Source organism: Melospiza melodia, chromosome 5, assembly GCF_035770615.1.
Source record: "Melospiza melodia melodia isolate bMelMel2 chromosome 5, bMelMel2.pri, whole genome shotgun sequence".
In the NCBI taxonomy this organism is placed as follows: Eukaryota; Metazoa; Chordata; class Aves; order Passeriformes; family Passerellidae; genus Melospiza; species Melospiza melodia.
The window spans coordinates 31525613-31665819 of NC_086198.1; the positions used below are offsets into that span (position 1 = coordinate 31525613).

A 140207-nucleotide genomic window follows, 5' to 3' on the forward strand; every position below is an offset into this window, starting at 1 on the left:
TCTGTAATGTGAGCACTTTGAAGCACCCTGAGCTCTGGGAACCAACCCCAGCAAATCACTGAGGCTAGGCTGCAGCATTATCGCAAATCCCAGACTTGCCACCACCCAGGCCCTCACGTGTTTGAGCAATATCTGTGTATTGGATCTCCTCTTTTGTTTGTTTTTCTTTTTTTCAGGAACAACAAACTCCTCATCAGCCAGAGCAAGTTACCAGGTCTGGTCCCCCCAGCTGTCTCTGCCTCCATCCATGTGAGAGCTCTCAAACACATTCTCAGGAGAAAAAGACAAATAACCCTCCCAAAAACACTTATTTTCAGAAGGCAAGCAGGAAGGTAGCCTCTGTTCATTGCAGAAGTAACAACCAACCCCCTGCACATTCAGCTCAGGAACTGAGCTCTCTAACAAAGTTAAATCAGTGTCCCTGGACTTGCAGGCATCTGGATGGCGTGGAAGCACGCTGCTTCTGTGCTGTTCTGGTGATGGCTCCTACCTCCCTGTCACTGCATACACTGCTGTAACTTGGTAAAACCCCTGAGTATGGCATTAAAAAGGCCCCACTTGCAGCAGAGGCAGTGTGCTGTGTGTATCAGCAGGAACTGCTGCTCTTGAACTGGTTATTTGTTATTATGTACACACATGAATTGCAGAAGAGTGATGTATGTATCCACACATCATAGAATCACAGAATGCTTTGGATTGGAGGGGACCCTAAATCTCATCTAGTCCCAATCCCCTGCCATGGGCAGGGACACCTCCCACCAGACCAGGTTGCTTAAAGCCCCATCCAAACTGGCCTAAATACATAGAGAAGTACATGCCTCCTGCAAAAAGTACCTTGACACTCAGGCACTCATTTCCCTTTTTTAAAAGGTGTCTTTACAAAGTTTTCACACTGTCATAAAACTAATTTTTGCTCTGCAGGTGAAGCAACACCAGGTCTAGGACAGAAAGGGCAGATGTTGCCTTGGCCCCCCAAGTGCAGTTTCAGCCCCTGTGTTCAGTAACCTGATGCCTTCTGCTAAAATACAACAGCTCTTTGCAGATTTGCATTTCAGGAAACAGGAAAAAACTGAACTGCAAACCACTTGCTCACTCTGAAGGTTTTCATCGTGAATTTGAGGAGTGCAGTATGAGAAGATTTAAGGCTTCCATCATGAGCTGGGGGAATGCAGTACTGGTGGATGCTAACACTTACACTTGTACCATCCTGTGGTGCCTGGCTTCTTGGGGCAGTGCTGGGGGAACCACAAAATTCCCAGGACATGGCTAAGCCAGGGATGGGAAAGTTGTTTGCCATCAAAGTGCATGGCAGTAGAGAGAGCTGGAAGAAAAATTTCCTTTGAGCATTCAAAAGGTTTGTAATATTTTGGGGTTTCACTGAGGTCACAGGCTGTTTTCCCACGTCTGGCATATTTCCTTTGTTCAGATTGATGGCCTCAGTGATTCCGTCAGAGGTTTTTCCTCCCCATTGAAAAGGGCAGAGAAGTGCAATCAAACTCTCCTGGCCGCACTGTGTGCTTGGAGAGGAGTGGTTCCCACAACAGAATTACATCCCAGGAGGCACGGACCAGACAACCCCATCAGACCTGAGGGGAGCCTACAAGGAAGAGGAAGAGAAGTTTCTTACAAGGGCATGTAGTGACAGGACAAGGAGAGGATGACTTCAAACTGAGAGAGAGAAGGTTTAGATTCAATACTAGGAAGAAATTCTCTGCTGTGAGGGTGGGGAGGCACTGGAACATGTTGCTCAGAGAAGCAGTAGGTGCCCCATCCCTGGAAGTGTTCAAGACCAGGTTGGATGGGGCTCTGAGAAACCTGGTCTAGTGTCCCTGCCCATGGCAGGGGGGTTGAATTGAGACGGTGTTTAAAGTCCCTTCCAACCAAGATCATTCTGTGATTCTATCAATGTTTCTTTCACAGATATTCCCATTTTGCTAAACACAAACACAGGCCAAGAAAAAGCCTGCAGCCAGCTGTGGAACTCAGATCACCATGTGAAGCCCAGGAAATTTGTCTGCACTGTCAAAAAAGCCACTGCTGGATGGAGAGGTGGCCTGCAAGTGCATGGGTCTCTCTGTTTCTCCCACCAAATCCAGGAAAATAATGGGGTTGAATAAGTCCAGCTTGTATGCTGTGGCTGCCCTAAGTTCAGCTGCCACAGCCAGGCTCAGCACTGCTGCCTCCCACCACTTCAGCCACCAGCTACTTATTTAAAATAGAATTTTTTCTTCTTAGAATAAAAAAAAATAAAAAAAAAAAAAAAAAAAAAAAAAAAAAAAAAAAAAACAAAAAACAAAAACCCAAAAAACCAACACAAGAAACTTTTATTTTAAGGTTATGCAAACTCATGTTTTCAAAAGCCCAAATGGATCCAAAAATACCTACTTTAACCCCCAATGCTGATTTCTGGGTAAATTGCCGCATTCAGCTCTGGAGGCCACCCCCACTGCACAAAGAACCTCATGTGGGTGGATAATAAAAGCATACATTGACGTGGGCATTTTTTATCCCTGCCTAACCCATCAGGAAAACTGAATCTGACAACTTCATCACATAATCATCCTGAAACTGGAGGCAGGAACATCTCCAGCGATGGCACAGCCTGTGGCTGACCTTCCCAGCTGCTTATCCTGGCAGCCCAGCAGCAAAGAGCAGGAGTTTACCCTCCAATGCTCACAGTGCACAGACACACGGCACAAAAACCGAATACATAAACTCCTAAAAATGCCTTTAAATCCTCCCAAAGAGCACCTTTTGGTCACACTCCTTCTGCCCATCCAAAACCTCACCCTGTGGAATCCTGCCATGCCACATGTCAAGCAGGGTGGTCCTGCTTATACACAGATGAACAGCATTTGATAGGGACAGTCCAATAACACCAATGTCCCCCAAAACCTTGCAGATGTCCTTGGCAGGTTCTGGGCAAATCCTTGCGTGAGCCCAACATGAGCCGCTCCTCCCTGAGGCCAAGCGGGAGGTTTTCCCAGAGAAGGGCAGTGCCCAGGAGGGATGGTCCCGTGGGAACCTGTCCTGGCAGGACCAGCCAGCAGCAGTCAGCCCTGGCACCGGCTCCCTGGCTTTTGGGGAGCAGCCAGCCAGCGGGAGGCAAGTTTTGGGCGCTGCTGGCCAGGACACGGCTGTAGGGGCAGCATGTCCCCAGGAACACACAGCCGGATACCCTCGGCCCTGTTGGCAAGGCACTCGTGCCTCCCGCCCACACTAAACCCAAATCAATCCAGTTTTTCTCTCCATGCATGAAGTGAGGAGGACAGGGACATGCAGTCCGCTGCCCCACTGTGCCAGGCTGCTGTGCACCCCAGCACCACTCCCACAAGGATGAAGATGGACACAGGGTCATCGACAAATTTGCAAGAAGCGGTTTCACCCCTCTCCTGACACGTTTCCACTGTGCTTCTCGCAGGCTGAGCTCACTGCAGAGCTGCACGCCTCTTCCTGGAGGGATCCCGAAAAAACTGCTCCATCCCCACGGCCACCAGCTGTCGCTACGTGACCATCACCTCCGATGGCCCCGGGGTGTGACCCAGCCCTGCGACACAGGCGGCACCAGAGCGTGGCCCTGCCTGGACAGCAGCACCGCTTGCTGGCCGCGGGAGGGCTCCCAGCCCTGCCTGCCCCGCAGCAGCAGCAAACACTCATTGCTACAACTTTAAACTGCAGCGACAGGGATGTGACCCACACCGAACACAAGATAGCCATTGCTGTCATTCACCCCAGTGGTGGAGTTGCACTCCGGAATTTTGGTGCTCATGACCCTGACAGGCATCACTGCCATCACAGTATCCCCAGCTATTCACACAACTGATGCGAGAGGTCCAAAAAATAAGGGCCTCTTATTTTTTGGTCACAGCTGAGGTATTCACAGTGAAGTGGGGACTAGTGGGATGAAGGGTCAGGAAAGAGGCTCATTCCCAAGACAGCAGCATGGGGAAGCCACAAATTTCAGAGCTGGTCTCATACAGAAGCAGAAAAAGGTTTTCACAGGGTGAATATTAAAACACAATTTCCATAAAAACCACTAGTTGTTCAGTTCCCAGCCTTCAAGTGGTGGAAAGAGGCTACAAATTAAGTGTGGTTCTGCTATAAGTAGCAGAAAAAGATTTCATTTTTTTACTGGTTCTTGAATTTGGTACTGCAATGCTCAGACCTGAGACCTGAGAGCTGAAGGGAATGTCCCCACTCACCCTGGCCCCTTGGGGACTGTCCCCTGCAGAGCCACAACTCCATGCTGTAAAACTGCACAGTGACACAACAGCCCAAGCTTCACCTTCAGCATGAAAACTCACATTGTACTGCTTGTTTTGCACATGTGAACAAGGAAGAAGGGCCTGGGTGGCATTTATAATAATGTGATTTTAAATAACATGTCGTTTATTTGCTGATAGGAGGGAAAAACCAACCAAAGGTCACACAGAGTAAAACAGGCTTTACTCATGGTAACACCTTTACCTTGCTCAACCTGCATCTCTGCTGCAGGGAACTGGTACCAGGCGCCACCATGGGCACACAAAGCCAGTGGACCAGAAGAGTCCTCATGGCCTGGGACACCTTTCCAGCTCCTCAGGAAGAGCAGCACAGCCCTTGCTCACATTGCAGGAAGTGATGGCCCTAATACAGCAAAGCCTCAGCCTCAGCTCACTGGGCTCATCAGCCAGATTTTCCACTTCACTGCGGGTTCACCAAGGGGCAGGGGTGGCCTTTGGGGCACCTGGAAATAGAGGGAGTGGGAACACCCTCAGCTTTTGCTTTCCCCCTCCACCCAGATGCTGTGGCTCTCCACACAAATATCCTGCCCTTTGCTTCCCGCTCCTTCTGGTCCAGCCCCAAACTGCAGACCCTGACACACCCAGGAGAAAAAAACAGCAACACCTCAAACCACACTACAGTGGAGTCTGGTCGTTTTAATAATGATTAAAGAAATCAACAGGGTATATTTCAGCTTTGAAATACAAGTGCAAAAAGGATACAGCATAATGTTTTCTGTACATTTCTTACAAAATAATAAAAATATTACATACATCCCATCCTGAAGTGGTACTTCACACCCTGCTGTGCCCATGCACCACATGTGCACACCAGCTGTAGCTTTTCCTTTTTATGTGCTGGACATAGAGTTAATGGAAAGCACCAACTGGAGTCTGGGTAGGTAAACACAAGGAGTGAACACAGGGACCTGCCCAGCATGGCCCGAAGTGCCAAGCCACCACTGTGCCCCTGGGGCAAGTGGGCAGCATCACCCTGCTGGCCCTCACAGCTCTCAGCTGCTCTCCAGTTTGATACAGAAAATACCCTTTCTTGCTGTGGTTCGGTGTTCTCCCTGTGCCTGGCAAGCCTTTCATTCATTCCCTGTGTAGCATGCCCTGGCCTAGCTCTGGCAAACCTGGCTCCATTTTAACCACAGCATTAACCACTCCATTTTAACCACTTCTTGAGAAGAAGTCAACCAGGCTATATGGCAAATAAATTAACCCCTCCTCCCCCCACACCCCTGATGCCGCTGAGGTCCCGAGGCACAGGTCAGTACCCGTCCTGGCAGTCATTGTCATCATAGTCAGCAGCAGGTCTGCGCCGGAGGGCGCCCAGCTGCTGCTTGTGGGCCCCGCTCTCCAGGCTCTGCAGGGAGCTGTCGTCCCCGTGGCTGCTGGACTCTCGAGTGGCATCCTCCTGGGAGTGGCTCTCCATGTCATCCTCATCTTCCTGGGACTCGCTGTTGTCGCTCTCTGTGGACCTGCTGTCCTCACCTGTGTTGTCCTCTGGGCTGCTGTCATCCTCTGGCACCTCTGGGCTCTCAGCTGATGTGCTCGGCACAGAGTCATTCTCATCCTCCTCCGACTCCTCCACAGTTTCCTCTGTGGAATGGCTCTGGTCATCATCATCTTCCCTGGACTTGCTCAGTTCAGTCTCTTCTTCCCTGGACTCACTGTCAGGTGTGGACAGCACACTCCTGTCCTCAGCAGAATCCCAGTCCTCCTGACCTTCCCAGGTCTGACTGTTGCTGTGCTCATTCAAGGTTCTCACCACCTCTGGGGTCTCCCCTGGCACTTCATCTGACTGCTCAGCAGTGGTCTCCCTGGACTCACTGTCCTCATCTTCCCTGGAGGGGCTGTCCTCCCCATCCCCATCCTCCCTGGAGTGGCTGGAGCTTTTTTCCTCTGACTGGCTGTCAACAGGCTCTTCTGACTGACTGTTGCTCTCCACAGATGGGCTGTCTTCTCCAGAGTCACCATCCTCCACCTCGGGGGACCTGCTGTCACCCTCCTCCCAGCGGTGGGAGCCAGCCCCCTGGGCACTCTCCCCACTGTTCCCCAGAGCGTGGGGGCCAGTGTGGCGCATCCTGTAGCTGCTGCCTGGGCCGTCAAAGACAGAGGGATCATCTCCCTGCATGGCTTCGTCCTGGAAGTCATAGCTCTCCTCCTGGCTGCTGCTGCTGGCCCCTCTGTGCCTGTAGGTGTGCCCATAGTTCCTGTAGCGTCGGTGGTCTGCCCCGGTGCTCTCGCTGCTGCTGCTGCTGCTGCTGTGCCCCACTCCAGCCCCGGCATCCCCACGGCCAGCATCGTGCTCGTGTTCCCCTGCCCCATCAGCACCAGCCCCATAGGTAGGGCCTTCACCCCTCTCTTCTTGCCCATTGGCATCGAAGGTGTCGTCCCCACTGTCATCCTCCTCGTCCAGGAACCCACCACCATGGGAGGGAAACGCATTGGCTCTGGCACCGTAGTGGTCTCCATTGTCAGCATCTTCAGTGTCACGGGCATCCACCTCCTATGGAGGTGACAAACAGGTGAATGCAAAGCCAAGCACAACCTTGACCGATGCCAGCTTTGGGGCCAAGGGAGCTTTCCTGGCAGAACAAAACATTCCTCTCCACTCACTCACTCACTCACTCACTCACTCACTCACCAGGAAACCAAGGTCGTTCCCATTGTGGGCACTCATGTCTTCATGGTCCACCTGGTTCATGTGCTGAGCCTGCCCAACTCGTCCTCCCACATCTTGGCCACTGAGCTCATCCAGCTCCTCATCCACGGCATTCCCACCTGCCAGGTCCCTGACAAGTGCATTGTCCCCTGTCTCTGGATTGGCAGGATGATGTCTGCCATCCCCACCATCTAGGCGGTTGCCCAGCTTGCCAACGTAATCTTCATTTGCGGTATCCTGGAGGCAAAACATGACATGGTGCTTTTGGTTTATTAAACACCAACCACAGTACTTTTACTGCTGCTGCTGCAGGGCCTCACTCCCAAGCCATGCAAGAGCTCAAGTCTTTTCTATTACTTGCACCTCAGCCCTTTATTTATTTCTGCAGATACAAAAAAAAAGGTAGCCACCAGCAAAAGGGCAGCCCAGAAAAGCCCAAGCTGGGCTATTTCAGGGCCAGCACAGCAAAAGGTATCAGGTGAACTGGAACTTTTGCAGGGAGGCAAGTCAAAACAGGGTGAAACCAACCCAGCTTGAAAAGACTGAGCAGACAAAGACCCATAGAAGCAGCAGATCCCTCCTAGGTTCCTGGTGCCAGGATGCCTGCCCAGAGCTGGCTCCCCATCCCAGACTTGCTCCCTGAGGGGCTGCTCCCTGTGGGACAGCAGCACCTGTGGCTTACCTCCTGCAGGGCGCTGGGGTGGGAGGGTTCATGGCCAGGCACCTAAACACATCCAGGAGACATTTGGTCAGTGATCAGTGTGCATTGGCGGGGCAAAACCAAGGGGTTTGGGGTAGGAGTGTCAGTCCAGGGGGTACTTACAGGGTAAGCACAGGCCACAGCCCATAGGAGCAGCACCAGGAATGCAGCCCTCATGTCAGTCGTGGTCCCTGTGGCTGCAACAAGGAATGAAATATTTGCAGGCTAGAGCAAAGCCTTTGCATGTGACTCTGGCTGGAATCTGGTCCCACAAAGCCCTCCCAAATCACAGTGCTCAGCCTGGCGTGTCATCAAACAAGCCAGGGATTTGTCCTTGTGCCACCTCCTGGCACCTCCTGCGCAGAAAACTCCCTTTAGTTTGGGATTTGAAATATCCAGCCATGTACTGGCAGATTTTTTGTCTGAGCATCATTAAGGAGCAGGAGAGTTCTCCTGCGTTTCCTGTTCCCATAGTAATGTCACCACTCGGCTGAGCTCAGTGGTTGTGACAGGAGCCTGTGCCTCAGATGGGCAGCACTGTGAGACCATGGGCTGCAGAGCTGCACCTCCCCCTGGAGTGGTCCCCACAGCCTCATAAAATCTCCTACCGTTCCAAAGTGGAGCATCCCAATGAGATAACGCCACAGAGAGCTGCATCCCCAGAGCCCTCTGGGTGGGCACCCCAGCAGCACTGCTTCCTGGCAGGCAGATAAAGCAGTGGGGGCTTTCCTCCAGCTCTGCTCTCATTTTCCAAGCATTTTCTTTAAGCCCAGCCCAGCACCTCTTCCCTATGGGATACACTAACCACACTGAACATCACCCTGCACCCAAAACATGCTGGAAAGAGCGCACTTCTGACTTCTTCCCTGACAAAGCAACACCTACATCCCTGATGATAATCCTCCTGCTTTCAACCAAAACTTGTGAGGAAATCTTCAACCTCTTTTTTCAAACATTGCCATTTTCCCTCCAGGCAATGCCAGATCAACCCAAAGAAACCAAGACCTCTACCTCAAGGTGTGATGCACGTGTCCGTCTCCTGTGGTGCTGGGGAAGGGATGAGCTGGCTGTCTGTGTTGGAATGCTCCAGGCTGTGTGTCCCAGGGTGCCAGGGCAGGCATTTAACTGCTGGTCAGTGCCAGCCCCGGGCCAGGGCAGCCAATGGCACCACCGGGCAGCGCTGCTGCGCCTGGAGGTGTCACCAGGAACTGGCCTCCCACACTTCCTCTGGCCTCTGCCATGACGCCGGCCCTAAAAAAGCTCCTTGTGGTTGCAGGATGATGGGGTGGGAGGGCAGTAAATGACAGACTGTGCTGGCCCTGTGTTTTGACTGCTAAATTTATCCCATTCACACACTTCCCTCCATGACACAGGCAAACAACTACAGCGTCACCCACGCCAAGCATTGGACCCCATCCCAGGGATGATGTCCTCCCAACCTGTGCAACCTAACCTTGGGAGCAGAGTTTGCCCTGTGCCATGGGCCAGGGTGCTGAAACACACAGGGACCATTTCCCTGCCAGGTCTCAGCCCTGTTCTGTACCTTGGGGCAGGAGCACAAAACCACCCTAGAAAGAGAGTACTCATCTTATTTTCATGCCCACACAGGTGCTTGTACCAGGAAGAAGGAAAATACTAAATGGAAGAGTATAGGGAGCATCACACACTCTGCACTGAGTGTAGCATTCCAGTGCTCCTTCCAGCTGCTGGACAGGGAGGAGATGTTACCTCTGCTCTGGAAAACTCAGACCACAATATGTGCCATGGGGACATGAACAGGGTTGCAGCTTTGCTGACATTCACAGGAGATGCTGGCACTGTGAAATAAATGACTGAAGGAAACTTGGGCAGAGTCAGGATTAAGCCAGGGCTCTGTAAACTGCAGGTTATCTGAATTAGCTCAGGCTGTAGAAAACAGCATCCAGATGGCATGCCTCATGCTGGACAGAGCATCTTGTGAAACCAGACATGTCAGTCTGCTGCTGGGTGTAATTTCATCCTCACAATCTCCTGCTGTTCCCCCCTCATTACCAGCCCACAGTCCATGTGTGTCTGTCCTGTGAGGACTACAAGGTGCTGAATGTGATGAGTATCATTTTTCTTCTTCCTCCTGCGCCCCATGCAGGTAGGTGCCAGTGCCACTGTGGCCCCACTGCTTTCCCCACAGCTCCTTGGCCTCAAGATGGTCACCATCAAGCTGCTCATTCCTGTGCCCATACCTTCAGCAGATGTTTTCCCTCTTCTTCACCACCTGACCCCTGCCGCAGTTACCATGGGATGTATTTTCCTTTTGACCTGTGTCAAAATTATACCCCTGTCCCCAGCCAGTTATGAGTTCATGTTACCAAACTTTTTTAAGCACCTCCAACAATTACCATGTTTTGTCTTTTTTTTTTTTTTTTTTTTTATGCCAAACCTGCATTTAACTTAACCCCCAAAGATCTGGTGGTGCCTCACACCCAGGTGCTGCAGTGCAAGAAAGAGATAAACACCAAGCTCTGCATGCCCAGCTCTTTTATAGCACATGTCACCCATTGCCCCACCAGCCACTACCCCAAGGTCACTTCCCTCCTTTGCAAAGGCCCTGAAACACCAGCACACCCAACAATGCTCACTGACAGCACACTGACCTGACCCACACCCCTGTAATCTCCAATAGCCCTGGCTCCATCGATGAGGTCTGCACCACAAATCCCTTCCAGAGATCATCCTAGAGCATTAGCCAGATTGCCCAAGCAGATCTGCCTGTGTTTTTCAAGGAAAGGAAACCCCAACCCACATATTGCAACTTTACCATTAACCTTTTAAAGATAAAATAATATTAAGGATTATTGTTGTTACATCAAAGGTGAGAGATGGATTGAGGAGGGGAGCAGCAGCTGTCTGTTGGGTGTTTTAAATGACACTGGGCGTTTCCACAAGCCCTACCCTACCAAGATGCTCAGGCCCTGGAAGGAAGATGGGGAAGCCTGGCCAGGATACAGTTTGCACCCTCAGACTACCAGGGAGTATGTGGCCAAGTCAGAAACTAGAAAACTGGCAGGGCTGGTATGAAGATGCAGGAATATCACTCTGTTTGACAGTCTGGACTGTGTAGGGTTCATGAGAACAGAGGAAAGAAATGAGTGCAGACAGCAGGAGGAATAAGAGACACCAAAGCCAAAGGACTAGCTGGCACTACAGCCAGCCAGCTGGCGGAGGAAGAACAGAACCCTGCTCTCCTCCACTGATCAGCTCAGCATCAAAAACTCAAGAACTAAATAGTGTTGAAAAAAACACTGTTTTCTCTTTTTTTTTTCCAGTCCACGTTACTTTAATAATATTAATGTTGCTGGTGCACTTTTCTCCTGAGTAGACTTAAGGATTTTGACAGCAGCATCAAAAGGAAAAGGATCAATGAATGAGGGGAGTAGGGAAGACTAGGATGAGAGCAGGACCCAAAGCACACGTCCTCAGCACTCAACCAAACACTCAGCACCACCTCCTACCTACCTTATGGTCAGATCTAAATCCAAATCCCTTTCCCCAACACTTTCTGGTGACAGGTGTTATAACACAGTTTCATTTTGTTACCTGAGTAAACATTGTCTGCCATTCACAGCATTAACATGACACAGAGCCCAGTAGCTAATGATGACATTTTAGGTGTTTGAAGAGCAACACTGATATTCCAACTCCTTCTGGGAGTAAGTCCCATAGCTGCAAATGCTGTGATTTGGAACTACCAGCATGTTTGTCACAACACAGAGCCATGCACAGGCTTGATTTCTTCTAAGCCTCTAAAATTTGCTACTTCTCCTTGCTGGAAAAGAACACCTCACAGGAGCCTGAGTCCTGGGGCCCTGAAATACAGACACACACAAGGCACCTGCTCATGCTAGACCTCTGCATAAAACCAACAGCCCTCTCCCCTGGCATCCTGTCAGCACAGGAGAAGGATCATTAACCCTATTCCATGTCCACCATGGAGTTTCCTCTACAGACAGATAAAAAAGGCACTTCAAAGGCACCAGTCATTTGCTCTATTTCAGGCATCTATTTCAGACATCACAGATTGTTTAAAGTTTCTGTGACGCTGTCAAGGGGAGCTGCCAACCTTATCCTACTCACAAGATGCACCATGCCCTTTCCCAAAACCTATGCAATCTGTGCCAGACTCACACTCTATATATGTCTATTTATAGCATTTTTCTACCATCCTGCTCTGAGCAATGAGCTCCAGCAAAACCAGCATATCACCCCGATGGTCTGTTGGGACAAAGTCCCACAGGTGTTGTACCTGCTCTGTGCCACTTTTGCCAAAGCAAAACACATGGAGCATTAACTGCTATCCACATCATGCACACTGCAGCTGAAGCTCATGGCTGGACAAGTGCTCTGTGCCATCCCTCCCAGATGTGTGTGACTGGATTTTCAGGTTCTATAAATCTATATTCATCCATTAACTTGGCTGAATTCACTGATTTGGGGCTGTGACTTCATCAGGTGTGGATAAGGATGTCTCATTTCTGCCTGGCCACTTTCAGATCCAACACACCTTCCTGCACACAGGCACTGCTGCATCTTGCTGCCCTCAGTCAAAACAAGGGCAGGGACAGATGCTCAGCTCTGCCTCACAGCAGGGACCTGTTCTGACAGTGCTGGCACAGCCACCAGGTAGCTCCAGTGACACTGGGCTGTCAATAGCTCAGCACTGACAGCAGTAATAATAGAGACACTGGAGGGCAATTACAGCTCCTAACATCTCACTCAGAGTACAATATCTTTTACAATCACTTCTTGCTCACAATGCAACCCCTTGGGAGGTCGGAGCAGTAAGTGTTTGTCAATCACAAGCTGGAAGTGGAACAATAATGCAGTCTAATATGAAAAGCTTTCTGCAGCTTTCACCCTGTGCTTGCTCAGGGGCAGCCTTGCCCCTGATCACATCAGTGAACTGCTCAGGGTGACATAGGGGCAGTTGTGCTGTTTGTGCGGGTCGGGTATGTGTCTGTCTCCTGAGTCACAGCATCCTGATTCCTTGTTGGAGGGGAAAAAAACATCAGAAGGAAATGATTGTATGACTGTAGGCACTGCAGGAGTGCAAACAGGTAATGTGGAGGCACAAGGTGCCCAGAGGGAGCAGAGAAGCCAGGACAGGGGGGCAGCTCGAGGGATGAAGATGTCTGTATGGAGAGCCAGACCCTCCTGGAGAGCCGTCAGGAGTCCTCTGATTCCTGTACTGTCATTATGGCTCACTCGGGCTAAATTTGTTGCTGCTCAGTGTAGCTGGACAGGAAGCGCTACCACAGTCCCCTGGGAGCCTGGAAAAACTGACACCATCAGTGCAGCTCAGAGCAAGAGAAGCAAGAGATCATCAGCAATTTGGCTCATACCTCCAAGGACATTTGAATCTTCAAAATCCTAATAACTTAAAAAAAAATAATATAAGGAACCAAAAAAAAAAAAACAAAAAAAAACCAAAAAAACACCACCACCAAAAAATACCAAATCTGAAACCGCTCAATACCAAAACCCAAGCAATGCCAAACAACTCACAAAGCCAGAGAAGTCTCAACTAATACAACCTCAGAAAATAAAAGCATAGCACATCACACATCTAGTGACTTTCATTTGGTTCACAATCTAACTTTTTATTAACAATTATTATGTGAGTGCTGTACTCACATCTTCCACAATATTCCATATTGCACAAAGGTCCATGGAACAAAAATCCCATAGAAGTTACTCTATACAGGAATCTGCATGCCTATGATAAACTTCTTTTCAGCAAGAAACAAGTATTAAATCCAAGGAGATGTTTTTTCTTGGTTTTCCGTGGCTCCTAAAAAGGTCATTAAATACTGTGGGGAGGGGCAGGCCAAGCTTAAGCAGTATAAGCGTGTTCTGAGTATCAGAGCAACAAATAAAAATCTGGAATTGCTTACTGGATGTTGTTTTCCTGAAAACAGTATGTGGGATTGCTGGTGACAAACCTGTATCAGCATTCAGCCAGCAGCCAAAACGCTGGTGTGCACTTCCCAGGGAAGCTGGGCACAGCTGACTCCAGCACCTTAAAATACAGCAAGGGAACATCACCATGGCAACTGACAGCAGCCACCCCTGATCCTGAGGCAGGGATCTGCATTTCTGCTCCACTTTCACAGGGACTGCAGTAGGAATTGAAGCTGATTGCTTTTAACACCTACATTTATGAGATCTTCAACTTATTCCCTCAGTAGTCAATCCACCCAATTTAGATACCAGTCACAAAGGCTGGATCCAGCCTTCACTCTTCCATGATGACTTTAACACTCTTCATTGTTTGATTTACCGATAAACAAAACTTCCTAACCATCCCCCCAGCCCCCCAGGTTGCTCTTTGTAATTTCATACCAATCACCTTCAATGAGCAGCTGTAAATGACAGATGAATTCTTACACAACTCATTCACACTCTGTTAAACTTCCAGTAGAATTCAATGGTATACCTCAAAGCAGCTGCATATGTGTGATTGCACATGACAGTCAATACCTTTTGACTCAGTCTAGTTCCTCTTCACTATTCCTGCTGGAATACTCTCTCATTACTGGTGGTTTTTTTCTGAACACCGAATGCACAAAAGATTATTGCACAAGAGATTAGGAGCAGGAATCTTTTAAAAAAGCTTATAAGAAATGAATACTGGGTAAGCATTGACTCTCGTGCACAGAATTTGATTTTGCATAACCAGTCACAAACAAAAATATGTGAAAATATGTTTGATTTGCAAGCTGGGAAAACTGATGCAAACAAATGAGAGCAAGGTGCTGAATGGGGAAGCACGGTTGAGAACATGTGCTGCCTCTTCCCTACCTGCATGGTCCCAGAGCAGGAGCAGGAATACAAAGCTCCCCTCCAACTTTTTTTAGTATCTTCAGGGCTTCAGTTATTGACAAAACCTTTCCTGAGGGTTTCTAGTATTTCTGACTCCTGACATATCTGCAAATTCCAGCACTGTCTGCTCCAGTCACGTACGTAACTGTGCTGTGGGGGCAGCCCTGCTCTGCCCAGATGTAATTACATGGTACACTTTGTGGCTTTCTACGAGGAAGTAGCATCACCACCTCTGTCTTCCACCAGGCTCCTCCCCAGAACCAACCCAAATGGGAATGCAAAGCCATGAAAGGACTTCCTTTGTCTGTCCAACCACGCAGGATCGCTGGAAGTATCACCCCAGCTTATGTGCCAGGGCATCCTTTTACCTTCAGCAGGGTCCTGGCACTCCTTATTGAAGAAATCAGGCCAGAATCACAAAAGCTGATCCATCTCATCCATAATCCTCTCAGCACTGTGGGCTTAAGCACTTCACTATCCAGCCCATGCTCAAATCTTGCCCATGCCCACAGGCGTCATCTCTTCACATGACTAATGTGCTCCAGCAGGTAAGCTCAAATCTTTCCGTTCCCTTCAACTGAAAAATAAATAGAATAAAGGGAGGTTTCAGTTTGATTCACTTCCCCCCTTGCTTTTTCCTTTCAACAAAACCAAAACCCAAAACAAAGCCATGTTAGCTAGCTGAGCATTAGTGCACTCAAAGAGGCATCATCAAACCCCACTCAGGTTGTGATATTTTCCAGAAAAGCCACTTCCCATTGACAAACCCAGCCCTTGTTGTGCTGTACCAGGACAGCCCCACCGCCAACAAGGGGCTAATAGTCATGATTCCATCACAGTGGTGCAGCACAGGGAAATGCTCCATGATGGAGGTGTGGGATGCAGCACAGGGGGGCTGACATGTGGGAGCAAGAGCTGGGCATGGGCTAGGCACTGCAGACCCCAGAGTGATGCACAGCTCACCAGAACTTGGGCTGAAACTTCTGCCTTTGAGGATAACAAAGAAACTAGAAAATATATAGCATTATGGAGAATTTTAAATGTAGAAATATTCCAAGCTATTATCCTTTCCTTTTCTGTAATGATTAGATCCTGAAATGGTGGCCATGGAGATCTTGCTCTACACAATGTGGTGTGCTGCTGACAGGCTGTTCTTTAATGGCTGCGGACCTGAGGAGATGAATTTCTGGGGCAAAGCAGGCAACAGCCAGGGATCTCTACAAGGTGACACTTCCACACAAGTGCTTGGCTTGCTCCCAGTTTGGGTCCTGCTTCCTTCTGAGCACAGGGAGACAGGCACCCATGCCCACACATGGGGAGAAGGTACAGCATACTTTTCCTTCCCACTACCTCATCCCATGGCAAAACTATAATTTGATTCCTCTCTCCTCAGCTATTTTTGGATTTCTCAGCACTGAAATTAGCATAACTCATACAGACAGGAAGTTGTTGCTACAGCACTAGAGAAGGGTGCTTGGAAATGAACACCAGTCTTTGATCACCCATCTCATTGCCCCTCTGCTCCCCTCTCCCCAGTACAAATCCAGTGCCCTGAGTGACCCCAAACAGGCATTAGAACTGCAGTGAAAGCCACCAGCCACTCCACGGATATTTATCTCCCCTCAGTGTCCCGTTCCCTTCTTGTTTAGTAAATTTTGTTTTGATATAAACACCTCTTCAAATACCTTTCCCATCAGAAAACTGAAACGTGCTGGTTGTGGATTGCCTTCTAAAACTGCTCTCATCAGGTCATTCACAAGTGGTATTTTTAAACCCCTGGCTGGCTGAACAACAGACATTACAGACATTACACCCACTCACCCACAGCCCCGTTTCTGTCTTTCGAGAGGCTGTGAGACATCACATACGCAGATGGCAGGTTTGATAGCAGCCTGACCTTTGTGCTGGAATGAATAACTCACTCTCCTCAGTATTTATTTCTATTTGAGGAACAGGCAGTCGCATGGAGTTGAGGATGCACGAAGAAAGGAGAAAAACCTGAGGGAAGAGGGGGGCAATCACCCAGAAACTGGCGACACAATGCCATGGGGAGGGTACCAAAAGCCTCCTGTGCTCTGAAAATCCTAAAAGCAACTTTCTGATTCAGGGAAATGCCTAGCTGCCCATAGCCAAGCCAAAATGCCCCAAGGGCTGCTGTCCCCAAGCTCCCAAGGGCGAGGGAAGCTCTCTGAAATGCTGACTGGGAAGCAGGGTAAGAAAGGCCAAGGAGCAGGAAAGGCTCATTAGCTGCACAAAATCACACTTGGGTTTTTCTGATTCCTGAGGAAGACAGGCCCAGCATTAGAGCTGAAACAAGTCACACACTTTAAGGAATATCAGCAGAACCAGGACCATGAGAGGAGAGGATGACACTCCATGCTGAGACCATGCTGTTCCTGAAATAACAAGGAACAGATTAATTGCAGTCTTTCATAATCCTTGTCTCTTTATGGACCAAGGCTTTCTGCTTGTCACAGAATCTTAGGTTGGCAAAGACCTCAGCAATCATCAAGTCCAACCTGTGACCAAATACCACCATGCCAACCAGACCATGGCACCAAGTGCCACACCCATTCCTTCCATAAACAGCTCCAGTGATGGTGACTCCACCATGTCCCCGGGCAGCCCACTCCAATGTCCAATCACCCTTTATTGTGAGTAAATTCTTCCCAATTTACAACCTAAACCTCCCCTGGCACAGCTGGAGGCAGTCTTCTTGTCCTGTCACTGCTTGCTGGGGAGAAGACACTGCCCCCCACCTGGCTATACCCTCCTTTCAGGCAGTTGTTGAGACTGATAAGGTTTCCCTTGAGCCTCCTTTTTTCCAGGCTAAACACCCCCAGCTCCCTCAGCCATTCCTCAACAGACTTGTGCTCCAGACCCTTCACCAGCTTCACTGCCTTTCTGTCACCACCAAAGATCACAGCACTCACTAAATAAACAACCTTGACAAACTCCATTGTGTGTATTGACACTTTTTACATCAGATTCCCCATCACAAGTGGACTTGGCTTTTCCCCCGCTTACATTTGCTTCATGGTGCTCCCAAACAGCTGCAGAATTGCTTCACAGGGCAGTCAGGTTGGAAATCCAATTAAATGGCACCCATGCATCCCCTACCCTAAGATTTAAACCCATCTACATGGGCAGTTTTAAGGAAAGTGCTCAGCAGAACATCAGAAACAAGGAAGATGAGCCACAATGAGCAGTCCTAGCTGTGTTACACTTCCCCAAAAGCCTCCAGCCATGCTGTGCATCTGAAACGATTGAGTGAAATAAGAACCTGCTCATGAGACACACGTGGAGATTACACAGCCTCCACAGTGTGTTTTCAGCAGTATTGCTCTTAAAATCCTCACACTGAACTTAATCTGTTTGGCTCATTATTAAAGCAAATGCACACTACAACTATAAAAATAAAGCACATCTCTACAGCCCCAAAGAACAGAAGGGTATAGATAAGATCTTTTCAGGTTTGAGCCCTGTCTACCTCTTGCTGGCTTAGGGACTCTTCCTGCTCATTTTCACTCCTCTTTTTAAGAATTTGGTCAAGAAAATGGTTTGAACAATTTAGACCATTAGCTGAGTCTGTCTGGCTGAAGGGCAAAAATAGACATCTTTCAGTCTGAGCTTTAAAATAGCTCCTCCCCAATGGGACTCAAATGTTCCCCGGCTGGGCAAGATGTTTATTTCTCTCCCTCCTTTTTAAACATATAATTTCATCCTATGCAGGCACTGTGGTCAAGCATGACACAGTCCAGAGCAGCAGCTCTCAGGAGAGAGGGATGGGAGTCTCTAACACGCTGACTGCATGACAGACAGAACCTGATATAGCAGCAGCACAGGGGCGGCCGTGCTGGAGCCTGGGCCCTGTTTGGAGCTGCTTTCTGCACACCAGGAAGCATGACTCATTCCATACATCCAGGGAACAGGAGCTCTGCCTGGAACTTCTTGTCTTCCCAGGCATCATGAAAATCACAGACAGAACTGCATCCCATACAGCATTTAACACAGGTAGAATAAGAAATACAAAGCCGCAACAGGGTTTTGACTAACTGAGACTGCTGAAGGGTTGGAAAACTCAGGGCAATAAAAAAATTGGAATGTGAAAGTAGGCAGAACTACTGCTGCATGGAATAAAACACTGGTGAGGGAGGGCTCCTGGATTAGAGCAAAAGAGAAATTGCAACCTCATCATCTGTATTCAAGAGAACCTGATTTTAGATGCAGAACTGACCAAGTAGCAGGCCACAAAAAGAACAAATAGGAAGACCTTTAACTTCACATCTCTGTGATTTTTTAAAAGTTTTTAATGATAAGCCACACTTTGTGAGATTTTCACAGTAAAGTTCTTGGGAGATAACTAAGTTTCAATATACTCATCAGCAGCTCATATGCATTCATTATTACGGTCCAAAGATGCTTGCTAATCTTAAAAGGACTCCAGGCATTTCCTTTGGAGTCAAAAAAGACGGTAGAGAAGGGCAGCCTTTAGAGTAAAATAAACTGTGCCAAAAATTCATTTCCCAGAATATAAAAAGCTTAATTCCAAATTCAGCACAAGAAGCCTCCAGAAGGAACTCAAGCTTTCTTTCTTGTGAGTAAAGAGAAAAGGATTAATATTACTTAGTCCAGGGGTTATAACTTATATTTGTCTATGTACACATCTATATATTATATTTACTATATTTACTATAATTATCAGTGACATTTTTTGGTAGATATGTTAATTTAGAAAGAAATGTATGCAAAAATACTTGGGCAAACTTCCTGGCCAGAATCACTATTGTAAGATACCTAAAGAGCCACAACTGATATTCTCCCTCCTCCCCAAAAATAAAGCATAGAAGGCCCCCACCTCCAGTATTCCTTTGGTGTGGCACAACTGAACAGAACTGGTCAGAGGCATCAACTCCCTCCTACCCCCAGCACTGTCTCCAACCAATTTTTCTACCTTTCTCAAGAAAACTAAACTCCCCATGAAATGCCTCTATGGTCCACATGAACCCTATAAATCACTTCCAGTAGGAAAGGACAAGAAGTACTTGTCAACATTTCCAATGGGAGTTGCTACAAGTTGTGATCTTTTGAGAATCTAAATAGTTCATACAGTTATCTAAATGAAGGCCATTTCATCAGCTCATGAAAGGCTTCAGATGCACCTTTTGTTAAGGAAGTTACACCGAGATTTCCCTAAATTTCCCAATCACTTATTTAATGGCTAAGAGGCAGCCAGGGATGTGCTCAGAGCCCTCTCAACACCACCTGGCAGACTGTGACCTTCGCCACCTGGAACTCCACAGCACACACACATCAGCACTGACTGCAATCAGACTCAAACTGTTTCATGTCTGACTGTTGTATTGTGGCTCATTTTGCTGTTTTTTTCCTCTCTAGTAAAAAGAGAAAACACATAGACACACAGCTAGGTACTATATCATTGATATAATAGCCAGTATATGTGCACGGTTTCTTTATCTACACTAAAACACTGGCGTTCCACCTTGCTTACACACCTTTTCATTTAGGGGTAAAGCATATTTGATGGAACAGCCAAACTTTATTTGTAAATCAGAATGAGCACTGATGTCGCAGACATCTTCTTATGAAAATGCTTTCTTAGGATTTTTTCTTCATGAGAAGCTGAGAGGCCCCAGGAACAAAATGTAAACAATGGTTATCTGCTGCTGTGGAATGCATCAGGTGCATCTGTGATTGGCCCATCTTGGATGTTTACAATTAATGGCCAACCACAGCCCAGCTAGCTTGGACTCTCTGTCTGAGACACAAACTTTTGTTATTCATTCCTTTCTATTCTTAGCTTAGCCAGCCTTCTAAGATGAAACTTTTCCTTCTATTCTTTACTATAGTTATAATATTATATATATCATAAAATAATAAATCAAGCCTTCTGAAATGTGGATTCAGATCTATATCTCTTCCCTCATCCTGAAAACTGCTGTGACCACTGTCACACACTGATGGTAAAATTTACTTTTCATTTTAAAAACCTGGAAGCTGAAGCCTGGTGCGTGGTCTGGAAGCCAATGGCTCAACACCACTCTCTTGTGGGCAGAAATATGAACCCTCTGGCAGGACTGAGCATGCAAAAGGGCAGACAGCTCCAATAAAAACATGTCTTTTGATCCTAATCCACAGTCAATTTGACCCACAGATCATTGCTGCCAGAGACAGGGACATTAATAAATATAACACAAAATCCTCTGAGGTTTTGCTCTTCTTCCTTTGTTTAAAGTGTCTGTCTAGCAGCTGCCACAGTGAGACAGATAAATCAAATTTTTTCACCGCCCTGTACTCCTGGGTTTTCTTTCTTCTATGTTTAATCTTTATTGTTTGCTGCATATCCTCCCTTGCACTTGGCTCAGCAACTGCTTGCCTCCCCTCTTCCCCCCATACTTCACCTCGATAGCCCAGGACCTCTTTCTGGTTAGGGAATTACTAATCCTCCACTGGAAAGGTTTCCAGAAAGCACACTGCCTGACACAGAGGGACTGGCTGAGGACTGCAGCACTAGGACTGATGGCTCCAAGACAAGCCCAGACCTCTCAGCGACATCAGAAAACAACCAGAGATGTTCTCAAGTGAAGCATTTTGTCATCAAAAGCAAAGATTGAAAATTTTGCTTAATGAAGTATTTTGTAAATATGTAACAGCTCTGATAAGCAATAATTCCTCAATATCCTCCAAACCAAAATGTTTCCTCCCCACTGTCCTGCAAGTCCTAAGAAAGCTGTTTAAATGCAGAATCAGGCAAAGCCTACAAATCACATACAGTTTTCCAATAATAACCTTCAGACTCCTACAAATTTCCACTTCAAGTTTCTGCACAATTCTTCAGAGTCTGGCACTTTTTTTTCTGTGAATTAAGAACTTCAAGGCAAGGTTAATAGCCATTATCATAAAATCTTATGACAAAAAGAGTTAATATATTTAGTTACCATAAAATTAACATTGCTGTACTTGTCCTAATTTCTGGGTTGCCACCTGAACAGTTTTCTTTTATCAGCTGAGAGTCCATCCATATCTCAAACGCTGAAAAATCACAGCAAAGCCACTTATCTTTGATAACCCAGTAAAGCTAATCTGATGGTACAGCACAAAGAGTTTTGAATAGATAAAACCAATCATCTTTTCAGCATGCACAACAAAAGAAAAAACAAACGGGAAGTTCTGAAATAATGCCCACTCCTTTCAGGCACCGACTGGCTGACAGACAAGCAGAATTTCAACTCCAATAGGCATGGATTAGTTTCCAGACAGAGAAGCAGAGATAAAAGGGAAAAGGATTTAAAGAATTTCTCATGGACTTTTGTCAAAGGGGTTTTTTTCTGCTTGGTGTACAGAGTGAGGGCTCAGCTCTGATTTCAGGCTCTTTTGGTTTTTTAAAAAATTTTTTTGTTAACTATAAACTTCACAGTTGGCCACATAAAACATAGTAAATTTTTGTACATTTCTCACTCTATTTTTTCTAATCAACACCCATTGTCTATTGCCATTTTGGGTGAACAGAAGAGAAGCCAGTAAAACTGTAACTTTAAAAAGAACCAATTAAACTATTATCTAAAGGGACTGAATTTTCAGCATTTGCATTACAGTTCTTACCATTCACACACTTTATTTCATTTTGCTTCAACCTCTCTTCCAATCATGTCAACACAATATGTAAAGTGCCCTCCTTAGGAAGAAAGGATATTGGCAGAATGTGGAATTTTAGACTGGATTGCTGCCTTTATCACTGGAAGTGCTTTTGCTCTTACATTGGTGCATTCCCTCCACTATTTCTGGACAACTTCCCAGAAAGCACTCCAGTTCAGGTGGAGCATTTTATGGAATAATGAGATGACCAAAAAAAAAAAAAAGAATAAAGAATAAACTTATTAATGCTTGCAGAACCAGAAGCCACAAAGCCTCTGCTGCAGAGGTTCATGGAGGATTCCACACTCCTCACCAGCTCGCTCTGATGGCAGACAGGCAGCACAGCCATAGCAACAGCTTCCAAACAGCAAACTCCTCAGTTATGCAAGAGCCTCCAACCAATTCTGGGTTTTACATACCTAATTTAGAATTTCTACCTTTTTGCAGGCTCACTCGCACCATGTGCAGCATACTGAAACAGCACTGGGCAGTTCAGCAGGGGCTGGCATCCCCTGTGTTCCACTTTTCCAGCCAACAGTGTGGCTGCCCCAGCAGATCCCTTGGTTCAGCGCTTCTGGGAGCAGCTGATGCAGCAGAAACTCTTGCACCCACTCCCTTTGGCTCCCCTCCCTGCAAATCACTAAATATGTCCTTCCCACACAGCCGCTGAGCTCCGCTGGCCCAGAGCCCGTGACACTGAATTGTCTTTCTGATTCAATAATCCAGCAGAATTCCACCAGCCCACTGCCCCCACCTCGCCCCATGGAAGCCTAGGATTCCTTGTTCAACCAAGACCCAAAGAGTACCATCCTCCTTCACTGACACTTGCAGCACAAGGCACATGGTGGGAAGGTCTGTTCCAGACACCAAAACACATCTCAGGAAAAGCAGCAACATTTTGCAAGGCTCAAGGATTTCTGGTACATCAGTGGCAGGCCAAGAAGGAGCACCTCTTCTACTGCTATGGTACTGTTTCTTCTTTATTCTTAATTAAAACTTTAGAATGCTTTATATCTAACCTTCTGCAATTTTTTTCCACTGACTACAAAAGAGCTGAAGCTTTCATAGAGTGTCATCTGTTTTAAGGATAACACATTTCAGATGTTTATGTCTAGAACAGAAAATTACCTTTATAAGAGAAAATAATGTGTAGTTTCTGTGTTTAGGAATACAACCCTTATCTTACCACTGGAATAATTATTTTACCAGTGATCCTGCAAAGCAAAAAAGGATTATGGCCAACAAGAGCCAAGAAAAGCACACACCTCCTTTGGAACCATACAGTAGTCCAGCTGAAAGCCACGGTGCAACCTAATTTCCCTTCAACAGTCTCTTGAAATATCAGTTCAGGAACCTTAGTCCAATAGACAAGACCAAAAAAACAGATTCACCTTCTTTTCTCATGTTGGAAAAGAAATAGAGAGAAATGCTGGCTGGTCTTGGAGGAACCTTTCAAAAACGTATTGGTAGACCTAGTGAAAACATGTACCAAACAGGGAACCCTTGAAAGAAATGCAGGATCTGGGAGAAGACAAAACCCACCAACTAATATCAAAATAATTCTGCATAATAAGTAAGTCTCATTTTGATCCTCCTCAAATTAAATCAAAGCAGCTCACTGTGACTTGATCTGGTCTTAAATTACAGACAGCTCTGGTTAAAAAATAAAAAATAAACAAAGAAAAAAACCAATTAAAAAAAAAAAAAAAACAAAAAAAAAAAAAAAACCAAAAAAAACCCCCCAAAACTCTAAAAACTAAAGATCTAACAAGATCTACACAAGCATTAAATAAAATGAAATGGTAGAAAGGAAACATAAGAGATTAAACAAGTACAGTAAGTTAATGTGAATGGTTTGTTAAAAATTGTTTTAACTTGTCCGGAAATACTTTTGGTTTGGTTTTGATCTTACTGCAGCCAGCCATCAAGGACTTATGTCCAATGGCTTTTGCAGCTGTAAAACTGGCAGCATCAGAGGGGTCAATTCTCACTATCAGCTATTTACTGGTACAGAATGAGTGAAATAATTTTAATGCTTTATTTTTTTTTTCCTTTTTGTGATCTTTTACTCAGATCAGAAATCTGCCTCAAAATCTGCCTATGAGTTTTATGTGTGTGCACACATGAACCAGCTTCTACATGTATAATGTGCTCATGCACTTACAAGGGGCTTTTGAGACAGATCTGGAGACAGGAATGTGCTATATCAGTTGTAATTTAAAAGTATCACACTTATGCTTTTATTAAAGATTCATGTAATTGATTAGTATTTCAAGTGACTGCTGACTCTATTAGAATGGCAGCCTGTAGCCTCCATGCCATGCAAACCCAGCATCCCTTGTCAGCATTGCTTGCTCAATAACCCAAGATGAAGTATAGTTAAATTACTCATTTCTTGGTCAAAAACCCCATTGTACACAAGAAATTTTCCTATTCACCTCTTGGCTAGGTCTTACTACAAATTCTCCTTCAGAGTATAGTGATTTCATTTTCCCAGAGAGATGTCTCCCTGCTCATATTTTTAAAAAAAGTTTCTTGTGTAATTGTTCCTTTCTGACAGTTGTATTAAACTTATGTGTTACAAAAGTTTGCTTTTAAAAATTCTTTCCTAGGACATATTTGGAAATTAAAGCAAGAATGAAGCCTTCCCACTTAGTGTAAAAAATATCATCTCACAATCCATCATAGGACACTCCAATCAGTGTGGTCAGGCTTCCCTAATAATTTAATACTTATTCAAGACTAAATACTTAATTCAAGCCTTATACTTCCTATGGGCTGCTGCAGGCTTGCTCTTAAAAAGAAAATACAAAAGCCCTGTCCTGCCACCTTAACTCAGATTTATTCCAACTAGTTTTTGATTATTTGAGCAAAGGTGGTAGAGGCAACATTTACAGATAGAGACAAGCCAAATTATAAAATTGCAATTATAAATAAAACACAACATGGAGAACTTTTCATTTATAACTCTCAAACTAGTTTACCAAAACAAATATGACAAATGAGAGTTTTATAAAAGGAAACTCAGATAAGTGACATGCCCAGGTCTGTGTTGCTCACCAGCAACAGAAAGAAATGGAAATCAAGCCTACCTGACATTCAAATCCTTCTTTCCTCAGTCACTTGCAAGGCCTTCAAAAAGCACAGTATGCAGCTTTTAGGGCTTTACATGAAGTTGGATTATTGCCCTGCATTTCTGACAAGTTGCCTGCATAATCCTCAGTCTAACCATACTTGCCCTGATCTGGAGTGACTGCCCATATCCAGCCCAGTGAGGCATTTTGCATGTGCTCATTATTGGCTTTTGTTGTATTCTGCCTTTCCCTCTGAAAACATCTTGGACAACTAACTGTGAATGCCAAAGAGATAATAGATAATTAGTCGAGAGGTAATTTGGAGACTAACTGCAAGGAAAAATGGACTGCATACAAGATATGCCCCACTAATGAGTATTTTGATCTTCATTGAGGAAAGATAATTACATTAAACACTGTTTAACAGAGGGATCTTTCAAAAGTGTACACTTTGGGTGACAATTTCCAAGAAAACACAGAAGCAGGACTGCACCCCTTCTTCCAGCAGCCTGGGCAGCACTTCTGAGCTTGGAGACCTGCTGAGCAGAATTTCACCACCTAATTCTTCCTACCAGACACAGAGGGGAGCAGCCAAGAGACACCTCAGCTGCAGAGGTGCCACAAGCAGGCACTGCCTCACTTTATTGCCTTCAATTAAAAGAGGCATTTTTCACAAAGTGGTATCTCATAGGGGTGCATAAGTACTTAGAACTATCTGTAAGTATTTAAATACTTAACCTATGTCCGTTCACAGCTCTGCCTTTCAGGAACACCCACCTGGAGTTTGTGAACACAGCCTGTACCTTCACCACTGTCAAAGAACCGAGACTAAAGTGTCCTCTAATTAAGCCGGTCTCACATCTGAGTTTGCAGGACACTGTGTAACAATTTTGTGGGTCTCTAGCCTTAACAATTTAAGGGAACCACTACATTGCTTCCATCAGACATTTCTAGGTCATTATACCCAAATCCTAACTTGTTTTGTTTTCATGTTTCTTGCAGAAAGGAAACCTCTAAGCTCTACCCCTGTACCATCAACTATTGTCCTCTACAAGATCTGGAAAACATGAAGGCTGTAACCCTCTTCATTTGTCTTGTAGGACCAGTTTTTGCTATTTCAGTAAGTCCTCACCAGGCTATTATTATCAGGCACTTAATTTCCTATTCTGAGAATATCCTATGCTTATGGATGTGCAGATATTCATATATTTGTCTTTTTTAGACCCATCCTGTAAACCACAAGCTCAGAACTCACAGACAGAAAACTCCAGAAAAGGTACTCTTGTTCTTTAAACAATAAGAAGTAACTTACTTTATTAATCCTAAATATAAAAACACATTACCACATACATACTGCTTGGCAAATTGATTTATGTTAAAAAACTTCAGGCCCTCTCACCTCAAGAATTAGTGCCAAGTATCTCATGCCTTGCATATTGACAATTGCAAACAGGACAAAATCTAAAGCTCAAAATGGAAATTTTACTTATTGAGAAAATTATCTTAAATTAATCCCCACATATCATCATTGCCCATATTTGCACAAATAATAAGCTCCAGTGACAAAATTGTTGTTATCACAGCTCCAGTATAGGAGGAGGATGAAATCCTCAATTTATCACACCAGGGGATCACATGCAGTCTCAAATATGTAAGAATTTTAGCCACCATATGTTTCACTATTCATGGTGCAGAGCATTGGACACAGCTTGTCCTGGCAGAGTAATCTGCGGCTGACAGGCCAGATGCCCTGATGGCAGTGAGACAGAGGATTGCACCAGCCCTCCCTATGTCACATATGTGTGCTAATGATGATGCCCATAGTTTTGCATTCATGGCTGACCCAAATAAAAATTCCTGTTTATTGCACTGAGCCTTTGTGATACAGACACAATGGATCTTGTCTCCAAGCCACTGGGGGTTTCAGAACTACTAAACTCATATCATGCTCTGTAGTAAGAGATTCAAAATCCCAACTCTTATGCTAACCATTTTAAATTTTTTTTAATTATAAACTATATCCCACTCTATACAGCTTTCCAGATACATTTCATGTCAATCTGGATCATGCTCTGCACTATGAAAACAAAAAAAAAATTAACTTTTCCTAATGAAGCATCCAGCAGAGGAAATGGTACAAAGATTAGTTTGCAGCCTACAGCTCTCTACCAGAAATAATACACATAAGACACACCAAAGCAAAACCTTGCAATAGCCAATGAATCATCAGTTCCAAGTGTGTGCATCATCTACCAAAAGCCAGCTCTCCCCCACAGTATCTAATCACAGATAGTGATAAAATTTGCCCAAGTTCCTTCACGAGTGCTTGAGTTCTAAGAGCTGATTTTACCCAGGGAACAAAGGTATAACAGGAAGCAGGACCTGGAAGCTGTATCCAGGCACATCTCTGCAGAACTGGTGCAGGACAAGGCTTCCTGTCAAGACTTGAGCCAAATCTTTCTCAAACTGCTACTTCAAGCACAGGTACCCACAACAGAAAATCTTAAAGACTGTTTAGCCTTGTGTTTTCTGAACCTGTAGAACTTTGGAAAAGCTCCAGTGAATTTCTGTTATATTCTGTTAGACTCTGTTAGATTCTGTTAGACATACAGTCTTCCCTTGAAAAAGTTAGAGTTGGAATTGATACAGTGAATATAGTTCCCTGAGCTATTTCCACATTAGCAAGGACACCAGGCAAAAGACAAAACAGTAAAACATTAAGATACCACTTTGACATTAGGAAATAGGATATAGCTGATCTACCAGAATCAAATTAATATTTTCAATCTTACCTTCAAAAATAAAATAAATGCTTGTGAGTAGAGTGCTTGTTTCCGAGCAGTCAAACTAAAGGAAAAAAGCTATTCCAGCAGCTTGGATGGACCAAGTGAGAAGGACCATTAAACCCAAATTAAACCCCCCAAAAGCTTTAATAAATATCAGCATCAGGTGCTACATTCTTGTAAGCAGAAGGCAACACTGAACATCCATAGGTGTTGTTCAGAAACACACACAGCAGCAGAAAGGCAATTGCTTCAGCAAGACCTGACAGTAATTTCAGTACCTGCTTTCTCCTCAGCATTTGAACCATTTCCACTGAAGGTACCACTTCTGCTATTGTCTTGACAGAATAAGAATAAAAAAGGCACTCCAAACATCTATTGTTGATTTTATATTTGTCACCACACACGATAGTTCTTGGTGACTTCAGCCAGGAAGTAATGATAGATTGGACTCAAAGTAGATTTATGTGTGGATTATAAAATCATTGCAGGGCACTTCTCAGGAATTACTACCATGACACCTTGTGAGAGGTGCTCTCTCTTCATCTGCTCCTCTTTTCCAAGGTCCCTTATTTTTTCCCTTATCTGTGCAGGAAGTTATGTTTCACATCCCCCTTCTCTGAGCTAAGTGATAATTACTGCAGCCTACAAGTGCCTATGGTTATGACTAAAATACTAATTAAGCATTCTGAGATTTCACAAGACACCCATATGCATCTCTCTCTGAAACAGAGTTGGATAGACCTCTCCAGAAACTCCATCAATAAAAGAAGGGACAGATAAACAGATTTTCTGAGAAAGAGAAGGCACATCAGCTGTGAATGTCGTGCCCTAGGCTAGTTTAAGAGGAGCACATACAAAGAAAACAAATAAAGCCAGTGCCATGCTTTGCAATACAAGGCAAAAAATAACACTGCATCAGCTTCAAATAAATCCTAAGATTTATTAATCTGCTATTTAATTTTTTTAAAGAGTGAATATATTCATCCAGAAGCTTCAAAGGAAGAGAACACAGGGTATGTAGATGAGGATGATTTGCTGCCCACTCCCAGAAACTTAAAACCAGGCTCTGAAGACAGGGATGGGCCCCAGACCATGAGGAAGCAAGAAAGAACTGGGAGCAAGCATCAAGTGAAAAACAGCCTGAAAAGCATCGATTTCCTTGCACTGCACAATAAACTAGGTTTGGCTTCAGATACCCAGGACAGTGACTCTGGGAGCAGCGGCAGAGAACAGTCCAGCTCTGAGCATGACCAGCTCAGGAACCATGAGAAACATAGGAACACGGCAAACCAACACCTTCCAGGCCATACAGAACACCCAGTGGGTGCTTTCAGCCTTGAGCATGAGCATAACATGTGGAAATATAACAAAAATGCTGTTGGCCTGTCTGAAAAAAACAGTGAAAGCAATGATGAGGAAAGCATGGAAGAAGAGGACGAGAAATGGGGTGAAGAAACTGATTACAGAGACACAAAACACAAAGACCATCAGACACATCAAGGTGACCAATACAAAAGACAGGAACATGAGAACAGCATGCAATTAGATGATGAACTGAGAGATTCCAGACAACTAACCTGGAAAACCAAGAGACACAGCAAGAAATTTGACCTAGAGGAAGAAGAGAGGGAGAACAGGAAGAAGTCCTATGAAGAAGAAATCCCCCTCTCTCAAAAAACCCATAATGAATATCAGGATGGCAAACAGCAAAGTCAAGAGAGAAACTACCATATTCAAGTGAACTACCAGAGTGATCATGACACGGTGGGGAAAACACAAGATAGGGAAGACAGTAATGATGATGACAGTCATGACAGTGGTGGTGAGGAATATCTCAGCAATACCTGGAAAGAAACAGCCTATGAGGAAGAGGAGAGAATCCAGAGTAACGACCAGGAGAGCACCAGTACCGAGGCTGGAGGGGAAGGAACCATTGAAGATGACACTGCAGTTCACAGAGACACTGAAGATTACCAAGTTGTCAAAATTAAAGACCTTGCTCACTCTGAACAAGATTACTATGCTCATGAGCCACCCAATTCTGACAACAAGCAGCAACTGAAAATGAGTAGCTCCATTCAGAACATGAATTCAATGGACAGTGAAGATAAGGTAAATTATCTTTGAAATAAAACTTGAGTACTACAAAAAGGGGGAGAGGAACCAGTTCTAAATTTAAATTCCTGATTATTGAAATGACCTGTTGGAGAAAAACAGGTGACTTATTAATATGCAGAAGTCTCATCTCCCTTTATACTCACTGTTCCTCTGGGTCATGCTGTGTCACTGCATCCAGAGCACTAAGGTGAATTGGACTAGAAAGGAAGTGAACACCATTCACATAAGAGCTCCAGACCCAGTGGGGTGTGTAATGAAACACACAAATAAATACAGATACACAGATGAAAAACCTGAAACCCAGTCTCCAGCTTACTAGGCCAGCTGTTCACTCATCTCTCACAAAGATTTTAAATGCTACTACACAAAAGTGAACAGCTTGGAAAGGCGGGACTAGAGTCAATAGAATAATTATAAGAAACTCAGGCCTTACTGAGTTCCCATTTCTCTCTCTCTCTCTCCACCTCTTACTCTATTTTTTTCCCCAAATAACAAGAGCATGGTAATACTACCAAAGGCTTTATGCTCTTCTCACAGGTTTTGCATAGCAAAACAGAGCAAATTGTGCCTCAGTCAGCTCTGTATTTGGACCTGAAAAAAAAAATTAGGCCAAGTATTTTTTTTCTTCTCAAGATTTACCACAACTCTCTGCTTATGCCTCTGTGACTGTGCAGGTTAAGACTACAGACAGTTCCCATGGTGAGATGGAAAGTGTCAGCAGCAGGAATGAGGAGGCTCTCGTTGGTAAGCCCCAAGCAAAGCTGTCATGTAACTCCCAACTCTCTGCCACAGGGGAACCTGCTGGTCTGTATTTCTTTTCTGCCTTTTGCAGCACAGGATTTCATGTGACTGAACTGGGCTTGTGCCTAATCCTGTGTTCCCAGAGAACCCCTTCCACACTCCCTTGGATTTAGTAATTTGTTAGTGAAAAACATTTGTAGGCAGTGCACAAACTTTTGTGTTAGTGATACAGAAATGGGGCTTACCTTGCACTGAGAGCTTTCAGTTTCAGAACAGTAGCTTGAATTCAAGCAGGAGTGGGACAAAGGCCAGTGCTTGATTCAGCAAAGACAGATGGGATATGTTTCACCAAAGGAAGTTGGTTGTCTGGAGGTGAATGTCTGAATGTCAGCCCCTATAGAACAAACAGCTTTTTCTAAAAAAATTTAATAATTTCCCCATCCAATTCAAATCTGGGACTGCTAGAAGTCTCACAAAAAATTCTCATTTAAAGTTTGGCTTGTTTTATTCAATACAAGATCCAGCTTCATAACAAACTTAAAAATGCAAAATTAAAAATGCATTTGAACTTCTTGGTGAATACTGGGCTGTTTTGCTTTGGCTCTCAGTAGTATCTGACAAACACTTGGCTTTATCCCATCACCTCTAATAGTCCCTCTTTCCTGCTAGGACTGCCAGACACATGTCGGAACTTCCACTGCAAAAGAGGCAAAGTCTGTCATGCAGACAAACAAGGGAAACCCCACTGCATTTGCCAAGATCCTGCTGCTTGCCCTCCCACCAAAGACTATGAGCATGTGAGTATTTCACCCAGTGCACAGGACTGGGAAAAGCCTAAAGGGCTTGTGAACCTAAAGGGTTCACAAGATAACATTCCCCTGCTATTATTTAGCATGGTTCTACCCTAAAAAGCATGCAAGTGAGTTTGAGTGATTCCAGTAATTGAAAAATTAAGTATAAAGCACACAAACTCACTGAGTGTGGTTTGAGAGCAGTATGAACCCATGTAACTGCAGAGTGACTGACTTGCTTCACTCAGTCTCAGGGATTCTACCTTTTCCCTGTCACTAAAAATTCTATGTATCCATTTGGTATTTTAGAGCACATGCTTAGTACACATCCAGTGAAATAATCCCACAGCATCTCAGAGGCTATATTACAGCCATAGAACTAAACTGAAGTGTTGCATAACTGGGCATGCAAGTACAGACAACTAGTCCTCATGAGGGCATACAACAACAACTAATTCCAATACTACTGATCACATGCACTCCCGTTGGTATTCACCACATGTTAATAACGTTTTATTACTGTAATGCCTCTGAGTGACAAGGATTTTTCTCAACACAGTGGTGGGGTGGTGGTTTTCCTTTCTCTAGGTTTGTGGTACGGATAACAAGACTTATGATGGCACATGTCAGCTCTTTGGCACCAAATGTCAACTGGAAGGGACAAAAATAGGACGCCAACTGCACCTAGACTATATGGGCTCCTGCAAATGTAAGCTTCTTTTCCTTTGAAGAATTCAACTCTGTATAAAGAGTCAGTAGTTTAACAAATCTGCCAGCTCTAAATCACCCTTCTTCCTGTGATCTGCCACTTGTGCATCAATTATCTGCTAATTAAGGTCTTCAATGTTTAAAAATTATCTGAAACCTAGACATCTCTCCTGTGCTTACACCAATTTTTTGTTGACCTTATCTTCCCCCTGCACTGCCTTATATGTTCCTATTGCTATAGCCTTTGAAGATTTTTGTAAATTCTTGACCAGTTAATAAATTTTCATTTATTAACTCTCAAACCCCCATGGAAAACAAAAAACTAAAAAACATCAACCAAACTTAGATGCAAAATGTAGAAGTCAGGATCTAAAAGCCAGAACTGATTTCCAACCTCTTTGACTGCTGCATATGGCAGGAGGAAAGTGCATTCCCACTCAGAATATTCCTTTGCTGTCAAAAACTCTACTTTCATGTAACTGACTGATTAGAGCTTCACTGCACAATTATGCTCAAAAGCTGCACAGATATATAAAGGTTGTGGTTTGCACAACTGGTTAAGCACGTGCACTAAAAAAATTTTAGATTTTTATTTGAACACATTAGGTACATTCAAAATTTTATGTATTAACAGCTCCATCAATTCTAATTTTTACTGGAGGTAGATCTCAAATCTCAGAAATGCTCGAATGGGGGCTTAACAGATGACTTGTTAACAAAAGCTTTTCTCTTTGGCACAGACATCCCCCCCTGTACTGATTATGAAGTGGATCAGTTTCCCCTCCGGATGCGAGACTGGCTTAAGAACATCCTTATTCAATTTTATGAACGTGACCTGAACACTTCTGGGATTCTAACTGAAAAGCAAAGGAATAAGGTCAGCAATCCTTGTCAAATAAGACCATGCAGTTATAGGGACTAGCCCAGAACATCTCATACAAAATGGCATCAATTAGACGACTTCTAAGATGGCTTATTTCCCCCAAAACAAGAGTTGCTTGCCTCAGGACAGAAGATGGGATAAAACTGATTTAATCTCCTAACAAGCTGAGGCTACTGCCCCCCTTAGCTGAGTTTGACAATTAAACCACAAGAATTTCACTTCCTTTCTAGTTACTGCCAAAGGTGACCTAGACAGCAGTAAAAATGTCGTGGACTACTAAGGCAAGCTTTTCATGCTGCATATGGTCACCAACACTAAAACACATTTCCCTAGGGATATTTTATTATCAAGTTTCATTTCTCCAAAACACCTTCTTGCCAGATAGCTCTCTTCAAGACAGATCTTCAACCTGAAACAAAAAATAACAATTTCTGTGTTGAGCTCAGGTAAAAAAGATCTATCAGAACGACAAGCGCCTTGGGGCTGGTGACCACCCGGTTGAGCTGCTCCTGCATGACTTTGAGAAAAATTACCACATGTATGTGTATCCTGTGCACTGGCAGTTTCACCAGCTTGACCAGCACCCTGTTGACAGGTAAAAAAATATATATGGCTCAGTTCTGATTTGCTGATTAAACTCAGGCTAGTTTACTTTTCTACACACCTCAACGGATTCTCTACATACATACAGAACCAGTCCCTTAGCTGTTAGAAGCCATTATCACCCCCTCTCTAACACAGAACTTTTTCTCTCATTGTTTTCCTGATCATATCCTAGGTCAGAATCTGCTATCCTCTTGCCTTGCACAATCAAGTATTACACTGTAAGTTCTACAGTGTCTTAATACCTATTAATGCTCTCAGCCAGGAAGAAGTCCTTTTATACTGAAGCTAAGAGAAACAGGCTAAGTACAAAGGACAGAGCCCTGGCAGCAAAAGTGAGGTATCCATAATTTTCAACTAACACCACAGAGGTCTCTCAGTTTAAGGAGCAAATATAGTCACAGTCCAGAGGAAGCTTCCACCTTCTGAGAACATAACTCAGATTTCAAGGTTTTGGTCATATCAACCAGTGATGGAATATGTATTTCCAAGTTCAGACCTTCAATATCTCAGGACAATCACACTTACTGTTTTAGAACATTTAGAACATAGTTAAGCACTTTGCAAGCTTGATATCCTGAGGATTAACAGCAAAACTCCACAAGCAATGAGTTGTGAGCAAGTTGCTCCCGTCAGTACCTGTAATTACTACAAAAGTAATACTTGTTGTAGGAAAAAAGATGTTGGCAAACAAATATTCAGCAAAAGCATTTTAGTTCATCAGGTATTAGACATCTTTATCATGACCTGGGACACATTCACTATTGTTGCAGAAGCACCGCAACAAAATCCACTGGAGCATCTCTGATAAAGCCATCATTGCTGTCTTGTAGCATCTTAAATCAGCTTTGATAATCCTGCTGATTTATGAAGGAAATGCAGCTCTCCATACCTGTCCTTTCTTTCAGATTATTAACACACTCGGAGCTTGCACCCTTGAGAGCCTCCCTTGTTCCCATGGAACACTGCATTACCCGTTTCTTCCAAGAGTGCGATGGAGACAAGGACAAACTCATTGCTTTGAAGGAATGGTGCCACTGCTTTGGGATTAAGGAAGGTAAACCTAAAAGAATAGGCAGATGTACCTGCCAGAATGTTCCTGCCAAGAACATTACTCAGATCTCAAAGTAAGGCAAAGAAATTGTGAGCAGAAGCCCATGGCTACAGTGCCGAGAGGAATACAGAACACTAATAACAAGCCTGCAAAAGGTCAAGAGGGTTAACAACGTAGCACAGGTTAATCCCAGAAGAGTTATGGGACAGAGGGCATTTGGCCAAAGAAGCAGACTGAAGAAATGTGTTTAAAATCCTACTTGCAAGTCCCTAATTTAAGTGGAGGCTGATTCTGGTCAGAAGTCAGATATATGGAACCTTTGCTCTTCCCAGAATTTTTCCAGCTCTTCTGATAACACTTTACCAGCCATGAAGGATGAAAGCTGCAAGGAGTTATCTTAGTACATGTATACTTGTGCCAGTGATTGCTCATTCATAGCATCAGTCACTTTATTGTCAGTGATACAGCATAAAACTGTCTCTTCAGCATAAAATGTTAATAATATTTTCTTCTTCTTTGTTGCAGAGGACATAAATGAAAATCTCCTTTTCTGAGCCCAGCTGAACAGACTCCCACTACTGTACTAAAATTGATGAATCCTGCTTACTTTCGTAATTAACAGCTTAACAGCCTTCAAGAAAATGGTGGAATGAGGTTCACTGAACTCTTACCAAACAACCCAAGTGCAGAAAATTCCTACATTCATTAACAGCAGAAAAGTTTAACTACTTCATAGCTAAAAAACAGTGTTGCCCCCCCACATGTATCCATGATCTTTCTGAACCAATAAATACTACTAACCTAATGACTATACTGTTTACAAAACTCTTCAGTAGAATTATAGAATGTAGATGTTATCACCCACTGAAATGGGATCTGTTTCCTTTATTTACTGTATTGTCAGCTTAACACGCTGCATAGAAGTCTCAAATAAAATAGAAGTCTATTGGAGATATGGGTTTCATCACAACTTTGTTGAAGAAAATTGTGTTTCTTGCACCTTTGCCCATCTTTTGCTCTCCTCAAGAGAGGCACAATTTAAGCATAAAAAAACTCAGGACAGGATATGATTATTCCTGAATCCTCATAAATTTGTGGTTTTAAGGTAAGCACTTCACTGAAAACATTCCAGACATATTCTGCTTTAAGGAAAAAGCCCCAAATGCTATTCCCACAAAGGATGATCAGCAAACACCTTTCCCCTGTACCACGTCATCTCTCCAAAGAAAAGAAGATGGGAGTGAGAAATGCTATTTTGGTAGCTTAAATAGTGGAAGTCCCATCCCCTCTGCTAATTTGCTCTTGAACCAGCAAAGGCTGATAATCGTAGTCCAGTCCCAGGCTGATGCCCTGGGATACAATGAATTAAGCTAGCTGTGATTATTTTCAACACAATGACTTCTTACACAAACCAGAGATTACTTCCTAGCACTGCCATTTTTTTTCCATAATCCTGACTTGTTGCTCACTTCACATTCTGCAACATTACACAGCAGTGTAAATAACTCAGCCTGGACAGCATGTACAAAAGCACATTCTCTATGCTAGTTCCATTTGGAAAAGATCCTTTCCCTGGGACGTCAAATATCTTGGAAGAGAAAGTAATTTTGACAGCAGTTTTCCAGCCTGGCTGCAGCCACCTGCTTATTTGCTCTGCCTTTTGTTTACCCCACACAGGGTTGGGTGGCAAAAACACAGCTCTCAAACTGCAAGTACACTGCCAGTACACAGCTGGCCTCAAAAGGTAATGACTTTAACCCACAAATGCCCATTTCTTCAGGAAAAAGAATTTATGCTGTCTCTAGTTTGGAGCTTCAGTACTCTCAGTATTATCACCCGAGTACTCCTCCAGCATCGCTACAGTCAGAATATCTACAGTGAAAAAATAAACAACAAATACTCTTTTCATAACACATTTCCACTGCCAAGCCTGTCGATCCTCTAAGGATTAGTAGCGGTTGTTACAAAAAAACCCTGCAGTTTTTATCAGCTGAGAAGTAAACTAATAACCAAAAACATCTGAAGAAGTGATGATTCATAACATTTTGTGGTTTTCTGATGCCAGACAGATATTAAAAATTGTATATAGAGACTGCAGATCCACATCCCCTAACTCTCTAAGAAGGGTCTGCTCTTATGGATCATGCTTTCAAAATCCAACTACGCTGCTGGGAGTCTACTCTGCATAGTGCAGCACATCACAGAAGAAAACAGATGGGCAGGAAGAGGTGAGCAAGGATTGAAAGAAAAATTAATACCTTTTGACACTACCTTTTCCTTTGAAAAGAACACTAATAACTCTGCAAGAGTCCCAGGGTTTCCTGCATAAACACCCATAACTCCTCCAGGTTTCACTAGCTAATTGGGAGGCAGGGGTAGGGTTGAAAAGGAGAAAGTCCTAAACCCATTAATTAGTTAAGCAGGATGTGGATAAAGTCTCAACAGGGCATGAGTGTGTCACAGTATTGTTACACAAGGTAATTCCAGACACGACATTTATCACCAACTCACTTCAACCCATGGATCAAAATTCCTGAAGTCCTCAGGTCTCAACATCAACTTTCAGCTGTCACTGTCACCAACTCCTGACACCAGTACAAAATTAACAGCAATTGATTAAAAACACAGAGAGAAATGTCAGCAACTGTTGTGCAGCCCCTGTTAGCAGCACAAATGCTACAGAAAGCCCCCATCAGCCTCCAGACTGCAAGTTATTCACATCACCTGTAGGGTAAGAAACCAGCACAATTTACAAGATTATATTTCAAGGTTGCTCTTTCCAGTGATTCTGTTGATGATGCAGTCTCCACAACAGCTGTACTGTACCCCACAAGCAGTGAGAAGAAAAGGAACCACAAAATTCAGCTCCTCAAATCAGTCACAACTTCTCTGACACAGAGGCACAGTCACACATTCAGATGTGAATCCCAGCCACACTGTAAACTAAAAAGTAATTGAATGTGAAAACTAATCACTCAAAGTACAAAATCCCTGCAAAGATATGTTAAGCGAAATGACTCAGAAAAGAAATTTCACTTTATTATGCAGCACTTAAATCATTATTCAGGTTATCCTACAAGTCTCTCATTCCTTAGGGATTCATATTCCTGGAAAGGAATCAGTGCAAAAATAAAGAGCCTGTGAACTACCACCAGTTAGAATGCCAGTGCTGCCATGCAGATCTGCAGACTTTATGAAACAGCTGCAAATAATGAAGCCAAGAAAGCAAAGCAAGAGCTCCACATTCTTCTCATTTCACACTAGCTAAGAAATCAAAAGAAGCAATCTGAAGTCTCTGAAAAAGCCTCTGTTTATTACTGTCCAGTGTTTCTCCTGGTTTCAAGGAGAATTTCACAGAATTTTCACTGAGGATGACAAGGACATCTGTTTCAAGGCTGGAAAACATATTCTCCTTTCAGAGTCTGTCAGTTCCCAGTTTCCATCACTCGTGGCAGTCAGAGCCAGGATCCTCACTCCAGTGGGCTCCCTGTTTCTCAGTCACCAGCTTGATGAAGTAGCTGTGACTCGCATACAGCTCAAGCTTCTCACTGATGTCAACCCACTTCACCACTCCAGCATCATCACCTGCTTCCAGAGGCAAGTTATCCATTGTCTCACCTGTTCACAAAACGAGAGTTAGAACACGCTATTGCATCTTTTCTTCCTGCTTTTTCCCCTCTCACATCCTATTAGTTCTGCCTTTCCAATGCTCCTTCACAGGCAGCAACCTTCAAAAGCTTCTCAGAGAAAAAACAACTCAATCTCTCACTGAATCTCTGCCAAAACCTTTTTCAGACTTGCACTATTTTAAGGCAAATCGGAACAGCAGAAATGGTCTTAACACCCTGTCATCGTTCCTAGGATATCACCAGCAGCATGAAAAGTTACTGGAAACCATCATGACAACATGTACTTATCACCCAAGTTTAGCCAATACATCTGCCTGGATTTTTGCTTGTTTGCTTAATATTTGACTGCTCCTTTTCTCACATACTATTCTACAGGACAAACTGAATTCTAAAACTTATATACGCTTATGAAAAAGAATTGAAATTTTACTGAAGGCCCCAAAATAAAAAGTACTAGTTTTAAAAAGGGGATGCCTTTGCTTCTGAATTGCTTTTTTTCTCCAAGTTTTCACTCTGTTTTTAAAAAGGATCTCAGGACTTCATAAACAACAACCAAGGAAATGCTTTTCTCTTCTGTATTGGAAACAGAGGCCAAAGATACACTATCTTTACTTCGGGGGACAAATAAATCTGGGACCAGTGACATGTGAAACTTGACAACTGGCACCCACTATCCCAAATTCAGTGGAAATGTCATTGCATGAAGTCTCTGGCTTGAACACATCAGAAACATCTAGGTAGACTGATTTATATTACAGGTGAAAACTGGGAGTCCAAGGTAACATTAAATTAAGAATCTAGTCCCATATTTTACACCTGACTTTCATGCTCCCCTGATTTCACTGCCATTCTCAGCTCAACAACAGCCCCAATTTCAAACCAACATATGGAGTAAAAGGCAACTAAGAGCGTGCCTGGAGATACTTACCTGTTTCATCGTGATAGTTCACAGCCTCTGTCTCCATCCAGGCATTATCAGTGTTACGAGGGTCATCCACATATCCTCTGTACACCTATAAGGGCCCGAACAAACCAGAACCAGCTCAGTGTCAAAACAAACAAGGTGGAATCAGTCATACTTTTTTTCTTTCCTTCTGAGACATTTGCCCTTACAGAGTTTTCGACAGTCCCTTCAATTTCTTACACCCCAAGAAGATGAGCATCACAACATATTTTCATTTCACTGCACTTCTTCAGGTTTTATACAGCTATGAGTTACATGCACAGCTCAAAAGGCTACCACAAGAGACACAGAGCTCACCACAAAGTGTTCCTGGCTGAACAGCTTCTGGAGCTGCTTCTCCAATTTTGCTTTCTCCTCAGGGGATTTCTGCAGAGAGTTCAAGGCCTCCTCCTCAAATTCTCTCTTCAGAGTAGCAGTGATCTTTTCCCCTGGGTCCACCATTCCCTTGGATGGGGGGAAACAAACAAACAAAACAATGCTATCCCTCAGACTCTACACATTTTAACTCCTAGCTCTTAGTATATTACATCCACTTGCATCACACATGTGCCATATCTGTCTCATGGCTTCACCAGCAGGGAAATGCCAGCTGCCTCTGAAGCTTTGTCCTTACCCCTGGAATGGCCCACTCCCCACAGTCTCTCCTCTTGATGGCTACAAACTGCAAGATGTTCTTGCCAGAAACTGGATGAGCAACTTTGTTGCCACTTCCATCCCTTTTCCACCTGCAGAAAATGATAAACAAGAATATGTTTTGCTGCTTCCTGACACCTGGGCCTGAGAGAGGAAGAGCAAGGCTCTGCAACCTGTGTGGGGACAAACAAAGCAGAGAATGAACAGCAGAGGCAACCAACAAGTGCCATCCAGCAGGGTCGCAACCAAGGACGGAACAATGAGGGTTTTCCTCAGCCAAAAGGGCAGAAAATGGCCATGAGGTATGTTTCTGCAGCCAGGCTGGTGGCAGCAGCTCCTCTGAAAGCTCTCCAACTGCACTTGTCATAATTCATACTAAGAGGATGAGAATGTTTCTGCTGGAACAAAATGGTCACACAAACCGCAGCAGCACCAGGATAAAGCCACAAGCAGTCACCATCACCTTCAGCAAAGAACTAAGAACTACCAATAGGCAGAGCAAAAATCTGTCTAAAAAAAATTAAAAGAAATAAATAAATTTTTTTAAAATTCCAGCATTCACTTTCAAGGAAGCAGTTCAGTAGCATTGGCATCCTTCAGGAAAGGGGAAGGAGTGAAATGCATCAGGATGATTTTCCACAATGTTTCTGTCTTCGGCATGGCACTCTCTAACTCTCACTTCTGTTAACCACACAATCTTTTCTGAATACTTTGTGTAAAATGGTTAGCATGTACACACACATCCTGCTGAAAAAGCACATCAAAACAAAGCATACAGTGACAAAAAGAGCATCCTAATCCTACCTCCTCCTGTCATAGACTAAGTCAAGTTAGTATTTCTTACATTAACAAAAGCAGAATGGGCTTACAAACAGAAAAAATGGCCATGAAAACTAATACCTTGCCCAGAGAAGCAGAGAAGAAGCAAAATGCATGGATTTTTTCTCTAGTGCAGGGTTCCTAGCAGTTACCTGCCCCTTACCTGGTTACAACAGGATCAGCAGCATGGTTTGGTCCCCAGCGCCCTAACAATCCTCGGCCAGTGAGGCCAGTCCTTCCCACTGGATTGCTGAAACAAATGCCACAGTACATGACTCATGTAGTCCTGAACTGGTTCCAACTGGAAAGTAAGCCCAGCCACACCCAGCTCCTCTGATCTCTGAGGACCAGCTGAAACAAAAAGGAGTTTATTTTCTGCTAAATTTCCAATTAAATGTGTTTATTCCCCACATTCAAAACATTCTACAAAAAAAAAGAAAAACCAAACAAAAAAAACCCAACTGAAACAAACTCAAAAAAACACACATCAAGATTAAATAACAAAAAAGGGAAGGACAGCAACACATATTTTGTGTTAAAGCACATACATGCTTTAAAGGGTGAGAGACACAACACGTTCTTCTCATTCACCAACTCAGATTCTCAAAATAGATTCCATTTTTCTCTCTTGCCTTTGTCCTAGTAGGTACCATGTATTGGAACTGACGGACCTGTAAGAGCACTGAAACTGCACCACTAAAATGAATACACAAACAAAAACCCCACACTCACCGGGGTCTCCCATTTTCGACCACATACAAGCCATTCAGACTCTTCCTCTCCACTTCTCCATCTCTCTCATTGAATTTGGGAGAAAAACCTTCATCGCTGTGCAGCAAATAAGAATTTAACAGGGACAAATTACAAAACACAAAAGCTTGTATGCCAGCCATCAGACCAGCAGCACCCCTTTGTGTGTGGATGAGCAGTTTTTACTAGAACTGGAGTTGCAGGCCCTCCCTTTTCTAAAGGAGGCAATGAAGTCCTAAGCTTTTCTGATTACAGACCCTCTGTATTTAGCTCTGCAGGCAAAAGTGCAGAACTAAAGTATTTAATATTGCATCTCTCTCAATCTTCACTTAGACAAAGTGTTTCAAAAGTATTTTTGTTAAGATTAGAGGTGTAGAATCACAGAATCCTTTTGGTTGGAAAAGACACCTAAAATCACCAAGTTCAATGCAGCACTGCCAAGCCCACTACTAAACTATGCCCCCATGTGCCACATCCAAATACCTTTTAAATGCCTCCAGGGAAAGTGATTTCACCAGTTCCCTAGGCAACCCATTCCAGTGCCTGATAAACTTCTTGGCGAAGAAATTTTTCATAATATCCAATCTAAACCTCCCCTGGCACAACATGAGGCTATTTCCTCTTGTCTTATCCCTTATTACTCAAGACAGAAGAACTGACACCCACATTGTTACACAGTCACAACAAAAATCTGTGTGTCACAACCTTTCACATTTCCTGAGTCAGAGCGCTCCCTTAAAAAACTACAATTACACTTTCTTTTTTCATGTTGCATCCCAACCATAAATAAACCAACAAGTGTATCACTAAAATGTTCTTCCAAATTCTTAAGGAGAATTAAATTTTTATTTGGCTCACAACACAGAGAAACATGTGCACAGCATCAATAGCTGTCCATTATTCTAATCTCAACCATCAGCTCAGTAAAATCATGCATCAAAGACCTTCACAACAATTCGAAGTACTCGGTTCTCTAACTACCACTTTCCTAAATCTTAATTTTCACACATCACTGTAGAATTACACATCACTTAAGATGATCTTGTTAACTCAATTCATGATTATTTCCTCCTTTCATGTTCTCAGGGGAAAAGAGTCACCATTTCTACTCACTTGATTTGGGGGTCTGCCCAATTGGGTCTGGCCAAAACAGACTTTGCAGTGTACTCCACAGGATTATAATCTTCCCACTCAGTCAGCCAGCCCACTTTATCTTCAGGAACTTGGCTACGCTCAACGTGTGATCCTGGATATGGGGAGGTGAGAGCTTTTCTGTGGTGGAACTTCACATTATAGCTGTTGAACATGTTTGCAGGATGAAGACGGGACCAACAGCTAGCAGATAAATTACTAAAAGAAAAATAAAAACAACATCTCAATTCATTATATTTTAACATGCTCTTTAATCCCCAGTCTTTAAAGTACAATACAGCAAGTGGAATAGACTCAAGTCTTTCACAGAATCAATTAAGTTGGAAAAAACCTTTGATATCATTATGGCCAAACTACGAACAAATACCGTCGTGTCACCTCGACCATGGTAGTGGTGACACGACCATGGTACAAGCACCATGTCCAGTCTTTCCTTGAACACCTCTGGGGATGGTGATCCCACCACCTCCCTGCGCAGCCCATTCCAACGTCTAATGGAATTAGAAGAAAGTCCTCCTAATATTCAACTCACGAAATGCCTGAAGTTCACAACAAAAGCCTTTAACAGAGACGTGGGAAAGGGCAAACCCGCTCTTGTATTTTCCGTTACATCACTTTTAAGGGACAGCTCTGCTTGCCTTTCCCCCAAAGGGACACCCTGCGGGACACCGCACACTCCGGCCAAGCGGCAGCCCCGGGATCTCGGCTGAGCTGCTCCCGGCGGAACGGGCCGCCGACCGCGGGCAGCGACACCGGGACGCGATCCGGGGTCCCACGGCCACCGCCACAGCCCGCCGTACCTGTGGGCGGGGCGGCGCTGGGCAGCGCCCCGGGCCCTCAGCAGGACGGAGAACGAGAGCACGACCACCACCCGAGGCAGAGCACCGGCCGGCAGCGGCATCGGCCCCGCCGCGCCCACACCGCCAGCGATCCCGCCTCAGCCCCGGGGCCCGGCCGGGGCGCTGGGCCTGCGATGCGAGGCTGCCCGCTGCAGGACGCCGCCCCTTGATCCCGCCCCTTGGTCCCGCTTCGTGCCGCCCCGCGCTTGTACAAACTGGCCCCGCATTGGCGGGAGCGGCATCAGGGGCAGCGCCCGGTGCCGGCTCTGGCTGGGGCGGAGCTCGGTGCCCAGGGCAGCCCCGCAGTGCCGGGACGTGCGCTGGCACTCAGGAGAGGGTCGGTGACACAGCCGTGTTTGGCTGCCGCTGGGCAGCGCTCCCACAGCATCAGTGCTGTGTCCCCAGCATTCCCAGCCATACCAGTGAGCAAGATCCTGGACGGGAACACAACCAGGCCAGCTGACCCAAACCTCAGACATAAAACATAAGGAAGGGAATGGAGGGCATTCGTTATTTACAGTGCTTGCCTTCCGGAGAGACCGATGTGCATGCGGAAGCCCTGCTTCCCGCGGGGAAATAGAAAATAACCTTTTCTCTTTTATATCTTTTACTTTAATCAACCACCTTATCCCAAGGTACGAGTATCCATTTCCCATGTTATTGTCCCTCCCCTGTGGAACCCGGAAGAGGAACCGACAGCGCGGTTCGGGGCGCGCCCAGCCCCGCGCGGCCGGGCCCCCACACGCCCACGGCCTTGCACCGCCCACGGACACGCCCCCACGCTCAGCCACGCTCTGATTGGGCGCCGAACCCCGGGGCGTGTCCTCGGCAGGCTGTGGGGTGGGCGGCGCTGCTGGCTCCAGCGCAGTTCGGTCCTCAAAAGAGCCCCAGGAAAACAATGAATCTGTTTCTGGAGCTTCTCCTGTTCCTGGCCACGCTTCTCTATTCCTACCTGGAGGCTTTTGTGAAGCTGTTCGTGCCTGTGAGGAGAAAGTCTCTCGCCGGGGAGCTGGTGCTCATCACGGGCGCTGGCCATGGCGTCGGGCGAGCGACCGCCTTGGAGTTCGCCAAGCGCCAGAGCAGGCTGGTCCTGTGGGACATCAACAAGGTAATGGACACACTCATGTCCTCGCTCCGTGTCACCTCCGAGTCCACGGGGCATTTAGGGGCGTAAGAAGGGCAGCACCACATTGCGCCCTCATCGCCCAGCCCCTTCCAGCCCGCTCCCATCGGCTCCCGCTCGGCTCCTCCGGCTGGGATGCCGAGCGCCCGGAGAGGATTTGGCCCCGCTTGCAGCAGAGCATGTGGGGCTCTGGTCCCACAGTCCCTCGGTGCCACTCGGGAGGGAGCAGGCAACAGCCGGCAGAGCCCCTGCGACAGGGAAAGGAGTGCTCGGGAAGCTGCTGGTGCAGCTGCTGCCTGGGCTGGCAGAGAAAGCCCGCTAGTACCAGAAGGCTGTTTGCAAAGAGCAGCAGGTCTGCCTTCGTTTGTTCTCTCTGTAGCCTCAGGTGTTTCCTGTGCCGTGCTGGGAGATGTGTTTTCTCTGCACTCTCAGCAGCATCAGCATCCCTGTGCCGGGCTGTATGTGAGCCCGGCTGCCCTCTGGGCAGCTGCACGCGTAGGTGGCATCTCTCTAAATGTTTACACCGGCCCAAGCTCTTTATTTCAGATGATTTGAATGGAATGGAAAAACCGTGGCAAGTGGAAGATGGGCAGATACAAACATGCAGCCTGGCATTCTGAAGAATCCAGGCCAAGTGCTGGGTGTAGGTGCAACAGGGTGGGTGAGAGGCTGGGTTTTCTGTTTCTGACACGCTGGGTCAGCAAAGGAGTTCATCATGAAGCTGCAAAACAGAACCTAGCCTTCCACAAACAAAAATACATCAAACCTGAGACAAGCTGTGTGAGAGGATGGATAAACAGGGAAGATAGTGTTGAACATTTTCAGTGTCTGTTAATGGTACCCATTATGCCTAAGACCAGACTTTGGAGGGCTGGAAGGAGGCATGGCACCGCTGCAGTGCATGCAGGGCTGCAATGAAACAGAAAATTGTTGATGTTCACTGGATGGAATGGAGAGATTTAGGTATAAATTTAGTAGCGAGCGACACCTGGCTTTAGAGCTGGGAAGTAGATTGTAAGCGTGGGTGTCAGCACGAACTGAAACACAGTATCAAGGGAGGCTGTGGATTCCAGAGGATTTAGGAGTACGCTCCTCCAACCCAAGTGCCTTGACAAGGGCTCCTTCTTGGGGGCTCTCAGCATTAAACAGCAGCTAGTGCTGAGGACAGCTGCCCAGCCACCCCAACAGAGGCACTGCTGACCCAGGCTATTTATGACCTAGAGCTTTTCACTGCACAGGTTCCACTGACATGGCCTTCTGGCACCTGGGAACAGGGATACAACAAAGTCACTTCTGCTTTGGCTTAACGAGTTGATGTAATGACTTCAGGGAGCTTCTGACCTGTGTGTATCAAAGGTCATTCAGAAATTAAAATTTTTGTACATTGTGAACTGTGGAGGGCACCTCTCTTCTCACACCCAGCATGTTAATACAGAAACACATAGAGCCAGTGTGTCAGGGTGCCAGCCAGGCCTGTATTTTACAAGCTGTTTACACTCACAGTGCTGTCTGCTGTGCTGTGATAGACAGCCTGTGCCCCCTTTCTGCAGCCTTGCTCTGTCTGCCTTACCAAGCCAAACTCACTCTTGTTGCCACCCTGCCTTTCTGGCTGTCGCTACATGCGGATCCTAAATTTCCAGCTGGAATGCCTGTCCTCTCAGCAAAACCATCTACAGCTCTTTCCCTGGGTGGCTATGAACTGTTCAGGGGCTGGGCAGTGCTTGCTCAATCCAGGAACATCTTCAGCCTCTGCTGCTCAGCCGTGCTGAGGGGACAGCTGTGCACAGCTGTGTCTTTCTCTTTGCCTCTTCCAGCACGGCGTTGAGGAGACGGCAGCAGAATGCCAGAAGCTGGGAGCCACTGTTCAAACCTTCGTGGTGGACTGCAGCAAACGGGAGGAGATCTACAGCACTGCAGACAAGGTGGGGCAGTCTCCTTGTGACAGGCCCCCACCCGGGTAATAATTAGCACTGACTCCATGATTCACAGAAGGCTGATCAATCTCTTTGTTATATTATTATAATTATTAAGAAACCCATTGCTTTTATAGACAGGTATGATTCAGTTAGACCTAATTTCTCCTCCAATGTGATGGTGTTCACAGGAGTTTTTGGATGAGGGAAGAGACAAGGATCTGACTTTGTTTCAGAAGACTTGATTTATTATTTTATGATATATATTACATTAAAACTATACTAAAAGAGTGGAAGAAAGGATTTAATCAGAAGGCTAGCTAAGAATAGCGAAAGAATGATAACAAAGACTTCGTCTTGGACTCTCTTTCCGAGCCAGTTGGGCTGTGATTGGCCATTAATTAGAAACAACCAACATGGACCAATCAAAGATCCACCTGTTGCATTCCACGGAAGCAGATAATCAATGTTTGTATTTTGTTCCTGAGGCCTCTCAGCTTCTCAGGAGGAAAAATCATAAGGAAAGGGTTTTTCATAAAAGACGTCTGCCACACTCCAATCCAAACACCATCACTATTGGCTAATTAAGGCACCACCCTTTGGTAAACAAATCTCAGTAACACATTCCACATGTTCACAATACCAGGTCCAGCAAGTGAAGATAAGAATTGTTTCTCATTCTTTTCTCGCCTCTTCTCACAGTCTTCCCCAGAAAGGCATGGGAAAGTTATTTGTTGCTCTCTGTGGCCAGAGAGCGGCTACCACAGGACAGCAGGGGCATGGCCAAAGGCTGTCCCAACCATGCTTGATTTCCAGAGAAGGCAGGAAAACTAGAGAAGACATGTTGCACACAAATCCTGCAAGCCCCTGGAAGCTCTCCATTCCTCGTTGCTCTCTGGACACAGAGTGCTGTAGCATTTCCAAGATCACAGCCAGTCTCATCCGGTTTGGGAGGCTCCAGCATATCACATCCTCTTGCCAAGTTTGCTCTCTAGGATTGCAGCCTCTGAAGGAACATAGCACTGAGAACATATGAAACATTTTATTGGAATGGCTGTGGTCCAGCTGCCTCAAAACATCTGTACCTCTGTGGTCCCAAGTGTTGGACAACAACCTTTTCCTGACCCAGAGATGGGGCAACTGAGAGGCATTTTAAAAACTTTTATTCCATTTTCAGTCTGATGAGAAGGGTGAGACAATACAGATGTTATAATTCACACCATCACAATCAGAAGCCAACTATTTCCTAATTACAATACACTATAAGCCTTTCTTGACCGATCAGCTTTTTGCCACACCATGCTGTAGATGCCTAAAGTCCATCATCTGAAACTACCCCTCGTGGGTCCCAATACAATGCAGGATTCATAGTTCTATTTCTCCAAAGTATCTAGTCTTATTTGCAAGGCCATCTTTTGAAACTTTTTTCTAGCTCCATTTCTCTCTCAACAATATCTGTCCTATCCCATGACGTTTCTAAGTCAGCATTTCTTGTCTCAGTTTGCATACGGATGCATACTGTGAGCACCTTTTGTCAGGCCCTGAGAACTCTCTACAAATCCTTTTCCCACACCAATTGTGACTACACGGTCCAGACTGTGCACAGTTTATGGAACACAATAAATACTGACATTGATGAATGGGGAAGAATCAGATCTAAACCAGATTCCATGGCTCTACTGCCATATTCCTGCCACATCTGGAAATGTGGCATGACCTCCCTCTCCCTTGAAGATGCAATGTTAAGAATTTAACCATGGTTCATCTTCCCCACCTTTACTTTTTTTTTTTCCCTCCTGAGTGACAGACACAGTTTTGGGCTTTTGTTTTCTCTCTAAAAGGTGAAGAAGGATATTGGGGATGTGACTGTCCTGGTGAACAATGTTGGTGTGATTACAGCTGCCGACTTTCTCTCGACTCAGGACCACCAGATAGAAAGGATGTTTGAAGTCAACATTCTGGGCCACATGTGGGTAAGGGCCACCACCATCTATATACACACTTGTTTGGGAGTGTCAATGCATGTTTAGGCCAACCATGATTAGCAGTGAAATTACCAAATGAACTGTTACAGCACAGGGCACCCAAGCAGGCTGTGTGCTGGGAAACTGGAATGGCTTCTTGCTGATGTGAGCTGGCTGCTGACAGCCTCACCTGCAGCACGCACAGAAGGCCTCTGTCAGAGGTGTCATGGGGCTGACAGGGTGGGAGGGCTTCAGCAGGACTTGTTTGTGGCAGAAGAAAAGAGAAGCCACAGATCGACAAGTGGTTTATTGTTCATGTGCCGGGGTGAGACCCTGCCAGCATTTCTGCTGACACCTGAAACCTTAAAAGCAGCAAAGGAAAGATGTGAAAACCATTTCCTGTTTATGGCCAACTGCTGCAGCCTTTGGAGAGCAGGTTGCCAGCTGCACCACTGGTCAGAGAGCAGGTATCCCTGTGGCTCTGGAATCTGAGGTGCTGTGCAGATCAGAGCTTTAGGGAGAGCTTTGGCCACCTGGTGAATAACTCTGAGAGTCAGTGCTGAGTATGCCTAAGAAAACCATGTTCTTTTCCTCCTTCCTGCCCCCTGCATTTTGCTTCTTGTTTTAAATGACTTCCAAGACCACGAGAGCTTTCCTGCCAGTCATGATGAACAACAACTATGGGCACATTGTCACCGTGGCTTCAGCAGCAGGTCATTTTGTGACTCCTTTCATGGTGGCATATTGGTAAGTCATTTTGAAATCAGCTTGCTTAGTTTTAAAAATTTTTAATTGCATCTTTTCTATCAGGAAGTATCAAGTAATTAGCTCTGACTGAATTGTTAGCAATGTCTGTATGAAAGAATAGTCATGTAACACATCTACTAATGAAAGACTCTCCTGTTTTCTCTCCCCACCAATGCAGACTTTTGCTTAATAAAAAAGGTATCCTCTTCCCTTCTCCTTCTTAGAATGTATTTATTCTGTGATTTCTTGTAGTGTTGTCAAGTAAACCCGTACTGAGGAGCTTTTGATCATTTTACCATTGTGGCATTGACTGTAGAGCGTAAAATAGTATCATAGAATCATCAGGGTTGGAAGAGACCTTTAAGATCATCCAGTCCAACCATCCAGGCAATACTGCCACTGTAAGCCCTAAACCACATCATCCAGTAAAGAAGCAGGTGTTGAATGGTGGGTGCTGCTGCCTATTATCAGTTCCCAACAAACCTCTCCTGTAGAAAAGCAGGTTGGATTAACGTTCAGGCAGTGCAGTCAGATCCCTACACAACACTCACCACAGCTGGCTCAGTGAGAAAGGCAAGAAAGGCTCTTTTTTGCAAGGTTTTATTCCAGCAGAGCATGGCCGAAGGGGACCCAGTGAGACAGCACAACCACACGCTCTTTCTCCACCTGGTGCAGCAGCTTAAGAAGGGAAAGGCATGGGGGGCAGAGCTAAAAGCAGGGCAAAGGGGATTGGTCTCTAGAGGAGGGGGGCTGGCCACCAGTGGTAGCAAGCCAGTGAGGGGACAGGGAAAGGGGAAACCAGGGGAAGTCCATGTGGGAGTCTGTCTTTTCCCAGCAGGAGGATTACTCTGTGGTAGTTAGACACCACCATTGCCAGGGCAGAGGACTTGGGAATTGACTGAGAGGACAGAGTTCATGGGATGCTACAACCCAGTGCCAGATCCAAATGCCTCTTAAACATCTGCAGGATGGTGACTGCCCCACCTGCCTGAGGAACCTATTCCAGTGCCTGATCACCCTAATAGTGAGAAGATTTTTTTCTAATATCTCACCTGAATTTCTCCTGTCTCAGTTTAAGACCATTTCCTCTATTCCTCTTACCGCGGGCATGGCAGAGGAGACTGCCCCACCTCCATCCAGCCCTCTTTCAGGGAGTTGTAGACAGCCATGAGGCCTGAGCCTACTCTTCTCCTGACTAAACAAACCCAGCTCCCTCAGCCATTCCCCTAAGACATGTTTTATAGACCCTTCCTGAGCCTTGTTTCTCTTCTCTGGACACTCTGCAGCTCCTCAATGTCCTTTTTAAGTGAGAGGCCCAGAACTGGACACAGCGCTCGAGGTGTGGCCTCACCAGGGCCCAGTGCAGGAACAGCCCCTTCTCTGTCCTGCTGGCTGGCCCAGGCCAGGGTGCCATCAGCCCTCTTGGCCACATGGGCACACTGGCTCAGGTTCAGCTGCTGTCAGCCAGCACCCCAGGTGTCCCTTTCTGTCCCCAGCCATTCCTCACCCAGCCTGTATCACTGCATGGCTCAGGTGCAGAACCTGACACTTCACCTTCTTGAGCTTCCTGCAGCTGTGTCCTCAGCCCACTGATGGAGTCTGTCCAGATCTCCAGCAGAGCCTTCCATCCCCTGAGCACATCAGCTCAGTGTCTTCTGCACAATTACTGAGGGTGCACTTGATCCCCGTGTCCAGACCATCCACAAAGATGTTAAACAGGACCAGCCCCAGGTGGAGCCCTGGGGACACCACTGGTGACCAACTGCCCAAAGGATTTATCTCCATTCACCACAGCACTCTGGGCCCAGCCATCCAGGCAGATTTTTACCCATTGAAGACTCCACCCACCCAAGCTGCAAGCACTCAGTTTTTCTAGGAGGATGCTGTGGCAGATGGTGTCAAACACTTTACTGAAGTCTAGATAGACCCTGGATAGACACATCCACAGCCTTCCCCTCATCTACTAGGTGGGCCACTTGTTCATACAAGGAGATCAGGTAGGTCAAGCAGGGCCTTCCTTTCAAAAATCCATGTTGGCTGGGCTTGATCCCCTGGTTGTCCTGTGTGTGCCTTGAAATGGTACTCAGGATGATCTCTTCCATAACCTCGCCCACAACCAAGGTTAAGCTTATAGGCCTGCAATTCTCTGGATAATCCTTCCAACCTTTTGGATGGGTATTACATTTGCTAACTGCCAGACAGATGAAACTTGTCCAGTTAATTAGGACTGCTGGTAGGTGATTGAAAATGGTTTGGCAAGTTCTTTCAACAGTTCCCTCATTACTCTGGCATGGATCCCATCAAAAGTCATAGATTTTTGAGTGTCGAGTTGGCACAGCAGATCACTAACTATCTCTTCCTGGATTATGAGCCCTTCCCTCAGCTCTCTGTCACTAACTCCCAGCTCTGGGAGCTGAGAATCCTGAGGGACAACTGGACAATATTAAAGACTGGGACAAAGAACGTATGAAGTTCCTCTGCCTTTTCCTCATCTGCTGTTGTTACACTACGTTCTGCATTCAACAAATAATGGAGACACTCCTTGACCCTCCTTTTGCTGTATTTATAGAAAACTTTTTTGTTGTCTCCAAGGCCAAGTTCTAGTTGGGCTTTGGTCCTTCTGATCTTCTCCCTATATGGCCTTGCAACATCTTTATAGTCCTCCCAAGTTATCTGACCCTCCATCTGGAAAGAATACATTGGTTTTTTACCCCAGAGTTCCAGCCTAAGTTCTCTGTTTAACCAGGCTGGTCTTTTTTCCCTGACCACTTGTCTTTCAACTATATGGAGATGGGCTGCTCTTGAATATTTCACAATTTCTTTTTAAAGTGTATCCAGCCTTCCTGGACCCCTTTACCCTTCAGGACTGACTCTGTCAATCAGTGTCCTAAACAAGGCCAAGATCTCCCACCAGAATCCAAGGTGGAAGTTCTGGTGCCCCTCTTTACTTCACCCACTATTGAAAACTCTGACATTTCGTGGTCCCTTTGCCCAAGACGGCCACCAACTACCACATCAACCAGTCCTTTGTTCACAAACAACAGGTCTACCAGGGCACCTCTTCCAGTAGGTTCTCTTACCAGCTGTGTTAGGAGTTTGTCTTCCAAACACTCCAGGAACCTCCTAGGCTGCTTCCTCTCTGCTGTGTTGTATTTCCAGCAGACATTTGGCAAGTTGAAGGGCTGGAAACCATGAGGCTTCTGCCAGCTGCTTGCAGAGCACCTCATCTGCCTGTTTGTCCTGGCTGGGTGTCCTATAACAGCCTCCCACCGTGAGGTCCTCCCTGCTGACCTTCCCCCCGACCTTCTGCCATCATGACATCAAATTGCTTTTCTCCTTGAAAGGTGTCAGGAAAATCACAGTGCAGGCACCAAAAACCCATTAGACTGTGTGTTGCCATCCTGCATCACATCCAGCCTTCCATAATGGCAGCTCCAGCTGCAGCAGTCTTCCCCAGGAACACTCCTTCTTAGAACAATCTTTTCCCAGGAATACTCCTTCTTAGAGAGTCACTCACTGTCAGCAATGTGAGAACTCTTCAGCCAGGAATTTTACTGGGATTATGCTGCCAAATCCACAGCAGTCAAATGATTCTGTGGTTTTCCTTTTTTGGAGTTGATTCAAACCTCAGGCCCATACCTATTTCCACGGCAGGTTGTTCTTCAGTTCTGCTTGCATAATGCTTCTCTATTTCAAAAGTCACACAAAATTGTTACAAGGTGCTCCTGTGTGGTACAATAAACAGTAGCGGGTTAATCTCCATTTCTACCCTGCTCATCTTTCCTAATTTTGGAGATTCAGGCTGCATTACTTTTAGGAATCTTCTCTCATGCGAAAAAACAAGATGTCCATGGATTGATGCGCTTCAGTCGCAGTTTTCTAAGAATTCCTAACGTTTGTCTGTCTGTTCGCAGCTAAAGTGCCCTTTTTTGAGATACCTGCTGTGCATTGCACAATTAATCCACAAGTTTCAATATCTAATCCACCACTACATTCTGGCACAGGCACAGTTAGAATAGTCCCTGCCCTGTCTCTCAGATGGATTTTATTATTTGGAGGGGTTTGTCTCCACATAGCAAGGAGCAGAAAGAGGGGTAGAGGGACAGAGAGCCCATAGTGAAAATAAGGGGTATGGGTTAGGATACAAGGTAGAGCAGAGGTGCACCAGTCCTCACCCCTCCCCTAGCCATTACCTTAAACAGCACCTGAGCAACTAAGAGGCAGATGATGGTTTAGGCCGTTTGCAGTGGTAGAAAGGTGGAAATAGGATTTCTGCCTTCTCATTTGTACTTCCTCCCTTTCCGCAGCTCAAGCAAGTTCGCTGCAGTTGGATTTCATAAAGGTCTGACAGAGGAGCTCTCAGCCCTTGGAAAGGATGGAATCAAAACAACGTGCCTTTGTCCTGTTTTTATAAACACTGGATTTGTCAAAAACCCCAGTACAAGGTAACTCTCAATGCTCTGCATTCCTGCCTTTCCTTCTTTGCATTAAGGCACTGCATATTATCCCCAGCTTTAGGCCTCTGTTCCAGCTGGCTGTATAACAGCAGTTTGTATCATTAACTAAAGAAAGTCTGCAATGTCCTTTAACCCATGTAATTGTTGCATTTCAATTACCTGAGTTTGTACATTTGTGAAGCCTCCCAGATGACCTGGTACCACTCCTTTTTATCACTGCAGCTCTTACCTGTTTGCTTTCCTGTGTAGGCTTGGAAAGATTTTGGAGATTGAAGAAGTCGTACAGGCTTTGATGGAAGGAATAGTGACCAACCAGAAAATGGTTTTCGTTCCACCACAGCTAAACATTGCTTTGCTTTCTGAAATGTAAGTACAAAGCAAAATTAAACAATGGATGTGGAAACAACAATACTACCTGAGTATACAAGGTTGAAACTTGTAACCTCTGAGTCAGCAGAAGTTCCAGAAAGAGCTGAGGACCTGCTGCTTAGTAGTGTTTGTTTCTTTATGTCAGCACTGAGGGCACAGAGGCTGAGAACATTGCCTCAAAAGGACTGTACTGCTCTCTGTATGTAAAGCAAGATTTATCCTCCCATACAACTTAATTATCCAGTGCAGCTGCTCTTTTGAGGAGGTGTTTTTACCTCCTCAAGAGCTCCAGTTCCAAATCTGGAATTTCCATCCTAACAACTTAGTTAGATTCTCCGTTAAATCCTATAGTATCTCATGAAACACTTGGTAGCTTCTTGTTTGCTAAACCAAACACCAGACAGCAGTAAAAATATTTTAAATCCTTTTGCAACTCCAAGAACTGCTTGTTGAGAGTGAAAGTCTGCAGAAGCATAGGCAAGTCAAAACTGATGCTGTCAAAGCACTTAGAATAACTTTGCTTTTTTGGTCATAATTTAGGACAGGGAAATAAAGAGACAAAGCTCTTTAAAAGGAGGAATCTTAGGAGTGAAAACTGCACTTCAGTTTTAAAATCTCATCCTTCCACAGGCCTACTGCTTTTCAGAGCATGACATGTAATACTTATCTACATCTGTACAATATTAAAACTTCCTGGTTCCTGCAGCAATACTGTAGTTCACATACTGCCCACAGATACTTGGCATTGGAACTGTCCTAAAAGGCCAAGAATAGACTTTAATTAGTCAGAGATTGGTGGGACCTATGGAAGTAATGCCCAGTTTAACACATAGCCTCAGTTTATATGTGTGCATGCATTCTGCTGCCAGACTGCTGCCGGCAAACTATTTACAATCACGAACAGAGATGGAGCAAATTTGGACTAGTGACATGAGCTATTTATTCAGCACATTAGTCTCAGTATATTGTTAGGATAATGGAGACAGGATGTTAACAGCTTGCTGATTTACAGGAAATGTTAAGGAGGTGTTGTATTACAGTACAGCATAAAAGTATTTTGGCTTAGGTTTTAGCTAATTACATATAGAGTAAAACATATTGACAAGAATTCTATCTAATCATATGAAACACATATACTGGTAGTTAAAACAAAAACTGGTTCATAAGAGATAAAGCACAGAGATCTTAAAGTCTACTGTTATTTGTCATGTCTGCTCTACTACTTAGAAAACTTTTTTGCTATATGTACAATGCTAACAAAACTTCTGCCTGACACTTGCTCTTTTTAACCATTTTCTCAAAACCCTCTAACTTTATGAATCCCAGCACCAGACCAGCTCTTCCCTCACCTGCAGTGACATTTTTCCCCCTCATTTAACTTTCTATCCCACTTTTAATTTCATGTTACTGTCTCTTCCAGGGTGTTTCCAGAGCGTGCCCTGAACGTTCTGAAGAAGATGACCACTCCAAAGTTTGATGCAGTCATTGGGCAGAGAAGCACACGGTGAAAAGCAAGAATTGATTCTCATTTCCCAGAGGCACCAGTGAAAAGAGAACATGTGCTGAGCATAGTTCAGCTGCCTGGATTCAAAACAGAGCTCAGGCAGGGGCTTCCAGGCCACCATTCCCAGGCACACCTAAGGGCTTATCCCACACCTGCAGCTGGAACACAGCTGTATAACAGGGTGTAATAATAGCAGGCTGCATAATAGCAAAGCAGTGATGCAGCTCTAGAAGGGCTGCTTTCAATGTATATCCCATCACCTTTGTCTCATTGTGCTGGGGCAGGCAGGATGCTCACAAAGCCCATGTTTGGGACAACACAGCTCCTTAGTTGAGTGCAAAGATATTGCCTGAGAACATGTTAATCTGGACTCATCCCTAAGCAAAAGCATTTTGCAAGAAGCAATTTATAGAGGAGGTGGGTGGCCTGTTTCATCTTACTTAATAATTTTAAATTTAAAAAATGTGCTCTAATGAACACTTAGAGTTTCGTGTGCGTTTAAAATGAGCATTATTGAATTAATTATTTGTATTACTGAAATAATACAGCCTTATTTGTAATGTAATGCCTAATTACAACATTTATCAATTATGCATTAGCACCACCAAAACTCCATATTGCAAATAAATACATTTTTCTAACCCAAAGGTGTCTCTCAGCAATGGAAGTGGTATCCAGGTGCAGTACCAGTGGAGCACATGCTGCAGTGCTGAAAGGATCAGCCAGAGTCTGCCAAACACCAGCCCAGGCTGCAGGGATGAGGCAGTCCCCAGGCACACGGGGAAGCCACATCAGGACCAGTGAGGTACAGGGCCGGCAGTGAAACCCATGCAGGGGCCAGGACTTAAAGGTGGTGCCAGGGCAGGGGGTGCAGGGGGAGGCTCCAGACGAGCCTGCACACAGCTCCTCATCACAAGCCAGGGGCCTGCTCTGTTGGCACAGGAAGTGAAATCCCTGAAGGTCTTTGGCCTGGGGTCCAAGACAGCAGCAGCTGCTGGCACATGGGTCAAAGACCTCTCCAGAGCACAGAATATCTGTGCACCCACTTGTGCAATTCCTGCTGCAGGCACTGCTGGCCCACAGCCATCCCAGGCAGGCCTGAATGCGCTGCCACCTTCAGCACAGTTGGAATCTGTCCTGTTCACCTGAGCCTTTCAAGCTGTTCTGTAAACAGTTCTTCAGAAAAGGGAGAGCCCTTACCACCTAGCCCCTCCTGCTCTTTGCTGGCAACAGGTAGAAGCACTGTTGACAGCTTAAATAACACACAACTGTTTTCCTTTTGGCTCATGGAATATTCATGTAACAGGACACTTCCCAGCTTCAGTTCTTGTGATTCACAGTGCAAGATTCCCGTAGCTGAGACAGGAATGGAAAAAAGGTGGTTCAAAAAAATTCAGGATATTAAAAAAAAGATTATAAACCAATCAAAGAATACTTAGGCATGGTTTTCATTTAAAAACCAAGCCAAAAAGAAACAGGGCTGCATCCTTGCTTCTTTTTGAGGTGCATATTGCCCTCTTGCTACCATGACTATCCTGTAGCATGCGAGACACTTGAAGCCACATCTGTGTAGCTTTTTGATCATGTTCACTTTTGCCTATTCTTACCTAGTGAGGAGTCAAAAAGTCTAAAACTACAGATGCTTCAAAAGTTCAACTGATCTGTCAGAGCAAGCAGCATACCAGCCAAAATGTTTGCACTTAGCACTCACTGGAACATAAGAGCTAAATCAGTACTTTACAGATTTGCAGGTACTTACCAGTTGTCTCTTGTATGGCTGGCAAGCATTCTTAAATTCCCACCCAGCTTATTTTCTCTTTCTACCCACCTTCTGCATTTCTTCTGTTTCATGACTTGATTTCTTGCTCAAAGGAGTCACAGTCCAGTGACTCCACAGAAAAAAACTTAAAAAGACCCTGAAGAAAAGTCAACATTGGATGACTTTGGCCCTTTTCTTAGACTAGGGAAGGACTGACTTCAGTAGGAGACATCAGACAAGATGCTAGCCTTCTCCTGGAAGCCAAAAATTGGAACAAAAGTCTATCCAGGGGATGACAGTGCTCTTCTGCAGAGTTTGTTTCTTAGCACACTTGCTCCTATGGAAGGGGAGACTGTAGTGATTCCTGCTTTGCCAGATCTAGTCCAGGGTCTCAGAGCCCAGAGGAATTACTGGGCAAGGCAACTTGTGCAATACTCCGTGTGTGGCTGTGGTTCTGTTCTGTGTCTTCTATGGCTGCAAATCTCGTGCTTGGCATGAGGAAACATATGCAAAAGCAAGGATTTCAGCTTTCATCTCCTGAACACCAGGGACAGAATTGAGGCACCAAGCCTCCCAGGCTCCTCAGTTCCCTTTGTGGCCACAACACTCAACTGGAGCTTAGCCCAAACTCTGGTCATGCATGGGTGCCCAGCAGGAGTCCATGTGAGCGTGTTTCATGCAGCCACCTACAGCCAAGTCCCAAATTTGAAGAGTGGTACCTCACACCCTGGCCTAAGGACTCCTTAGGAGTCAGGTTAGTGACTCTGGCCCCGTGCTTTGCCTCCTGCTGAGATGTCTCTTGTGCTTCCATGCCCTCCCTGCCTCCTCTTCCTTGGCCCCAGCACTGACTGGAGCCCTGTGCCAGGAAAAGGACAGCACCACTGAGCTGTGCAATTGGAGTCTGGCCCAAATGCTGATGTGTTAATTAAGCAGAGAACTAGATTCCAAGAGAAAAATAGGATGCACCTAGCTCAAAATCTCTCTGCTGGAACTGACCCAGTCTCCCACAGACATGGTGAGCTGCAACCAAACCACCAGGGCAAAAATAATACTTTTTAAAAACTGTGGTATAAACTGGACGCGATTTTTCTCAGTTGTTAGATGTTTGTGAACCCTTCACTCTTCCCCAAGCAGCTCAAAAACATCCTTAAATAAAATGATGAACATGACTGTGATACATCAGATTTTCTAACTGAAAAGTAAAGGAGTAAGGTTAGCAATCTTTTCCCTTAAATAAAATGATGAACATGACTGTGATACATCAGATTTTCTAACTGAAAAGTAAAGGAGTAAGGTTAGCAATCTTTTCCAGGAAAGGCCATGAGTTACATTGATAGAGGTGAAGAAACACCTGAAAGTACTTTTCTCCTATTTCCTATAAGCATTCCTGTTCTGCTTAAGGCTCTGGATACTCCATTATATACAAGTGAGCCCAAGTGTGAGTTGTGTGATTTAGACTAAATAAAAATATTCCAATTCATGCAATTTAATGCCATTTTTTCAAAGGACTTATGGAAACTAAGCAGCTGCAGCATAAGATGGAAGGTCTCAGTATGGATAACTAAATAAAAGACATAGTAAGACAAACAGCTAGGCAAGAGCTCACCTGTGGAGTTCCAGAAGTTTGAAAGGACTTGTCTCATTCAGCTTTCCTTAAGGGACCTGGCAGAGGATGGTGGGGGACAAAGCCTGCTGACCAGGCAGGCTTTGCAGAGATGCAATGGAGAGAGGGACCATGAAGAAAACTGCTCAAGGACCTTATGGCACTGAGCGACTTGACAGGTGCAAAGCTCAAAAATTGAAAAGAATTACAATACAGCGTAGAATGGACCTTCAAGATGCTTCTGTCAATAAACTGGATGAGCAATTTTATTGCCCCTTCTGTCCATTTTCCACCTGCAGCAAATGACAAACAAGAACATGTTTTCTGCTTCCTTGATGCAGGGGCCTGAGAGAGGAACAGGAAGGCACTGCCACCTGTGTGGGGACAAACAAAGCAGAGAATGAACAGTTGGGACAACTGACAGATCAAAACCAAGGGCAGAACACAGAGGGGCTCGCACTGCTCTATCGTCTCTGTTTTCCTTAGCCAAGAGGGCAGAAAACGCCCTAAAAGCCACATTTCTTTATCCACATCCGGTACGTCCTGTTAGCTGCAGGGCGGCCGTGGTTCTGCGAGGGCAGGTTAGGGTGCAGACTGCAGCTCCTCTGCACCGCTCACCCAGCGCCACCGCAGGGCCACCAGCACAGGGACACCGGGAGCTCAGCCTGGGAGAGCGGGGCGGAGCAGCCGCCGGTGCTGGGGTGGATCCTGCGGGAGTGACGGGACCCGCGGCGCGCCGGCAGCGGGTAAATCAACAACCCGCGGGCCCCTACAAAAGGGAGTAAAGTTCAGTTCGGTCCTCGAAAGAGCTCCAGGAGAACAATGAATCTGTTTCTGGAGCTTCTCCTGTTCCTGGCCACGCTTCTCTATTCCTACCTGGAGGCTTTTGTGAAGCTGTTCGTGCCTGTGAGGAGAAAGTCTCTCGCCGGGGAGCTGGTGCTCATCACGGGCGCTGGCCATGGCGTCGGGCGAGCGACCGCCTTGGAGTTCGCCAAGCGCCAGAGCAGGCTGGTCCTGTGGGACATCAACAAGGTAATGGACACACTCATGTCCTCGCTCCGTGTCACCTCCGAGTCCACGGGGCATTTAGGGGCGTAAGAAGGGCAGCACCACATTGCGCCCTCATCGCCCAGCCCCTTCCAGACCGCTCCCATCGGCTCCCGCTCGGCTCCTCCGCCTGGGATGCCGAGCGCCAGGAGAGGATTTGGCCCCGCTTGCAGCAGAGCATGTGGGGCTCTGGTCCCACAGTCCCTCGGTGCCACTCGGGAGGGAGCAGGCAACAGCCGGCAGAGCCCCTGCGACAGGGAAAGGAGTGCTCGGGAAGCTGCTGGTGCAGCTGCTGCCTGGGCTGGCAGAGAAAGCCCGCTGATACCAGAAGGCTGTTTGCAAAGAGCAGCAGGTCTGCCTTCGTTTGTTCTCTCTGTAGCCTCAGGTGTTTCCTGTGCCATGCTGGGAGATGTGTTTTCTCTGCACTCTCAGCAGCAGCAGCATCCCTGTGCCGGGCTGTATGTGAGCCCGGCTGCCCTCTGGGCAGCTGCACGCGTAAAGGACCTTGGCAAGTGGAGGATGGGCAGATGCAAACATGCTGCATGGTATTCAGAAGGGATCAAGGTAAACTGCTGGGTGTAGGTGCAACAGGGTGGGTGAAAGGCTGGGCTTTCTGTTTCTGACGCATTGGGTCAGCAAAGAAGCTAATTGTGTTATCCTGAAGCTGCAAAACAGACCCCAGCACAGGGCCCCACTGGCACGGCCTTCTGGCACCTGGGGACAAGACAACAGCAAAATAATTTCTGCTCTGGTTAGTGAGCTGATACAGTAACAGAAGGAAGCTTCTGTTCTGTGTCTGTCAAGTGCAATCCGGTAAGGAAAGTCTCTTTGCACTGTGAACTGTTGTGGTGCATTGACCTTGGTTGCATGCCAGGTGCCCACCAAGCTGCTCTATCATCCCCTCTTCTCAGATGGACTGGATAGAGGAAATAACGTGGGAAATGATGACTTGTAGGATGAAATAAAGCAGTTTGCTAAAGCGAAGCTGAAAGGTTGTGTGCACAGAAGCAAAGAGAAAAAAAATTTTTATTCTCTACTTCCCGTCAGCAAGAGATGATCACCCACATCCTGGCGAGTGCTTACTCTGGAAGGCAAACATTGTAAATACCAGATGCCCCTCCTCTTCTTCCTCTTTTTCTTGGCTTTTATATCTGAGCTGTCATATGATATGGAATTTCTCTTTGGTCAGTTTTGCTCTGCTTTCCTGCTTGTGTCCCCTCCCAGGCTCTATTGATGGGGCGGGGAATGTTGGGAACACAGCCATGATGCTGCCTCAGCACTGCTCAGCAGCAACCAAAAAACGGGTGTGTTATCAACCCCTTCCTAGCAACTAGTGCAAAGTACAGCACTGTGAGGATGCTATGGGGAAATGAATTCTATCTCAGCCAGACCCAATACAAGTGTGGCTCTTCTCACACCCAGCATGTGAGTAAAGAAATGCATAGAGCCACCTTGGGGTGTCAGCCAGGCCTGTGTTGCAAGAGCTCTGTTTACACCCACAGTGCTGCCTGCTGTGCTGTGATAGGCACTGTGTGTCCTCTTTTTGCTGCTATGTGTGCCTCACCAAGCCAAATTCACTCTTGATGCCACATTCCTAAGGCTAAGAGAAATGGGATTGTTCAGTCTGGAAAACAGATGGCTTTGGAGTGACTTAATTGAAACCTTCCAGTATGTGAAGGGGGCTTACAAAAAGATTGATAGAGAGTGTATCCAAGAGCATGTAGTGACAGGACAGAGAGAAATGGCTTCAAACTGAAAGAGATGAGGATAGGTTGGATACTAGGAAAAAATTCTTTACTGTGAGGATGGTAAGGTACTAAAACAGGTTGCCCAGAGAATTTAGAGATGCCTCATCCCTTGAAATATTCAAGGCCAGATTGAATAGAGAACTTCATCTAGTGTCCTGCCCATTGCAAGGGAAAGTTGGAACTATATAGTCTTTAAGATCCTTTCCAACACAAACCATTTCAAGATTCTGTGATTTACTTTCTGGTAATCACTCTACAAAGGTCTAAAAATTCCAACTGGAATGCCTATTCTTTCAACAACCCCACCTGTAGCTCTTTCCCTGGGTAGCTATGAACTGTTCAGGGGCTGGGCAGTGGTTGTTCAATCCAGGAACATTTTCAGCCTCTGCTGCTCAGCCGTGCTGAGGGGACAGCTGTGCACAGCTGTGTCTTTCTCTTTGCCTCTTCCAGCACGGCGTTGAGGAGACAGCAGCAGAATGCCAGAAGCTGGGAGCCACTGTTCAAACCTTCGTGGTGGACTGCAGCAAACGGGAGGAGATCTACAGCGCTGCAGACAAGGTGGGGCAGCAGGGACATGGCCAAAGGCTTTCCCAACCATGCTTGATTTCCAGAGAAGGCAGGAAATCTGTTTGTTGCACACAAATCCTGCAAACCCCTGGAAGCTCTCCATTCCTCGTTGCTCTCTGGACACAGAGTGCTGTAGCATTTCCAAGATCACAGCCAGTCTCATCCGGTTTGGGAGGCTCCAGCATATCACATCCTCTTGCCAAGTTTGCTCTCTAGGGTTGCAGCCTCTGAAGGAACATAGCACTGAGAACATATGAAACATTTTATTGGAATGGCTGTGTTCCAGCTGCCTCAAAACAGTCTGTACCTCTGTGGTCCCAAGTGTTGGACAACACCCTTTTCCTGACCCAGAGATCGAGCAACTGAGAGGCATCTTAAGAACTTTTATTCCATTTTCAGTCTGATGAGAAGGGTGAGACAATACAGATGTTATAATTCACACCATCACAATCAGAAGCCAACTATTTCCTAATCACAATACACTATAAGCCTTTCTTGACCGATCAGCTTTTTGCCACACCATGCTGTAGATGCCTGAAGTCCCTCATCTGAAACTACCCCTCGTGGGTCCCAATACAACGCAGGATTCATAGTTCTATTTCTCCAAAGTATCTAGTCTTATTTGCAAGGCCATCTTTTGAAGCTTTTTTCTAGCTCCATTTCTCTCTCAACAATATCTGTCCTATCCCATGGCGTTTCTAAGTCAGCATTTCTTGTCTCAGTTTGCATACGGATGCATACTGTGAGCACCTTCTGTCAGGCCCTGAGAACTCTCTACAAATCCTTTTCCCACACCAATTGTGACTACACGGTCCAGACTGTGCACAGTTTATGGAACAAAATAAATACTGACATTAATGAATAGGGAAGAATCAGATCTAAACCAGATCCCATGGCTCTGCTGCAAAGTTCCTGCCACATCTGGAAATGCGGCATGACCTCCCTCTCCCTTGAAGATGCAATGTTAAGAATTTAACCATGGTTCATCTTCCCCACCTTTACTTTTTTTTTTCCCTCCTGAGTGACAGACACAGTTTTGGGCTTTTGTTTTCTCTCTAAAAGGTGAAGAAGGATATTGGGGATGTGACTGTCCTGGTGAACAATGTTGGTGTGATTACAGCTGCCGACTTTCTCTCGACTCAGGACCACCAGATAGAAAGGATGTTTGAAGTCAACATTCTGGGCCACATGTGGGTAAGGGCCACCACCATCTATATACACACTTGTTTGGGAGTGTCAATGCATGTTTAGGCCAACCATGATTAGCAGTGAAATTACCAAATGAACTGTTACAGCACAGGGCACCCAAGCAGGCTGTGTGCTGGGAAACTGGAATGGCTTCTTGCTGATGTGAGCTGGCTGCTGACAGCCTCACCTGCAGCACGCACAGAAGGCCTCTGTCAGAGGTGTCGTGGGGCTGACAGGGTGGGAGGGCTTCAGCAGGACTTGTTTGTGGCAGAAGAAAAGAGAAGCCACAGATCGACAAGTGGTTTATTGTTCATGTGCCGGGGTGAGACCCTGCCAGCATTTCTGCTGACACCTGAAACCTTAAAAGCAGCAAAGGAAAGATGTGAAAACCATTTCTTGTTTATGGCCAACTGCTGCAGCCTTTGGAGAGCAGGTTGCCAGCTGCACCACTGGTCAGAGAGCAGGTATCCCTGTGGCTCTGGAATCTGAGGTGCTGTGCAGATCAGAGCTTTAGGGAGAGCTTTGGCCACGTGGGGAATAACTCTGAGAGTCAGTGCTGAGTATGCCTAAGAAAACCATGTTCTTTTCCTCCTTCCCGCCCCCTGGATTTTGCCTCTTGTTTTAAATGACTTCCAAGACCACGAGAGCTTTCCTGCCAGTCATGATGAACAACAACTATGGGCACATTGTGACCGTGGCTTCAGCAGCAGGTCATTTTGTGGTTCCTTTCATGGTGACATATTGGTAAGTCATTTTGTAATCAGCTTGCTTAGTTTTAAAAATTTTAATTGCATCTTTTCCATCAGGAAGTACCAAGTAATTGGCTCTGACTGAATTGTTAGCAATATTTGCATGAAAGAATAGTCATGTGATATCTATTTTCTTTGGAATTCATTGAAACTTAAGGCCCACACCTATTTCCGTGGCAGGTCGTTCCTCCTCTACATTTTTCTTGCATGATATCCCACTATTTCAAAGCACACACAGTTGATTTGAGATGCTCCTGTGTGATACAATATGTAGTCAGAGGTTAATCTCCATTTCTACCCTGCCCATCCTTCCTAATTTCAGACATTCATGATGCATTCCTTCCAAGAATCTTCTCTCATGGGAAAAATTTGATGTGCATCAATTGACACATGCTAGTTAATTTTTTCTAAGATCTCCTGATGTTTTCATCTCTGCTTTGTTTGCCTGTTCATACCCTGTCTGCTTTCCACAATTACTCCACAAGTTTCAATATCTTGTCCAGCACTACAGTCTGGCACACAGAAAGTTAATATAATCCTTGCTCTGCCTCTCAGCTGGATTATATTATTTGGAGCTTTTTGCATCCTACCCTGTACTGTATGTGTATGATGGTTTAGGCCGTTTGCAGTGGTAGACAGGTGGAAATAGGATTTCTGCCTTCTCATTTGTACTTCCTCCCTTTCTGCAGCTCAAGCAAGTTCGCTGCAGTTGGATTTCATAAAGCTCTGACAGAGGAGCTGTCTGCCCTTGGAAAGGATGGAATCAAAACAACGTGCCTTTGTCCTGTTTTTATAAACACTGGATTTGTCAAAAACCCCAGTACAAGGTAACTCTCAATACTCTGAATTCCTGTCTTTCCTTCTTTGCATTAAGGCACTGCATATTATCCCCAGCTTTAGGCCTCTGTTCCAGCTGGCTGTATAACAGCAGTTTGTATCATAAACTAAAGAAAGTCTGCAATGTCCTTTAACCCATGTAATTGTTTTGTAATTGTTGCATTTCAATTACCTGAGTTTGTACATTTGTGAAGCCTCCCAGATGACCTGGTACCACCCCTTTTTATCACTGCAGCTCTTACCTGTTTGCTTTCCTGTGTAGGCTTGGAAAGATTTTGGAGATTGAAGAAGTCGTACAGGCTTTGATGGAAGGAATAGTGACCAACCAGAAAATGGTTTTCGTTCCATCAAATCAGAGCATAGCTTTACTGATTGAAAGGTGAGTACGGCAAAAAATGTATCAACTGTAACCTGCTGAGTGTACTCTCAAACTTGTAAAATCTGATTCAAGATAAAGTTGTATTTTAGAACATATCACAAGGTCGTTAATAATGCAGTGGATCTTTCCAGTGACAACAGCAGACATCATCTTGAGATTTTGTTGAGCCCTCTCACAGGCCTTTGCATTGAACCACTTGCTGCAGCTGACTGGTGTCAGTGCAGAGCTTCACTGCTCTGCAGGCCACGACATTTTCTGAAACAGCAGCCCCAGCACAGCCCCAGAATGAGATGAGGACCTGAGTGTTTGTTTCTCCATGTCAACACCAAAAATTCAGGCCACTGAGGCAGGAAAATTTGTTTTTAAAGGGCTCTGTTGCAAAGAGAAAGCAAATACTTGTGTCTCTGTTCAGTATGAAAACTTTCTGGATTCTGCAGCAATATTGCAGCCTGAATCATGGTTGGTACATACATGTCCTGGAATTGTCATAAAAAAAAATGGGTGGGACTTGGGTTAAAACTTGTCAGAGATTGACAAGTTCTACATGTCCTTAGGAAATAATGCCCAGTTTAATACATAGTCTCAGTTCATGTGTGTGCATGCATTCTCCTGCCAGACCAGCTCTTCCCTTACCTGCAGTGACACTTTTTCCCATCATTTAGGTTTCTATCCCACTTTTAATTTCATGTTACTGTCTCTTCCAGGGTGTTTCCAGAACGTGCCCTGAACCTTCTGAAGAAGATGTCTGAAGTCAAGTTTGATGCAATCATTGGGCAGAGAAACACACAGTGAAAAGCAAGAATTGATTCTCATTTCCCAGAGGCACCAGTGAAAAGAGAACATGTGCTGAGCATAGTTCAACTGCCTGGATTCCAAACAGAGCTCAGGCAGGGGCTTCCAGGCCACCATTCCCAGGCACACCTAAGGGCTTATCCCACACCTGCAGCTGGAACACAGCTGCATAACAGGGAGTGTTAGCAAAGCAGTGATGCAGCTCTAGAAGGGCTGCTTTGAATGTACATCCCATCACCTTTGTCTCATTGTGCTGAGGTAGTCAGGAATTTCCTCAAAGGTGGGTAGTCTGTTTTCACCTCAATTTATAATGTTGAATTATAAAACGCTTTAAAGAACATTGAATTTCCCCTATTTTTGTAGGAAATACCTGAAATAATACAGATCTATATGTAATATACCTAATTACATTGATTATGAATTATGCATTTGCACCATCAATATGCCTTAATGTGAATAAATGCATATAAGTTCTTTACCACAAGGACCACAGTGTCTCTTGGCAGTGAAAGTCATAATCACATGCTAGAGATGCATTTAAGGTATAGTATCAAGGAATACAGAATACACCTTTCCCTGTATCATTGCTCACACTGCTCCTGTGCACTTTCCAGACATCTTTAAAACACCTTCTCGTGAAAACAGTGCAGAATTTCTCTACGAATGACTGGGTGCCACAAGTACAGTCCACACAGGTGCCAGGGCCAAGGCTAGGGCAGGGGGTGCAGGGGGAGGCTGCAGACGAGCCTGCACACAGCTCCTCATCACAAGCCAGGGGCCTGCTCTGATGGCACAGGAGGTGAAATCCCTGAAGGTCTTTGGCCTGGGGTCCAAGACAGCAGCAGATGCTGGCACATGGGTCAAAGACCTCTCCAGAGCACAGAGGATCTGTGCACCCACTTGTGCAATTCCTGCTGCAGGCACTGCTGGCCCACAGCCATCCCAGGCAGGCCTGAATGCGCTGCCACCTTCAGCACAGTTGGAATCTGTCCTGTTCACCTGAGCCTTTCAAGCTGTTCTGTAAACAGTTCTTCAGAAAAGGGAGAGCCCTTACCACCCAGCCCTCCTGCTCTTAGCGGGCAACAGGTAAATGTTTTGTTGCCATCAGCACAAATAGTTGCTAGATGAGCTAAATGACAAAAAAGGAAACAAAAATAGTTTCCTTTTTGCTCATGGAACATTCATGGAACATGACACTCAGGGTGAGTGAAGCTCAAGTTCCCAGCTTTGGATATTTTGCTTCATAGAGAAAGCGAAAATAAAAGAAAGAAAAGGTAAGCAAATTTCTGAGAGTGTTAGATGTGGTTAGTATTTAAAACCAGGACCCTCCAACCCCCAAAGCATTTGAGAGAAGCATGCTTTGAGTCCTGAAGGATAAAGGAGTACAATTTCCATGCATTTTCAGTAAGCTATTTTGTAAGTTTGTTTTCCCTACCTCAGTGGCATCCCCCAAATCTGAGTAGAGTGACTTAGTGACTTTTGTCTACTCTGAAAGAAGTTTATTTTTCCTTCCTTCTATTTGAACTACATACTCAGCTCTTTCTGAGAGGGCAAGTCTGTCACAAATGAGAGCTACTTGCTCTTCTCCATGTTGCTTGAGTTTTCAAGTCTTGTACTTGGCATAAAGAACCATTTGCAAAAGCGAGGATTTCGGCCTTCATCTCCTGAACACCAGGGACAGAATTGAGGCACCACTTGTCTTTCTGGCCACAACACTCAACTGGAGCTTAGCCCAAACTCTGGTCATGCATGGGTGCCCAGCAGGAGTCCATGTGAGCGTGTTTCATGCAGCCACCTACAGCCAAGTCCCAAATTTGAAGAGTGGTACCTCACACCCTGGCCTAAGGACTCCTTAGGAGTCAGGTTAGTGACTCTGGCCCCGTGCTTTGCCTCCTGCTGAGATGTCTCTTGTGCTTCCATGCCCTCCCTGCCTCCTCTTCCTTGGCCCCAGCACTGACTGGAGCCCTGTGCCAGGAAAAGGACAGCACCACTGAGCTGTGCAATTGGAGTCTGGCCCAAATGCTGATGTGTTAATTAAGCAGAGAACTAGGTTCCAAGGGAAAAGTAGGAAGAGCCTAGTTCTTAATCTTTGAGCTGGAGTCAGTGTAGTCTCCCTCAGACATGATGAGCAACAGCTCAGTTAAAAGCCCCATGATGTTGGCTAGAGGTCTATGGAGCACCTTCCTCAGCTCTTCCAGCTGTTCTGCTTTTAAAAAGCACAGGAGAGTGAGGGTCCCAGAGGGATTTCATGTGCCAGGTGCACTGTGTACTCCCTGAGGGGCTGCTGCCAGCAGGGTGGGACTGCCCTGCCAGGTGACAGGGGCTCTGGTCCCCAAAGCAAGAGGCGTAAAGATGAACTGCTTACAGAATTTCTAATGGCATGGATTACAAGTCCCCACAGCACTGCCACCTGGACTGTCTCTAGCCGGGTCTGAGGGTACTTCTTTGGAGACTGGCTCTGCCACATTTTTCCAAAGTCCTTGAATCCTACTCAGAACGTTGGGAGAATCAGCTCAACCTGTGTTTCTTGGCACAAACCTAGGCCACTTACAAGAGAAAATCAGGGCTGTACTTCTCAGTGCCACTGTCTGCTAGCATCCAGGCCCCAGTGTCATTACTAGGACACTACTTTTTAATGCTTGCAGGTAGTAACAGTATGCATAAAAATCCAGGCAATTTTAGGCAGCAGTTCAGAACATGGATTTCTAAATGCACAGAATCTCCTGAACCCAGCAGTTCAGGATGGGTTTTTGTATTGTTTTGTGGTTTTTTACTACTTCTCCACTGTAATTAAGCATCTGAGATCACTGGTGGTTCAGAGTGTTGCAAAACTCTCTGCAAAATTCTGACTCAACTTTTTGGTACCTTCAATCTCTCAGATTCTTTAATTCTGCATCTATTATCTGACCATGCATTTTTTCCTTTTTCCAAGCAGGTCCCTTGCTTTGTTTGAGCTCATCATCAAGAGAATTGTAGGATTGTAGCTTTACTGCAAAACTTCTACCAGAATATGAATAAGCTTACATTTATCCAAGAAGACAGGTGCTTCTAGGATTAAACTTATTCTTGTTCAAACTATTTCCTCTCTTTGTTCTCAGCCTTTTAATGTTCATAGCTGGTAGCTGACCGTTTTCTAAATCATCACATTCAAAATGATTTTCAAGAAACATTCTAGTTAAACTGGTGCTGCAACAGGAAGATACAGTCAGTGCTCAAAAATAATCTGGTGACAATAGTTGTCAGCAATGGCGAGAGACAGGGAGACTGATTCAGAGACTGATTTTATTGTGGGATATATATGCTTATATACTATTTTAGGGAGATTAGTAATGTGTACTGCAATGATTAGGTTAAAATTACATACACAAATTTTTGCATATAGCAATGTCTCTTGCTTGCAGAGTTTAATGAGATTTTCTTTTTCTGGTTAGCCTGTCTGATTTAATCTTCTTGCAATCTAGATCTCATTTTCAAAGTTCTGTTTGCTTTTGCCAGGGCATCCTGTTATCAAATCTCTTATGTTAACCAGGCCCAAAGTCCATCATCTGTCTTGTGTCCCCCCCAAAAACTGCCAAATAGTGGCAGTATTGTTATATAAAGGAGTTCCAGACACTCATGTTCACCAGTGCCTCCCAGCTTGCTAATAATGAGGTAATCTCTAATGGGAGAAAAAACCTGAGCAGGAGCTTGCACTAGTCCTTTGATGGCCACATTGCTTTTCCATAATGAGGTGCTGCTGCTTCCCTCTGCAGTGCTGACCTGGAATACAGTACGTAAGGACTTTTTTGAGCATTATAGAACCAATACCTGCATTCTAGGAGAGGTGAAAAATTGAAAATCATGCAATAGCTGACTTTAATATTATGCAGATGTGGTGATCTGCATTTATTTTCTTTCAGTGATTTCTGTGTAGTTACACTGGAATTATACTGGCAAAAGACAAGATTCAAGTTTCTCTGGTATGAAAAACAAGGAAGGGGAAAAAGCAAGTATTTATGTGTAGTTCAGTTCTCTAAATCCTCAAAGGATGCATGTGCTGTTAACACCAGTTCTGGCTGCACAGCCTAATCATTAATGTTACCTTCCCAGCTGAACATCTGCTCATGTGGCACATTTCCACTTCCATCCTCCTCTCTCTCTTAGACATTAAATTGTACCAAAAGCCCTTTTAAACACAAGTACAATTTTAAGGGGATTTTAATGAACTTGTCTGGAAGGAGGTCACATCATGATTTAGAGCAAGCAATGTAGTATGGGCCAGAAAAAGCTAAAAAAAATTAGATTAATTAGTTATGATATAAAATTTTGTTGCCAAACCAAAATTATTTCTATATCTTTTATTTTAAAGACAGCAAGCAAGCAGCACTGGGTGGCCAGGGAGTCACCACTCCACTCCACTCACAGCACACCCAGTGCTGCTTGCTTGCTTTCTTTAAAATAAAAGATATAGAAATAAAATTCAGTTTGGCTATTGAAATATTATATCAGTTATTTTCTTAGAAGTACCCTTTTAGGTCACTCAGAGCTATGGTCAGTTCTGGTCCAAAAAAAACCAAACCAAACCAACAAAAAATCAATCAGGATATTGATTAACAGAGACACAGTTACAGCTAACAGCTTCTGAGATACTGAGATTTTCTGCACAGGACTATGGAGACACCTTGGAAAGGAGACTGCTTTTACATGGGTGAGTTGTAATGGACATGACACTAGGAATGGGTGACTGAGAATCATTAAAATGCATCATTTTAGGAACACAGTTTATAGTCACTGTTCACATGTTCATTTTCTAGATAAAGAAATCCTGACTCACAAGGATTTTTGCCTAATCCATATGGTTAATCAGTAACCAATTTAGGGGCAGGAGAGTTTGTAGTTCATTTCATGCTCTTTCTCCTTAGGAGCAGGGAAGAGAGAAAAGGGAAGAAACATGCCAGACAGGGGTGTACTCTCCTTCAGCAGGATGACAAAAGTTGATGCATGCCTCAGGCCTATAGATAAGGAAGTGGCAGCACAGATTTTTCAGATGGTTGTTTTTCAAGACATAGATTATTTCAGTTTTGCCCTGTCACACACAACACATCTGATGCCTTGGAGGTCATGAAACTTGGGACTCTCCATGCACAGTTACATTAAACACTGACCTTCCCAAGTGCCTAAAAACATAATATGGATCACAGGCAGACAAATCCTAAAGCATGATCCTCAATACTCTAAAGGCCATTTTAGATAATGCCTGTGCTGTGCAGTGCTGAGCTACCTCAGTGCTAGCTCAAAGGCACTAAGAAAGAGATGTTTCTGTTGTATGTATAGCCCCATGATTACCTGCTACCTTGGAGCCTGGCAGTGGGTATGGCTGTGTTAGTGCAGTTGTGGACTAAGAAGTTTGGGGAAAGGACTGTTCTTCATCCAGCATCTAACACAGATTCTCTGGAAGATTCAAGTAACATGGTGCAAAGCTATACCCAGTGCATGACACCTTCTTGGCAAGACACAGCTACCTGGCATGGATTTTCTCTTTGAAGCTTCCTCAAGGAAGGTGTTGATGCTCCTGTGGGTTTTCACCTTGTAGACATATCTGTCTCATGCTGATGTAGCTGATATTAGCACACAAAGCCACAGTCACTCAACACCTAAAGATCTTTTTCACTCAAGGTTATGTCCTGTCCCTCAGCTGCCAAGTTATGATTTGTCTTTTGGACCAAGTGAACTTCCTTTTTGTCCCTCTGAAACAGCTGAAAAAAACAAAACAAAACCACACACACACAAAAATCCAGCTATATAAGTTGTATCTTTTTATTTTCTTTTGAGAATTGTTACTATCAGGGAATAGCAATATTTTACAATTTGTTGCCTTTAGAGCAGGAAGACAAACTACTGAAGTTTTACAGGTCTCTACAATTACTAATCCAAAAAGCTTCTACAATTTTAAACTCAAGTCTTTAAGAGAATCCAGACAAATACTTATTTTACATTTACTAAGAGAACAGAGGTAAAGCATTTACCAGAACAGTCACAATAGATCACCAGAAATTCAGCCTCAAAGTCGGCTGACATCCAGGAAAATGTAACCTATTTCTGTCACCAGGGATTATATCTTGCCCCTATAAAGCACTGCTTGTGAGGAGTTAGTAGATGTATATATCTGAATGTATGTGTGAGCAGGAGCAGCACTATGCCAAGCACCACAATGGCAGTAAAACCAAACAATGGCACCTTTGTGGGTTGAAGGCCTGATCAAACTATGATTTAAGTCAATCAGAGCCTTTTTGGTGGTTTCCAGGAGCATTGGATGAGAGACACAATATATTAGAAGCAGTATCACTAACTCTCAAAGCCAGAAATAAGAGCACAAAGTTCCTCATTTAGAACAGCAGTGTGCCCACTGATGACTTCTACCTTTTCACAGACCTTGCTTCAATCCCCAACACTTGCCTGAGAAAGCTGGAAGATAATATTTCCTCCCTTGGCACTTCTTAGGTGTCAGGCTTTCATCTTGAAGACAACCAGTCTGGGGAAGTAAAGCAGCTGCCAGGCTGGGCACTGTGGGTGTATGATGTAGAAACTCTGAGGCCAATAGGGAATATAAGCGTACACTGTGATAGAAGGGGAGGAGAAATCTGCAAAACACAAGTCTGTACAGGTCATTTTGTCTGATTCCAGCCTTCTGGAAACTCTACCTGGACAGCAACATCTCTGCCACATACATCCAGGTTAGTACCTTTCAAAAACATGGATGAACTTAAGGAGGATTGCTTGAGATTTTTATGTTCAGGAAAAAAACAACCAAACAAACCAGAAAAAATACATCGCTGAACAGGAATTTTCTGAGATTTATGCAAAACCTAAATGTGCTGGCTTGATCACAACTAGTGCAATTTTTTGATAAACACGTCACATAATCAATTCAGCTGTTTGCCACTGAATTTTCACTGCCTCTGTCCTTTATGGAATAAAAGGCACAGGGGTGTGGAATAACAACCCAAACCCATCAGATATATTTGAGATAATAACAATTATCCCCATATTTTCAGGTGGTCTCTTTGTCAAACAGACCACCTCAAACAGAAGTGTTATTTAGTTGGACATTTTTGCCTTCAAAGATTCCTAAATAGACGTGCATCTCCTCTTAAAAACGGTATATGTGTTCTCTGTGTGGAACTGCAAAGCTCCAGCAACTCGTTCTCAGATAAATAGGGATTTATAAAACACCTTCCTGCCTTTCAGCAGAATTGTGTTGGATTCAGGAAAAAAGGAAATCCTAGAATTATTATGCACATTTGGCATCCAGTGGGAGTCCAGCTTTCAGCTCTGCAGTATGGAATTGGGAAATCTATTGGGCTCTTAATCCATGGGGCTGGAGGTGACTGGCATTTTCACTTGGCAAGCTGTGCTTGCTTTTATGCAAGGAAGACTCCACACTCCCCAGGGCATCTATTTCTTTCTTAAGGTGTTTCTTTGGTTCTAACAGCCTGCAAAATTTTCCTGGCCAATTCTTTTAAAGTTCTGAAGTCAAGCTTTGACCAAATGGGACCAAGGTTTACACTTATTACTCCACAGGCAGAGAAAGATACTACTAACAAAGAGACTAAATCAAACCAGGGGAAAAGTGGGTATTGGGGAAATGTATTCCTGTACTGGAGGGGCTGTATGTATCTCTCTGCATGATATGTATATAGATATAGATATATAGATATAGATATAATATACACTTGTAGAGACCAGAGCTGGTGGACAGGTGGAAGAGGAAGGAGCTACTACAGCCTTTCCTTCTCTGTATAACATCCTTCTCTCACTGGACTCATGGAGAGCAGTTCCTTCAAAATCTGAAGCAGGATCACTCTGATGTTTTTATTAAAGAATCAAAGAATCACACAACATGCTGATGTGGAAGGGACCCACAAGGATCATTGAGTCCAAATCCTGGCCCTGCAAACATCACCAAGAGTCACACCCTGCGCCTTGCAGCATTGTCCAAATGCTTCTTGGAACTCTGTCGGGCTTGGTGCTGTGCCCAGTTTTCTGGGGAGCCTGTTTCAGCACCCAAACACCCTGTGGGTGGTTGACCAACCACCCCTTTTCCTGATATCCAACCTAAACCTCCCCTGACACAGCTTCAGGCTGTTTCCTCGGGTCCTGTCACTGGTCAGGAGAGTGAAGAGCTCAGTGTATGCCCCCTCGCTTCTCTTCCCGAGGAAGCTGTAACTGCAATGGGATCTCTCCTCAGTTTCCTCTTTTCCAGGCTGAACAGATCAAGTGACCTCAGCCACTCCTCACGGCTTCCCCTCAAGAAGGGGGTAGATTATTCCGCTGGAGATTGCACTAACTGGAGGGACAGGGACATGGTATTTCTCAGGAGCTGCTCTGCCTGTTTCTGTTTCCCGCTGAAGGGCAACCCTTTTTTGCGCCAAGAGCCGGGAAAGTCTATTTGCCACACACCCCACCGAGCGAAAAGACAGAACAGCCTTCCCCCGCGAATCTGAGGGGGCGGGAGCGCGGGAAGCGCCGCCAGGCTCCGGCCTTGCCCCCGCCCCTCGACGCATGCGCACGGGGCGCCCCCTGGCGGGCGGCGGGCGCTCCGCCGGACCCGCCGCGGCGGCAGGGGCAGCGCAGGTGAGCGGGGCGGGCGCCGGGCGGGTACCGCGGACCTCACCCCGGCTCTCACCGCACGCCTCCCCTTGCCCCGCACCCGGAGGGCTCCATCCCACCCCGCACCCTTTCCCCGCCGTCCCACGCCGTCGTATCGCGCTCGTACCGCCATGGCGGCTCCCCCGCCCTTATGTAACGCGCCCCTGCCCTCAGGTTCCTCTCGGTGTCCCGGGAGCGGGCTTGGCGTGGCGGGCGGTGCCGCGGTCTCCCCCTCCTCGCAGCAGCGCCGAGGGCTCCGGCCCCCGGGGCACCCCCGCTAGGGCGGGACGGCCCGGAGCCGTTCCCGGGAGGGCCGCGGCACCGGCCCGGCTTCGTCCTCGCCCACGGGCATCGCCGCGATCGGGGCCAGGGAGCTGGAGCGAACGCCGGTGTGCGGGGAATTAAGGTGGAATCGGTGCAAATGGTTACGAGGGCGGGACTGTGCTTGGAGAGTCCAGAGGCAGCGCCGTGGCCGGGCTCGGCATCAGGGGACTTGTGCTGCGGGGGCATTCACAGAGAGAGCCCCGGCAGCCGTACCGTCCGAGAAGGAGATAAATTAAAGGAGTTAATTAAAAATTAACTGAGCCGGGATTCCCCGCGTTTCAGGCTGCTCCATGTGGAGACCGCAGCCAAAGGTAGTGCCTAAGACAGCCCACTCTTGGCATTTTGTAAAGGATAAAGAGTAGTCACTTAGCTTAACCCTCAACAAATATTTTTGTTTAAAAAAAACCCAAAAAAACAAACCAGCAAGAAATTGCCGATTGTTACTGGGGAGGGCCTCAGGAGTTCCTAGCTTCTCCTTCTTTCTCAAATAAATAAGAATTTAAGATGTCACAGCTCCCCCGGCCCTTGGAACTGCCTGCTGCTTTACTTCCTCCTTTGGTAAGTTCCCCTTTTCCATCTGCGCTCAAGACAATTGCTTACTGGCCACTGGGAAGTGTATCTGTGTTTCCTCCTGTGCCTTAGTCATTCCTGTGTGACCTACACTTGTCAGAGTTACAAAACTCAGAGAAACCCGGCTTTCTGCAATGTTTGCAAAGGCTTCTGCAAGGATAATCTAGAAACAAATCACACTCTGGAGAAGTACCACAACAAGTGAAATAGCTCATCAAGTGTTGTCAGATTAAAACCACAACAGACGTGTCTCATATGTCTTTGCTGGAGGTGGAGGTTAAGTTGCAAAAGGTTCAGCCACCTTCAAGCAATGTAGTTTGAGGTTTTTGAGTTAGTTTGGGCTGAGTCCCCTGTAATCTGTGCAAACTCTTGTGCTGTGAAAGAAGTGTGACTGCATTGTTACCTGGCAAGGTTGTGCATGGGGTTTCTGTGCAGTGTGCTCATAACCTTATTTATTTTTTTAATTGTTAGTGGAATGCCAGTAGCCTGGCATCCAGTTTTCTAGTTGGCTGTTTATTTGTAAAGGCAAATGTAATCAGTGTGGTCACACAAAGACAGGATCCTTGTGTAATGGCTGCCAGTAATTTGATGCAAGGCAGCACAGCACCACCTTAGCCAGTGCTTTAGTTCTTCCCCAGCATGTTTCACCAAACAGATTTTTGTAATAATAATCTCCTACAGTGGTTGCAGCATCTTGGGTTGTGAAGCTGTTTGTCTTGTATTACCTCTGCCACCTCTGGGTTTCAGATTTGGAAGGAGCCTTGCAGCTCTGGGACAAAAGGAAGGTAATACTGCTTTATGGTTTGAGCTGTTTATCTTGTGAATCTCAGCTCTAAATGAGAGCATGTGATAGTGGTTGGCAGCTGAGGCAGAGAGTCCTGGGAGGAAGGGACTGGTGTGTGCATGGGAAGTATTGTTTGGCTACATTTCTGGAATGCTCTAGTGGATACCATGCCTTGATTTACATGTTGAGGATAAAGCTGAATCATTAAAATCAAAAATCACAGACAAAGATTCTGGCTAGTTAAAGTTAGAAAGTTTATTATGCTGGGCAGGTGACATGGATGGGATCATCCCTGAAATGTGTGACCGCATCACACAAGGAATTTTGCCTTCTGTTTATTTCCCAGAATAATACATATGCATAACCCCAGCACCTCCCATCCCCACTTTGTATTAAAATGAGGTTATTAGTGCTTCATGTGTGTGCACTTCTTCTCTTGAAGAATGGTCAGTGGTCCCAAGGATGAAGTCCAGAAGGTCTTCATCAGGTCTCTGTGGCCCTCTGGCATGATCCAAGGGCCCTGCTTCGTGATGGATTAACACAGAGTCCAGGTGCTGGGCATTGTTCTACTGGTTTCAGTATGTTCCATAATGGTTCGCCTGCTCCACTTCCTTCTGTAAATAAGCTCTAATAATTAGCTTTAGCTTAAGCATCTAATAATCATTGACTTATCGTTAGTGTATCTAACTTCAGTATGAATTGGTTCTAACCCTCCGCTAGAATCTTAAATTTTTAAAATCATAATTCAAAGGAAGCTGCCAAATGACTTAGAAATAATTTTACTCTCTGTTAATGGGAGAACAGGAATGGCTGAACTAAATGCTGCTGTGGAGACTATTAAACTATTTTAATAGGGTCTATCATAGTGCCTCCCCTTGGTAAGGGACTGTTGTGTTCTTGTGAATGCAGTAGGCTAGTTAAGTTTTGTATCTATCCATCAGCACTTCACTGTGCTCCCATTGCACTGATTTTCAGTGGTTTTTATTTTGTGGTCTACTTTTCAGGCCTTCCAAAATTTACATTGTGTAAATAATCCTTGCCTTAGTTACCCCTGTATCTGCAAAGCAGAGTGCTGCTTTGCTGTTTTGTGACTTGTGAGCGATTTTGCTGGTTGTTCACAAGTAAAAGTGAAGCATAAATAAATCATGGCATATGAGGGTTTTGTTTGTTTTTTTATGATGCAAAACTGAACAAAATTGTCAACCTGTCATTCTATAAATCCCCAGAGACAGGTGGCCTTTCTGGTGTTTAATGGAAGCTGGGATTAAACCTCAGGAGAACTTCACTGAGCACTGAATCAAAGCGAGCTGGAAAGAAGCTGTCTCAAAACAGCATGAAGAGACTGCCAGGAAGAATTATTTCCAAAATAAATTTTATCTATGTTTTTCATGCTATACAAAACACCTTTTTTGTTGCATTTTTTCCAAGGAAGGGCAGTCCTCATTCACAGCTTGTGTGTCTGCAGCACTGATGGGATTTTCATTATACAAACTTATGGGAGATGGTGCTAGCTGTATCCATTTCACTGTTGCTGACCAGTCTATGTGAAACAAAAGTAAAACAAAACAATAATGTCACTTTTTGCTGCAAAGAACCTTTGAAATGCTGAAAGGATTTAGAAACTGTAAATTAGTGTTGTCTGAGAAACTTTTCTGTGTGTTTCTACAAAAGCAATCCTGGTGGTTTTAAAGAAGCTAAACCAGTTAGATGGGTGGTTTCTGACTTGTTTTTTCTTTCTTAAATAACTTTCTGCTGAAAAGTACAGTAGGCTTAGGGTTGTAATACAGTGTGTAATTTGAATGTTCCCATGTTTTCCAGCCTTGTCTAATTTGACCTAATTAGTGTGGGCATCTGAACAGTTTTGCATAATGTTTCCACACCATCTTTAATAGATTTAAAGATGAGAAAGGAGAATGGGAGAGAACCGAGGATTTTCTACACTATTTTATCATTATCAGCTTTTCCCCCTCCGTGTTCCTTCTCGATGGTGCAGCAGTGGCCAGCCTGGGCAGTGAAACAGCTGCGGGCACAGTCCCTGCCAAAGCTGCTGCTTGTCTGCAGTTTGCACTGCAGCTGCCTCCTGCCCTTCCCACCTCTCTCCCTCCCTAAAGGGTCTTCCTTAGCTCTGCCAGCTGTCCTCTCTCCAAACATTCAAGTTTTCTTAGCCCCAACACAAGACAACAACTCAAATTTCTCTGTTAGCTGGATTAAACTGGAGGAGATCTTGTTGCTGCCTCTGCTGTTCTGATTTTGTGGGCAGCAGTGAGAGCATTTCCTTACCCACAGAGACTCACCAGGCTCTATGTTAGACAAGTTAGTTTTACACAGCCACACATACAAAGGGAAATTTCTTGTTTCCTTCAATTGAAGTGCCTTTTTGGTTTTTGAGGGAGGCTCACCACCCTTCTTTGCACAGATGGTGATGTGATTTTAGTTCATCTTGGGGGTAAGTAGTCAAAATTACATACAGGATATTTGGGGAAACTTCATCTATATCTTTATTTTTCCTGCACTTCTGCCACCTTTTTTCCAGCTTCTGTACCACTGATCATAAGCACTGTTGGATTTACAGGAATCATAATACCTCTTATCTGAACACAGCCTAGTTTTTGTTACAGCAGCAGTCATGGTTTTGCTTGTTTAATATCACTGAAGTACCTTCCTCCTGTGTGTCAGACAAAGAATAAGGATGATCCCTTCTTTCTGGGACACTGCCTCTGGAGGTGCTCCACAGGGGAAAGGAGGCCACGTACTCCACTGTCTAGCTTGTGTGAGAAATAGCTACTCCCTTCTCATGGTTTAGGAAGGTTTATCAAACCTTATCAAAAATACAACAAAAGACTGAATAGAGAAAAAAGGTTACACGCCAGGAGCAAAAGATTTTCTCTGCCATGTGCTCAGCCCCCTCACAAGGGAGGTTTCCCCTTTTTAACCCTTTAACCCCTCTTGAAGTTCTGTCCATCAACCCCTTCTTCACTGTCCAGTGGTGATCTCTTCCTCAAATCCTGATTGGAGGTCAGGTGTCACCATAGTGACAAGCCAGCCCTGCCAGATGTCCCAAATCCAGCTGTCCCTTGATAACCATGTGAGGGGGTAAAATATAGCTATAAATCTATAAAACTTTTTAACCTGTATACATGATATTTGTCCATTAATTGTGAGAGTCAGTCATTGCATTACTCATCTATCACAATTGGCTCGTCCACCAGGGTTCCTGGGATTTAATTTCATAATGAAGGAAAACAGAGTGATGTTATTCCTGTCCTATCACTGCCTAATGTTTTAATTTCTTTTTGCTTCAAAATGGAGGTATTTTATCTCTACTGAACACAAGTACTCAATGTGACTTGAAAAGTTTTCCACTTCAGTTTAAGATTTAGCTAGAATGTCTGAATCAAAATCATGTCACTTTCAGATGTTACTGAATTCAGATGTTATCTGAATTAGAGCAGTTGTAAGATAGCTTTTTGTGCTCTGACCTCCCACCCTTTCTTGCTTTTATAAGTTTGAGGAACAGCTAGGAGGAGATCCTCAGTCCCTTGCCTGAGGGCCAGCGCTCAGACTTTGGGGTGTGGAACAGCTTGAGAATAGCAGACATCATCAGTACTCCTAAATATTTAACTTGAACAAGGAAATTGCTGACTGGATCGCAGCAAATGATGGTGAGCTGTAAAGATGTGTGGGATTTGCTTGATTTGTTTGTTTTTCTTTTTTATTCAGACAGCTACTTCTTCATGGAAAGTGTCAAGTAGCTGTTCACAAGGATTGATAGATGATGTTATGAATGAGGCACTTACTTTAGTTCCCTTGGAGTCAGTCACTTGCTGTGATGGTCACTTATGCCCTTAATGTCATCAAAATATGTATACAGAAGACTTAATTGTCAAGGTGAAAAAGGGGACGTTGTTTAGAAGTTCTGAATGGCCAAGACAGCGTTTTGTTCTAGAAAGGATAGACTCTGTGTGTGTGTGTGGCATTCACCCAGGGTGAAACTAACCTCAAGTAGTTGGATGTTATTGTTGAATTACTGTTGGTTTGGGGAGTAAATCTGTAAAAGCTCGTCTCTTAGTTTGTGGAGTTGAAATATACTAACTTTCATAATTTTGGTGCGATTTTCAGATTTTCAGAATTTAGTATCTTGAGTCAAGTGCTACTAAAATTAATTTCTTTTTTGTTTGAAATCTGAGAACAGAAAAGGCTTATGGCTAAAGATGAGCCCAAGCCAGTATTTTCTTGCAAATGAAATATGGCTACAGCTGGTACTTTCCATAGCAGAGATTTGTTTAAATGCTCAAATTGTGAGCTTCTGTAATTAAGACCAGTGGAAGATTTGGGGACAGATGTCTAAAAAGATTTGCATGACCTAGGTGTATGACAGAAACAAGATGCTGAATTGGTGACTTGGGGGAAGAATAAAAATCTACCTGCCACCAAGTCTCATCAGAAAAAAGCTGCAGTATCTCAGTCAATTGCTGTCTGAACATTTCTGAAGGTTATATTACACTTGTTAATTTTTAACATGTTGCAGAAACTTCTTTTTACCTGAGGAACAGTAACTGACTTGTTCTCATGTTCCCATACACACATTTGATATCATAATACTGGGCACTCTCTCATAGATGTGATTTTCTTATCTATGGCTGTGTGCCTGAGTAAAGCCATTGGTTTCCTCTAGAGTAATTTCTAGTTTCTTCCCCTATGATATCAAGTGGGTATTTAGTATGTATCAAATATATAAATCCAAGTATGCACTGAAGTTCTTTTCTTACAGGCAAGAGCTCAGAGCATCTCCAAGACCTTTTTTTGCTATGAGCATGAGATATGGATGAAGAGCATTGCTTAAAATCAGTTATGTCTGGCTTTTGTACTATTGCTTAGTTCATTTGTAGCACAAAAAATTCACCCCAACAGCACTGGTTTTTTTCTTAAGGCTCATGGGTTTTATGTTGGTGTTTACAGTGGCATATCCAGAATAGGTGAAATGTGCACATCAGCCTTTTTTACCTTGAGACACAGAACAGGTGAAAAAAGTCTGCATGCAGCTGCAGTTAAAGCAGGAAGGTAAATGTAGCATTTATGTCAGATGGAAAAACCTCATGGCTTGGGAGCTGTGAACTCTCATTTAGCAGTCTGGCAGTTCTGTCTGAAAGCAGTGTCTTCAGTTGCTGTAGCAATGGCTGGATGTGAGTGAGCAGGGAGTGGTGAAGCAAAAGTGTCCATCAAAGACCAAAATGAGTTCCCTACAAGTGTTGGCTAGAGGTGCTGTATTTTACCTACATTATAGTGTTGAATGAATAATGATGCCTTTCAGCATCTCTGTACAGCATTTCAACGTCAGTCTTTTCCCTCTTGTTTGTTTGTGTTAATTTTTATAACCTCAGGAGATTGTGTCTGAAGCTCTGTGTCAGCTTCAGATCTCAGTGCTGTGGTGACCTCTTTGAAGGGCATTTTAAACATGAGTAACCAGTCATGGAGAATTAATTTGAGAACCAAAATATCACAATGAACTAGAAAAATGCCTTACTAATTTGTCACATCTGGTATAATGAAGCTAAGTTTTCAGCAGAAAAAAGTATTTGTTGCTATGAAATGTGTAAAGATCCCATGACCAATAATATCTTTGAGCTAATTTGTAGTTTTGGAAGAAGTAAGGTCTTTCTCTTAAATATCTTTTAAAGGAAGAATACTTACCTCACTTAAAGCACCACAGGCAAATATTGCATGTTTGATCTCACTTGAACCTGCCTGGCCCAGTGCAGCCACACAGGATGCTGCTAGCAGCGACCCTGTGACCTACAGCAGGAGCAAGTGCAGTTGCCTCAGGTCACTTCCTGCCTTTTCTCCAGTACTGATGCATGAAGAGCTATAAATTTAGTAAGAGACATGGACACTTCCAAAATCTCACAAAGGAAAATCAGTTCTGCTCCCAGACATGTGACTTAATTTTTTATTGCAGAAGAATTTTTTGTTCTTTTGGCCAGTCCACATCCTCCAACACCAGAGTCCATGAGCAGGAATCCCTGAATTATAGCAGTCAGCCCTTAGCATAGAATGAAGAATGAATGCATCATAAATTACTAGGAAGCCATGAAACCAAAGGTGGTCAGTGTAAGAGGATCATGCTTCTCAGTATACTGTGGAGAACCTTCCAGCACTTAAAGGTGGCTTATGAAAGACAGGGAGAGTTACTTTTTACACAGGCAGGTGGTCATAGGACAAATGGGAACAGTTCCAATGAAAAGAGGAGAGATTTAGATTAGACGTTAGGCAGAAGTTCTTGCTGTGAGGGTGGTGAGACACTGGAAAATGTTTCCAAAAACACTGCAGATACCCCATCCCTGAAGGGTTCAAGGCCAGGGTGGATGGGGCTCTGAGCAACCTGGTCTAATGGAAGGCTGGAACTGTATAATCTTTTAAGTTCCTTTCATGAACCCAAATGAACCCAAATTGTATGATTCTGTGGTATGTATTTACCTTTTTTTTTCATGTCTTTATCAAGAAGTGTAGACAACAAGTTCATAAATAATGGCTTTTCCTAAAGGTGCCTACATAGGATTCTTAGCTGTGGGTCTCTTTTGTGGTCCCTTCACCTCTAACCTTCCCCAAGATCATAGGTAGTATAATAATGTAATTGAAGTGTTACGTACTAGCATTACCTAATGTCTCGTTTTCTTTTTTTAGGTGTGTTTTTGAACAGGAAGATGAACAGAACTGAATTTTAGGACCCAACTCCTGATGAGCTGGACTTTATCTTGGCAGGAGTTTTTGGAGACTGATGCAGTGACAGCCAATGGCTTCAGAATCCATGGTTCCTGAGCAGTCAAAACAACAGCTGATAAAGGGGAAAAGGCGGCAGCAGCAGCAGCAAACTCAGCCTTCCATCAGTGATGAGGATGTCTTCGTGTTTGAGGCCAATGAGGCTTGGAAGGATTTTCACAGCTCTCTTCTTCACTTCTTTGAAGCTGGAGAGCTCTGTGATGTTACACTAAAGGTGATACTTGCCACATATCCTTTGCATGTATCGGTCTGAAGATTCAGCTGCAGATAAGTGTGTTGGGAGTTGGCTGTGAATATTGGCAAGGGTGTGGAAACCACAGAATATCTCTTGAATCTGAGACATTTCTAGAGATTCTAGAGGTTTTTTCCGTATTTAGGAAGTTTACAGCTGAAATGAAAACACCTAAAATATTGATAATCTGAGAGTGGAAGTACATGACTTTGAGTTTATCCAACTTGCCTTCTCAGAAGTTCCCACAGTTGGTCGCTATTTACTGTGCAGTTCCAGCCACTTGTAGCCTCTTTCTTCTCAATATACTTTCATCCCCAGTTTTAGCACCATGTCTGCATTTTGTGTTGTTTTGCTAGATTCTTCTCAGCAAACAGGATTTCTGGAACAAATCTAACTTCCATCATTCTTCAAAGAAAGAAGGAAAAAAAAACCCAGATGGTTGTGTTCTGCAGCTGATCGAAGAGTAAAGAAAGAGAGGATATGAAGCAAATTTTATGATTCTTTCATAGCATTGCTTTAAGGCATTATTTGTAACACAGCTGTATATTACTTATATCTTGATTACAATAAACTTGTATTTAGCATACATAGAAGTGGGTGCCAGCACCTTTGAATATTGAGTATTGCTTAGCTAAACAACTTACTCGTTCAAGATAATTATTTAAGGAATGAAGCACAGTTCCTAAACCAAGAACAAATGACAGATGCCTTTAGGAGAAGTTGTTAGCCTGCTACTTAGACTGTTAGATATGAACAGGGATAATCTTTGACAGATGCTTGTCCCTGGTGTTACCAACCCTCCTCATCCCTTTTCTTGTTGACCTCATTCTTACCTTCCTTCCTTTCCACCTACCCTTGCAAAGAAAAAAGGCAGAAAGTCTTATTTTCTAAGTATAGTTCAATGTATATTCCTGCTATGGAAACTTGCCTTGGAAAAAACACTTTACAGGGGCTGCAGTTTAACTTTCCCTAAGGTAGGCTTGTATTAATGTTCACCTGTATGATCTGTGTGGAGCTATTTTGGTAACTTAAGAATGTTAGGTGACATGACTTGGCTTCCAATGAAGGCCAGAGCAACCTGTGGACATACATCTTACTGTATGGCTTCCCAAATGAGGGATTTCCAAGTAACTGTGACCTATGTACTTGAATTAGAATTTTCAGGGGGGTGCAGTTTTTCTTCCCGTAGTGCTCAGGTCTCTCTCATGTTGTAAGAATCATCAGATCTCTACTGAACTTTCTGCTTTTGTGTGTGACCTGAGTTAGTGAGCAATTCTAGCGTTGCTTTTGTCAGACCAATTATTGTTTTAACTGCTGCTCTTAAAATATGATAGTAACTGGAGGGGAACTCTGATTTCCAGATAGCAAGAACATGCTATATAAGGTCTCCCTGCCCATGGCAGGGGGTAGAATGAGATAACCTTTAAGGTCTCTTCCAACCCAAACCATTCTGTAATTTAAAATTAAGCAGATTTGGGTAACATAGTAAAGCCACTGAATTCAAAAGAGAGGTTTAGAGAGTGGAATGATGGGCAGAATTAAAGTGTCTGAAGGTAAGAATGGCCTCAGACCTTTCCCTGGTACAGCAGACCACTAGTAGCATCTTTCTGTATCAATGTGGTAGTTAGTTGGAGTGCTGATGGTGTAACAGTGATAAGCTGTGAGAGCGCTCAGGAAGACTCCCTCTGCTCCAAAAGTTAAATTCTGGAATTTCACCTGCTCTCCTGCTGCTGTCATATGAACAGTCTCAGAAGGCTGTTAGAAGGTGAAGAGTGGCAGATGAATACCATTTGCTTTTCTCCTGGTGGTTTGCTTTTTATTCATTTGGTCGGTCTGAATTGTTCTTTCTGGGATGATCTCACACTGAAGAATCCATCTTTTCCTCTTTTTTAATCTGCATACTCTTTCTTGTGTGTTTGCTTTCTGTAGTCAGCTCACTGCTCACCTGGTAGGTTACACTTGATCATACTCTTTAAAAAGGTAAGAGCAAGTGAGCATTGAATCACAGCTAGAAAAAAAACAAAATATCCTTTATAATTTAGTATCTTTTCTCAAATGCACAACAGCTCTCTGTAATGCCTTCATCTGAAAGTGAACATGAAATTTGAGTCTGTCAGGGAAACTGGTTGCTTATGTCAGCCAGGTATCCCTTTATGTTAGTGCAGAGTGATAAAGAAAGCACTCCTGGAACACATATAAGAAGTAGATTGTTCATTTCTTTTCAATACTTAGATTCTTTTTTAATGTAGTGGAATTATAGAATTTTGTACACAAACAGCTTATTTTACATTTTCTGATCAGAATTTTGAGAAATACCTTTTCTTTATGGGGAGTACACTGTCTTTTGTGGGTAAACATTCTAAAAATATTGAAGTGATTGGTAACTTGTAATCACCCCTGAAATAGCTGTTATTCCATGCTATTCCTGTGTTTTTACATGAATTTGCTTCTATAAACATCAGTTCTTCAACAGTAGTTGAAGTCCAAAAGTCCAGAAATCTAAATTTAGTAGTCTAAAAATGTCTCTTTCTAATTTGACCCCCTTGAAGTCTCTAAGTACATACAAAATAAGTGTCTAGCAGTCTCCTCCTGTCCCCAAGATGCATCTAGAATATTTCTAAGGATATTTCATGAGGCTTTTAAAGGAAGGCAAGTTCAGTGCATCACCGCTATTGCTTACCTGTGTTACTGCTTTGCTCTGCTGTCATGGCCAAGCTACAGCTTAGAATTTCTTGGGATATTTGGATGTAATGTCAGAAATACAGCACAAATTGGGTTAATTTGAGTGGACAAAATACATAGAGTCCAGAATTCTTATTTCAGTTTCACTGCTCCTGCTTTCACAGCCAAAACTGACGTTCCAGTAAAGCATTGAGGGTTTTTTGTTCTTTTCTCTTTCAGGTTGGTTCAAAGCTAATCTCCTGCCACAAACTGGTGCTGGCTTGCGTTATCCCGTACTTCCGAGCCATGTTTCTTTCGGAAATGGCTGAAGCCAAGCAGAAGCTGATTGAGATCAGGGACTTTGACGGCGATGCCATCGAGGACCTGGTGAAGTTCGCGTACTCCTCGCGGCTCACGCTGACGGTGGACAACGTGCAGCCCCTGCTGTACGCCGCCTGCATCCTGCAGGTAGAGCTGGTGGCCAAGGCCTGCTGTGAGTACATGAAGCTGCACTTCCACCCCTCCAACTGCCTGGCAGTCAGGGCGTTTGCCGAGAGCCACAACCGTGTCGACCTGATGAACATGGCCGATCAGTTTGCTTGTGAACATTTCACTGAAGTGATGGAGTGCGAGGACTTTGTGAGTGTGTCACCACAGCACCTCCATAAACTCCTGTCCTCCAGTGACCTGAATATTGAAAATGAAAAGCAAGTTTACAGTGCTGCTATCAAGTGGCTGCTGGCCAATCCACAGCATCATGCTACGTGGCTGGATGAGATCCTTGCACAGGTAGGGCAGACCGAGGCACCAAGTCCCTGTCTCATCACTGGTTTAGTTGTGTAATCACCTTTTTGTACTTGGGTACATCTCAAGGTGAAAAATGCTCTTAGGTTTTGGTGCCTTGTCCGGTATTGAGGGTTGGGAATTGACAGTGGAAGCGAGTTAGAGTTCTTGAATACAGGAGGGAAGTGATATTCTCCTGTTTCTGTAGGGAGAAGAGTACTCAGTTTATGCTCATGGCTGGGAGGTGGGGAACCAACAAAAAGCTACATCTGTGGTTGAGCAGAAATGTTTTATACTTACACAAAACTGAGAGAATATAAATCCATCACTTCACTTGGCTTGCCACTCCTACAGCCTGATATGCTCGCTGTCCTTGCTGTTATGTATTTGTACTTAAGAAAGGAGGCAAAGCTGTTGCGCTTTCTTACATGGCTGGGAAAGGAAACTAAGAGAGATGTGTCACATCAAGTTGTGTCACAGTATTTGAGACAGATGTGGAGAGCCTGTACTGGGAAGAATTTGCATACCATGTGCTGCAAAACATTCCGTGTGTCTCAGCAGGTAGGATTGGCTGGGCAGTTTTAGTTGTCACTGAACTCTAACTTGATTATTTTGCATTTGGCTGAATTGATCATATTGGCATTATGTGAGTAATGAGAGGTCCCCTGAGATGCTGCTGTCATTGTCTTCATGAATCATTTTTCACATTTCCTAGGAAAAGATCACAATGGTCTATTAGCTGTCTTCCAAAAACCTTCAGTTTCATCTAGACTAGCATGAGATTTTTGGTACAAAACCCCCTTCTTTATTATGCTATACTTAAACTTACAGGCAATATAATTAAAGATTTTTTAACAGAAATTTATATTTATTGCCCACTTATACTAGCAGAGTTGTATTCTGTTAATGGAAAGCAGAGACTAGATTCAAGCAAAGAAAAAGTAAACCCCTTCTTGTAAATATGGGCTGTTTGCCAGAGCATATGGAGACATTGGTTGACTTGGACATTACTGCCAGCAGAAGACATGCCTGGGCTTCTAGACAGTGATTATCTATGTCATATTCAGCCTTATGGGTTTCAGTGTTATAATGAGGTTCTGAATTTAACAGCCTGGAGTTCTTACCATGTTACTAACCTTAGGAGCCTGTCAGCAGGGCTACAGTGGTGCTTTAAAGTAGCCTCAAATAAGCTGGGCCAAAATAAAGGAAAAAGTGGGACTGAAAGCAAGGAGGTGAGGAAGAACGGGTAGAGACACATGCTTGCTTCAAGACAAAGATTCTTGTCAGTGATATAACAGCCCCATCCTGCTGCTCTGAGAAGCACTGGAGGTACCAGACATCTGCACCATTGCTGTTGAGCCAACTGAGAGCTGCTTGACAGTGTTGACTCCAAACCTTAGGAGGTCAGGTGGAGATTTGCTTCAGTTCCCCCCGCTAACATCTGTCCCACCTTTGCCTCTGATTGTACTTTATATTCTGCACTGTTTGTCTTAAAAAGAAGGATGAAAGCTTTGCTAAAATAAATGGCATGAAGGATTTAGAGAAGGAAACAATTATTACTTTTTTAAAGTAATATTTATTACTCTCAATTATTACTCTCTCAATATTTACTACTTTTTTTAAGCGTGAAGTCTGCCAAGTCTGCCTTAAAGAAAGGTGTTACTGGACTAGCAATACCTCCTTTATAGACACTTAGTTCATGGTGACTGTTTCCTTTTTGACTTGCCACCCAAAGAAAATGAGCCATTTTCCAGTGAACAAGCCCTCTTATACTGGCATGGCAGTGAGCTGAAGATTCATACCCAACAGCAGACTAATCTGACAGAGCCCAGGTAAAGCTGCAGGTGCTGCCTGCATCGCACTGGGCAGGTGCAGGTGCAGCATGGGCAGCAGCTCGTCTCTTTCCTCAGCACAGCTGGGCCAAGGGACGCTTCTCCACTGTGCCTGAAATGCTAATGGTTGTAGCAAACATTATCACTAGAAAGAACTGTTCATATCACTGTTGTGTGGAGCAACTCTGAGAGCTGCTCTCCTTATTGAGAAGCGTGGGGCTGCCGACTGGCTCACTCCGGAGTTGCCGGCTGCTGCATGTGCAGCACTGCATGGTGACAGCAGCTCAGCCATTTTCTCCAACTGTGTTCATTTTTATGTCAGGTACGGCTGCCTCTCTTGCCCATTTCTTTCCTTATGGGTGTTGTGGCAAAGGAAGAGATTGTCAAGCAGAATCTAAAATGTAGGGATTTGCTGGATGAAGCAAGGAACTACCATCTTCACCTGAGCAGCAGGGCAGTGCCTGACTTTGAGTACTCCATTCGCACAACACCAAGGAAGCAGACTGCTGGTAATTAAATGTGTGTCTGGTTACCCAGTAGGGAGTGGTGTGGAGAAAAAGCAGCACATCTGTGCAGGTGTCTTGATATCAAAGCAGGTTTAGCTTGATATCGAGGGTTGTTAATGACTTAATGCAAAATTGGCAAAGCCATTATGTACCTCTTTGGTATTTCGGTAATGTGCTGCATTTTCCTAGCAGAACTTTAGCAGTCATTTTCTTTCTTTATCTGGATTAGCTCTATCTTTGTTAAAGCTAGAGCTGTTATGTATGTTATATGTATGTTATGACCAGGCAATCTGTTCAAAGCTGTACTGAAAACAGTGGACAGTAATCTTTTGGTGCTGAAGGTTGAGCTAACTTCTTTGGCTAACCAACACCAAAAGTGAGTGATGAATATTGACTGCAGATCATAATTTCTATAACATTATATTTAACAAACAATTTACCTCCTTAAGCCAAACCACAAAAAGCATATTTAAAATAGGCATTGTTTTTACAAGAGCATAGATAGCTAATTGCCATAGCAGTATGTCAAGCAAAAGCCAAAATCCAGTACCCAGTTATGAAGGGCAATGACTGTGCTCCTTGAAGTGAAATACAGCTTCCCCCAAACTACATAATTTCAGTTTGCTCTGCTGTACAATTGTTTTTGCCCATCCTCCTGCTGGTTCTCTGTAAGCCTGTTTTGTGTTCTCCAGGTGTGCTGTTCTGTGTCGGAGGCAGAGGTGGATCAGGTGACCCCTTCCGCAGCATTGAGTGTTACTCCATCAGTAAGAACAGCTGGTTCTTCGGCCCTGAAATGAACAGCCGGAGGAGGCATGTGGGTGTGATCTCTGTGGGAGGTCAGTAACCCTATTCAAGCAACCTCAGGCAAAAGGGACTTGTTTGCTCCTTTTGCAGAGTTGGTGCTTTTTACTAGCTGTACAAGAAGCAGACTAATTGTTTAATTGTTGGATAGTCTTCAGTTTAGTAAAGCTACTCCCCCTTTGAAAGAATGTTTGGTCCAGAGCCAATCTGAGACTGTGCTTATGGAAAAAACATTACTGGGAACTGACAGAGTAGGGCTGTTCAGACTTGGGAAGAGACTTTATTGTGGCCTTTCTGTACTTTACAATCTTTTTAGTGGGGTTTCTTATAATAGGACAAGAGGTAGTGGTTTTAAACTAAGAGAGCGTAGATTTGAACTAGATATCAAGCAGAAGTTTTTTACAGTGAGGTTGGTGAAAACCTGGAACAGGTTGCCCAGAGAGGTGCTAAATGTCCCATCTCTGGAAGTGCTCAAGGTCAGACTGGATAGTGCTATAAGCAATCTGAAAATGAAAGTGTCCCTGCTCCTTGCAGAGGGGCTGGACTAGGTGACCTTTAAAGGTTCCTCCCAGCCCAACTGAGCTGTATATAGTTTCTGGCCTTAAATAGGTGATTTTTTAAATCCATTTATAAAGGAATTGCCTTACACAGCAGTTGCCCAGAATTTGCTAGTACTCATATTAGCTCCCTTCCTACTTAAATCCATCCTGGAAGGTTACTAAGACCAGGTAAGCTAGGTCTTCCAAGAGCAGACCTTCATTTTTGGGTCTCCATCTTCTGAAAACAGATCTGTGCAGTCCAGAGCAGCTTAGCACCAATAATGCAGCTTTCTCTTGTACTTAGCAGCCCCTCTGTTGCTGCAGCAGAACAGAGATAATTTTTCTTCATATAAAATCTGGAGAGACTGGTACATGTGTCCAAACTGATTCGACCTGCAGTACTTAAAATATGGGAAGGTTTTTTGTTTACATCATCTCAAGCTTTGTATAAAAGTTCTCATTGGAATAGATTCCTGGTTATAAATATAGCATATAAAACTCTGATACTGAAAACATTTTAAAACTTGAACCTTTATTTGACCTCTTGGTCTCCACATAGGCAGGGATATTATATAAATGAAACTGAGATGTTGCCAAGCAATGTCTGTTTTAAAAGATGTCTGTGTGTTCAGGTAAAGTCTACGCAGTAGGTGGACATGATGGAAATGAACACTTAGGAAGCATGGAAGTATTTGATCCTCTCACAAACAAGTGGATGATGAAGGCATCAATGAACACAAAGAGGTACATGTGTCCCACACTCCAAGTCCTAGTCTGTGGTGTACCATTTCTTGCTGATGCTGAAAAACATCCTGTCTGTCCTGCTTTTTTTTGGTGTTTCCAAACTGTTCCATTTCTAGGAATTTCTTTCCCCTATTTTGGAGCTTTATGCTATGAATGTATCACCCTTCTGTTCTTTTTTTGGAGGAGCTGGCTTCTGGACCAGGGACATCTTCTGCTCCAGCTGTGCTTACATTCTGGTGTCCAGGGCCTTTCTGCTGTGCCCAGTAAACAACGTGGAACTGATGAACTGGTTCTGTGCAGTTTTTGCTCTTTTTAGGAATGAGTGAGATTACTGCCAGCATAACATAAGAAGTGAAATACTGCACAGTGAAAATGAAAAAAGTTAAATACTACAGCAGGAAAAAAAGCTGCCTATGTTTTTCACACAAAAGGCCAGAAACATGCAATCTGAAAGTCAGACTTTGAGGACTGTTTTTTGTCTTGACATTTAAGTTTCTTATAAGGAGTTACTGGACTCACAGATCTGTATTTTTTTTTTCTGCTGGTATTGAAATCAGTGTCCCTAATTCTGCATTCTGTTGTGTTGTTTTTTGTTTTTCAAAGCATCACGTGCAAGTAGGAGTGAAATAATAAGTATGGCTTAAGTCTGAAAGCTATTTGTAGCTGTGACCTAGTTAAAGTAGAAGGCCCAGACTCCTAGAAGTGGCTTGCTCTACTTCTTCCATCCTGTCTCCACCCCAGGGCATAATCTCAGCAACAATCAGCCCTAGATTTCTGTGACATTTATTATTGAGTACCCAGGTAAATGAAAGGGCTGCTGTGCCTTGGCTACCTCCCAGCTCCACTCCTCCCATTCATGGAAGGCTTGGAATACTTAGTAGAGAAAAATGCCACCATGAAGTGGTGTCTGTTACCTGCTGAGGCAAAAGGTAAGGCCAGGATATTGCCACAGTGTTTGTTCTGTAGAAGGATTGTGCCTTCCTTGCTCCTGCCTCAGTATCTCTGAACCTTCCCTCTTTAATGAGACAACAGTGTTGTCAGTAACATGGTAGTTCACCTCACTTGGTGGTTGAAGCAGAAACTTAATGCTTTTATTCTAGACCTACTTTCAGTTTTATAATACTGATTGTAGTCTAATTGTTAGAAACAAATCTGACAACCATCTTAGCACTCAATTAAAAACCACCAGAATGGAAGAAACCGCAATTAAATCTTGCTAGAGTTCAGCTATTTAATATCCAGCACAGGTTTGCCTTTTAATATGTATTAGTATCACCCCCAATCATTCTCAAATGGTAGCAGCCAGCTATAGCAACAAAGTTTAACCCAGAAGGTTTTGGTTCATCTTCAGATTTAATAAAATAGAGAAATCATATCTAAGACATTGCCATGTATCCAAATATGTGAGCAGAGGATTTGGCCTTAGAGTTGACCTTCAGTGAAAAGGACACCTGTGTGCAGTGGGCCAGCAACATGATTTTCTATAAATGTCACTTCTAAAATTTCCATTGCTCTTTTCCCCTTGGTTTGAAGCAGGTGCCGTTCATGCACCATAGCAGTGGCTGTGTGGCTCCCTCTGGCTGAGGCCTTGCACTGAGGTGTTGCTGCTGTGCTTTCCTAGGAGAGGCATCGCCCTGGCGTCCCTGGGCGGCCCCATTTATGCCATTGGGGGCCTGGATGACAACACGTGCTTCGGCGACGTGGAGCGCTACGACATCGACTCGGACCGCTGGAGCACCGTGGCCTCCATGAACACTCCCCGCGGGGGCGTCGGATCCGTGGCGCTGGTGGTGAGTCACTGCTGGGCAGCCCCGCTGCTTCTCAAAGCTGCATCACCAGGCAGAGCACAAGGTCTGAAACCAAATGCAGCTGGTGGGTGTGAGCACTTCTAGTCATCAAAATCCTGTGCAAAAAGTGAGGATACTTGAGATAAGACTCACAGCAAATTGAACTGTTTCAGCGGTTTTTGAGGTACTGGGAGGAGTACTGTTCTAATGATATGGATAGTGCTTCCTATCTCACTCAGCTGGCAGGATTGTCATGGTCATTATGTTTAAAGGTACCAAATGCATGCTCTACTTTAATCCCCCCATGCTCTGAAAAATAGCTGCAACACTACAAAACTGTTGCACTTCTTTCATTGGAAGAGATAGAATTTATGTTAGATAATTAAACCCGTTGTTGGAATTCTTAAACGAAATGAATATACCACATTTTCATATAATTTTAACACTGCTTATGAAAAGCTGAGTAAAGGCAACTACATCACAAATAATCTTTGTACAACTGTTTTCCAGAACCATGTTTACGCCGTGGGTGGCAATGATGGTGTGGCATCTCTTTCCAGTGTGGAGAAATATGATCCCCACTTGGATAAGTGGATGGAAGTAAAAGAGATGGGTCAGCGAAGGGCTGGGAACGGTGTCAGTGAGCTCCACGGCTGCTTGTATGTTGTGGGTGAGTAGGGATGTGGCATTTTGTAGTGCTGCTGCTGCTGCTGCTGCCAAGTGCTTGGCTTTGGAAGAGGCTGTTGTTGCTAGAGGAACTGGGAACAGATAGAGCTGACCTGTACTTGGTGTTCTTGGGCAGGAGAAGAATGCAAGCACAACCAGGTCATGCTTAAACGAAGGTACATTAGCAAGGAAATGAAAAGCAGCTCCTAACCCACATTTCAGGAGGCCTGATCTGTTCAGGACAGTAGATCTTTATTAGAAAATCCTCTCAAGACTCACTATTCTTGAGTTTTCTGTTAGGAAATGACTCTTGAGTTCACGTGCTTTCAAACATAACTCCAGTTGTGATCTGAGTATAGACAGCAGTAGTGTTTTTTGCACTTACTCCACAGCTTCTTGTCTTGTGTGCTGGCTTGTATTTACCTGGTTTCCTGAGAGAGGAAGATGCCAAGCAGGTGTGCCACAGTGATAGTTTGAAAAACTCTGACTTGTGTATTATTGTAAGTGCTTAAATAGAATTTGAACAAAATGCTTCTCTGACAGTTTCCCCAGCAAGAGGAATGCATCACTTAGTCTTATATGAAATTTTTTCTCCTACTCAAATATTTGCCAATGCTGTAATTTGAGAACACTGCTAGAGTGTGTTTTGCATAAAGTAAAATAAGTTTGAGACCATCCTTTTACTGGTGTTAGGTTTCTTTCACTTCCAGTTGGGAAGCTGTTTCATTATAAATATGATGAATTCAGAGGGAAAAATAATAAAATTAGAATCCTTGCTACTTGAGTAGAAGAAAGTTATTGCTCAGCTGATGCTTGAGCAGTGAGAAGAGCGTGAGCTGTTGGATTAATTTCTGGGAGCTTGTAAAGTTCTGGTAAGGAGAGTGGTGGACAGGGCCCCCAAATGCTGAGAATGACCTGATGATGCCAGTTTTGGATATTCCCTGCACAGCAGTGCCAGAAGCTGACCTGTGGTGGTTGTTTGCAGGTGGGTTTGATGACAACTCGCCCCTGAGCTCGGTGGAGCGGTTTGACCCACGCTGTAACAAATGGGAATACGTGGCAGAGCTCACAACTCCAAGGGGTGGTGTTGGCATAGCAACACTGATGGGAAAAATTTTTGCAGTTGGAGGTCATAATGGCAACGTGTACCTGAATACAGTGGAAGCATTTGATCCCATAGTGAACAGGTAATTTCAAATGTTTTGTTTGTCCTAATAAGACAAGGAAATCTGCCTGTATGAAAACGTAGCAGTATAGAAGCAGTGTGCTGGAGGAGCCTTGCTGTTGTTTCCTGGTAATAACTGAGTCATATCCATGGCTATCAATGCAGGACTGCTGCTTATATCACATGGGCAGTCTTGTAAATATTTAAGCACCTCCTCCTCCTCTGCTCCTCTCTAATCCTTGTTGTCGCCCTTTCATTCATTAACAATCTATATTCTTGTACTTGTTTCAGTCTGATTTTGCACTAAATGGGGTGCATTTTTGTGCAGAGTGAAGAGCTGGGCAGTGTAATAGAATTTCAGGCACAGAAAATACTTTCAGGTTGCTCAGAAAGGGCAGGAACTTACTTTTCTTTTTCCCCTGCAGGTGGGAGCTCGTGGGCTCGGTGTCGCACTGCAGGGCAGGGGCAGGCGTGGCCGTGTGCTCCTGTCTCAGCAGCCAGATCCGGGACGTGGGCCAGGGATCCAGCAACGTTGTGGATTGCATGTGAGCTCTGCCATCTCCTCCAAATTCCAAAGGAATGCTGCAAGGGAGGCACCACAGAGCTTCTAAACACTGTGTTTTGTATGGTAGGTTGAGGAATAAATCCAGTACATTTTCTTTGTGAAAATGGTATTTTCTGCAACTGTAAAGCTTTTGGTGGCTTTCCATCAATAGTGATACAGAAAAGCCTGTGAAAACATGGAATAAAAGTGTGACCCACAAGAAGAAACCTGCCAAGAACTGCAATCATCCCATTTCTGAGAAGCTACAATTTCAAAATCATTTGAGGCAGCTGTTGCAAGGACTCAATATTGAGCTGTAAATCAGGCATGTGGTAAGGAGAGCAGCAGCAGCTACTGCTACATGTTCTCTGGAGGACATTTCATTTAACTTATCTTCTGGAATGGAGTCTTAAATGTTTCCCCATTGTACAAGAGCTTTGTAACAGAAGATGTCTCTAGTTTTAGAGGTAATGACATCTCTGATGTACCCTGAGATAATTGAGGCAGAGAAGTTCACTGCTTATCTCCTAAGGGAATGCTGGCACCAGTGGAAATTGCAGGGATTCTGTCTGAAAACTGTCTTTCAAAGTACTTTCTCAAATAATAAACTTATTAGAAAGCTGGAAAGATTCTTGACCTGAGTTTAGCCACTGGAATACTGCCATTCTCTAGTCTTCCATAAAATTGGTACTTACTACCCCCTTTCCAAAGGAGAGTTTCTGTTGGGGGGTCCTGAAGTAACCAGTATAATTTGTCCTATTTTGAGATGATAGTGTGTAAAAATGTAGGCTTCAGTGGTGTTTTGAATCACCATTTTTATAGAAAATGGAAATGTATAATAAAATTTGTGGTATTCTGTAAAACTTTTTAAGTGCAACGCTGGAAGACTCGACTGATTTCAGTATCCAGTAGCAACTCTGGTAACATTTTTTTTGAGTTACTTGCTCTTTTAAGGGAGCAGATAAATAACCTCAAAACCTTAAATGAATCAAAGAGAGTCAGCAAGAAAGATAATTGGGAATAAACCAGTATTTCCATCAAAAATTGAGATAGCAGCATAACGGCCCTGCATACAAAGATGTCTTGTTACACCATTACAAACCCTGAATCCCAAGTGAAGTCCTGCAGGAAAGACTGCAGATTCCTGTTCCTGCGTCACCTTGAACAGACCAACAACTGACAATCCTTTGTGACCAAAGTTTCACAATTGCCAGGTTGTTCCAAATGCCCAGGGAGAGCAGCAAACTTCTCTGTATTCAGGACCTGGAGGAAGCAGGACAGCCAGAGTGAGGAGGCACAGTTGTGTTTTTCTGCTAAGTTACCATCATTTGGCTTTCCTGCCCAAAATTGCTTTGCACTTTCGTGTACATTTTGCACCCAAAGGGAATGGTGCTGTAAATAATGAAATATTGCAATAAAACATTTTTACTTCAAAGCACCTCATTTGTTGCATATCTGGAGCATGCTGGTGCTGAGAAACAGCATTGAGTATTCTTTGGTTTCTGCAGTAAACATTTCTCTACAGGAAGCTTCTTTTAGCAGAGAGAATCCTGCATTACCGCCATGGGCTGCACCACGCTGCTGCCCTCCTCACAAGGATGTGGTTCCCCTTGTGGCTCTTCACCTGACTCTGACGTGTGAAAAGGAGGAATAAAAGTTCCCTCTCTGGGACCAAATGGATGTCCTGGCTAACATAAGCACTGAGTTTACCAAATGGCCCTGACTGTGTAGTGGTTTTGCATGGGAGGCACTCACAGAAGTGATGCAAAGAGAAAGCTGATACACCTGATACACTCGTGAAAAAAGAAAAATCATGGGAAATCTCTTCTTTTCTGGTTGAAAAGAGGTAACAGTGGCTGGGCTGGGCGCCCCTACTGCAGGCCCAGCCCCCTTCTAAACCAAAACCACTCTGCTGTGAAACCAGGTAGCCTGGCAGTGCAGGTTGCCAGCTGATGCACTTCTCTTCTTGGTAGGGAAGTGTGGCACCCGTGGGTGCAGCCTGTGGGTGACACACGCATGTGAACCACACTGAGCACATGCCAGGCACCAAAGGGAGAAGCAGCAGGGAAATCAGGTAACAGGAAGAGCTCTGGGATCCTCTGCTGTGTGGGAAGAGCTGGAAGTCACATGGTGCTAGCTCTGAACAGGATCCTAAAACAGGCATCTCATTTGTATTTCAATGTACACCCCCGCCCCAACACTCTTGTCAGGGCTCTGGAGGTGTATCCCTAAGGACTGGCAAGAAAACTGCAAAGCAGGTTTATAAGGAACAGCCTGTTCCCAGAACAGTGGTGTCCCACATTGTTGATCTTGGATGGCACCACAGCTAAATAAATACATTTTGTGCAGAGCTGGTTTTAGAATCGCTATTGCTGGAAGTGTGCTAATGACGACAAAGTATAACAAGAAATAAAAATACAGAGTTACTGTGGCGACAAACTGCAGGGACCTACCTGCACATAAAGCTGTTGTGATTTGACACCTGTCCTGGCAAGGGACCGTGATGACAAAAGAATTTCCCCTCCATTCCATGCTGAGGGACAGAGCAGCCATGCAGTGGTAGAAGGCCCTACCCCCCACACCTTATTTATGTTCAAAGGGATTTGGGGTCCATGTGGTTTTACTATCCCAGCTTCAAATACTATTTAATTCTCCTCTTTCCCTATGGAATTGCATTCCTAATAGAGCCATTCGGACAGCAAACCTCTTTGCTTTTGATATCCTGCTAAAATACTCAGCTAAGAACAGAAAGTTTTAAAAGGCAAAGCATATGATACTTGTATTTTTTAAAATACAAACCAAATACATGTGTCCACTTCTATCAGAAAGACTGCAGACTTCCTTCCTGTGGGAACACTGGCTGTGTGACAGTGGTCATGGGGGTCCAAGGATGAGGGAAGAGACAAGGATCTGACTCCATGTTTCAGAAGGCTGATTTATTATTTTATATATATTATATTAAAACTATACTAAAAGAATAGAAGAAAGGATTTCATCAGAAGGCTGGCTAAGAATAGCAAAAGAAGGAATTAATAACAAAGGCTTGTGGCTTGGACAGAGAGTCTGAGCCAGCTGACTGTGATTGGCCATTAATTAGAAACAACTGCATGACACCAATCACAGATGCACCTGTTGCATTCCACAGCAGCAGATAATCATTGTTTACATCTTGTTCCTGAGGTCAGGAGGAAAAATCCTAAGGAGAGGATTTTTCAGAAAATATCATGGCTACATTTCACCCTTTTTATTCAATTAAGTTAAAAAGTGTTTGTAATTTCGTCAGCTGTGCCCATGCAGAGGAAAGAACAAACACTTACCCACTGGTTTCCAGAGTACATGAGCTACCAGATCTTTCCTATGGGATCACCACTTCAACAAGACCATTTCATCTGGACTGCTACCACCACCCTAACTACCAGGGTGTCAGGTTGTATTCTGACTGTGTCGGTGGTTTTTCTTTTGTATTTTGGGTTTTTTTCCCTTTTTCTAATAAATTGTTTCTGACTTGGAGTCTCTCACTGGTTTGCTTTCAAACCAGAACAGTCATCTTGTTCATGTCCTAGAGTAGCCCCAAGGGAAAACAATGAGCATCTTTCCTAACCTATTGTAGGCCCCTGACCTGGCTCAAGGTTGAAATACAATGGATTTTTTAAAAATTTTCTGTTATTTCATAGAATCATAGAATGGCATGGGCTGAAAGAGACGTTAAAGATGGTTTCGTTCCAACCCTCCTGCTATGGGCAGGGACAACTCCAGGGACGAGGAGTAAATAAGGTTTAATAGGTAAAATGGGGAGGGGGAATATGGACCTTCCTTCCACCCATTAGAGCAGCTTATCCCTGAAATGCACTCAGAATTTTAATAGAATGAACATAAAAGGCCAATCCCTTGAGGATGCAGAAAGATCCAGCCTCAATCCTGGTGGTCCTGCAGGGCCAGAAGGCAGAATGACTCCAGGCAGGAGCACTTTCTGCAGAAACCCCTTTTGGAAATGTGGGCATTTTGCTGGTATTTATTGTTCATTTTCTTGAGCCTCAAACCCACAAACAGGCATTTTACAAAGGGGGTACTGCTAAATCTGTGCAGACCTGTTCCTACATCATAAAATGATGTGGAGATAATTCTTTCTTGTAATCACAATTATTTTGGGATACCATCCTTCCCTCCACATTGGCACAGGTCTGTCAGAGATAGGGAAGGCATGTGACAGCAGCAGAGGGCTAAGGCAGACACACCACTGGGTGTGAGGATGGCAGGATGCTGCTGTCACATACCAGGAAATCTTTGTGTAGACAAGAGTGTCAACACACTGGACTAGCAGGGTGATAAATCAAGATTCCAGAATCTCTCACTGACATCAAGCATCTGTGTTTTATTGACTGTCTTGTGACCATTACCAATAATTTGCTTTCATACTGCAATACTGTGACTTGAGCAGGTAGATGGGGGAATATGACTGTAAAAAGGAACCTGCTCATCTGTGTTTGAGGCACAATGAAACTACTTATGCAAGTAAAATTTCTTGTTTAACAGTTTTTGAACCTGATTCTAAGTATCTTGGATAAATAACATTGATCCAAAGCCCATCAAAGTCAACTGAAAGGTGACTGAAAAACTTGAAGGGTTTTGGGCTTTCCTTTTTTTTTTTTTTTCCACAGAAGTGTGATTTCTCTGAAAAAAAATAGCTCCTTGAGCCATACTGCAAGAATAATTCCCAGGAAATCTTTGGGTAGAGAAGGGTGTGAACTGAACACACTGGTGCTGTGGATGCTGCCTCCACTCTTAGCATGGCAAGGGAGAAGTGCTTGCAAACAGCTCATTTTTCCCTTTTGGATTCCCTTGGCAGATTTCTAAGTCACTGGGCCTATCCTAGGGTGTGGCTGAGAGGGAACCTGAGTCCTCTCCCACAGGAAGAGAGGGACCCTACTTTGGTACCAAATTCTGCTCTTGGACACTCACTGAGACCACCAGTGCTTACAGGCAAATATCCAAATAAAAATATGACTTATGTTCCCCATTCAGCCATTTATTTCCTCCTTTGTCAGAAAAGATTCCTTTCCCTGGAGCCTCTCGGACTCACAACAATGTCCAAGCAATCCCAAGGACCTGTTGCAGTTTTGTGTCTCCCCCAACCCAAATGCCAAAAAGCAGCCCAAGGAGGAATCCCCCCCCTCAGTCCTATCCCTCCAGCACAGGAGACAGACAGAGCTGTTTCCAGCCACACTTTGGGTGTCATTGTGCCACCCAAACTTGGGTCTGACAAGGCTGAAACTGAGCAAGACCCTTAGTAACACAGTCTGAGTGCAGATTTCCTTGGCAGCAATAGGTGTGACAATGGTCCTGTTAGTTATTCATAATAGAGACATTTATAGACCATCATGACATGGGCCCATTCCAACAATTCATTGCACAATTCATTGCACTAGGTCATTTCATAGGCAGGTATCACACCTCATCCCTTCTTCTGCAAGCTAGAAAAGCATTACCTTCAAAAACCACACACTTTCCAAAAGTAACCAAAAGAACTTACAACTGTATTTAAAACAAAACAATGCAGGTGCTTTGCATTGAACAATAAATAAAACTAAAACAAAACTCTTTGTAAAGTTTCAATGGAACGGAGAACTTGGAACTATTTACATCCTGGAGACTCAATCAATCACTTGGTTCCAGTCTGGGTCACTGTAAATTCTGTCTCATTCCGTGTATGAGGTCAGACCAGCTCTTGGTCATATCACTTGGCTTTGTTCAGCAGAAAACTCTGGAATATAAGGAGGGAAAGAGAAAATATTTGGTTGGATTAATCCAACAAGCACACCTGGCAGAACACAATCAATGACTGGAGTGACTTTACTACAAGAGGACCTGCAAAACTTTTTGACTTTCAGCAGCTGCCTCTTTCCTGAGAGGATTTTTACAGCCTCCCAGCCACTCAGCCAGGTACACCATGTTTATATTCTTTTGCAAGTTTGCCAGCAGATCATGGCAATGCATGCCTTTGCCCAGAGAAGCCCACAAAACTTGGTGTTTTATGGAAAATGACACTGCAAAGGCCCCATGGGATGGCAGGTTACAGTTTTCAGTATTCCCCACTGCTTGCACCACAGTACAATGCAACACTTGTAATGACTAAATTGTGCAAGAAAAAATGTATCAGTAGCTCTAGGAATTTCTGTTGGCCAATACTGATTAAAGACCCAGCAAGGATTCAAAAATTCAAGTGCTGTTCAGCTGTAGCCAAGTGACTTAGCAAGTGCTTCCCTGACAGGGCAGCTCTCCCCATCCCTCCCTCTCTCTTTGCTCCCAAAAGTGCTCGTGAGGAAGCAGAAGCCACGGTGGCTGCAGGGCCAGCCCTGTCTGGTGTCTTCAGAAACTACAGGCAGGGTTGTAAAACAAACACTTACTGGTCTAACTTCAGGTCTTCTTGTCTTGTCTTCATGTGGCAGAGAAATCACTGGAAGAGGATTCTTCTCATCCCCAGCTGATCCCTGAAAAACCACAGAGAGAAAGCTGGTCAGAGAGAGATGCCTAAAGCGATTCCAAAGCCAGGTTTTCCTAAGTTTCCAGAGAAAATGTTCATTTCTCCCAGGCATAGTCTATGCACCGGGCTCTCCCATTCTTGCCTTCTCTCCCAGCAATCCCTCCAATAATTAAAATGAAACCTTGGCTTCTCACCTGGCAGCTCACAGTGCTTTGTACCAATAAACTTTTCCCAAGCACGGAGAAATTCAACAGCAGGTTTCCTTGCTCAATGGCTGGGAGCACAGTGAGTGCTGGAAGCAGGAAAATTATTGGGAAAAAGCAAGTAATTAGAAGGCAGCTAATACACTGTGCACGGTGTGGCCTAACACTCATAATAGTGTGCGGCCTAACACTCAGCCCTTGCTCCCCTGCCCAAACATCCTAGACCCTATAGCCTGAGCCATCAGTAAACAGCCAAATTTGTATAAAGAGCCAGTAAAATCTAACTTTTTAATCCATAAATGCAACAATTTTGTTTGCATGATATAAAACTTTAGGCCCACGTTGCAGTCACACCCACAAGTTATTTTTAAGTAAACCACAATTTCTTTTTATAAACCCGCTCCTTTTTATAAATGCACTCATTTTATCTGCAGTTGCCTACAGTTAGAGATGGTCACTCATCTGAGAGGATGTATCTGAAGTGAATCACACAGCATGTGAGGGTTGCAGGAATACTCCCACCAGCTCTCCTGCATACCGATGTTGATGCCCTGGGATTCCTCCTTGTGGTCTTCCTCCACTTTCCTGTGCTGGCAAACAAAGCATCCTGGTTTCTGGCAGGGTTATCCACGTCAGGCAGGTCTAGGTTGTCCATCTCAGTTCTGGGTCTCTTTTGGGTCATTGTCTCATTTGGGTCAAACTTGGTGCACGTTGTGCATCAGTCATGGCCGGCAGTGGTCACAGCAGTGCATTTTTCCTCTCAGTTTGGAATGAATCTTCTTATGCTCTGGACAAGAGAGGCAAATTCATGACTATGATGTACATATAATGTAGGCATTTCTTAAAAGCTTGGCTACATTCTGCCATTCATGCCATTGTCTCAACAAGGCAACACTTTCAAAGGTGAGAGGCTTCAAATAAGAAGGAGTTTGAATTGGCAGAGACTTTCACATTCAATAACAGAGTGGCCTAGCACATCTCTGATCATCTGAAATCAGGACATCCATGGAATTCTGGCAACAAGAGGCAGCACCAAATAGCTCTCAACTTTGTTTCACCACTACTCACTTCCACCATTTTTAGTCAGCTTCGCAAAATTTCCAAGAACACACCAAGCAGCGAATCCCAGCTCACTGCAGCATCAGAAGAGCAGGAAATTAAGCTGAACCCAGTGAGAAGGCTCAGGTGTAAGGCTGCACTTCTTGCCTGACTCTGCTGTGCATGGGACAGCCCTCTCACCTCTTTCAGCACTCACTTTTACCATGCTTTGGTCCCTGCTCACTGCACACAGACTCCCCAGCTGCTCTGCCCTGGCTCAGCTGATGCTGCACCAAGGAGGATTTGACACAGAGCACAGCACCAGCCCTGACGTGATCCAGAGTCCTCTCTGCCCAAAACTACCTCCTAACCCTTCCCACTCCAAAAGCCAGCACGTGACTAAGACAGCTGCTCAGTTTCCCTGAGGAAAAGGGAGGAATTTCAGAATTAAAGTTCTTCCATTCCTAATGCAATTGGAACATCCCTTCCCCCAGCCAATCATCAGCCCTAACATCTCTGTGCTTTCAGAGGATGTCAGAAGGGAAAGGCTCCCTACCCTTACCCACCTACACTTTCAGAGCTGCTTTCTGCACTGGTAGCTTCTGTGGAAATTCTTAAAATCAGAGAGTTTTAGGAAAGTTACAAAAAGCAAACCTCCGAGACAACAAAACTACAATTAGAGCTAAGCAATGGCCGTAAGATTTACCAACAGAAAGATTATATGAGAAGTAGAAAAATAAGGAAAAATAAAACAATAGTCTGTATATTAACACTTCTCTCAAATAACTCCCTGAGCTACAGAAAAGTTTATCTAGCAAGAAATTAAGAAGTCCTAAGCTTAATAATAGAGCTCTGTGCATTGTGTTTTAAAGCTTACAAACAAGTATTACATTCAAAATAAGCAAACAGCATTTTAACAAAAAATACTTGTACTTACAGTAGTTAGATAGAACTACTGTCAATATACTTCTGCTTTGTGTGATTGGTCAAAAAACTTTTAAAACAAGTTGTAACATTAAGTTCTTTGCTACCAAAAATGCAAACTACTAACATCTTCTCATTGTCATAACCATGTAATAAGACTAATGTTAAAAAATAAACAACTCAAGACATGTTCCACAACAATCCCATCCCATTCATAATTTATACATAAACCCCCAACCAACAGTATCTTCCAGCATGGAAAGCCAATATGCAGCAGCTGTAGTTGCAGAAGGCACACCATGTCAGAAGCAAACTCTCTTGAGTGTCTGGACAGGAGATACAGTTCTTCATCCTACCCTTCTGAAGAGAGACTTAGATTTACACATCTTTCTGACATCCCATCACGGCATACTCACTTCAGTTTATTGGAGGCTTTGTTTGCTGAAAGCTGAAATTATTTTGTCTCATTCCTTTTTCTTCCTGGGAGTGTCTCCCTTGTCTTCCCTCTAGCAGGAAGAATAAAAACAGAGAGAAAAATTCACTCAGGTCTTAAAAGTTCATGTAAAGTACAGACCAATACAGCTCAGTTTGATAGATTCTGGTTGAAAACATTAAAAATAACACACTGGAACTCCCTTTAGAGGAGAAGCACCATGGCTCTACTGCCAACCTATGAATCAGGAACTCCACATGGGTTTTCCAAACACCACCTTGGTCATTGTCCAAACCCACCTCCCCCAGCCCCTCTCACCTTCTTCTTTCCAGGGAATTCCTCAGGACTCATCATGGCTTTCCTCTTCAAGCCTGCCTCCCTTGCAGGCGAGAACAACCTCTTGTCCCCAGGAGGCCGGGGCACTTTCCCCTTGTGCAAATCCTTGGGCCTGTGGCCACTGGGGATGAGGGCATCACATTCCTGAGCATGTCTCTGGAGCCTGGGCTCCAAAAAGCCTTTGGCGTTGGCTTGGTGGGAGCCCTTGTCCTTTCTCTTCTCAGAGAGCTTCTGAAGTGTCAGCTTCAGGTCTTCTTTGTTGGTGGCTTTTGGCTTCATTGTTTTCTTGACTTTGGGCTGGTCCTTGCAAGACTGGTCTGTGGCCTGCAAAAGACCAGGCTCCCTCTCTGTCTTCCAGACTCTCTTAGACTGATTGTGTACCCAGGACATACTGGGCCTTTTGATATCCAGAGTATTCCTGAGCAAGGCCTCCTTGGTGCGCACAGGAGGCTTCAGAAAGCCATGTTTGGACCTAACATCAGATTCATGAGGAGTCTTGGCCACTTGGCTCCAACTCTGGTCAGGAGCCTTGGGCACGCGGGCACAGCTCTTGTCAGGGTCCTGGTGCTTCCTCTTCTCAAAGTGTTTTTGCACTCCCAGCGTCAGGCCACTTCTGAAAGCAGGTTTTGGGTTCTCTGCTTCTTGGACTTTCAGCTTGTCTTTGGAGGAGTGGTCTCTGACCTCCGAAGGACCAGGCTTACTGTCCAGCTTCAGGACTTTCCTGGATTTGTCATGCACCAGGGGCTCGCGGGGCCTTTTGACACCCACAATCTTTGATACCCGCGATGGCTCCTTGGTGTGCACAGGAGGCTTCAGAGAGCTGTGTGTGCTCATAACATGAGATTTCTGAGGAGCCTTAGCCACTTGGCCAGAGGTCTTGTGAAAATGCTTGGTCATTTGGCCAGAGATCTTGTGAGTGTCCTTGGCCCCTTGGGCAAAGGTCTTGTGGAAATCCGTGGCCATTTGGCCAAAGCTCTTGTGAGGAGGCTCCCTTGCCTTGGAGTGCTGCTGGCAGGAGCTGCTGCTGATGCCCCGCTTCTGCTTCACACCCTTCTCATGTCCATTCCCACGGGCAATTTCCCTGAGACTCTCTCTTGGCACTGCTCCTTGCTTTGTCTGAGTCACCAGGTTGTCAAGGCGCCACTTTTTAGCAGTTGATGGCCCAGGCTGCCAAAAAAAGAGAAAAGAAGTATTCAAGACTGGTGCCTTCTTTGACTCTTTCTGTCCTAGCACAGCTCACCAGAGCCCAGGACTCTTGCCCAGAGGTCATAAGGTCTGGCCTTTGGCCTGTGAAAAATTGACTCCAACAGGCCACGGGGACTAACTTGCTCCTTGAGCACCATGGATGGATATGTGAGGAACAAAACTCATAAACCAGTCAGTGCAAATACCTAAGCTTTCATTGCAGTGAGAGGAGTCTTACAAATCAGTATTTCCAGAACAAACTAGGCAGAATTTGGTAACAGAGTACAACATCTGCTTCCTTTCTAAGATACCACACTGCAGAGGGAAAGGGGCTGTGGAAGCAGCCTCTCCATGGTCTCTGTACTCACCTGACGTGCTGGCAGGTCCAGCACCCTTGGAAGGCTGTCCTCACTGTCACTGGAGCTGAGGTCTATGTCCCAGACTGAGGGGCTGTGGCCGTCCCTGGTGCTCCCTGGCTCCGAGTTGCTGGGCTGTGCTGGTGCCACCCTCTTGTGCTGGGACTGGAAAACTCTGCAAGGCACCAGGTGACAAAATTAGGAAGCAGCAGGGGGGAAGGTTACTTACTTATTCCACTGACATGGCAGCATTCAAAACTAAAACTGAGCCCTGAGTTTGGGCACTGAGAGCAGAGGGGAGAAGGCCAGAGTAAGACATTGCCATACTCAAAGTACAAAGCACCAGAGTAAAAAAATGCTTGGAAATTATCAAATCTCCAACTCACACCCATCCAGACAAACATACACAATTCCCATAAGTATAGAAATTTTGGCTTCATCCCACTCTGCAACTAACTATATTATTAGCATATAAAATAAGGTTCTTAAAAAGTCCATGCCAAATACTGTATTTCTTTGTTTCTTTATGTTTCTTTTTAAATAAAATAACTACAACACTTTTTTGGAAACTTCTACTTGGTCAATTGAAGAAAGTTTTACAACAAAATAACTTTAAAATGTCATCAGTAGATCTATACAGTTTAGGTAGCTGTAGCATTACTTGTCCTGCCAGGCATCAAAACCGTATGCAGGAATTATCAGATTCGGCTGGTATCCCTTAGCATTTGTCAGCCTAATGCATTATCAGGTTGACAAGTACAAAGTGTGACAAGATGTTAAGCACCACAGATTAAAAGAAGACAAAATCTTTAGTCTGCTACACGAAGACTTAAGATTTTTTTTCTTTACTTTTATTTTGTTTTGGTTTTAATCACAGTCATTGTAGTAATGACATGGTTTAGTGCACTTGGCATTGCTGGATTAACAACAGGACTTGATGATCTTCAAGTCCTTTTCAAACCTAAACAATTTAGTGAGTCCATCATAAAGCAACAATTTTTCTGTTGGTGAAAATTCCCTGCAATGATGTTTTCTGAGAAGAAATTACTAATAACCCAATTTTTTGTGCATTCCAGGTTCTTTTAAGTAACTTCCCAGCAGAGATGAGAACAGAGTCTGGTTACTTACGATGTTCTTGGCTGAGAACTTGGCAACGCTTCTGAAGCTGTGCTAGCCTGCTCTGGAAAGCAAAAATGAAAAGGGTGCCTTTATATGCCTCCCTTGTAGCATATTTTACCCTGTGGTCTCTCAGCACCAGATTAGAGAGTCACTTTCTTCTAGGGAGGGATCTGCCACCAAGATTGTCCATCACTCCCAATGGGAGTTTCCTAACTAAATACTGCTTGTCCTCTGCTGAAGTGCTGCCTTGAGGTCTAGGTAATGATTGGTTACAGTTTCTTAAGCCATTCCTAAATTCATCCCTGTTCAGCAAAACAGAGGAAATCATGCTGCTTAACCAGTGTGAACACTTGATGGTCTCTGCTACATATAACACACAAAATTACCTGTCAGCACACAAAGAATTGTGTTTTCTTTGCATTTCTACTTACTCTGCTTCTGTGCTGCAGATCCATCAGGGTGGGATTCCTAGAATAAAAGGATAAAGTAGCTTAGCATGTAGCTAAACAACACATCTGCTGACATCAAAACTGTGTTAATGGCATGTTATAGGCATATGCATTTTTGAGTAAATATTTTTCAAACACTCCAAGAGCTGCCAAATAGCTGAGCTGTATTTCTGCTAAGCAGAAAGATCTCATAATTTATCAGAAGCCCTGGCATAAATGGGCTGGGTCACCTTTGTTGCCGATGGAAGTTGGGAAGTCTCTGCTCTTGTAGGCGTCTGGACATGTGACAGGAGAGATGGCAGTGAGCTGCTCATTTCCTGGAAAGAGAGGGAGAGAAGCAGCTCTCAAAATGTATTTTGTCCCCACTTATTTCCTTAATTTATGCAAAACATAAGCATACACAGAGATCTTCTATTTAAGACCACTTACCTTCAAAATTTCTCCAGTCAATGGCACATCAGAGGGCTTCTTTGTCTGAAACAAGAACGAGGGAAACAGAAGGAGTTTGTTTGGGTTTTTTACTAATTGGCAGGAACTCAGCAAACCTTTGCTTACCAACAGCTCCATAAATGTATTGCAGATGTAAAAATAATAAAAAGAGAGCAAGAATGAAAAAGCTCATCTGAAGGGGAGTTAATAATGGAGACCAGGCATGCAGAGAGCTGAACCCAGCAATGTCAACTCCCCCTCCTCCTCTCAGATGTCTGTCTTCCCTTTGGAATCTGCTGGTCAGGGAGCACTGTTTCCATTTCTAAACTACTGCTCCTAATTCTCTTTATTACTATTACTATATTTATTTATTTATCACTATTTTATTATTATTATCATCATTATCATATACTTGTTATCACTATTTTTTAAATAAGGTATGTTTTCATGGTGTGCTCCCTTTATGAAACTGCACTTTCCCTAAGTTGCTGTTGAAGAAGTTGAGCCTTGCTTGCAAAGACACAGGCTGCCTCTGCATGTAAGAGTTGTGCATAAAGCCTCAGTAGTTTAAAAAAATCCCCAAACAGCAAAACAGTTAGAAATAATAGTTCTCAATTAATCTAAGACAGTTCACAAGAATTTTTGTCATTTAGACAAATAAAATCAGACTCTTTCTTGTACTGAAGTGAAAAAAAAAAAAGCCAACAAAAACACCTGGGTATAATGCAACCCCACACAAGATGCAGTTTCTGCTTGGTTTCTAACTCCCATCACTGTTTAGGGTCAGGGAACTCAGGCAGGTCTCCAGGCAGGCTCCTTCTGCCAACACTGAGCTTCTGCTCAGCAGAAAGATCTCTTGTAATTTATCGGAAGCCCTGAAAAAAGTGGGCATAGGAATGTGCTCCTTGTTGATGGAGTGACAAAACTGTGCTTTGTCTCCTTAAGAAAGAAAAAAGCCTAGAAGTTTCTCTTCTCTATTAGGTAAAAAGACACTTGATAGGACTTGACAGACTTCACCTCAAACTTAAGGATAGCCAATTGGACAGAAGCCAAAAAGTCCAGCCTAAGCAATTCCCTAGAAAAAGAAGAGAACAAAGAAACTAACCACTTTTGTGTGGTGTTTTACCTGGGGCAAGAAACTCTTGCACCTGGCTCAGTTTTTCTTTGTAAAGAGTTTTGTTATTTTGCCTTTTATTAAAACTTTTCTGTTTCCAACACTACCACAGAAGCCATCCTGCTGATTTTATGCCATCTGAGGTAGCTGAGCTATCTTGGGTGTGATCTAAATCTCTGAGAGCTTATAAGACCTGGCTCGAGGAGACCATAAATCAAGTGGGCTGGGTTACCTTTGCCTGCAATGGAAATTTGTAAGTCTCTGTTCTCACAGGTGACTGAAGGGTTAGCAGGAGAGGTGACATGGGGGTGCTCATTTCCTGGAAAGAGAGGGAGAGAAGCAACTCTCAGGAGTTTTCCTGATGGACACAGAGAGAGTTTCACCTTTCCCAGAGTCAGAGGGATCCACTTCCCCATGGATTTGTACAGGCTTTCTCATGGAGATCTGGTATTGAGGAGTACCCACCTTCAATATTCCTTCAATGAACGGCACATCAGTGTCCACAGTGGGCTGAAACAAGAGAGGGAAGCACTGTGAGTTTGTTTGGGTATTTTACTCATCGATAGCAAATAACATGCACTCAGTAAACATGAGCTCCTGACAGCAGCTCTAAAAATGTCACACAAGTCCATTCATTATGGAATGCTAGTAAGGAATAACAGTTTCATCTGAAGGGCAGTAAGGAACAGAGACCGAGCAGAGCAAGAGCTGAAACCACCAGTCACCTCTGGCAAGATCAATGTCAGGCTTCCCTGGCAGTCAGGAAACAGTTTCCATTGCTGACTCTTTATTCCTCTTATTAAGAAAGTATGTCTCCACAGTCTCCTCCCTTTATTGAATATCACTTCCTTAAGCTGCTATTGTAGCAGCTAAGCTTTGCCTGCAAAGGCATAGCAACCTCTGCATGTGAAAGAGTTGAGCAAAGTTTCATTAGTTAAGAAAAAACAGAAATAAAAGTTTCCAGTTCTAGAGAAATTCCCAATTCAGTTCTAGAGAAGGAGTCATATTTGTTATTCACCTAAATAATATCAGACTCATTTTTCTGAAGTAAGAAAAAAACCAAAACAAAACAAAACAACCTTGATTTAACTGCAACCCCTGCAAGGTGCAGTTGGTACTTGGCTTCCAGCTCAGAACACTGTTCCTACTCAGGTAACTTGGGCTGGCTCCAGGCTGGGTCCTCCTGCCAAGACTGAGCCTTTGCTTGGGAAAGCACTTAACCATCATCACTTGGGCTCCTGGAAAGACATCCTACTGCTTATTACACACAGCACTTGAACACAGAAAAAGGTTCAGGCTTTCAGGCACAGGAGTTTTTCTGAAGGACTAAAGCAGAGATCACGAACTTCAAACTAAGCCCAGGTAATGGACCAGCTCTGCAAGGTTGCTTTGATTCTGGTGAGCGTTTCTGGCACAAGAAAAGCACCCACACATGGAGCTCATGCAGGACAAAGCAGACTCTTCATCTGTTTTCAGTGAACTTCAAGGAAGACCTCTTCCTTCTACCTGAGAATAGCAGTGATCTTGAGTTGTCCTCAAATTCTTCTTCTTGGCTCCAGACTTGGTAAACTGCAGAGGAGCACAGCTTGACTTGCCCTTTTTTTTCTGCACCCTGATACTTCCTAACTCTTGGCCCTGCCATGAAGCCTCTCACACACCCCAGTCTGTCAGGGCAGGCAATACAAGGCTGTCTGCTGGGCTGAGGGGCTCCTAAAGACATGAACAAGGAGGCTGGCTTTACCAACATCTTTGTTCAGGTGCTCAGAGAAGAGGTAAAACCTGGCACAGGAGGACAAGAGATACATCTAAGCTTCATTGATGCACTACTTTTAAGGCTTCTCACAGCTCATTTGGAAAGATGCTTTAAAGAGACCAGGGTGATAGAGGAGAGCAAAGGTTCTGCTTTGGGGAAGAGGGGAAAGAGCTGTTCAGTGTCTCTGTGAAGGCAAAATGAGTCCCTGCACAGTTATGCCCTGTGGATTAATTCACTCTGCACTGGATTGTGCTTGCCTGTTCCAGCTGGAAGCCTCAAGTATTTAGTGCTGTCAGGAAAAGAAGTCATCAATAAGGAATTCCCAGCTGCAGGTGACATGTGCCTAAGACATTGAATGAGCCAAACTCCTGGCCTGGAAGAAGTGGCTGTCCTAGGGGGTGTCCAGGGAGGTCCCAGGAAGAATCCTGTTTGGTGTGTGGTTGTTTAGCATAACTGAGGCCAAACACTTTAATTCAGATGGAATTCAAAGCAGGAGGAGGGAAGAACATCAGAGTTTCTTCTGCTCTAGACCTTCTCACTGTCTGGGTCCCTGCAGGGCAGGGGTCTCCCCACAGCTCTTGTTTCACCCAAAACAGGAGGGAGGGGTGAGATTTCAGCCAAAGGGCCCCCTTGGTCAGCCTTCCCAAGATCCTTTCTCTGCCTGAATCTTTCTCCTCCATGCAGCACGGCTCACTGCATATTTCCTCAGAGCCAAGGAGCCCAGCCCTGTGGCCCAACCACCTCTCCCATACTGAACATCCAGCACACAGGCTAGAGATCCAAGGCTGCAGCCTCACCGTGTCTTCCTCCTCCTCCCTCTCCAGGCCTCAGCACTGCAGGACTGTGTTAGCAAAGACAGGTTTATCTTTCAGAGCAAGTAGAAGGAAGACTATATGACATCAACAGAACTGAGGAGAAAATGAAAAAAAGGGATTTTTCGCTCACAGAGCCATTGTCCAAAACACCCATGGAAAGAAACCAGTCACTCAGGAGCCAGTCCAGAGATCCCTACTGTAGAGGAGGATCATTCAGCACATTCACTCAAAGTTTCATCCCTCAGCTTCAAAATGGACTAATCCTGGAATGAAAACTCCAGAAGGGTTGGACAATGATGCCAAAGGACAAGTGGCAACACTGCCAGGTTTGGAACCAGAAGTCCAGGAAGGGTTTATTAATGACAAAATCCAGAAAGGAAGCAGAGGGCAAGAAATGTCTGATGCTGCTGCAGAGGTCTCAAGGGGATACCTGAACAGTGACAGTAATTGTGTCCTGTCCTGACTGCCCTCAGACAGCAGAGTGTGAGGCAAGGGGCTGTGGGAGCAGCCTCTGCATTGGATTTGCACTCACCTTAGGTGCTGGTGCTCTTGGAAATGCAGACACTGAGGGGCTGTGGCAGTTCTTGGTGCTCCCTGACTCCGAGTTGCTGGGCTGTGCTGGTGCCACCCTCTTGTGCTGGGACTGGAAAACTCTGCAAGGCACCAGGTGACAAAATTAGGAAGCAGCAGGGGGGAAGGTTACTTACTTATTCCACTGACATGGCAGCATTCAAAACTAAAACTGAGCCCTGAGTTTGGGCACTGAGAGCAGAGGGGAGAAGGCCAGAGGAATACATTGCTGTGCTCCAAAAATGAAACATCATATGAAAAAACACTCTGGGAATAACCAAACATTTAATTCACACACAGCCAGACAAGAATGCAGACAGGATCTCACTGCTACATTGTAAAGATGCATTCAGCTGACTAAAGTTGAAAAAAATACCAAAACGGCCCAGTGTGTTTCTGAAAGCCCCAAACCCCAAAGGAAACACTTCCAATAAAGGGTAACAAGTTTCAGGATGGATTCTTGGTCAATACAAAAACATAGGATCTACAGAACCACTGGGGGAGAGGAAGAGAAAAGAACAAACACCTGGGGAAATACAAGTCTGGTTCTTAGGCAAACTCCAGCATGCCTAGATTATTCATTTCTAATGGGAGCTTTCCTGTAACCCCGCCAAAATAAAACCAATTTTCAACAGCAGCCCTCAGCAGCATCAAACCAAAGCCTGCATCTTCAAGGGAAACCAGGAACCCCTTCCCCTCTCCCCCTCAAAGGAAAAGCAGTTTTGTCTGGCCTAGAGGGTAGTTTGGGAACACAACTGTACCTTGGAGGGCCAAGTGAAGAAGTCTTTTCCACGACCTGTTTTGTTCACAAAAACAGAGAGGAGAGGGGGAGGCAAGGTTAGCTCAGGGAACTCAGCACAATGCAACCAGTGGGGATGATTTAAAGGCATGTCTGTGTGCCTGGTGCAGGCAACATCTAAAACTGACTTGGTCGGCAGCAATCTCACACTCCCACTTCTGTCTAACACTCTCAGATAATGCTTTTGCTGACAATCAAGATAAAATGGGGCTTGTGCTTCCACACAGATGACATGCTTCAAGTGTTCATGAAAAACATCACATTGTAGATCAGAACTGAAACAAAAGTATGAGTCCCTGAAGCATTTTCCATTCATCTACCTCCTCTGGCTCAAACATGCTACAGCTCTACAGATACAGAGCCTGCTGAAAACAACGGAAAAGAGGGAAGAGAGGTTTGCTGTCACATTGCCCACTCAGAAACACTCCAAGGCACAATGGCATCTGGTTCTCAGTAACGCATGGGGCTGGTTTCCCTTTGTTTCCCAAATGGAAATTTAGAAGCCCAGACATGAGGCAGCAGGTCCAGAGCCTTTGGATGAGGGGAGCTCAGGGAAGGCAACCCCCAGCTTGAGGGAGGAGCAGCTCTGGCTGCCTGGCATGAGTGTTCAGTCTGGTTCTTGAACTGCTCTAGACAGTGCTACGCTCACAGACTGAGAGGAAGGCTGATCTTACAACTCCAGCTTTTATCCCTACTTCTCAGCCCACCCCAGAATATACTTTCAGGGCAAGCAATGTCTGCTGAGTGAATAGGAGCTGAGCCATGTATTTTTCCCCAGCCATTTCTTTAATATATGCAAAACATAAGCAAATACAGAGATCTATTATGGAACAGCACCAACCTTCAAAGTTTTTTCAGTGGATGACACATCAATGGGTTTCTTTTTCTGAAACAAGAATGAGGGAGGCAGAACAAGTTTGTTTTGGTTTTTTACTAATTGACGTACCCACAGCAGCATTTGGTTGCCAACAACTCTAGAAATATCATGCAATTTCATTAATAATGAAACGCTACGAAGGATCAAAAGGCCCATCTGAAGGGGAATTGATAATGGAGGCCAAGTGGAAAACCAGTTGAAATTCCCAAAGTCATCTCTTCTGCCTCTGAGAAAAAGAGGAAATCCCTTTGGAACCTGGCAGTTTTGGAAATAGTGTTTCCATTCTTAAACTACTACTACTGCTATTTATCATTACTGTTATTATTATTATTATATAAGTATGTCTGTGCAGTCTTCTCCCTTTATGGAATTACACTATTATACTATGAAGAAGCTAAACTTTGTCTTCTAAGGCAGAGGCTGCCTCTGCAATTAAAAAGTTGTGCAAAAAGCTTCCTTAGTTAAAAGAAAAACAGTCAGAAATAATAGTTCCCAATTCTTCTAAGCCAGTTCTAGAGAGAGGGGAATATTTCCCATTCACCCAAATAAAATGAGACTCCTTATTCTTCTGAAGACAACAGCAGTCTGGACAAGACACTGACTTCTGACACTTCTAGAAAGATGCACCACAGTTTGTGCAAATTTTGGCTGACTTTAGGCATCCTCTTTTTGCCCCTGCAGGATTTGCAAATCCCATACTACCATTTCTCACTCTCCCACTGCTTGACAAAGTGATGGATTTAGCAGCCAAATTTGGACCAGTGGAGGTTCTCCGGGGGTGCCCAGAGAAACACTATGGAGAGAAGTTGGCTTTGGGCTACCCCAAAGAGCTGAGTCCACCCTCAGCTGGTGGCAGAAGCTGGCAAGGACTCCACCCCTCTCTCAGAAACACTTTTTCTGGGCACCCACTCCTTCCCCTCCCTCACCACACTCTCCAAAGAAGATGCAACATCCCTGCTCCTTTCCGCACACTGATACTCCCTCAGCTGGGCTTCCAAGCAGCAAGGACAAACACTGCCCATTGCTGGTACCCTGAGGCTGATTGCAGCACTCCGCACTTTCAAGAGCTTGAGATCCAGAATGGTGCTCTGTCTTTTTGAAGAATGGCTCCTGCAGAAGGCAAGGCCCTGCAGTGCTCTACTTCTCTCAGCTTCCTCTTATTTTCCACCAGATGTTGCCTTCAGTCCTTTGCAGCTGATAGACACCCTTTTCCAGGAAAAGCTGACTGCAGCCTCCAGCTCTTCCTTCTCCTTCCAAAGGCCAAACACAATTTGAAAACCATCTCCATGGCCCTCCTGAACCAGTTGCCATGGCTCAGCACTGTGGGCTCCTACATTCTATAGGGCACAGCAACATCCCAGTGGTGATGGAGGAGCCTGGCAAAACCCCAAAACGCACCTGGGAACCAAGTGCCTTTGACCTGAGGAGTCAGGGCCTGTGTGCTGGTCCCTTGGCCTTGAGGGATTGCCAATAACAGAGGACCCCAACAATTGAACTCACCTTGACAAGCTCAGGAAGAATTTTGGATTGTGGAGCTTTGGCTTCTGACCTCCGATTTGAGACACCTTCATTGCTGTCATTGTAGTTCTGCTCAGGGTGAAATCTGATGCCCAGTGATTCTGGTGAGGGTTCTCTCCATATGTCCTCATATGGATTTGTCTTACTGGAGGCTGGCCTGCGACTGGGGGCCCGGGAGCTGGGTTTGGGCTTTCTTGGAATCCATATGGGATTCAGAGGGCACTCATGGCTCAGGGACACCTTGGGGTCCCACTCGCCCAGCAATTTCTTAATGCGTCTTGACAGCTCATCTTCTTTATTGGTCTGCAACACAAGAATAGAGGGGGAAATGTCAGAAACACCCCAAGCAAGAGATCCAGCTCAGCAAGAGACATTGCTCAGCATCTTCGTGGAATCACCATGCATCCGCACAAAGATGTTCAGTGCAGCAGATGGGAAGATGCTGTGTTTGCAGGGATGAGGCTCAAGTCTGCCACAGCCCATGCAGAAGATACAGCTCTCCTCTCCCACCCCAAGCCTCCCTCCTTCTCTCCTTCCAGCCTGCACTCCACTCCCATTACCTTGTAGGGCCTAGGAAAGAGGGGAGTCTTCTCCTCTGGAGCTACCTTCCTCCTCCGCCTCTCTTGCTCCAGAATAGGGAGCAATTCTCTGTTGTTGTACCAGCTTTCAGACAGAGACAAAGAAAATATACTTAACACTCAAACCCCTGTTTATACTCCATGCAGAAATGGGGGCTTTCCCACAAGGGCACATGTCCAGCAGCAAAGCAATGTTGAAATTCTCAGGATGCTGACAGTGGACAGATCAGTTCTGTCCAGTGTGTGCTGTGCCCCAGAGCAATGAGACACACAAGGGACAGCACACATCCTTCTCAGGGATTGCTACTCCTGATCCCAGCCATCAAGAAGGGTGGGAAGGGAAAGACTCTGCCCCCATTTCCTTGTGAAATCACAAGGGTGATCAGCACATGAGCTGACAAATCCTCTTGCAATGATTAACGGGAGAAACTGGCACTCTTGTTCTCCTTCAGACCTCTCAGCCCAGTCTCCCTCCTTGTGAGTCAAACAGAATCTTCTATTCTGAAGGTGTTTCAGTTTTCAAGGCTTGAACTTTGTCCACTTTATAAACAATCCTGGAAATTCACTCTCTACTTTAAATGGATATTTGGAAAGCTGCTTCCCTCGAAAATCATGTAGCTGCATTTAAAGCCATCCTATCAGCGTGATTAGAAAGGAGTTCTCAGACATTCAGCAAAAACCAGGTCAAATCCCCCTGTTCCTCCTCCGCCACCTATGCAGGTACTCAATCACACCTGCCCCACAACAAAACACCAATAAAGTGTCCCATCATGGGAAACCAGATCCTTTAAACTATTCCTGGCCTTTGAAAGGGATAATGAGGGAAACTCTGGCTCTGATATTCATGGACATCAGGGAAGGGAAAGCATGCAGGCACAGTGGATGCAGGTATCTATTTCTACTCTACTGTACAGCCTTCTCTATACATACAATTCATAAACTCTTCTTTGTAAATCCAACTTCCCAAGTGTCCCATGTTGCAAGGGGAGAGCCTTGTCTGCTCCAGCAGTGACACTTACTCCAACACCACACCAATAATCAGCTCCTGAAAGTTTAATCATTCCTAGAGCCAAGGCACAGCTGCCTCATCTCATACTGAGGGGCCATTACTTAAACTAAACAGGTTTTTGCACTGGATGGCATTCCTAATTCAGAGTACATAAGTCTGCACACTACTGAAATGCCCAGACTTTTTAGATAAGCCTACAGATCTCCCAGCCTCCCCAGCCCTGGACACACCTTTGCTGCCCATGTCTGACCTGGCCATTGAAGGTGTTTGTCAAGATACTCTTCAAAGCCCTTGCAAAGCTGAGCTCTGCTGCCATTCACAATCCTGCACAGTTCCCTCGAGGCCAGGGAACTTTGGGAACTGCACCTCCAGGCTCAGCACCAACACGCCCAGCACCTGGGAGCCTTGGTGCAGGGGGACTGCACAGTCCCACACCCTCCATCTCCAGGGGGAAAATAGCTCAGCAGTGGAAAGTTAAAAATAATCCTGTACTTGCTGCTGCTCTACACTTGATGTGTCAACCCCAACAACCTGACTGTTCAAAGAGGCAGATGAAACTGAATGCCTGCCCTGAAATATCACCTACGGACTGAAACAGGAAAATACTCCCAGGCCGAAAGCATCCCAAACTGCAGAAGGGAGAGCCCTGGCTCCAGTAATAAGAGATTAGTTTCAGAAAGTTCAGCAGAGGATCTGCCCTGACCCATGATAACATCCAGGCCTGGGCTGTAACAGAAGCTCTTAAAATAGCAATGTTCTCTGAACCCACTCTCACTAATAGGACAATCCTTACTTCACTTGTCCCACTCCAGAATTCTGATTCTTGCATTGGAGGAGGAACTCTTTTTCTAAACCATCACAACATTCATCACAGCACCCAGAAAACCAAGATTACTTCAAATTAATCCCTACCTATAGTCGCTTTTCTGGTTGTCCGCTGGTTCCATTATGAAGCCTCAGTTCGAGTCACCTTCTCTGGAAGAGAACAAACAGAAAATCACCAGGAGTGATTATCTGCACAAATTTGTGCCTAAAGAGGAGGTCAAGATCTCCAGGGACTTGCTGCACTTAGAACCTGGGTGCCTGACTGGGAGTCATTCCAGTGCTCCTAAACATAAACCATCCAAACACACGTAGCTGAGAATGGGAGAATCAAGAGATCCATTTTCCCCTTCCCTCAGAGGTGTTGCTGCACTTCAAGTCAGCACTTAACCCCAGATTTGGCCAAGAGCACAACAAACCAGGCCACTGCTATAGGCTCCAGGAAATTTAGTTCAATTTTCAGAACAAAAGTGCCCTAAGAACCCTGCAACCCTGCCTGTAGACAACGAAATGGGGCCCACATGAATGGCAGCATTTGTGGAAAGAGGAAGGAAAGAAATGGAGGGAAAAAAACCCCATAAAACGACAGTTCTATATGAAAAAGTAACAATATTCCCTCGGCAGATGCAAGAGGAAATCTTGAAGTGCAAGATCTCAAAAATGCAGAAAAAGGACTGAAAACATTTACATTTAAATTTCTGACATTCACTTGCAGCATCTCACACTCTAGAGGGAGCGGATTTCTCACTGGGGAGGAGGCTACAGGAGCATCCTGTGAAGTCTTCTGCACCACCCCACTGAGAACAACTGGTGTGAAACAAGAGCACAGACACTTGGGGAAGAGGTGAAGCAGCTGGGCTCTAGGCCATGGCTTTAACACCAGGGAAGGGACCAGCAGGAACCATCCTGCAAGCCACAGAGAGACACAGGCCATTACAGATGCGAATCCTGTCAAACCCCCACCTCCCCATGCAGCTGGGAAGCCTAAGAATAGACACTCACACTAAGCTCAGAGGACACATCTGGAAGCAACACTGCATCTTTGCTGCCTCCTCACCATCATGAAAACCAAAATGTTGGCTGGGAAACAAACTGCCTTAAAAGAACAAAGTGCCCACTTGAATTTAAAATAAATTAAGGTGGCAGAAGTAGCAAGAGCATACAGGGAGAAGTCTTTCCAGCTTTCTTCTAACTTCTGTTGAGTGGACCTGGCATTGACATAACTTGTGTAGAGAGACATGCACACCTACTTGTGAATAAACAGCATGGCTGGGAGGCCTGCTCTGTCACCAGCTTATCCTTAAGATGACCACAAAGCACACAAATGGCCAGCAGGAAATCTAGATTCCACTGAACAGCCAAATGCCCTTGACAAGGCCAGGTTTTGAGCCTCACTGGAGCTCCATGGATTCGAGGCTGCACGGGCAGCATTAACCGGACACTACTCGGACAAGGCACAAATGCTCTTGCAACCAAGCTGTGCTTCTGAACATAAGCTTTCCTCGCTGTGGAGAGGAGAGCAGGCACCCCAGTGACCCTGATGGGAATTCTTACAAGCTTTTGACAGCACATTTTTTGGCCAGGCTCATTTCTGCATCCCATAGCAGGACATATTTGATTGCACTTCTTTCTGCCTTCTCCACCCAGCCACAGGCAAAGAGGTGTTCTAATGAAACAAGGAAGCTTGGAAGCTGCTTGGAAACTTAAACCTTATGTACCCACCTCAAGAACTTTTCCTTCAAATGTTGCTATCACTAAACTTCACATGATATTTTTATGGACAAACTTTGGTGTTTTGCATATACTGAGGTATTTGAAGGGAAAACTTGACATAGAGTCAGAGAACACGTCAGATTCATAGAACCACAGCCCCATAAAACCATAGAAGCATAGAATGTTTTAGGTTGGAAGGGGCCTAAGATTTCACCTTGTTCCACTCCTCTGCCATGGGCAGGGACACCTTTCACTAGAACAGGTTTTTCAAAGACTTGTCCAACCTATCCTTGAATGATTCAAATATTCTGGTGGTCATTGTTCTTATATACATATGATATACAAATACAGATACAGACAAGGCCATTGTAATTATAATGACCTTGAGCCTTAAAACTGGAAGAAATATAAATAAATAGATTTGGCTTCATGTTGGGATGTGGGTGTTTCCACATGGACTTTGCAACCCCCCCCTGGAGTCCCTGGCTGTGACAGTTCAACTGTAAGAGCAGCCTCGAGCAGCTGCTCCCACTTCCAACGGGGCAATCCCAGGCCCCAGCTGGAGCACCTGCTGCAGGCACTGCCCAGGAAAAGCCCAGAGCTCCCCCTGCCCACATCTGATGGGTCTGCCCTTAAGCCTCTCCTTCTCAGTGCTGGCACCTTTTGGCAGCACATGGGGTGAAACCCAGGGGCCTTTGAGCTTCCCATGTCACCCTCCTTTCCCAGGGATTGCCTGGCTCTTCTGCTTTTCAGAGACACTTAAAATTCAAGCTGAATCAGCAGCAAGCCCTCCTGCAACCTTGCTCTGTCCACTTGAAAGTGATTTGTCCCACTGCAAGCTGCGGAATAATAATGCTAAATGGTTGCATAAAGAAGGCTTTAAAGGCAATTTCCCTGGTCAGTGGCTCTTTCCCAGTAAACTGCTGTCACCTTACAGAGGCAGGAGCAGAGCCTGGGTTTGAAGCTGTTCCTGTTGGTGCTCAGTGCTGGAATGCAGCAGAGACAGCCATGGCTGGCCTGGTTGCCCCGTGGCAGCAAAGCACAGAATTACCTTGCACAAGCCACCAGGCTTGTGGGTGATGAGTGACTCCTGAGTGGCAGTAAATAAACGCGCTGCAAACAGGCTCTGAGGCCAAGCTACACTTGGAGCTGTGGAGCTGTGGAGCTGTGCTCGCTCTGAGCTGTGCACTCTGCAGGGCACTGCCCAAAGAGTGCCCCAACAAAGACAGTTCCACCGTTGGCACAGCCTGGGTAGCAACAGAATGTCCCAGGTTCCAAAGAAGGGTCAGAGGGCACGGAACCCTGCTGGAGCTGCCCACACCCCCTGCTGCACTGCACTGTGGGACCCCAGCCTGCCAGGCAGCAGCACATGGGCTCTCCCCAGGGTGGACCCACTCTCGGCACTGTGGTCTCTTCTCTGGCTGCAGTCTGGGGTCATTTCTTTTTTTACCTTGACTTTCTTATCCTGGAGGCATTACCACTGTTATTGATGGCCTTCATTACTGCCAGGGGTGGTTACACCTTGGTGTTATTTTTAAATGAACTACTTCATTTCTACTCAAGAAAAGGAAAGTGACAAATGCTAAAAACCAATCACATAAAGCCAAGTTCTAAAATTACGAAAAGCAATATATGAATAAATTTGGTTTATTCCATCGTAACCTGTTTCTTCATTTAATTTGATTAATTCAGGTTGTTTGATGCTCTGATATCAAAAATGTCTTCTTTCTGGTGCTGCTCCCAACATTTGAACACTACTGTGAGAATTTTTGGCATACTTTAGGATCTATCCTCATGTATCCCCTCCAGCTCAGAATATTCTGTGATTTAGGACCAATGTCCCTGTATTCAGCACTTCTGAGGGTGCATCTGGAATCCTGGGCTCAGGTTTGGGACCACACTATGAGGCTGGGGCATGTCCAGAGATGGCATGGAGCTGGTGAAGGGCTGCTGAGGGAGCTGGGCATGTTCAGCCCCGAGCAAAGGAGGCTTGGGAGGCACCTGCAGGAGGCTGCAGCTGCTGCAAGAGGCTGCTGCTGCTCTCCCTGGCAGCCTGAGGGCAGCTGCGGCTCCCAGGCTCAGAAGGGCTAAGCAGCTTTGCCAAGAGCTTCCTGCCACATCCCCTGTGGAATCCTTAAAATCAGAGGGTTTTGGGAAAGCTGCAAAAGGCAGGCCTCAGAGACAGCAGAACTGCAATTGGAGCTAAGCAGCAGCCGTAAGATTTGTCAGCAGAAAAATTATAGAAGTAGAAAAGTAAGGACAAATTGAACAATGGTTTGTGTATTAATGCTTGTCTAGAATAACTCCCTAAGCTACAGAAAAGTATATCTAGCCAGATGTTAGGAAGTTCTAAGCTTAATAATAGAGCTCTGTGCATTGTATTTTAAGGTTTATAAGCAGATCTTGTATTCGAAATAAGCAAGCATTGTTTTAACCAAAGGTGCCTATAGTGGTTGGATAGAACTACTGTCAATATGTTTTTGCTTTGTGTGATTGGTCAAAAAACTTTTGTGTTGTAACACTGAGTTCTTGTGTGCTGTCGGGGACATGAGCTGCTAGCATCTTCCCATTGGCATAACCATGTAATGAGACTGATGCTGAAAAATAAACAGCTCGAGGCACGTTCCACAGCAGTCCCATCCCTTTCACGATTTGTACATAGACCCCCAGCACGTGTGCAGGGGCTGCTGCCATCCCTTTGGGCAGAGCAGGGTTCAGGGTGCCCTGGAAGAGGCTGGCGGTGCGCAGGGGCCAGGCAGGCAAGCCGGGTGCCAGTGGTGCCACTCAGGGTGAGGGAACTGTGCATGGCCAAAGGAGGAAAGCTGCCATGGCATCTGGCTTTGGGCAAGGCCTGTGGCCATCATGGAGCCAGGAAAGCTGCAGGGAAAGGGGCCAGAGCCCTGCCAGCCTGGGGCTGAGGGCACCTGGGTGACACCAGATCCCACCTGGCACATGGAATGTCACTGCAGCCCATGTGCCTTTGCAGCCATCAGGAAGTGTATGGGACACAGAACATGCCCATTGTCTGCATTTTCAGTAAATCCTGGTCTCCTTGGTATCTTCCCTATGGCACAGTGAGGTTACAGGGCTGTGGGCAGAGAAGAAACCTGAAAGGCTTTCATGGAGAAATGTCCGGCTCTTTCTAGCACCACTTGAGGCTATTGCCTTGTGTCCTAGCCCTTTTACTTGGTAGTAAAGAGAGAAAATGTGGCTAAATTAATCTTTCTGTGACTTGTTGTTTGGAACTACTTGAGCACACTAACTCAATGTTGTATTAATGCTGTCTTTGACTGCAATCCTGGATTGAAATTTCACAGGAATTTCTAGATGAATTACAGAAGTAAGATGATTACATAATAAATTAAAATCAGCTATGCCTGAAAGGGGCTCAGTTATTTCTGAAGGAGATTGACATGTTTGTGTATATCCACATGATGCACAGACTGTGACACGAGTTCCATGGTTAGAGATGAACAGCTCTTCATGTTTTGAGGGTGCTGGAAGGTGTTTAGATTTGTAAGAATTTTATTATTTTTTACACTATAAGGACTATCAGAAATCTGCTGGGATAATAGTCTGACAACATTCTGATTTCTCTTGATGGTGTTTTAAAGATCTGCAAAGGTTATGGCAAAATGCTTCTGTCTGTTTCTAACCTCACCATGTTTTTCTATTTTGAGTGAGTTGTGGTAGATCATAGTTTGAATGCTCAGTATATGAAGGAATGAAGTCCCCTTTCTCTCACAAGTTTCAGTGAAGAGATTCCTGTTGAAGCTGATCCAGCAGAGTTCTGTAGAGCTTTTAAAAATGACTACACAGGACATAAAATTGTATATAAATTTAGAAGGAATATTTCTATTTTTACACAGTCATTTATGTTTTCAAAGTAATTCCTAAAAAAAAAGGTAAGTAATGATTTGTGAAGATTTTAAAATTATTTTCTGGAATTTAGATGGAGTCATGAGGTGAGATGCTCGTCCATGCACTCTAAATGCATTTGTTAACCCCAGAAAAGAAATCCATTGTAGAATGGAGTTCAAACAACCCACACAGGAGGGCAGTGTTGGCTGCCAGAATCGCTGTCAGTTCCTGCTAACCCCGAGGGTTTCTGCAGCCCGGGCTTTGGAAATCCTGGGGGTGACAGATGCAAGAAGACGCCCCCTATGCTTAAACCTCAGAGATAAGAATTGCTTTTTCCCCTTCAGGAGGAACTTCCCTGTTAGTCTTGTCTTTGTTCAGGACCCAGGACATCCCTCTGGCTGTCCTGAGCAGCCCAGACCCCTGCCAGGGGTCTCAGAGACCCTGGCATAGAGCTCAAAATGCCTGTGGTTTGGATTATGACCCGTGGAGCAAATTACCAACTTTGTATGGTTGTATGAAGATCAGCAAACCACAAGAGTTTAAGTAGAATATTAATGAAGTTATCACAAGGTGGAAAAGTAGATTTTAGGGTTTTTGGTATGGGGGTTCAGGAGGCAAGATGGAGGGAACTGGGTGTGTCTAGCCTTTCTCCTTCTTCTTCTTGGCCTCCATCTTCTGCTGTGATGTTGGCACTTACCGATTGGCTTAGAGTAGAAGGTCACTGTCTAACATAGGTGATGGGTATTGGAAAGTGATTGTAAACATTGTATATGTAATTTGTAGTATAAAGACATAACGCCACCCTGTGAGCAGGCAGAGTGCCTCAGACTGTCTTGCTGAGCTGACCTCGGCAGGGCAGGAGAAGATTTTTTATAGATAAGATAAAATAAACAACCTTGAGACTGAGAAATGAAGAGCCCTGACTCCTTCTTTAAGCGCTGGGCTAGGAAAACAGACTTTCTCGGGGTCACTCTGACAAACTGATGATCCCGACAGCCCTCAAATGCAGCGGCACAGCCCGACTGCAGCCCTGCAAATGCTGCGAGAGCTGCAGGCTCCTGCAATTGAACCCCGAAACTGACGCCACAGGCGGTGCTCACCTCACTTCAACAAGGGCAAATAAATGTGTTCTCCCCTTCAATTTCATACCCTAGAAGAGCAGAAAAGAATAGGTGTTCCTCAAATGAAAGCCTTCAAATGATGGGGAAAGGGGGATTTTGACCTCAATTCAAACCCTTTAAAAGGAGGGACACCAGGGCTACCCCCTCAATTTAAACCTTAGGATGATGAAAATGGGGTAGCTACCTTCAAATCAAACCCATAATATGACAACAATACTTTTCCCATTCCCCTTAAAATAAAATGCAGGGATTCCCTGTCACCCCTGTTGTGAAAAATGCATGATTGGCTTTTCGCAAATATTAAAATGAATGTTATATGTGTTGTGTTAGAAAGAAATGCTGTATTAATTCTCTTAAGTACTGTGTTAAATATAGTTTTAGGTTATAAAAATTGTTAAAATAAGAACTACGTTAGTGGGTTCTTTTTTAAAGAAAGGAATGAGGCACTCCACCACATAGCAGCCACAGGACACCTAAATCTTTCAGGGAAAAGAATTTATTGCCCTCTTATCACATGGAACTAACTTCTTCCCACCTTGAAGGCGCTGTTAGGATTAGAAGGAACAAGTTGACAGTGAACAGACAGAATCCTGTGTTTGAATGGATTTTGTGCATCATGTATGAGGTGTGTGAATATGCAATGGGCTATTGTTCTTGGGGGTTAATCCTTTGTTCAGGGGTGTCCTTTTTCGGGCTTGTGATGCCAGAAAAGGCACCCGGACGTCCATAACTCTTTGTTTTTATTGTCTCATATTGTCTTAATTCAATTTGTCCAAACTGTTATTATTTTAATTGTGTTACTCTTCTTTTTAACCATTTTATTACTATTAAACTTTCAAAAATTTTAAAAACAAGTGATCGGAGTTTTTCACACCTGTGATACCCCCAACAGCCTAAAAAAGGCAGTTTTCCTTCAATCAACACCCTTAAAACCACAAGTGAAGGGGTTCAAACACAGACAATAACAGAAGAGTAGCTTCTTCCCTCTGCTTAATTTGTTTTGTCCTCATAAGCTCCATTTTTTTTCCCTGAGGGCACCGGGGAGGCATTGGCAAGATGAAATTGAAAAGGGAAAGGACAAAAGGCCCTGCTACAAATCCACAGGGGCTCACCTGTTCAGCTGCTGCTTCCCAGCACAAAGATTCGTCCCTCAGCACCTCCTTTAAGCAATGCTCCACTTATCCAAGCGTGAATCCAGGTGTTCCCCCAGACCCTGTGAGAAGCTCTCACAGTCCTTCCATGAGACAGCCCGGGAGCCCCCCATAAACCCCTCTACTCAGCAGCTCTATGCAAAAGGGAGCTGAGGCAAACCCTCCCCCTAAAACAGCCTCCCCCCGGCAGGAGCCAGCCCCCCATCACCCTCACAGCTCACACCTGGGGTGCTCTGAGCCCCCATCACCCTCACAGCTCACACCTGGGGCTGATGCCACTCTGCCTCTCCCTGTCCAGCACACAGCCAGCCCGCTTCTCACAAAAACAGAGCAAACAGAAATCTGCTGCGGGTGTTGGCTTTTCTTAGTCCATCTGGTTCCACAATTCAAACACGTGCGTGCACTGATGGCACAGAGGGAAAGCTTTCCAGTGGAAAAAACTGTCATTCTGCTAGCACACTTTGATACACCTTCAGAAAAAGCAGAATCAGCACCAACTCCTAAGGTCCTTGCTGAGGAATCCAACCCACCTTGGGACACCCAATGCAGCAGACCTCAGAAAACGAGGGGAAAAGTCAAGCTTGGAGTGGAAAAAAAGAATATAAACACATCAGTCTTTTAAAAAAGCCTTCACAAAGCAATAGTGGGAACCAGTCGCATTTCTTCTTTCCTTGCTTTCTGTAATGACATAAATATGAAGTAAAAAAACCAGAGCTAGGATTTTACAGGTCTTCATTTTGGCACTCTGGATGACAAGCGCCTTTTCTGGGACTGCGACACGATTTGGGGACTGGCAAAGAACGGAGGCAAAAGGTGCCAGAGAGCCCTTTATTGCCTTCAGCCCCTGCAGCTGTTCTTATGGTTTCAGGGCACAGCTTGGTTCATTCCTAGATAAAAACGTTATGGCAATATATTTTCAAAACTACTACCCATCTCTAGTCAGAGTTTCCTACATTCCTGTAAACAAATGAGTGGATAGAGAGGGTTTCTCCCCAAATGAATTTAGAGACAAATTCCTTGCCTGCCACCCACCTGCTCCTGCACGGCAGTGGGGCTCCCTCTCCTGGGGACCTTGGGGTGCTCCCAATGGCATCAGAGCCCCGAGTCTTCACTCCCTTTTCCCCACCCCCAAAGAAGGCACAGAATGAGTCCAACTGCCCTGGACAGGAGCACAGCACTTCCTTCAAGCCCTTTTATTTTTTAACTGGGTCTAAAGCTACATGTTCACATCTCTATTTAGAAACTACACTGGAACTTTCTTCTGAAAACAAAGACATTACCTAAATCCTCTCCCTATGTCCTAGACAGATAGTTATTCAGTTATTATTATCCAGTTGACTGGGCAGCCGTTCCTTAAATAGAATGATAAACAATATGCAAACATTTTAGCTACAAGCAAATAGGCAAATCTGAACAAGATACTGGTGGTCAACCACTGAAGTTATTTTGAAGCAATTTTTTAAACAATAAAATACTGATACCACAAAAATAAAGCAAAAAGCTAACTACTGGCTAAGAAATAAGGAAAAATTAACTTTTGACAACAACACAGGCTTTTTCCCAATGTCATATCTTATAACTACCTGTCTTGGGAATTATCATCACGTATCCCAAAAGGAATAAATACCTCAGAGTGTCCTAAAGCAAAAAAGTAGCACACATGAGCTCCTGACACTCCTAGGAGGTCAGCACAGCATGCACTGAGTCTGCAACAAATTATGCTCAGTGAGGGTCTGCAAAAAAGTTTCAACTGATGAAAACTTACCCTGTTTGTTTCAACATGAAGCAATCTATAGGACTCCCCTGCACTCTCACTGATTAAATCAAACTGATGCCAATATGCTACACAGATCATACTGTCACTGCCCCGGCAGGTCCATCCACCAGCGTCAGAACCACTACAGGGTCACAAAGGCATATTTCCTATAATGTAAACAATAGAATCACACTCTTTTTCAAGGTCCTACAGTGGGTGCTTCTTGCCTTTTTTCTGGCCTTTCTTGCCTTTTTTTCTTCCCTTTTTCTCTTCCCTTTCTTGCATTTTCTGGCTTTTCTTCCCTTTTTTCTTGCCTTTTCTGCCTTTTTTCTTGCCTTTCTTCTTGCCTTTTTTCCTGCTGTTCTTCTTTCTTTTTTTTTTTTTCCTTTTTTCTTGCCTTTCTTGCCTTTTTTTCTGGCCTTTCTTGCAGTTTTTCTTGCCTGCTGTATGTCTGGTGCAGTAGAAAATTTCAGGCTCCCAGGGAGTAAATAGTTTTCTTTAAATCATTGTAGTTTGGGGTTCTCTTACTCCCAGGTAGCCTGAAAGTTTCTACTACAGAAAGAGGAGAGGAGAGGAGAGGAGAGGAGAGGGAGAGGGAGAGGGAGAGGGAGAGGGAGAGGGAGAGGGAGAGGGAGAGGGAGAGGGAGAGGGAGAGGGAGAGGGAGAGGGAGAGGGAGAGGGAGAGGGAGAGGGAGAGGGAGAGGGAGAGGGAGAGGGAGAGGAAGCCATAAGCAGTAGAAATGTTCAGCCTACCTGGGGGCAAGAAAAAAGGCAAGAAAGGCAAGAAAAAAGGCAAGAAAGACCAGAAAAAAGGCAAAAAAACAGGAACAGGGAATGGGACACAAGGATCCTGTGAGGAACAATGTCTCAGGGAGCGCGCCACAGAGAATAAAAAGGAACTAGAGTGAGGCATGGAGAAAGACGGAGAAAAACCAGTTACACAACAAGGACAGAGGGATACAGAGACATAGAGGGAAACAAGGATCCAGAGGGGAAATGACCACAGCACGTGACCAGTTACACAACAAGGACAGAGGGATACAGAGACATAGAGGGAAACAAGGATCCAGAGGGGAAATGACCACAGCACGTGGGGCAGGATGCTTCTCCTCCAGTCACTACACAAGTGCAGCTTCCCTGCAATTCCATGCTCAGTGTCTCCTCCCAGCTGCACAGGTGAACAAACAGGTACTGCCAACGTTTCCTTCCCTCAGGCAGCACAGACCCACCAGGAGAGCCTGGAATCCAAGGATGGATCTAAACATGGGAGTCGCACTTGCTACTCTCTCCACCTTTTCTCCAGCTTAGCCCTGGGCTTGGAAACAAAAGAGAACAAACATTTAAAAACAAAACTTGAGGTCTCCTGAGGCTGCTCAGGCCTGGGAGGAAGCCCTTCCTGCCAGCCTCTTGGCTTTTCCCCACTCTGAGGAACTGTGGAAATGCACATCCAGACCCGGGGCAGACAGCCTGGGATGTTTTCTGCACAACAAACCCCACAGCCCCGAGCACCAGAAGCCTGAAGAGGTTCAGGAAAGGCTCTCCCAGGCGGCCCTGAATGTTCTTGGAAACATTTGAGTGCCACACAGGAAAACATGGATTTTCACTTTAAAGCCGTTTTATTTTCCGCTTCTCCGGAATTCCAAGCACAACGTCCACATGACTGGAGGAAAACAATACAGAGCAGACAAGCTTATCCATCAGCAGTGAAACATGCCCTTCACCCTGCAGGTGGCTCCTGTCCTTTGGAGCTCCCCTACAGTCCTGGCAGCTCATCTTTGCACTGACAGAGAAAACTGCATGGCTTGAAGAGTGCTGAGATAAAGGAGGATACATTAGGAAGGCCATGGATACAAAATAAATTAGAAGCATCTGTAAAAGTTTCTTTCCATATACAAAATAACTTTTCTTTCTTGGGGGTGATTTTCACTTTTTTAAATTGACAGTCTGTACACAGATAAACCTTTCCCCAGAAAACATTTAAAAATGCTGGTTTTAGAAGGAAAAAGGAGCCACTAAACCCATCCTGCAAACTCACAAGCCTCTCCTCAGCTGAGGCTGCCAATCTCTGGGACCAGCCCTGCCCCAGGAGTGACACCCTGCTGCTGATGAGTTCAGGGCCCCCCGAGGATGGAAGAACTGAATCACCACCTTGCCAGCTAAATCAGAGCACCGAGTGCCCCTTTCCTGAACAGCTCCATGGAGGGTGACTCCAGCACCTCACGGGGCAGCCCCTTCCACTGCCTGACCATCCTGTCCATGAAGAAATTCTTCCTTATGTCCAGCCTGACCCTTCCCTGGTGCAGCTGGAGGCTGTGATCCCTGGTCCTGTCACTTGTTACCTGGGAGTAGAGGCCACTGCACAGCCTGGCAACAGCGCCCTTGCAGGCAGGCAGCCCACAGATTATTTGGAAGACTGTTCTAGAACTCGAGGTGAGGTGAACAAGTCATTCAGCCACCTGACTGAGGGTGGCATTTCCACAGCCCTGGCCTGCTGAGTGTCCATAGCAGAATTCAGAGGGATGCCCTCAGCAGGGCTGCTTGGAGCTCCTGTGCCCGGGGCTGCTGAGCTCCCAAGGGCTCAATTACAGAGCACTGTCAGGGGAAAGGAACTCGCACACAAGGTGGGTAACCTCCTACCAAGGAGATGCACATCCCCTGGGCTTACCTACGGCTTTCAGGATGTCAGATTTGTTTTGCTGCCTTGTACTACTCTAAAACCTATGGCAAGAAACTTAGCTTTAAAATGAAGACTACTACATTTCTAACCTCCCCTCGCCATTAGTCACCATTAGAACAGAGATAGGAAGTACCAGCCTGTGCTGCTTCCAAAATCTTGTACAAAAATAGATCATTATGTCCTTTGGGCAGTCTCAAAAATCTGCAGATCCTTCCTTCCCCTCTCACTTCCAACAGGTACAGTCAGGTGCCATTTCCAAGCCTTGTGTCTTGGTCAGAATCACGGACAAATGAAGTTTGTCTTCACTTCCCTTGGAACCACTGTTTGGAATCCATCCTGCTCCCACTCTCACTGACTGGATTTCTTTACATTTTCTTGTCCAAAGGAGATGCATGGCAGTGCAAACACGAAGCAGGTATGATGAGACTCCTGCCCACCCCTTCCCCAGACAGCAAGCCCTCACCCTGGCATTGCCCACAGCCTCCCAAGGTGTTATCTGCACGCACAGGACTCCACTGTCATGTTGGGGTACACCTTCAGAACCACGTTCTTGTTCTCATCAAAGAATAAGATACTGAGGGAAGACATTTTGTCAGGAACACAGCAAGGCTCGGGGATGCCGGGGACGACTCCGACGGCTCTCACAATGCTCTGGATGGTGGCATGGTTGGATGGCTTCATGGCCTGCAAGAGAAAGACACGGCAGAACATGTCACTGCACCCACGCTGCCATGGATTCACTACTCTACAATCACATTGCTTTCTTGAAGGGCCCTGTTGAGACCCCTCAGCTGGAACATCTCCAGCCAGCTCTGCCTCATACTAAAGTGATCTTTTCCTCAGAGGTGAAACTTCAAAGGGCAAAGCTCCCTAAATTCATAAAAAGGGACACCAGAGCTTGGGTTTGCTCTGAAGAGAAAGCCAATCTGCCTGGTAAGGTGACTGCTTGGTCACAAAACCAGAAGCCATTAAGGTGTTCACAAAAATAAAAAAACAATGCAGAGAAATGAAAAGCACAAAAGTTTTTCTCTGAACCCTGAAATGCTTCCTGATCCAAGTATCTGTACAAGAGATAAGTGAGCATAAAAAATGCACAGGATGCAGCTTTTAGCCAGGGACTTTTGCTTTGGCTTTTAGAGTTGTTCTTACACACACAATCTGGGAATCAAAACAGCTTAGTGTGTATCCCATCACATGTCCCTGAGAAATACACAGAACCATGTCATTTTGGCCAAATGTTCAACTTGCAGTTTTGCTGGAATGAGAGATGATTCAGTTCTGGGAAAAAAGAGTCAGTCTTAAGGGTTAGATATGGACCTGCAAAAAGAGCAGGAATAACTGTGAATTCCAGCTTGTCATCTCTTTTGCTCAGCACATTAGTACATGACGTTTTAAGTCCCCATCTAAGCTGATCAAAGACATTTCTGTTGGGTTTCTTTGAATCCAAGAGTACCTATACCCCTCAGCAGTAGCAACCAGGGATTTATAAACAAGTTTTGGATTATCACACAACTCAGATTTCTGTATCATTTCTGTCTTCAAAGGGAAGTGAAAGCTCTGGTAGCCCCCAGCCATGTTCCCTTACTCAGCTGCTGGGCAGGATTCTCCCCAGAATAACTGGGAGGCCAACAGCTGTCCTGAGCCTGCTGATCACGTGCCACAAGGCAGAACACCTACTGTCCTGCGGGGTGTCCTTGCAGCTGGGTTACAAGCAGGGCACAAAAGGCAGCTGTGAACTCTCATTCCCGACAGGAGAACATCTCTGTGGCCCACAAGCTCTATGCCAGGTCATGCTCCCAGCACAGGTGGGTTGGACAGCAGTCAAACCAGCTGGCAAAACCAGGGCATGGCTAAAACATGCACATCTGGAGGCATGGGGGGGTACATCTGTTCTCCATTACCCACCAGGTTGCTAACTCTAGAGGCTCACCCTCAGCAAGGGCACGTGATGTACCCAGAGTAGTCTGTTATTGCCTGAGGGTCAGGGTATCCCTCTGCAAACACACTCTCAGTAGCAGTAGATCCTGTGATGCCCAGCTTTGAAGCCTGCTCCTGCAGCTGGAGCTAGGCAAGTCTTCTATTCGTCCAAGGAGAAGATCTCATCTTCTGCAGCTTGCTTTGCCTGGGCTCCATCCCCTTGGGTGCTATTCTTCCACCCACCACTTTCAAAAGGAGGCTCCCTTTGCTCTGAATGCCACATATATTTTGGAACCAACTGCTCTGGCTTCTCTGTGGCAGGACCAAAGACTTTGGAATGAAAGGCTGCAGTGAGTCCAAGAGCTCTGCCTTTACTGATGCCCCTCATTTTAGGCCAGCCTCAAATCCCAGGTTTAAGCAGCCTCCAGGACCTACTAAGAATGTTGCTAAGAATGACACTGGACATTTGGAGCAGAGTTCATCAATCCAGGTCACAGGGCTAGGAGCACATCAGCCTCCCCTGCTACTCTCATGCAATCAGCTCATACAAACCATGGGATATTTTGACAGTGAGTGGGCCTGGATCCATTGCTTTTGGATTCCCTCGGACATGGCAAACAAAATGCCCAGGTTATGGTAACAGACAGTGAAAAAGCATCATACCTTTGGAATTGGGAATTGGCATTCTCCTGAGCAGTAATAGGCATCGAAGGACTTGGGGGAAATAATCCACTCGCTCCAGCCGATGTCTGCAAAATCCACCTTGAGGTAGCGCCGGGCGCAGCTCCTGGGCTCGTTCCACTGCTTCCTCCTCGCCTTCTTCAGTGTCTGCTCATCAAACTGCAGAGTCTGGCTCTTCTGCAGATGGCTCTTCCTCTGCTTCTTCTTGCTCCTGGCCCTGTCTGCCAGCTGTGGCTGGAAGGTCTTGTAGGGCCTCGTGCCCTCCCAGCTCTGCTCCTCCCCGTACTGGTACTGGGCTCCTGGGAGCTCGTTGTTCTGCAGCGGCAACAGGACGTTCGCAGAGCGTCTCCTCCTCCTGTGGCCTTGTGGCTTGGGAAGGGCCCTGGCCAGAGGATGACGGTGTCCTCGCAGAGTGGACACGACGCTCTCAGGCTCGGAGATGGCGGAATCGTTGGCATATATCAGGATGTAGGGCTCGTGGGAGGAAGAGGCCCTTTCCCAGGGATGATGGCCGGGCAGATCCATTTTAACGCTGATCAGCAGCTCGTTGTTTTGCTTTGCCTCGTGCAGGAGCCGAGTAATGTCCTTCCACTGCCAGGAGAGGACATCCTGGTAAGCAGAGGAGACATTGATGAGGAAATGTCCCAGGCTCCGAGCCGGGCTCCCAGCTGAAGGAAAGGTCCAAACTGAAAGGTGTATCTGAATTTCAGGTTTCCTGTGCTGGTGATGGGAACAGCCACTGGGCTCAGAACAGTTCCACTTCACATGTAGCAGATCACCAATATAATAATACACTGAGGCTGACAGGACATTTTCAGACTCTGTGAGTGATGTCAGGTTAAAAACGTACACCTCCTGGCCCTCGGGGCTCCCTAGAAAAACAAGTAATCACATAAGAATACAGGCATCTAAAAATGTCATCCAGAGGGGACACAGGGCTGCTCTGACAGCCTTTTGGCTAAGTCAGATAGTAATCACACCTGAAGTTTCCCTCTAGAGCAGTCAGTTACACTGGCTACATTTAGTCATTCCATCCTGGACACTTCATCAGTTTTCATGCCAGAGTTAGAAGGTATTTACTTATACAGCTGAAGGCAGGCAGATGGTACTAGAGCAACCCCAATAGCGCAAAGAAAGCCAATCCAAAACCAGATTTGAGGGGTCATGGGGTAGAACACATGGGGGACTCTAACACCCACAAAGTGCAACAGCAAGGCTCAAGAGGAAGGTGTAATTTTTCTAAAAATCCCTGTGGGCTGCAGTTATGTCTGTCCTTCAGAGAAAAGAGAAATACAGATCAGAATGTTAGGCTGTAAAACCAGGCTGGCAGGGAAAACTCAAATACAGTGTAGCTAAGGTATGGTCTGCAGCCCCACCCAAGGGGCTGGAAACATCCCGACACGTGAGGGAAATGGGAGCATGCAGAATTAAGCGCTTTTTGGACACCACAGGACACCACGGCATGTGAAAAGCCTCTTCAAAGGGTCAGTCCAAGCAATGAGAAGCACAGAGATGGCCATGGACTAGGGATGACCCTGCCCAGGCAAGTGAAAACATCATTTCCAGTACTGATCTTTCACAGACATTAACAATTTCATGTCCTGTGCCTCCAGCCTGCAGTATCTCAATGGCCAGTGCCACTCAGGTAAGTGTGGCAAACGCCTGGACTCTCCCTGTGCAGCCCCATCCCTACCCCAGCAATCCAAGCAGCTTCCTCCTCTTCTGAACACTTTTGTGTCATAGTATTCCAATCAGTACATTAAAAAAAGCAGCAAGAAAGAGAGAACCCTTCTCCCCAACTTAGCAGATGCACTGCTTCATGGAATTATGGAAAAAACTCCATGTTTTCTTCAGTAGAACAGGGCCAAAAGAGTGAAAAGGCCAAATAACCTAAGGAATCATCTTTGTTTACACATTCAGCCTCATCTGGCAGCAGAGCACATAGGTAACTTTCTAAGTGCTGAAAACTCACATACCACTATAACAGATGCCCAGGGAACTAGATTTACCTGCAATTCCATCCCACTTTTTATTCCTCAAGCCAAAACCAGCCCTTGATTATGCTTGCGCCAGGCATACATGAGGACCTGATCTCTGCTTGGTTTGTAACCACTGATGTAATAAGGTTATTACACACATTACTTTTGGGATGTAATAAGGTTAATACACACTTTGGCAGGGCACTGAGTAGATCAGTCTCAGGAGCCAGAATTCATGGTGTCTCACGGGCACCTGTTTAAGAAGTTATTATTTGCATCACTGCTGTATGCTGAAGGACAAGTTTTGATCTCAATTTTTATTACCAATGCCACTTAAAAAATCCTGCCTTTTCTAAACTGGCATATTGTATTGGAAGACAAAGGAAGCTCCTATTGTTCATCAAGAAATTCTGGACAGCATGGGGCACACATAGATGGAGTCTATAATTTTGGTTAAAAGCTAAATTCCAGCCTGCAGCTCTATGCCAAGACAAAGCACTTGCAGTAGATGGTGCTATTTTCCTACACAACCACCTCCAAGCTTCAGCAGCTCTGAATTCTCCCATCTTTTATCTGCAAAATCACCTCAACAACAGTTACTAGTGGGCAGCACAGACATCTGTGGATCCACCACATTCTGCCTCGAGAAACCCAACTGCATAACTTGGGGTTCTATCAAAATTTGGGAGCACTGGGTCCAGCATACCACTTGTGTGACACCAATACCTGACTCCCAGGTGTAAGCATTGGACTGAAATAAGTGTTCCCTGGGCTAGAAATTACCCTTAAAAATTACAGGCACGTCAAGGAAGCTTTAAAATAACTACAAAAGCATCTTTTGCTCAGGAAAATTTCATTTCATTGAAACGAGACACTGTTTTTGCTCTGCTGGAAACCATTCCAGACTGTTTACTTGAACCCAGCTCCTGGCACAGCAGCTGAAGTACTTGTACCTGCTGGATCTTAGGGGCATGGTTCACACTTCCTCACCTCCCCACATCAACCCACAGCTGCAAGGAAGGCCTGTGACCAGCATTAAAAACGTGTTTTTAAGGAAGTGCAGTAGGTCTGTCAAGACCGAGGTCGCTGGCACAGGCAGATTCCTGTCACAAGGGGGATTTCAGGCATCAATAAGCTGGAATGAATCTGCTAACATGTGGTGTGTTTACCTTTATAGAGGATGCCCTGACATTTTTATGGACTGCCAAATCTATCCCACGGGTGAAAAAGGATGCAATAACGAGGACTATTTAGTTATACAGTCACCATTAGCCATCATTTAAAGGAGGTATTACAGAGGTGCCCTTGTGCCAGGGCCTGGTTAAGAATGGATTGGCGTTTCCAGTGCAAAATCCTGTTCTCATCACTTCACAGCCCATATACAAAAGTTCACTAGGAGCTGGAAACAGGAACAAGTTCCTCAAGAAAAACAGATTTGGAAACCAGATTTTCTCTCTTCTCCCATCTTCCTCTTACTTGGCTGCTGCTTCCTAGTTACCAATTTGTGTTCTGTGCAAAAGAAAAAGATGGGATGCAGTTCTCCCTTTTGAAAGAGCATAGGACCGAGTGCCAAACTGGTTTTACTAACTCTTTTAGCAAAACAGGTAACATCACAGCAGCTAGCAACTTGATATAAAACAGCAGCAAGTTCACCACGGACTAAAGCTATCAACTGCTCAAATAAACAACTTGTGCAGAAACAGCAAACCTGCATACCCAGGACCTAACTTACATAAAGGTTTCATGGTACGAAACCCACAAATCTGCACATTGCACAGCCTAAGTGTGCTGCACAGTGGCCACTTGATCTCTTCTCTCTATATTTTAAGCAGGAGGACCACAGCAGGTATGAAGACTAAACACAACATCTAGCCCGAAGCTGGCACAAGCCAAGCAGGCTAAGGGGGTACATCCACAGCAGACACAAATACGGGCAGAATCCTCACAGCCATGACTCATTGCACTTGGGCTGCTGGGGTGAAAAGCAACTTGTGCACAGCCTGTGCTCTGATGCCACAGCTCCTCAGGCTGAAGCAATGTGTTCTAGAAACAGGGACCAGCAGGGAACTGTGAACACAGGTCGCTCACACGCATGGCACCGCTGTGAGACACAGTGACAGAAGCCAGAAAATTCTGTCCTGAGAGGCCCAACCTACAGATCCTGCCCATTTGCCTCAGAGGCTTGCAGATTTGGGCCCATCTGCCCAAATCTTAGCTTAATGTTAGTCAAGTTCCTGAAAAATACCAGGATGCTACTGCTTGCATTGTATTTATATGAGTGCAGCAAAAAAACCCAGCAAACCCCAAAACTGAAGAAACACACAGAAGGAAAAAACACAAGTCTTCTGACTGGATATTTGTAAAGCTCTTATTGCAAAGAGCCCCTGATACTCTGGTGCTCAGAGGGGCCAGCATTTGGCCTGGACTGGTTTCTGCAGGCTGACGGCAGCCGGTGAGCTCCGTTTCCCCGTTTGCGTGGGCACTTCGCACCACAACAAAGGAAAGAAAAGCCTTTGGAAAGGGAGGAGAACATATCTCTAAAACCACAAGAACTGGCCTAGGGGAAGGTGTAATACCTGAAATTACTTGAACTTCAGTCATTAAAAAAGAGTTTAAAGTAATTTCTGACTGTATATCTTTACTATAACACCATTAGGAGGACCTTCCAAACAAAGTCAGGACTCATTTGCAAGCTGTGTTCCTTAAGTGATGCTAGGATTAAAAATGCTTTCAGAAGCAAATCCAATCTGCATTTGAGGCTTTTATCTTTCCGGTCTCTTTTATTTCTTCATGCTGTATGTGACCTCCAACTCCTGAGCCTGGGCAGCCACCAGCACACCTCCAGAGGCAGTGCTGAGAGTAAGCACACTTCTGCTCAGGTCTCTTCCAGGAGGAGAGACCAGTCGTGTACAGACACCCCTGCAGGACCACATCTCCAGAGTTCACTTGCCAGAACTGCCCCAGTGCTCCACTGTGGCTCATGTTCTTCCTATATGTCTTTTAGAGTGACAACGCATGGAAAACCACTCACTCCTGCGGCACCCACAGGTAAAGAACTGGAAAAGGCCTGTCCAAAGCAAAACAAGGACTATGAGAGCTGTCCCAGAAATGTCCTGCAACAGCGAGAAGAGCTGCTGCAGAAATCACACTCACATACAGAGAAACAAATTAGAGCAGTTAAGTCCATAAAAGAGAACAGTGCTAAAGTGTAACTAAATACTCAGAGAAAGATATATGTACATCCTCACTGCACTCCTCAAGGATTTCAGGCCTGGGGTTTCTTTTCATCTTTGTCACAGCCACAGGTTCCTTTTCCTGGGCTATTCAAAGTATACAGTTACGCACCCAGGTAATTTAGCAAGATTAACAGGAAACAAATTTGCCTGAATGATCACATGAATGTTCATCAAAATCAGTGGCCAAAAGCCCCAGCCCAAACAAGCAACAGTCCAGCCTCGTAAAGTCTGGTGCATGAGAGATTTCAGGGCAGGAGGCTTCAAAGAGATGCCACACGGGGCTGAAGCTCTGGTCCCATCCCCTCAGAGAACTGAGCCACAGAAAGGGAAACTTGCTTTTATCAGGAATGAGGATGCTTGTTTTGATCAATCAGTCTTAGCTGCGTTTTGCTGGTTGTTGGTTACAGGGCCACAGCTGCCACCTGCAACACCCCTGTTCTCTGACCAGAAACAGGGACGAGCTTCAACAAATCCTATGAGATTTTGGTCTCACCACACAACACTCCAGAGCCTCCAAAATCTGTCTGGGAGACTGGGGAAGGGCCTTTCCCATGTGCTGCAGAAGAAGCCGAAGCCCCTGCAGAGGAAAAGCAAGGACAGAAAGATTCCACACCTACACTTGAGAGCTCAGAAAATTTGTGCTTCAGAGAAGGAAGAGTTTCTCTCCTGAAAATGTCAGACTAAATTGCAAGGCTAAACTGCAAATGAAACCACTGAAAATTTGCTTCAAGACCTTTTGCTGTAGATGGAGGAGACATGGGACAATTCTGGGGGAACTTCTGCTCCCAGCAGACAAAAAGTTGAGTCCTGAAGGGGCTGGCAGAGGGACTGGTAAAATGTGAAGGTGCAATAGCAACATCACATATTAAATTAACTGATGCATCCCATTAAGTGGGAGACTGAAACTTGGAGCCAAGGAGTGCAACAGTGAAAGCAGAGGATTTAGAGACAAAGTAAAGGGGAATACTGCTGGATGTGCCATGTTCATGGCAAGCCTTGTCAGGCAGTTGGGCCCAAGGAAGAAGACAGAAAAAGTCTTTCCATTGCACCCACCACCCTGAGGAACATCAAATATAAGGGCTTTCTGGAAACAGATTTTCTGCCATCAATAACCACACAAAATAAGCAGCTGCTGCCAACAGCAAGAGAAAGACAACAGCTAACTGGTTAAATATTTTGCACAGTTAATAAAGTGTCAACAATGTTTAAAACCAATTTATTGCTTTGGCACTTGATCTGTGAAAGTATTGGAAGAGGAGGAAAGGGATTAGCAAGCAGTGTGTTTATAGGACTGCTGCCACTCAACATCAAGTGAGAGTACTAATATAATCAGAAAGACCACAGAGATGGGATTTCAACCAACAACATTCTAGGTTTAGAACAATAAATGGCATTTATCAGATATCTGTAACAGAGCAAATATTGCTCTGCTAGGGTCATTAACAACCTCTCCTTTTTTTAGGAGGGGGCTGTAGTGAATATTACATCCTCCCCTCTCTTGGTAGGCTTAAGTCAGTGAGAGCCAGGGAC

At 44.9% G+C, this 140207-nt stretch overlaps 8 protein-coding genes across 15 annotated transcripts in view; 4 read left to right on the top strand and 4 right to left on the bottom strand.

The window, feature by feature from the left end:
- Positions 1-4902: 4902 nt before the first annotated feature.
- On the bottom strand, positions 4903-8786 carry LOC134419015 (dentin matrix acidic phosphoprotein 1-like). Its single transcript, XM_063158013.1, has 5 exons — positions 8645-8786; positions 7757-7830; positions 7616-7657; positions 6916-7170; positions 4903-6777 (listed from the first exon to the last, which is right to left on the bottom strand). The coding sequence occupies exons 2-5, from the start codon at positions 7808-7810 to the stop codon at positions 5536-5538; spliced, it is 1593 nt and encodes a 530-aa protein (XP_063014083.1). The 5' UTR covers positions 7811-7830; positions 8645-8786; the 3' UTR covers positions 4903-5535.
- A 13951-nt stretch (positions 8787-22737) lies between these two features.
- Positions 22738-35961, top strand: SPARCL1 (SPARC like 1). Its single transcript, XM_063156806.1, has 11 exons — positions 22738-23110; positions 26221-26338; positions 26441-26494; positions 28974-30116; positions 30797-30866; positions 31533-31660; positions 32243-32363; positions 33103-33239; positions 33692-33840; positions 34757-34905; positions 35428-35961. Exons 2-11 carry the CDS (start codon positions 26285-26287, stop codon positions 35454-35456), a joined length of 2034 nt encoding a protein of 677 aa, XP_063012876.1. The 5' UTR covers positions 22738-23110; positions 26221-26284; the 3' UTR covers positions 35457-35961.
- A 1955-nt stretch (positions 35962-37916) lies between these two features.
- Positions 37917-44392, bottom strand: NUDT9 (nudix hydrolase 9). 3 transcript variants are annotated; one of them, XM_063156809.1, is made up of 8 exons: positions 44313-44392; positions 42811-43047; positions 41680-41775; positions 41111-41197; positions 40109-40220; positions 39793-39939; positions 39460-39544; positions 37917-38520 (listed from the first exon to the last, which is right to left on the bottom strand). In XM_063156809.1, exons 1-8 carry the CDS (start codon positions 44342-44344, stop codon positions 38345-38347), a joined length of 972 nt encoding a protein of 323 aa, XP_063012879.1. In that variant the 5' UTR covers positions 44345-44392; the 3' UTR covers positions 37917-38344. The 3 variants fall into 3 exon arrangements, with proteins under 3 accessions (XP_063012879.1, XP_063012880.1, XP_063012878.1); XM_063156810.1 differs by lacking the exon at positions 44313-44392 and adding an exon at positions 44207-44253; XM_063156808.1 differs by lacking the exon at positions 44313-44392 and adding an exon at positions 43650-43786.
- Positions 44393-44503: 111 nt separating this feature from the next.
- On the top strand, positions 44504-56412 carry LOC134418468 (17-beta-hydroxysteroid dehydrogenase 13-like). The gene is made up of 7 exons (XM_063156811.1): positions 44504-44796; positions 46626-46733; positions 48566-48697; positions 49329-49435; positions 53743-53880; positions 54142-54258; positions 55682-56412. Exons 1-7 carry the CDS (start codon positions 44587-44589, stop codon positions 55767-55769), a joined length of 900 nt encoding a protein of 299 aa, XP_063012881.1. The 5' UTR covers positions 44504-44586; the 3' UTR covers positions 55770-56412.
- Positions 56413-59861: 3449 nt separating this feature from the next.
- On the top strand, positions 59862-66921 carry LOC134418469 (estradiol 17-beta-dehydrogenase 11-like). The gene is made up of 7 exons (XM_063156812.1): positions 59862-60159; positions 62373-62480; positions 63552-63683; positions 64315-64421; positions 65116-65253; positions 65526-65642; positions 66347-66921. The coding sequence occupies exons 1-7, from the start codon at positions 59950-59952 to the stop codon at positions 66432-66434; spliced, it is 900 nt and encodes a 299-aa protein (XP_063012882.1). The 5' UTR covers positions 59862-59949; the 3' UTR covers positions 66435-66921.
- An 8075-nt stretch (positions 66922-74996) lies between these two features.
- On the top strand, positions 74997-97215 carry KLHL8 (kelch like family member 8). 5 transcript variants are annotated; one of them, XR_010027780.1, is made up of 11 exons: positions 76638-76741; positions 83422-83731; positions 86651-87199; positions 89348-89534; positions 90224-90367; positions 91504-91615; positions 93237-93405; positions 93913-94072; positions 95054-95255; positions 95659-95861; positions 95950-97215. XR_010027780.1 is itself a non-coding variant. In XM_063156814.1 (10 exons), exons 2-10 carry the CDS (start codon positions 83531-83533, stop codon positions 95780-95782), a joined length of 1848 nt encoding a protein of 615 aa, XP_063012884.1. In that variant the 5' UTR covers positions 74997-75047; positions 83422-83530; the 3' UTR covers positions 95783-97215. The 5 variants fall into 5 exon arrangements, 4 of the variants coding, with proteins under 4 accessions (XP_063012884.1, XP_063012886.1, XP_063012883.1 ...); XM_063156814.1 differs by lacking the exon at positions 76638-76741 and adding an exon at positions 74997-75047 and having other exon boundaries at positions 95659-97215; XM_063156816.1 differs by lacking the exon at positions 76638-76741 and adding an exon at positions 75004-75047 and having other exon boundaries at positions 83500-83731; positions 95659-97215.
- Positions 97216-101315: 4100 nt separating this feature from the next.
- LOC134419121 (AF4/FMR2 family member 1-like) lies at positions 101316-118710 on the bottom strand. The gene is made up of 18 exons (XM_063158084.1): positions 118676-118710; positions 116737-116839; positions 116159-116479; positions 114623-114667; positions 113744-113778; positions 112945-113065; positions 110310-110354; positions 108731-108775; positions 108532-108618; positions 108284-108320; positions 107862-107913; positions 106746-106908; positions 105175-106359; positions 104840-104929; positions 103000-103248; positions 102453-102550; positions 102182-102265; positions 101316-101538 (listed from the first exon to the last, which is right to left on the bottom strand). Exons 1-14 carry the CDS (start codon positions 118708-118710, stop codon positions 104888-104890), a joined length of 2316 nt encoding a protein of 771 aa, XP_063014154.1. The 3' UTR covers positions 101316-101538; positions 102182-102265; positions 102453-102550; positions 103000-103248; positions 104840-104887.
- Positions 118711-129784: 11074 nt separating this feature from the next.
- Positions 129785-140207, bottom strand: part of BMP3 (bone morphogenetic protein 3) — a 12576-nt gene continuing 2153 nt past the window's right edge. For both annotated transcript variants that reach the window (XM_063156819.1, XM_063156818.1), the window contains exons 2-3: positions 133445-134334; positions 129785-131548 (exon numbers count right to left, since the gene is read on the bottom strand). In XM_063156819.1, coding sequence (XP_063012889.1) covers positions 131357-131548; positions 133445-134334 — 1082 coding nt within the window. In that variant the 3' untranslated portion in view covers positions 129785-131356. The remainder of the gene's footprint in view (positions 131549-133444; positions 134335-140207) is intronic.

Coding starts and splice junctions, on each gene's coding strand:
- SPARCL1 (XM_063156806.1), top strand. CDS start 26,285: ATGAAGGCTGTAACCCTCTTCATTTGTCTTGTAGGACCAGTTTTTGCT. Junction 32,364..33,102: donor CTATATGGGCTCCTGCAAAT/GTAAGCTTCTTT, acceptor TCTTTGGCACAG/ACATCCCCCCCTGTACTGAT. Junction 34,906..35,427: donor CTGCTTTGGGATTAAGGAAG/GTAAACCTAAAA, acceptor TCTTTGTTGCAG/AGGACATAAATGAAAATCTC.
- LOC134419015 (XM_063158013.1), bottom strand. CDS start 7,810: ATGAGGGCTGCATTCCTGGTGCTGCTCCTATGGGCTGTGGCCTGTGCT. Junction 7,171..7,615: donor ACCCCAGCGCCCTGCAGGAG/GTAAGCCACAGG, acceptor TTTTGCCTCCAG/GATACCGCAAATGAAGATTA. Junction 6,778..6,915: donor GGAACGACCTTGGTTTCCTG/GTGAGTGAGTGA, acceptor TCACCTCCATAG/GAGGTGGATGCCCGTGACAC.
- LOC134419121 (XM_063158084.1), bottom strand. CDS start 118,710: ATGGAACCAGCGGACAACCAGAAAAGCGACTATAG. Junction 114,668..116,158: donor TTCTTCCTGAGCTTGTCAAG/GTGAGTTCAATT, acceptor TTCTTGTTTCAG/AAAAAGAAACCCATTGATGT. Junction 104,930..105,174: donor AATTCCCTGGAAAGAAGAAG/GTGAGAGGGGCT, acceptor TCTTCCTGCTAG/AGGGAAGACAAGGGAGACAC.
- NUDT9 (XM_063156808.1), bottom strand. CDS start 43,750: ATGCCGCTGCCGGCCGGTGCTCTGCCTCGGGTGGTGGTCGTGCTCTCG. Junction 41,776..42,810: donor TGGGCAGACCCCCAAATCAA/GTGAGTAGAAAT, acceptor TTTGCTGCACAG/CGATGAAGGTTTTTCTCCCA. Junction 41,198..41,679: donor GTCGAAAATGGGAGACCCCG/GTGAGTGTGGGG, acceptor CATTTGTTTCAG/CAATCCAGTGGGAAGGACTG.
- KLHL8 (XM_063156814.1), top strand. CDS start 83,531: ATGGCTTCAGAATCCATGGTTCCTGAGCAGTCAAAACAACAGCTGATA. Junction 87,200..89,347: donor TGGATGAGATCCTTGCACAG/GTAGGGCAGACC, acceptor TTTTTATGTCAG/GTACGGCTGCCTCTCTTGCC. Junction 91,616..93,236: donor GCATCAATGAACACAAAGAG/GTACATGTGTCC, acceptor GTGCTTTCCTAG/GAGAGGCATCGCCCTGGCGT.
- LOC134418469 (XM_063156812.1), top strand. CDS start 59,950: ATGAATCTGTTTCTGGAGCTTCTCCTGTTCCTGGCCACGCTTCTCTAT. Junction 64,422..65,115: donor CCTTTCATGGTGACATATTG/GTAAGTCATTTT, acceptor CCCTTTCTGCAG/CTCAAGCAAGTTCGCTGCAG. Junction 65,254..65,525: donor GTCAAAAACCCCAGTACAAG/GTAACTCTCAAT, acceptor TTTCCTGTGTAG/GCTTGGAAAGATTTTGGAGA.
- LOC134418468 (XM_063156811.1), top strand. CDS start 44,587: ATGAATCTGTTTCTGGAGCTTCTCCTGTTCCTGGCCACGCTTCTCTAT. Junction 49,436..53,742: donor CCTTTCATGGTGGCATATTG/GTAAGTCATTTT, acceptor CCCTTTCCGCAG/CTCAAGCAAGTTCGCTGCAG. Junction 53,881..54,141: donor GTCAAAAACCCCAGTACAAG/GTAACTCTCAAT, acceptor TTTCCTGTGTAG/GCTTGGAAAGATTTTGGAGA.